The sequence below is a fragment of the Callospermophilus lateralis genome, chromosome 3, assembly GCF_048772815.1.
Source record: "Callospermophilus lateralis isolate mCalLat2 chromosome 3, mCalLat2.hap1, whole genome shotgun sequence".
Taxonomy (NCBI): domain Eukaryota; kingdom Metazoa; phylum Chordata; class Mammalia; order Rodentia; family Sciuridae; genus Callospermophilus; species Callospermophilus lateralis.
The window spans coordinates 139,735,312-139,879,490 of NC_135307.1; positions in this window are offsets into that span (position 1 = coordinate 139,735,312).

Below are 144,179 nucleotides of genomic sequence, written 5' to 3' on the forward strand. Positions count from 1 at the left end.
AAGTTGTCTATTCACCTGGACTGCTTCTTCCAAGGCCCATTAAAGTGAAAAATCAATCTAGAAGGTGGCACTTTCTCTACCCAAGCAGAGGGGTTCATGGTGTCAAATGCTCCATTCTCCCCATTCAGCAATGGAATTAAGAAGTCCACAGGTCATCAACCCATAGGAGAAGCAGCCACCACTGTTAGCACAGTTGGCTTAAAAGCAAATATCCTGTGGCCTTGCCCATGCAAAAGTGGCATGAGCTAAAGACCATGAGAGAGGAAGACCCAAGATGATAAAATTTGGCCAAGGGAATGGGGAAATGCTTTCATGTTGAAATGACACTTGGCTCAGATTTGGAGAAAGACTTGATTTTTGCCAGGTAGAGAAGGGGGAACCTTCCAGGTGGAGAACACACCCGGTCTCGGTGAGGATGCAAAGGGGCGCTGAGTTTGGAATACATGAGTGGGAAGCCAGGGGGAGCTGGAAGATGAAGTTGCCATGGTTGCCAGGGGCCAGGCTGTTATAAGTCTTACCCTGTAGCAAAAAGGATGTAGACCTGATCTTCCAAGTCTTGGGGAGACATTGAATAGGTTGTGCTAGGGAGATGCTGAAAGCAGTGCTTTGGATAGACAGTGGCGGCAGAAAGGAGGAAGCCTTGACTTGTGCAGGGACTGGGAAGAAGGAATTACTCTGGGAAGAAATTTAAGTGTAATTGTGTGACAGCCTTTGTGGTATGAAGAAGCATGGTGCTTTGGTTCCTGACTTCTTGGGTATGGATCCTAGCTCTGCCTCTTCCTGTCTGCTTATTCTTTTCCAGGTGACCTAGCCTCTCTGCGCCTTGTCCCCACAAGGTATAAAGTGCCTATAAAAGCAGCAACTACAGCAGGGTTTCCCAAGTTGGAAAATGCCTGAACATCAACTTGTCAATATGCAGATTCTGACTGAGTTGACCTGGGGTGGAACCTGAGATTCTGCATCTCTAACAAGCTCCTGGATAATGGCAATGTTGCTTGTTCATGCACCAGCCTTAAGTAGGCAGGCACTTAATGACACTTTTGAAGATGATATGAGTAGGTGCATGCAGGAAACACCCAGGAGTGACACCATTATTATGATCCCCAAGAAATACTAAAAAACATGCCTCAGCTATTGCTTTTCAAATGCTTTGTACACCAGATTAAAGACAACCACTTGGTACCCTGATGCACTTTCTGGCCAGCTACCTGGAGAGGGTGGTTAAGTGTGGCTCAGGCAATCCGAGCCACCTACAACCTACAGTTTACGAAGGTACTGCTGTGGATCTTCCAGGCCCCACAATTTAGGAGAAAGGACCAAAAAAAATCTGTCCTGAGTAGACAATGAGGTTTCATGTGCAAGGAACTTTAGCAAACATGAGCTGACTATTAAGACTTTCAAACTCCAAGAATTTTAGCTGCTGTCCTATTTGGAGCAGGTCTGAGCTACTTGCTGGCTTTCTTATAGAGAGGATCCTAAGTGGAAAAGCACACACTCAAGTTTTTGGAGAAATTAAGAAAATGGACATATGAGACTGGATCCCAAAGAACAAAACCAATCCGATAAAATTCTATAACATTTTATATTTTTAAAAGTGAGGTTCTGGCCAGCAAAAAAAAAAAAAAAAGAATTAAAAAGTTTCAAATTTTCCTCCCTCCCCGACTTTTCCTGCCCCAAGTCACATTCATCCTCCCTACTTTCAGCAGCTCTGCCCTCTGTGGAGAAGAATAAGTGCCCTGTGGGGAGCAAAGAGTGATTCTCCAGTGAAGAGCTTCAACAGCAGGGCTTCGCAAACATCACATTACATGCCATTTGACAGGGGAAGAAAAGACAGATTGTTAAGCAGAAATCCTGCAAGATGCAGATACTTGTCCCTGTGAAAAGCCAGAGCAGCTGAAAAGAAAAGACCTCTCCAAACAAAACTACAAATGGCTCCAGAGATTCATTCCACAGACATTTCTCTATGGTATCTCCAATACATGTAAGGAACTGGGAAATAGTGATTACCAGGCTTGAAGCTTGGCTTGCTTTCTAATATCCGATTAGAAAATCATGATTGTTAAGCTGTATTACTTGGACCCAAAACCCTGAATAACACAGGAGATTAAATGAAAGACTGGTTTTGAGTGTTCATAGTGTTTCAAGTATACTTAGCACATTGTAGGCACTCCAAAAATGTTTGTTGAATAAATGAATGAATGGATGGAAAGATTTTGTTTAGGTAGAACCCTGCACATCCTTGAGTGCTAACTTAGATTTCCACTTTCTTTCAGAAGCCACTTCTGTCTTTCCTGCCAGTCTTTCTAGATTTGATGTTATCTCCACCCTCACATCACATTCACAGTGGTAAGAGCCAACTCCTCAGTCACAGTATGCATCAGCCACTGTGCTTCAGAATATGGGGATTGCAGTCCGCCCAAAACCTGTGAAAAATTCTTCCTGTTTCACAGACAAAGAAACAAACTAGAGAGTTTATGGTTCTTATTCAAGACTAGCAGCAGGCAGGTTCAGTGTCCCAGAACTTGACTCTGGCCATTTCCAAAAAATCAAGGGGATGCATTTGTGTATGGTTCTCCATTGCCTCTGAGTTGCTTAAGCCACGTACTCCCTGTTCCCCATCTTTAGACTTCCAGTTCTCAGAGGTCAGGTACTTTGCCATCTCTTATTTCCTTCTTTGCTCCTTCCCAAACCCCTTGAGCAGACAGATGCGGAGGAAGAGGGACCTCGAGTGCCTGGGAGATCATCTCCCAGGCTGCACGTGAAGGTGATGCTGCTGATTTGGGGAAGAGACTTTGCCATATCAGCCTCCTCGACAACCCCGGCACAGTTTCTGTGCACTATGCAATAGACACAAAGTCACAGAGGTCATGGGGATTCTGGTCGGTCCTTCTGGGGAGACTTTCCATAATGAAATCTGTCACCCTTGCTCCTCTCCCACAGTACATAAGTAGCAGCCCTGAGGGAGCAGGTAGGCTGCTGGCAATGAGGAGTGAGCTTAAGCAAGTCTTGGAAAATCTCAGCTCTTGGTCTCCTGGTTAACAATTACAGTGTGGGGGAGTCCTGACTCTCAATAGAAAAAGACAAGTAACAAAGTGAAGCACTTGCCAAGGCTCCCGTGACAAGCCTTTTTTTTTTTTTTTTGGTTGTTGTTGATGAGAAAGCTCCGCTCCATGGGTGGGTTTTCCTCACGCATCCTTCAGTCTATGGGCAGAAGGTTACTCATTGTCTGTTCTTTCTTTGCCTTTGGTCTGCCCTTGCCTACTGCGTCTCTCTCAAAACCACTCTATTACAGACTCCTACACAATTTCCAACCTTTCCTTCTTGAAACTCCCTCCTCTCTTTTCTTCCATGATTCCTCAGCTTCTCCTCTTGTCCCCTCAGAAATGGACTTCTCCAGAATTATAGCCCCAGTGCCCTGGCAATGCTTCTTCTCTAGGCTCATCTCTCATACATGCCTGTTGTGCTGACCCAATAAACTGGCCACCCAAATGCTTTCCTGCTCGCTCCCATGAGCTCTAGCCCTGGATGTCCAGGTTCCTTTATCTAGCAGGGGGCCTTTCACCTGGCAATTCCAGGGGCATGTCAAACTCAGAGCCACCAAATTGTCTTTACCCCTCCAAAGCTTCTTCTGGCTCTGTTCTCGAGTTCTGTGAACAGTTCTCATTCATCTGTCATATCCCGGACAGTTACCAATTAAAACGCATATCAAATTTATATTGGTCATCTGTCCGTCAGCTGTCTGAAAATGTACTTGCTCCTTGGAGGGAAAGGGGAAAACACCGTGCCTGCCCTCAAGGAGCTCACAGTCTAGCGAGGATGGCAGATGTGCCAGCTCGCGTGGGACCTGCCTGGTGGTCTGGCACCTGGCCAAGAGGAGGCAAGGAGGGAGGGAAGTTTTTTGCTCTGTCCAGGCAAGACCTCTTTGAGGAGTGGGCAGTATTTCTCATGGAGAAGGGGGTAAAATAATTATTTGAGTTGAAATTTCTGTGCATCATTTGCAGTATTGGTGCTAGGCGCTCTAGGATTTGAGGCACACTTTCCATTGCAGAGTGTTAGGGTAATGTCTGAGAAGTGACTTCACTTGATTCCTCAAGGTAGAGGGTGACTGATGAGGAGACCAGGTCACTGTGATTTAACTCATCAAGAAAGGAATGAGTGGAGAGAAAGAGCCAGCTCCTCTTCTGAATTGTTCCCTTTTGATTTAGAATCCCATTTCCTATTACAGGAGGATTGCCTCCCCCACTTTTTTTTTTTGTTTGTTTGTTTGAAAACTATAGAGCTACTTAGGGATCTGTGGGAGCTGCTTCAGGCCAAATTTGCAGACCACTTCTGGCTACCTTGTGACTACTTTAAAATAGTCCACATCTTTTCCACATTTTTTATTTTATTAAAACCAGAAGAGGATGAGTCTGTCTATCCTCAAAACAATTCAGTTCCCTTTCCAAGAAACGCCTCTAGAGGACATGAGGACCAAGCCTTCCATTTTACAGGTGAGGATACTGAGGCACATCTATGGGGCCCCCTTGGCTTGGGCAAGCTTGCCACCAGGGATCAGATAGAGCTGGGACTCACAGGGTGGCCCTTTCAACACCCTGTCCAGATTATATTTCCAAGGCTGGGCAAGTTGCTGAGCATGTGTCTTGTGCTTGGGTCTGTTAACACTGTCTGTGGGTGGGGTGAGCATCTGGATGGGGCCCTCCTGTCCAGGCCAGCTATGCTGAGAGCTGGGTAAACAACCAGGTGACTGAAACCTGAGGCAGGACGGTAAGGTCTGAAAGAAAATCAGCGCGGGTGATGTGTACCCAAAGGAAGGACTTGCTTCTCCTCATGGGGAAAGTGGTCCCATTTATTGAGCCCCTATCATGAACTCAGTGCAGGTCAAGTGGGAGACATATATGATCCTTATACCATCCCTGGGAAACAAGAGCCACCTTTGCTTTACAGAAGAGGAAACTGAGGCACAGAGGGGAATCACGTGTTTGGTGAGCTGCAGAACTGAGGCCCAAAGTTCCAGTGAGCTCATCCCTGAGCCCCTCCCAATCACTTCTCCATGACCTCATGGACATGGGTGCACTGACAGGGCCACCTCCTGTCCTTCCCTTCACTCCAGTTCCCTTTTTCTTGAGAACTTCTGAGTCATCCTCTAAATGCACCCCTCCCCTTCTGTCTACATGCTCTCTGCCCAGGGAGCTGGGATTCTGTTTCTTCCTCCCTTTCTGCGTCTCCCTGCAGTAAAGTTCACCAAGATTTTCTCTGAGCTGGATATTTGCAGCTGTCTACAGTCCTTACCCTTCGAGATGTCTCTCAACAGCAGTTGATCCTGCTGGCCTCCTCTGGAGACCCTGCCTGTCACTTCTGTCACCCTGAGCACTGGCTCTGGAGACTCTAGTTTCTGCAGGGCAGATGATAATTTCCATAATATCTACAGCTCCATTGAGTCACAAGTGAGCCCCCATCTCTGAGCACCTCTTCCTGGTTTCATCATGTAGAGCGTGTTCCTACAATATAATGCTGTCTTCCTGTTCCAAACTGGACCCAGGGTGGACATTTGATCCCAAAGGTAAGGAAGGTGTTAGTGGCCACAAGTGCCCAGAGTCTCTCTACAAAGAATTTCATTTGAGAACTGCAAAGTCTAGGTCAGGCTGCTGTGTTCTACAAGGGTAGAGATCATGCCATGACCTCCCTAAGACTGCAAATGGGGGGATAGAGAGCCACAGAAAATCACAGATGTCCCAAGGAGAAGGGAGCTGAAGTGCTGGACACAGGCCACCTGACAGAAGACCTGCAAGCCATGCCAGGCGGGCACGGGATGGAGGAGCTAAGGCTGCTTTTCCCGTTTCTGTTCTCTGTTCTGTGATAGTCTCCTTTTCTGAGTGAAACCAAGTCCTCGTTGGCCAGTGCTCATCTGACTGGTTTTCTTTTTATACAGCTGTGCTAAGCTTCTCCAAGGCTAGTGCCCTTGCATGGGGATATATCCCAGTAACCTGAGTCCTCTGAATGGCATAGTGGGGTTAACCATCCTGGATCCCAAGGCATCTGTGGGGCTTTATGACTTGCTGCACAGACCTCCCCCAGGAGAGCTCCTGGCCTGCTGAGATCCACTTCTGTCAAGAAGCCTCATCAGCCAATGGACAGTTGGCCCAATCATTATGAGCTGTCATGAGAAGACAGGGGTGTCTCAGGCAGGACCCTCTTCCGATTTCCCTTCGTTTTAGAAAAATCAAGGCACTTGTGCAAGACTCTAATAGGTGGGCTCTGTTAACGGGAGCCTTCTACTTCAGTAGGCAGAGAGACACTTTCCCAGATTTTGTGTTGCTTAGCAGGAGAGAGGCCTGTTTTGGCTAGGCAGAGAGGACAGCCCAAATGGGAACTTGTAATAGATCCAGCAGCTTGGACCAAAAGGTCCCGTGGGCGCTGTTTTGGGTCATTTGGAAATGGATCAGATCATCTGCAAACAGTGGTACTTCGACTTCTGTTTATATTCCTTTAATTTCCTTTTCTTGCCTGATTGCTCTGGCTTAAATTTCAAGAATTATATTGAATATGAGAGTTATCTTTCTCCTGCTTTTAATGGAAATGCTTTCAGCTTTTCCCTCTTCAATATGATGTTGGCTTTGGGTTTGTCATATACAACCTTTGTGATGTTGAGGTAAGTTACTTCTATCCCTAAATTCTTCAGTTCTTTTAACATGAATGGATGCGGAAATTGTGGAAGGTTTTTTCTATATCTATTGTGATGATCATGTGATTTTTGTCCTTAATTCTATGTATGCCATGAATTTATTTATTTACAATGAAACCAAACTTATGAAACGAACTTGATCATGATGTATAATCTCTTTTTTTTTTTTTGAATACGGATTGCTAAAATTTTATTAAGGGTTTTTTCATCAACGTTCTTCAGCCACATTGGCTCTAATTTTCTTCCCTTGATGTGTCCTTATCTGGTTTTGGAACACTGGTTGCATGGAGCGCTGAGAGTATGAGGGGAGGAGATGGCTTCTTCAAGCAGGAACTTACCTTTCTTGTAAGACCAGCTGGCTGCTCAGGGATGACCCCCCAAAGGTCTCCTTGGTGGCAACCTTGTTGTGATTGCTGGCTGCATGTGGAGAGAGGGGTGGTGACAGAGCCTCAAACATCTAGGACATGGAAGGAGCAGAGATGGGAGGCTGAACTGGCACCAGGGTTGCATTATTCCAAGTTGGTATCTCTGGTTGTCAGGAAACAGAATTGAGGGGGAGTGGAGATAGATTACAGAAGAGCCAAGGTTTTGGGGGGCATACCCTTCCTTGGAAGGGTTGTCGGGCAGCCTGAATGGTGAATCCTGGAAAAGGATTGGAGACCACTATTTCTGCCACAGTGAGAATGGCAGAGGCCTGAAGCATCTTTAGGGCTTGGAGCAGATCCAAGGGAAATCCCAAGGTAGGATGGAGAGGTCCAGACTGTGAGGCTAGAGACAGGTCTTTGAACTTTCTAATTCTATTATCAGTCTTCTGAAATGTGGCCAGTTTAGACTTATATCTTCATTGGACAGATCTGAATTTTAAAAAAGGAAAAACAGAAAATTATAATTCTCAAGAATCTATAAAGTCTGCCATGATCCACACCCTTGAAAGTTGGGCAGGACCCAACTCTCAAACATTGGAATAATTTGAATTTGGCATCTAAGGTCTTAATTCAGATGAAGTAATTAAAGCCTTTGCCTTTTTAAAAGAGGCCATTTTTTTTCCTACTTTAGTATGAACTTGGTTTCTAAGCCATTTTCAGAGCTAGGAATACCTTTCTTTTAAGTTTCTGCATAAACAATCTTATTCCCATTCCAGCAGGTTTTGCCCTTGACAGTGCTTTAGTGAACTGGTTCCAATGACACCTGCCTTACTCAAGCTTCATATTGTTCGCATCCTTTGCACAAAAAGATAACTGTAATTATATTCTGTTTGTTTTGCACCCCAGGAAAAGAAAAAGGGAACTGAGGCAAGCTCTCAGATCTTTCACTGTTGAACCTAAATGTCTTATCTTTTGACTGAAAATATTCCAATCAGCCAAACCTCTAAGATGTGAGTGTATACCTTTGTGTAGCTCATCATAAATAGCAAAGAGATTTACAAAGGAATGGTCATTCCTAAAGCCTCCCTCCCTCTCTCTCCTGAAGGGCAATTGCTTAAGCCATCTGCTAATTCAAAGGAAGGGATGTTGCTTCCTGGGCTGGAGGCCCTGATGAGATGGATAGGTTTTCCTTAGAGCTTCCTGTGCCTTCCTCTTCACTATTAGACTGTGAACTCCTTGGGGACAGGGACTATTGTTTGATTGGCTTTTCATCCTTGCACTTGGCCCATAATGACATAAATATTGGTGGAATGAAAAGGCTTTGAAAATTCTACAAGTTTTAGATATGGGGCTCTGGTTTCTTTCTGCAGAGCAGATACATTTTTTTTAAAAAAATTAAGTTCTAGTGCAAATAGCAGCATTGGGCCCTGATTGTTAGACCTGCTATGAACTGCTTCCCCAGGGAGAGGAAGACAGGCAGAGCCTGGGCGTTGGGATGGAGGGTAAACCAGAGATCACCAAGCCCTTGGCTCCTCTGACATGGGAGGAAAGGGGACGCAGAATTTCTGTGATTCTCCTTACCATCCGTTTTCCCCCTAAATACTCTTGGCAAAAGCAGAATTTCAATCCTGCCTGGAGTATTTGCACCCTAATTGCATCTAGTGTGCAGAAAGACTCAAGCTGGAGAATTCCTTCTTCCTCAAACTCCTTTTTTTGTACACCCGTGGCTTCCTCAGTTCAGAAGATGAGAGAAACAGGGTCTTTGTACATGTATCAGCAGGGCATGGGGGGGGGGACAAGCTGGTTCCTTCCAGTGGCCTCTCTGGAGATGGGGACAACCCTTCCAATCCCCAGGCAGAGCTCTTCAGGAGAGCAGCATGAGTTCCTTTCTAGAAGTGGCACAGCAGGTGCCTGGGCAGGAAGGCTGGGAACTACACTCAGGGGGTCAGAATGGGAAGCCACACACTGAGCGTGAACCAGCTGCTTACACTAGCAGTAGCTTGTGCAGCTCACTTTAGGGCCTCCTTACCATTTGCTTAGGAGTACCTCTGTGGGACAGTTCCCCGGCTCTGCCCGTCCCACCGCCGTGGGCAGCAGGCAGGCTCTTGTGCTATTGAGTGTTTTATAACCAGATGTTGGAAGTGAGACATCCAGTGTCAGACCACAGGGCTCAGGCTCCAAAAGGGGGCCAACACCCATCATCAAAGTCAAGTTCATAGGAGAAGACGCTGAAGGCCCCACTCTTGTGATACAATTTACCTTGGAAAGGGCAAGCCCTGAGTGGAGGAAGGAGGGATGGAATGCATCAGGCTGGGGGCTCGGGAGGAGAGGGCCGGGACTCATCCCAAAAGAGGAACTTCTCTGGGTCTCTTAATTTGCCTCCTCCTCCTCTGTTGGCTCCTTCCCCAACTGCAATAGCCAGACTGCAGCTCCATCAGTGACCTGGCTCCCAGCTTGCCCTGGACCTGGAGACCATCCCAGAGTTGAGTAGCCAGAGAACCACAACAAGGGGCCCAGACAGAGAGGAGAGGATTCAGGCTAGTTAGTGGGAGGACTGCCCTCCCTGGGGGAAAGTGGAGGCCTGCAGGGCCATGACCTTGGCATTAGGAAAAGCATGTCAGTGGATCAGCTCTGCAAAAAGGTGGGCTCAAGATAAATGAGCAAAGGAATGAAAAGTTCCTCCTTATTTCCATCACCCTTAAGGCGAAAGGGAGCACTACTAAACCAGGAGGCGAAAACACTGAGAAAAGGAGAGGAGAGCCCACTCAAACCCCTCCCTCTGCCATTGCATTTCTGGATGGTGGGTGACAATATTTGGGGATATTCAATTTTGCAATTACGATTCTTTGTACACACACAGAGATTAAAGTCCTCATGTTTTTCTTTTTCCTTTTGTACAGCTTTATTGAGATATAATTAGGATATAATACGACCTCACCCATATAAAGTGTACAATTCAATGGTTTTTAGTAATCTTTACAGGTGGGAGACAATTATCCCATTAGCAGTCCCTTCCCATTTCCCCTTTTCAGCCAGGGCAAAAATGAAATCCGCTTTCTGTCTCTATAGATTTGTCTGTTCTGGACATTTTGTATAAATGGAGTCATATAATATGTGGCCTTTTGTGACTGGCTTTTTTCACTTAGCATGATGTCTTCGAGGTTCATCCATGTTGCAGTACGAATCAGTATTTCATTCCTTTTTTTTAACTGATAATATTCCATTTTTGCTCATATACTGTGTTTACCCACTGAAGTCCTCACGCTTTTCAAATTGTAAAATGATGTTCTGTGCTTACTTAGCTATAGTGTATCCTTGAAAAACACACACTCGATTTGCTAAATAAAGCCCAGTTTTTTTTTTAACTGTTGGTAGTGGATTTAAAATAAAAATACAGCCCCTAACTTCACCCCATATTAATTCCAGAGTTTCCCTTCTGGTTTGGTAAGCAATTTGATTTCTCTTGGGCCTTTGTGAATTCCTATAATTGAGCATGGTGCTCAGTTGCTTGTAGTTAATATGGTGAGGAGTTAAAGAGATTTTGGGGGACTTCTAGGGGGTTCCTTCCAACTTGACATGAAGAATACAGCATTAAGAAATGAGAAATTCCTCAAAACAGACTGTCTCCTGACTGGAATGGTGTCACGGCTTAGGTTGTAGACACATGCACAGGATTCAACATAGGAGTGGGAACAAAGAGCAATGTCAGGAACAGCCTTCCTGAAGGCTTCTCTGGCAGGCAGTACTGCTGTGATGCATGTTCTCTGGCCTGACATCATCTCTGGGGACCGTGTGAGCTGGGTGGGCTGTGAGTGTAAGCAAAGGAAAATAAGATCTATGATAAGCAGGATCAATACCATCTTTCTTAATTCCCAAGCATCTCACAGAAAAAGAAGCAAAGGGGTGGGGAAGGCAACTGTGAGTAAGGGAAAAGGAGAAAAGGAAGGATTCGTCCCAAAATGAGTAGGAAAAGGAGTGAAGGAAAGAACATGCAGCTGACTAAGAAGGTTTCTTGGGTAGAGTTTGGAGAAAAGAAGCTCAAAGAATTGGTGAGGATGCAGGAAGAGACAAAGCCCTGGTCATTTGGTGTGAGGGTCACAACCTGGTCTCCATTGGATTCTCAGGGTCAGGGATGGCCCCCCTTCTGTAGTAAGCATTTTCTGGGTAGAAAAAGGGGGGGTGGGTGGGATGAAAGATGAGTGCTCTGTCTGGCAAAGGAAAAGTGGGCAAAAACTATTGACTGGGTTTGCTGTGCCAACCACCAGCCTTGTCCTGGGGTCAGGGACAGCCCAGCCCCACCCAGGACCTGACATTACCTTCCTCTCCTGTTCCCATCAGAACTCCTGTAGGCACCCTGGGGCTCAGTTCTTCTTCTGCTCCCCAAGAGAGAAGAGGCAGGTGGGAAGGACCAGAAATGAGATGCAGAGAAGATAGCCACAGAGAGAGGCGGATATGGGTTGCACCCTGCCCACAGGCAGCCTGCCCTCTGTGAGGCTTTGCTGAAGGCAAAGCTCCCTCACCACAGCAGAGCAGCCAACTCCTGGAAAGCTTCCCAAATGGGAGATGGGGATGGGAGAAGGAACTCTCAGATCAAATTCAAATTCCAAATGAAGTCTGGGAGACAGGCTGCGTTTCCCTGAGCATCACCTTGGAGTCCAGCTCATTTTGGAGTAACACAGAGTGGGGATGAGCCATGTTTGAGAAGGAGTCAGGACCAAAGGATGGAGTGCCTCTGCCTATTCATGGAACAACCCCAACAGCTGGGCCATTTCAGGCTCCAAGGCGCTCTTCCTGGAATGTCCTAGTACCAAGAAGGGGCCATGAGGCACTTGTAGAGGAAGCCCACAAGGGGTGCCTGGTTTGGGAAGGGCCACGCCCTGGAAGCTTTGAGCTGGGAATGGACACATGATGCATAGACTGTTTCCTTTGGGACTTTACAGTTTCTGGTATGTGCAAACTGGAGGAAAGAATCTGGGTGCTGGGAAGATAAGACAGATACAGCTGGTTGGATTTGGGAGCAGAAGGGAGGCTGTCAAAAGCTCAGAGAAAAGGGACAGTGAGGTGCCTAACATGGGGCTGTGGTGGAACCAGGGGCACGGGATCCCCTGGGGACTTTTGTCACAGCTGGAGTTTGAGCTGAGTTTTCTTGAGGAGCTCTGGCACTTAGTGGGTTGGCAGGACCAAGAGGTTAGTAGGAGCCATTGGAGGACCCAAGGACGGGGGTAGGGGCTCACACATTCATGCTCTCATCCACAACTTGGCATGTCTGCCTTTCTCAGATTCTCTTTTCCAAATCATTAGGGATCCCCTCCCCCTTTCAAGTCATGTCCATATGACCTGAAGAGTACTTGTCATGTTGCTTCTTCTGCAATCCGGAATGGCCAGTGCATCAGTCCTCTGATGTACATGACAACTTTATCTTCCAGGTGGATTTCACCAAGAGTTTTTCGAGTTCTGTGACAGACAAGTATGAGTATTAATTAGTTCTGCATATCCAAATGCCACCTGGATATGTTTTATTCTCACCACGACATACTTAGTTCTCCCTCCATTTATTCTTGCCATTTCATTTTATGATTTTGAGAAACTCTTTGCTTTAAAAGTAACTCATTTTAGTGTCTGAAGAATGGCAATTTATTTAGTATTTAATATATTTACTTGCAAACTCTGAGTGAAATACTGTCCGTATATTATCCAAGTCTTTCATGAACATGCAGGAATGAATTTGGGGGGAGTAAGTTTATCTTATTTTCTTGACAGGTGGTGATGCCAAGCATCGTTGGGCCTGTGTTAGAGAGAAACGTGAGACAAGCTAGAAGAGTTTCTAGTCTTCATTCTGCCTATTTCTCCCTTGTCTTTTGGAAAGCTATGTACCTGTCCTAAACCTTCATTCTTCATTGGCAAGATGGGATTCCAATCCTTTCTACATTTATATACAAATTTGGTTTGAAGAGTGATATACACATGTACATACACAACAAAGCTGGGGTAAGGTCTGACATTGGTCAAACCATAATTTAACCTTTGCTAAGTTTCTGTGCATCTTGAGATGCCTGATGCTTTCTTTTCCGTAATAGATACTGAGTACAGATTCCTTAATAGTGATGGATTATGGTCCACGACTCCCTGAGACTTTGTATTGCATACAACCACACAAACCATTTTCAATAGTGTTGCACATGTTCCAACCCTCTGTACTTGACCTCTGCAATGCCCTTGCCATTGTGTGATTGTGTCTTTGCCTTCAGCATCAAGACCAGAACAATTCAACATGAACTCCAAAAACTAGCGTTTGACAAGACCTCTAGGAACATGCGTAATGATTAGACCCATGCCTGCCCTTTATTTTTCTGTTGCTTCTTGAATATGTCACACTTCTTTCTCTGCACTTAGGCACTGCTAATGAAGTTCCATCCATCTAGATTACTGCTGCCCTTACTCCTCCTCTTACCCATTTCAACTAAGTAATTTTTACTCATCTTTCATTTATTTTGGCTTCATGTTCATAGAGAAACCCTAAACTAGAATTGGGGCTTTCAGCTCTCACAGAGCACACACTGCCTTTTAAAACACCATCACAGATCAGCATTATGGAGTTCTTTATAGTCTCTGTCAGACAGGAGATGTCCTGCTGGCTTTTATATTCCTACTATACAGTGCATAGTAAGGACTCAATAAGTATTTGTTGAATGAAAGAATGAATGTGTTTAGTTAGTATTTGAAAATTGTTTCTTGTTTGTGCCTCTAGAGATGCATCTGGACTTGATATTGTCCTGATTCCCAGTGAATACCCTGTGCAAAGCACCAGCTCATCCCTGTTAGACAGAGGCAAACTCCAAATGAAAGAACCTGCTAGCTCAGTGACTGAGGAAGAGGTTGGGTGCTCTGTGCCAGGTGGGACCCTCAGTAGAGCTACAGTTGCCTTCTGGTGCAGTGATTCCTCTAGGTCCTCAGCTTCTTGGGTACCCTGGACTCTCATATCTTCCTTCTTATCGTCACAGGCTCCTGTACTCATCCCTCTTTCCTTTGCTCTTTCCCCAGTAACTGTGTTCGGTCTGCCTGCCTTTCCTGACTGCAGGGCCTGCAGGGCATCTCACCCTCTAAGCTCCTCTTTGGAGTATCTGTGCCTCCCTGGACTGTGAATTCTGTTCTTCCTGGGCCTTAATTTCAACTGCTGCCTTCAACTGCCATCAGAACGTTCCATTCTTAACATTCTTAGGGGTTGGTGCCCCGGTTCTGCAACTAGGAGGTTAAAAGTCTCTGAAGACAGGGTCTGACTTCACCCCAGGGTGTGAGCTCAGTCTCCACTTAGAACACATTTGCCATATGAGTGTGTGGTTATTTGATTTTTTTAACCAAACTTTCAAGACAGTTCTGGCCATATGCATGACATCTTTTCCAAGGCTTCACTATTTCGCCGAGAAGAATCCTCTTATAGACACATTGGATGACCCTGCCAAGAGAAGTGGGGCCCAAATCTTCCTGCTATTTTACTTGGCGCAACCCCCTAGGCAACCCAGGACCCTATGCTGCAGGTGCCCAGAAGCAGCCCCCACTTTAAGGTGGCAGATACTTCTGCTTCTATACTCTTAAGGCTGAGGCCGGGTCTTGGAGAAGGAAGGAAGGCCCTAATGACTGCCCAAAGACACAGTGAAAATATGTTATTTACGATGGCTTCCCCTGAGGTTGCAAATGTATTTAACTCTTAAGAAACATGAACTCATACCTTACCACCCATAATGCCTCAGGCTTCACCAGCTCCCTTCTGGGCTTCTGTCTCTACTGGGAAAATTGGGAGTCTTTCCCTTAGTTTTCTCTTTAATAAAGCCCAGATGTTTTGTATGTGGCAGCCAGAGAGCCCTCTAATTAAGAGCTGCCCCTGGGCTCTAGTGCTTACTCTGCCACATCTTGGTACTGCTGGGACAAGTTAGTTTAATCTTATTCATTCATTCACCTACTATTTGTTTAATATTTATCCAACATCTATATGCCAGGCATTAGCTAGGTACTGGGGATACAAAAAAAGGGTCAGGTAAACACAAGTGGACCTTTACCCTCGGAAAGCTCTTGGGCTGATGGTCAGCCTGCATGCAGGGAGCAGGTTTTGAGGATACTTGGCTGGAATGAGAGAATCAGACAAGTCTTCTTAGCTGAGGACGTGAAAGGAAGCCAAGATACTGTAAGAACGTAAAGAGCAGGTTCAGAATTTTAGCTTTTATCCTAGAAGACTGGGGGAACCATTGACAGATTTTGCACAGAGGAAGTCAATGAGTGCATTTGGATTCTTTTAAAAGAGAAGATACTAGCTGCTGTTAAGAGAAGATGAAGGGGAGACTGATCAGGAGGCCCCCTGGGCAATGGAGGAGGTTAAGGCAGAAGTGGTTTTGAAAATTAACCCAGATTGAGGAAAAATGATAGGCTGTGGGGCTCAGGGATCCCTTGGGGTGAGAGCAAACCCTGGAGGAGGGCTCATCTGTAGAGTAAGATCCTCAGTGTTACGCTTGGGGCATGCTGAATTGAGATGACTTTTTTTAGGAGGGAATATTTGGGTAGGGAGCTCATGGGAGCGGTCTGACCTGTAGGTCAAAATTGGTGAGTCACCTGCCACAGGCCCGGTGAGCTTACCAAGCAGAAAGGCTGGAAAAGAGTGAGTATGGTTGGGGTTGGGCAATGGAGACTGAACTCTTGATGAAGGATGAAGAGGGAAACCAGAGAAGTAGGAGGGACACCAGGAAAGTGTGGTGTCCCTACAGCCTTGAAAGAGTATCTCTTTCTTACCACAGTGATTTTACACTTCGGAGACGATCCTCACCCACATGTCTCCTTTATGCTGCGTATGAGATATAGAGAAGGTATGTCCCCTGAAAAGGGCCCAGGAGGCAGGAGGACAAGGCTCTGGCAAACTACATTAGATTTGGTGGCAGGGGGAGGAGCATATGAGGGGTAGGGGGAGGCATGGAGAAACCCCTGGAAGTCAGAGGTTGGGTGGCAGCACTTTTTCTGTATGCAGGACCTTGGGCCCAGGAGGTTATAAAGAAAGGGAATAGTAAAGCCAGAAAATTAAGGAGTGGCAGCAGAAACAGGGAAGGAGAAGAGTGGTTGGTCATAGGGAGAGTGAGGTCAGCAAAACTGCCAGAACACATGGCCTGCCATGTCCTGAGCCGCAGCTCTTTCGCTTTCTTTACCTGGCATAGTGGTGATTCCTAGAGAGGAAAGAAACAGGGGTTTGTTTGCCTAAGAGGTAGGAGAAAAGTCAGAGGGAAGAAAAGGCTAGAATCAGAGAGACCAGTAAGTGTCTTTCTGGAGATTCCAAGAAGGGAGCCCGCCAGGGCTGTAGGATTGCTACTGGAAATGCAGGAGGGCTTCAGGAGGGTCTCTGAAATTCACTCACTCCAGTCTTTTTGGATCTGCCCAGAGCATCCAAGGGGTTGGTTCAGAGAAAAGAGCAAATGGAGAGACAGGTTAACAGAAGCCTGGAAGGACCAGTGGAGGTCAGGAGTGAGGACAGCTCCAGCAGACAGAGGCAGCCCAGCAGTGAACCTGTGCCAGCCCCTGGGCAGCATGGGGGAACTTGGCAGCAAGGCTCCTTTCTACGCACTGAATTCAGCCATCATTTTGTGTGTGGTCACTGCAGAAAGGCCCCAACTTGAGTCCCTCTTGGTGAATCCTTCATGGAGACTGTGCAATCCTGTAAAGGTGCAGGCTCGAGGCCCTGGCTGCAGTGGTGGTGGTGGTGGTGATAGGGGGCAGGGCAGGGGCAGAAAGTGCTCACACTTTGAGACCCACTTTGGGGTGTGGTTTCCTGAAGCCCTCCAAGGCTGGACCCGTTGTGACAAAGAAAAAGGTTTTCAGGGGGCAACAGAAGACTCATCATCAGCACCAGAGGAGGCCATCATGACCTTGAAGGAATAATTTTAAAGTGTTTTTTCAAAGGCTGGGCAGCCAGTAGTGCATCTCCAGCCCTCAATTTCTCCCTTTAATAAAATGGGGACAGTAAAGTCATCCCTAACCCCACAGAGTTGATGTGAGGGGCACATGAGTTAATTTATGTATTGAATAGTTAGAACTGCCAGATACATTATAAATGCCCAAATGCTAGTTAATATTGCTACAATTTTATCAGGCATTGCCTATTTATTGCAATTTTATTGAAATGCTTGGACTTTGTACACACAAACCACACCTCCCGTTGATGGTGGCCCCATGCTGCTCAGGAAGTGTACATTTCATGTTGAAGACTAAAAGCAATGGTAATATTCCCTTTTAGGGCTACTTAGTAAGACAGTTAAGAGAAACTGTTTCCCAAGAGTGGCAGGGATACAGAATTGGGAATCAGAATATCACAGATATTTATTGGAACATCTTCCTTGGGCTGGGACTAGTGGCAGGGGTTGGGAACTGAGTGGCCCATGAGTTAGAGGTGGCACTTGCATGAATGGAATTGATTTTTGGGATGACAGATGAAAAAAAAAATGATTATAAGCTTTGATTAATACTGTGAAGGAAATAATATTGGGAACAACGGGATTGGGGTTTCCTACTTTACATCCTGGAAATCTCTGATGAGGTCACATGAAGTGTTGGACACCCAAAGTGGGAGTGGGGATGTTTGAGAAGTAGGGAAAGTGTTTTGGATAGAATATGGTCTCCTTTTCTGATTTGGTGACCTTAGGCTTTGCAAACATCAGTTTCGGCATTTGTAGAACAAGGATAATCCTACCTATCCAGGTGATTGCCCAGAGCTGGTGTAAGGACGAAATGAAATGTTAACCATAGATGGAGGCACAGACTCCCAAGTTTACTCGTGAGGAAAGAACTCACTGCTTCACTCTCATTTGTTTCTACCTGTTAAATTTTGTTTATGTGTGCAGCATGAGCTAATGCAAGGACATCTCTTTGGGAAGGACTGTCCCCCCATTAAGTTTCAGAAGAAGAGAAGCAGACATGCTTTGCTCTGGGTGCTCAGAAATATAAGTTTCAACTAGCACATCATCAATAAGTGACAAATTGAAGGACCAAAGATGAGAGGTGTCCTGAGGAAGCACCGCCAGACTGTCCCTCTGCTATAACAGGGATCTCTGAGATCAGGGTCTAAACCTGTGGATTTTCAGAAGCATCTTATTTTACATACACAGCAAAACAAGTGCTAAAAATGATCGAATCTGAGAAAAAAGGTCAGAAGAACAGCAGACTGATTTTGAGGGTCCCCTGGGGCCTGAGCCTGGTGGGGCTATTCCCTGCAGAGTCTGAGTCCTATTCTCACGGAGCACTTTCATCAGGGTCCTTGGAGCATGACTTAATAAGAAAAGCAGGCCTTTAGCTTTTGAAATTGTATGAGCAAATTTTTATGAATGATTCCAAGTAGTGAAGAGAGGGCCTAAGGAAGGTGATTTGGGTTTAAAACAAAATAAAGTGTATAAAGGAACAAGAGAAAACCAAAGGCCTTGAACAGAAAGGGAGATTGGGTCAAGACAGGTCAAGTGTCCTGTGGGACAAGTTTCCAAAGATCACAAAGAAGGAAAACATTCATTCAGTATCAGCTTCTGGAATGACTCATGTTGGCAACAGTGACAATGCAGAAGTTCAAGGATGTCTAAGTGCATCTCTGCCTCTGGGAGAGGTGAGGGAGGGCAGGGAAGCAGGTGAGAACCCCTGGGCTGTGGGATGGGGTCGGATAGGGGGTAGGTGCATGCGCAGAGGGTGGTTGGCTCAGACACAAGGGTCAGCCATTTCTCTTTTATTACTAACAGCCTCAGCTGGTGGCAAGGTTCTGGACTCGGCAGGAAATGCTATTCACAGAAAAAGAATGCGAACCCAGCGAATCCAGTGTCTTGTGGGAGAAAGACTTCACACTGTACCAATGAAGAGGTCAGTGCTCCCCAAATGAACTGATACATTTGATGCAGTTCAATCAGAACTGCAATGGGACTTTCTTCTTCTTCTTTTTGAAATTGGAATGGCAGTCCTTACTATTCATTTGGAAAAACAGGTGAAACCAGTACAGAGAAAAATAACAATAAAGAAAGTAAGTGGGCAAATGCTTGTGCTGGTAGATTTTGAAGTATGTTTTAAATCTGAAATCAGTGAAAGAGTAGGAGGTGGTGGCCAAAGAGAATAATGACAGAGATGAGAAAAACCAGGTGCAGGTCAGTTTTCATCTTACATGCTGTTAGGGGGATGGGTGTTTCTGTTTGGAACTTTGAGTAATGTAGATAGATGCTTCGCCTTTTGGGAGCAAAATAATGTAAGTGTCCCCATTAATTGCCATCATCGGGCTGGGGTGCAGGTGTGACCATGTGAAGAGGGGCATTGCTCTTTTTCTGTCACAAGTCCCCATTGCTCTGTATCCTGTCACATTGTGTTCAACTGCCTAGGAAGCTTCCTTATGGTCTTCAGTACTTTTTGTAGCTGAGACCCTGAGGCCTGTCAAAAGGAGTCTGCACATGTTCACTAATAGGTGCTCTTTATTTTCTTTGAAGGTCTGAAGGAAGAGGCAAAGTGAGTGTGCAGAGCATCTCCCTCCAGCAGGGCTGGGAGCACGTGGTGGCTCTGACTTCACTCTGAGCCCATATGAATGGCCGTCCTGTTTGCTGAGACTTGTCTCTTCCCCCCTCCCCACCACTACCAATGTGGTCACTGCGCAGATTGCAAATGTGAGCTTTTATCTTGGAGTACAATGAATATGTGATTTTTATCTAATAAAAGTGGCATTTCCAAATCAGCAAGGAAAATGTAAATTATGCAGTGATTGATACAGAAATGAACTCATCACTTTTTCCCCAGTGCCTGCTTGGGGGCAGGCCAGGCACAATTCCAAGTGCTAAAAACCAGCGTGTGAAGAAAACAGATGAAGTCTTTGAAGTCTTGAGAACATGTGCTCTCACTTTATACAGTATGGACTAGCTGAGACTATTCCTAAGATCTAGTTCCTCTTTGCTTAGCAATTCCTTCTTGAGCTCATTTTTCCCTTCTTACCTTTTTCTATATCTGGTCCAGAGAAATCCAATGCTCCTTCAATAATTTAGAAGTCTCCTCCACTAAATGTATGGTTTCATCACATGCAAGTTCTATCTTCCACAAAACATTAGAGTACAAAGATAATTCAGCTGAGTCTTTGCCACTTTATAACAGGCATGGGCTTTGACATTGTCCAATACCATGTCCATCATTTCCTTATGAGGCTTTGTCAGAATGGTCTTTATCATCCATGGGTATATCCACATTCTGGGAGATGAGAAGACGCTTTCTCTATAGCTCTTTGATTCTCAGACCTTTCCTCGATTGCTTCCAGCAGTCCCTACCTGGCCACATTGGCTCTCTCTCACAGCACCTCAAAGCTCTTCTGACCTCTCCCCATGTTTTAGTCAACTTTTTCGCTGCTGTAACCAAAAGACCTGACAGGAACAATTTTAGAGGAGGAAAAAGGTTATTTGGTGCTCACAGTTTCAGAGGTCTCAGTTCATAGATGGACAACTCCATTTCTCTGTGCCAGAGGTGAGGCAGAATATCATGGTAGAAGGGGATTGAGGCAGTGATTAGGCCAGGGCTCTCATAACTCAATATTCACCTCTGAATTCTATTGCATTTTTCTCATACGCGAGCTTTTGGGGGGATACCTCATTTTTAACCATAACAACTCATTGCCCTATTCCAAAACTGCTTGCATATTATTAGGTATTTGTTGCCACAATGCCTTGCTTCATGGTACATGGTACCAGTTTTAGTCAATGGGGACTGCTAAAACAAAATCCCACAGAGTGGCTTAAGCAACAAAACCTTTTTTTTTTTTTTTTTAAATAACCTGGAGACTGGGAAGTTCAAGGTCAAGGTGCCAGCAGATTTGGTGGCTGGTGAGGATCTGCTTCCTGGCTTATAGACAATCACCTTCTTTCTGTATCCTTCCCTGGTGTAGGAGGAGGTCACCTTTCTCATGTCTCTTCCTATGAGGACACTAATCCTACCCAAGAGGACTCCATTCCTATAGCTTGTTTTTCATAGACTCCACCTTCTATACCATCACATTGGTGATTAGGGTTCTAACATATAAATCATGAGGTGGAGAGGGACACAAACATTCAGTTTATAGTGGGAAGTAACTCAAATTCTGTTCTTTGACTTCACAGTCGTTGAGTATTTGAACCTACTGTTTCAACTCATTTCAACTCAGGGATACATAATGCTTCAAAAATCAGAGCATGTCCTATGCCAAAGCTTGTCAAAACAAGCTCAAATGATTCTGAACTGCTGTGCTCTGAACTCTGAGAACACACGTGTATGCGTCTGTGTTTAGAGACCTAGTATTTTTGTGTTTGCCTCCTCCATTCCCCAGAAACATGTGGAAACTCAACATTTTCCAATGAACAGAGTATCCTCGGTTGTTTTTATAGCTGAGTTTAGGTTAAGTCAGGTAGTTCCAGCTTTATGGTTTGTATCGAGTTTTTTTTTTTTTTTTTTTAATTTTCCACATTTTTGTGTATGGGTGTGCATTATATTTGTACATAATAGTGGATGTGGATATAGCAGGTTCTTGAATGCTGCTGTGAGATGTCCTTTCAGACCTGCATTTCTGTTACTTTGACTAGATACATGATAAGCTTCAGTCTTGGTCTTACATTGCTACTCAGATTTGGTCTTACATTGCTACCCCTTGTGTGTCTTCCAAGGAATTTTACTGCTATGGATTCTATTCCCATGTCACATCTTCCATCCACCAACCAATACTGGGCTTTTGTTTACTGTGATGTTCAGTCTCCAAATGGAGGTAGCAAGATGAACATGAGCTTGGGGGTTAGAAAGCCATTATGGCCACTCCTAAGTTATCAGCTGTGCAATAGAGTGGCCGCTGCCCATTGTAGTGCATAGATGGAGCCCAGATCCCTGATTAGGTAACACTGGGCAGCGGGGGAGGTGGCTAAAATCTGTTCCTATCTTCCTTAAATAATGCTAAGGAAATTCATCTCATGAGGTTATAAACGCGCATGAGCTCTGGTTGTTTTCCCAATTCAACTTTGTAAGTTGGAAAAAAATCCTAAATGGTGCTCAGTTTACCAATGGATTGGTTGTTGGTTGTGTTTTGCATTTCCTTTGTTTTCAACTTACCTGTTTTGTAATTTGCTTGGGAAAACAGGAGGCATGTGCGTTTATTTTAAAGCAAGGATAAGGTCTGAGGTTCTAATAAAGTCATTTTTTTCTTGATTCACGGTGTCTTAGTGTTTCTGCCAGCAGAAGCCAGAAGCAGGTGAAGGTAGGAGGGAGTTTCAAATGTCTTTGTACGTTTACACTGGAGATGATGGCACCCAGGTGTTTTGTCACCCAGCTTGTCCCTAAGAGGATCCACCCAGTGGACCCCTCCCTTTTGGGACTGATGTTGGTGACCTGAGGAATGGCAATGCGTACCTTGAGAATATGACGATCGCTCCATTTCTATACTATGTTTGTTGGCCTTTTACTGAAGGGTTTGTAATTAGGGGTTCTGTGGGCTCCCACTTTAAACACTGTATGATTTGGAATAAGCCAACTGAGCCCACAGAACTACCTCAACCTCTAGGGGAATCCTTGAGTCGCCAGGAGTACCCGTTGGTTGTACACTCATGGGTCTCTGGCCACAGAGTATGAAAGAAATCCAGACTATTTAAAAAATGTGTTTGCTTTAGGAAAATGTGTTTGTAAATGTGTGTTTTAAAAACATTCCTAAGGATGACAAGAGGAGATTTGGGTAACCAAGGGAGGCAACCTTGGGTGGTGAAGAGCTTCACTTCCTCCCAGCCCCACATGTCCCCTGCAACCCCCCACCCCCATCCCACCTATGATCTCTGTCAGTCTAAGGGAAAACAATCTGGTTTATTGCCATTTAATTTTTACTCACAGCACCTCATCCATTGGGCGATAGAAGAAACATCAATTTAGGTTTTACATTAACTTCTTTGAATCCTAATTAAGTTCCATCTGGACCGGTCTAGGGAAGGCAGGTGGCCTCCCAGGAGCATGGCTGGGAGATGATTTCCCTGCTTTGCTGTTGACATTACTTTCTCCAACACCAAGGAGTCTCTAGAAACCACTGGAAAGTAAAAGAGAGTTTGAAGACCAGATGTGTCCTCAGAATTTCCAGCTACCTCCTCACAGTTGAGTGAAGATCAATGAACAACATGATTCAGAACCTCCAATTCCAGAAAGATCCCAAAGGAGATGACAGAACTCACAGCCTCTCCTTTGAATGTCCACCTGTCCTCTTTCAACTCCTCGCCAATGGTTATTGTATCTCATCACCCAAAAGGTAAAGACCCAAAGGAAAATTATTTAGGATCATCAGATCATTAGATTTTAGACTGGGAAGTACCATGGAAATCATCTCATCCTGTATTCCATTTTTAACAAACTAACCTGAGGGCTGCTTACCTGCCATGACACACCTGAATTTTATAAATGATCAACCTTGATCTAAAGATAGATAATGTGTCAGAAACATGCCCTGTGGCAAAGGATATCTAGTTCTCTTTTTTAAGGCCAGGGATGTGTGGGGGTTATGATGGGAACTCTCTGGTCCTTTAAAAACCATTCCACTTTTAAAAAGCCCAGTATGAAAAGGAGCCAACAGTAAATCTGGAGCCTCTACCTTCTCCGAGGGTGAGCTCCCTGGCCTGAGCCTACAGGAACAAGAGGTACTGTTGTGTTTCTGTTCATCTTGGGGTCCAGGGAACTGGATCGTGTGGTGAGTGAGGTCAGTAAGTCCCTGGGAGCCCAGGAACTTCAGTCAACTTTAGCATTTGATGGGATACCACGTGAGTGTCCTCCATAGGGAAGGTCATTCACCTGGTCACATGGGAGGAACATACCATTGCGAGGAAGGCCATTTGGTGATGGGACTGGACGTGAATTCCCTCTAGGAGAGGCTCAAAATGCTTTTGGCGACTTTCACGAAGGACGCAGGAGTTCCAGAGGTGGACTTGCCTGCCAGTCGTATGACTATGAAGGTGAGGGAGGGGCAGTGGTCTGTACATATGGGAACTGGGGCAGGCTGTCTGTGGAAAGGCTGTGGTTAATGGGGCAGACTCAGCAGCAGGGTTGAAGGATGATGGGAGCTGGGGTGAGGAGGCGCTGAGGGGGGCATGTTGGAGGCCACTGTACTGAGAGCCTGGGGTTTTTCAGGGGAGAGAGAGTTACACTTCAAGTGATCTGGGTCTCAGTCTGCACACGAGATGCATCCCTCTCAAGGGGACTGACATAATTTTCAAAGGGGACTCACCTGAGTGAAAAGAGCTATGTCACACACTGACCATCATGAACGAGGTTTGAAGTGGCTGATCTACAACTGGTTACAACCCCTCATTCACATCAAGGGTATAAATGAGTCTGGAGAGAGGTTTGGAAGGGAAATTTTTTGAAAGCAAAGTTTGGGAACAACAAAACCATGTAGACAGCATCATAATGTCACTGTCAGAGTCATCTAGTGCCTTGTTTCTACCTGAGTCAAGGACAAGAAGTGAGCTTGCCAGGTTGTGGATGGATGAGATGCCGCGAGGTGGCTGCTCTGCGTGGCAAACACTGCTGGAGTGTGTGGGAAGCAAAGAAAGCATTTCTGTGGACACAAGGTGTGCCACGTGTGAAACCAATCATGGGGTGGTCTGAGCATCCCTTGTGAAGGCCAATCGAACTCCACAGAGGAAAGCTGAAGGGGACTATAGAAAGAGCAATGGCCAAAGGGAGAGACCCTGGCGATGGTTCAGAGGACCCTGGGAGTGTTCCAGCAGAGGAAACAGGCGGAAGCGTCTGCCAAGCCCAGAAAGTGAGGGCAGCCTCTGGTGGTGCCAGGTAGGTAGGAACTTTCCTCTTTTCCTTCTCTTTCTGCTTCATCTAAACATCCCTGGAAGGATCAGCCCTGAATTTACGCTGAAAGAAAGGCAAATAGGAAAGGAGTAAGTAGCAGAATACTCAAGTAGTCAAACTTGAGTGACAGGAAGTGATCCCAGTGTTTTATACAGTAACTAGAACAGCACAGTGTTGGACTGCTGTTAAGAATTTCAGGATGGATCAATGAACAAATAAAGATAGTCCAGGAACAGAGAAGAGTCTATATGAGAATAAGGTATATGAATATAGACACAAGTTACCTGATATAGAGAGCTAAGACCAGTGACTATATGCACTGCAGTCCAAATTAACAACAAAGTGATATTTGGTTTTTGCCAGTATGATGAACTCTGTACCTAGACTGAGTCTTTGACTACATCAATATTTTAAAAAATCCTAAATGCTTATAGCATACGACATTAAAGGACACTAATGCAAACATGGAGTGCGGTCAATGGAGCCATTTTCTAGCTTTTGTTTTGAGGTATTGCTTAGGCCACTGCTTGTATGGTCTCACATTTTTTGGGATTTAATGTCCAAGGTCAATGAAAGGGAGGGATTTGAATAGCAGACTTACTCCATATAACTGGGACTCTAAAGAATTGCATTGTTGGGGCTGGGATTGTGGCTCAGCGTTAGAGCGCTCGCCTAGCACTGGTGGGACCCAGGTTGGATCCTCAGCACCACATAAAAATAAAGTCATTGTGTTGTGTCCATCTACACCTAAAAAATAAAAAAATATTAAAGAATGACATTGTTTAAGAACTGCAGGGGATTGAAAAGATAATTGTCAGACTAAAACTTGGAATTGATATATGAATATTTCCTGAGAAATTGTCCAAAAAACTGGTGCTTTTGCTTGCTGTCCCAACACTTGCCATCTGAGAGGCCCACAAAAATCTCAACTTAAGAATTTAGTTTTAAGGGATTGTGGACTGGTAATTTCCACATATGCCTGTCAAAAATAATAACTGCTCTATTCCTACTGAAAGACTTCATCCTCATTCTCAAAGAATTTAAATCTCAGATAAAAATAATCTGTTCAATAAATAAAATAGAAATAAATCACAAAACATACAAGACAACAAGCGACCTTAAGTGAAGGTTAGCAATACAGAGAAACATCAAATCCTCGAAGGCTTCAGATACTGATATTTTCAGTTGCATAAGGGCAGCAGAATATAACAGACACTAGTATGGCAGTATGTATAAATGTGACTGTATAACCAATGTGATCCTGCAATCTGTACATGTGGGAAAAATAAGAATTCATACCCCATTTGAATCAAATGTGTGATATATGATATGTCAAGATCATTGTAATGTTTTGAGCAACTAATAAAAAATTTTTTAAAATAAGCTTCAAAATGTAAAAGCACAATCTGAACCTGAGTGAAGAACATTTGTAAAGGAACCAAATAAATATTCCAGACATGAAAAATTATTGGAATTTAAAACTCAGCGGTAAAAAAATTTTTACTTTTGATCAAATTTGAGTGACAGGAAGTGATCTCATTGTTTTATGCTTTTCCTGAATCAACTAGAAAATTAGGCAAAATATCTGAAAACAGTTTTAGAAGCAGGACTTCAGGCAGGTAAAGACTGAATTCATAGGCAAGAGCAACAAACCAAATGAGCCCTGTGACTGTTACAACCTTGCATCCCATGGGCAATTTCCAGGCTACAGTGCAGGGAAAAGGGACTTAAATAAGGCCAGTTCTCTTATGGTGTTAAGCAGGTAAGAAATAAGACACTGAGCAGGCCGAATGGCTAGAATATATGAATAGAGTAACAGAATAAGAAGTAGCATTTATAGAAAGATCTCTGGAGAACTGCAGAGAAGACCCCATAAAATTTTTGGTTAAGTGCTAAATGTCTGTGCATGCTTAAAATTACCCAAAGGGCCAGGGAGGAAGAACTACTGGAAATGAGCAGAATAATTACCAAGGCTCAATAGGAATTGTAATAATTTGGTTTTGTAGGGGAGAGGGAAGACTTTTCCTGCACCCTCTGAAGGTCTGACTATGAAATAAATGGGCAGTAGACAGATAAAGAGAAGAAAACTTATAACATTTATCACAAGCACAGGGGGACGAGAGAAAGAAGTGGATATCTTCAAACTCAGATCTGGAAGCTTAAGTAACATCATGGGCTATAAGAGGTAGCAGGAGCTTGAGGGCCTTGGGGAGGCAGCAGGAGAAGCTGTGGAAGGATGAGAGGAGGGAATGTTCTCTGTATAAAAGTTGTCCTGTGTAGATAGAAATTCTATCAGATATAAAAACTGTCTCAATGCAGAACTGTCAGAACAGTTGCCATTTGCAGCAGAGGTGACCTGGGCGATGTTTCCAGCCCCAGGCTCTTTCTCTGTGCACCATCTTTCCTGGTTGGTGAGCTCCCCAGGGGAGAGGCTCTGTGACAATCAGCTCCCTTTTTGGCAGATCTGTCATTTAGTCAGATAAAGAAACCTCAGAGAAGGCCTCTGTCACTGTGTGCTGATCCCCAAGTGCCTTCGATTCAGACTAGTTAGCCCTTTGGGGTGGCGTCCTCAGTTTCTACTGACAGGAGCGGAAAGCACAACACCCGAGGCCTCAGTTAAAATCCTCAGAAGGGTGTCACCTTACATATGGGTCTGAAGTAGCCCTGGACTAATGGCTACTCAGAACCCTTGCTAATAAAGCCTAAAAGCCAGACTTGAGAAGATTCAGCTGATTCCAAATAACCTACCGTATGTGTCAGAATTAAATTACACACTGAATAAAAGAAAAAAGCACCCCAAAATTTAAGTTTTACAATGTCTGGCACCCAAACAAAAATTACCAGACATATAAGAATCAGGAAAAACGTGTGCCATAACAAAAGTAAAACTCACTGACAATGGCAAAGATGATAAAAACAGCAAAAAGGACATTTAAAAATAGGTGCTATAAATACTCTTTATATATCCAAGAAAAGTATAGGAAAAATTAGCATATTGTGAGAAATACAAAAAAATAGTTTTGTGAAACTTAACAACAAAAAAGTGATTCCATTGCTGCCAGCCTGAGGTTGCCTGGAGGTCTTATTTTTGAGTGATGCTTGGATGCAACTGAAGCCGACACTGCTGCTGACTCCCAGAGATTGCCTGGTGACACTGCCCCCATGGTTGCACCTGCAGCTGTTGCTGCGATCCCTGATATTGCTGACCCACTGCCTGCTGCTAACCACCACCACCCACTACTGCTGCTACCACGGCCCAGAGGACTGCTTTGGGGAGACTCCAGGTTTGGTTGTACGTGGCTGCACACATTTTGGGACACCAGCCAGGGTCTGGGGCCTGGGTGACAGCCCAGGTTTACCACCACAAGACCCTCTGTCTGGGGCTCCACCTGGGACCTGCAGATCCGGTGTGGGAGAGCCTGAAGTTTGGAGGAGCCTGGGTCTTCCTGCTGAGAGTGCTGGTGGCCCTTGTCTTGCTGCTGCATCTTGGGGTTGCTCCTTTGCATGAGTGTGTCCCTGGTAGTCTCTCTGCAATAGGAGCAGCATTGAGATCTTGGGACTACAGTGTGGCCGAGCCTGAGGTATCTGAAGCCCAGATCAGTGGGATAGAGACTGGGTTTGCAAGGGCTGATCTGGATTTGGTGATCCCGAGAGACATCAGAGACAGGACTGAGAAACTGTTGAAAACTGAAAGAGACAGTTTGACTTTCCAGCAAGATTTATTTTTTGATTCACTAATCTCTCTACCATATTTGGAACAGGATGTTTTTTATGTGTGTGGAGGTCAATGATATATGAATGGTGTTTTGCATTTTTGTTATATTCTTATGTCTTTAGTTTTTTTTTCTTTGTATTCTTCCTCTCTTGTCTATTTTCTTTCTAACATTTCTTCAACCAATAGCCAATCTCCTATTTCACTCTTCCTGTGAATTTTTACTTCTAGCTTCTCTCTTCCTCCCTCATGAATATTGCATACTACACTACCTCTGTTCTCTCATCCACCATTTGAAATTGTAAATTGTTTTAACAAATATTCTGTTTGGTACTATAGATAGTTATTGAACTCATCATTTTGGTTTAATGCAAGAAAGCAGTAGACACCTTAGCGGGAGCTTTTAGGATTAAGGCTATGTATTGTGTACACTGGGTGCTGTTGATATTGGTCTTACCAGTAAAGGTGAAGCACTGGAAACCTTCAGGGACACTATAGATCTACAGGGCAGAATTTATGCTGTCTTAGATCCATACTTTTAGATGGGAAGACACACTAACAACTTGAAAAAAATAAAAGGAATAAAGCACCCCAAACAAACCAAGATGCTTCAACAACAGAAGCCACTGATAACACAGTAGAAGAAATGTCCAAGAAGGAATTCAGATTGTATATAGTTAAACTGATATGTGAAATAAAGGATAGTATAAGGAGGAAAATTAAAAAAATACAGGAAGTGAAAGACCACTTCAATAAAGAGTTAGAGATCATGAAAAAACCAAAACAAAAAACCAAAAAACTAGAAATTCTCAAAATGAAGGAATCAGTAAACCAAATTATAAATTCAATAGAAAGCATCACCAACAGACTAGACCACTTGGAAGACAGAACCTCAGACAATGAAAAACAAAATATATAATAATCTTGAAAGTAGAGTTAAACATTTAGGGAGGATGGTAAGAAACCATGAACAGAAGAACATCCAAGAATTATGGGGTAATATGAAAAGACCAAATTTAAGAGTTATCAGAATAGATGAAGGAAGAGAGATACAAACCAAAGGAATGCACAAAGTTCTTGATGATATAATAGCAGAGAATTTCCCAAATCTAAAGAATAGAATGGAACACCAAATTCAAGAGGTTTACAGGACCTAAAATGTACAAAATTGCAGCATATGCACACCAAGACACATAATAATGAGAATGGGTAACACACAGAATAAAGATAAAAATCTTAAAGGCTGTGAGAAAAAAATCAAATTATGTATAGAGGAAAACCAAATCAGATCTTAATTTCTCAACCCACACCCTCAAAGCTAGGAGGACCTGGAATAATATATTTCAAGCTCTGAAAGAAAATAGATGCCAACCAAGAATTTTATATCTAGCAAAATTAAGTTTCAGATTTGAAGATGAAGTTAAAACATTTCATGATAAATAAAAATTAAAAGAATTCACAACTAGAAAGCCTATACTACAGAACATTCTCAACAAAATCTAGCATGAGGATAAAGTGGGGGGAAAAAAAAAGTGAAAACCAGCAAAGGAGGATCTACACTAAAGGGAAATTCAACCAAATGAGAAACTAAGACAAATCAAAAACCAGAAATAAATCAAAATGACAGGGAATACAAATCATATTTCATTGATAACCTTGAATATTAACAGCCTAAACTCATCAATCAAAAGACATGGACTAGTAGATTGGATTAAAATGCAAGGACCCTTGGGCTGGGGATGTGGCTCAAGCGGTGGTGTGCTCGCCTGGCATGCGTGCGGCCCGGGTTCGATCCTCAGCACCACATACAGACAAAGATGTTGTGTCCGCCAAATACTAAAAGAATAAATATTAAAAAATTCTCTCTCTCTCCCTCTCTCTCATTCTATCTCACTCTTTCTTAAAAAAAAAATAAAATAAAATGCAAGGACCCAACAATATGCTGTCTTCAAGAGACTCACCTCATGGGCAAAGACATCCACAGGCTGAAGGTGAAAGGACGGGAAAAAACTTACTGCTCCTATGGACTATGTAAATAAACAGAGGTTTCCATTCTCATTTCAGATAAGTAGACTTCAGACCAAAGTTAATCAGAAGAGTCAAAGAAGGACATTTCATACTTCTTAAGGGAAGTATATATAAGCAGGACATAACAATTTTAAATATTTATGCCCCAAACAATGGAGCATTTATGTACATCAAACAACCCTTCTCAATTTCAAGAGTCAAATAGACCACAATTCAATAATACTGGGTGACTTTAACACACCTCTCTCAATACTGTACAGATCTTCCAAACAAAAACTAAATAAGGAAAATATAGAACTAAATAATACAATTAATAATTTAGACTTAACAGACATATATGGAATATTTCATTCATCAATGAGCAAATATACTTCTCAGCAGTACATGGTTCCTTATCTAAAAATAGAGATATTTTTAGATATTAATATTTTAGTTATTAAATAGATCATATCTTATGCCACAGAGCAACTTTTAGAAAATACAAAACAACAACAACAACAAAAAAAACAAAACCCAGAGAAAATACCCTGCAATCTATCAAACCATGAAATTAGATATCAACAATAAAATAAAAAACAGAAGCAACTGTAACAAAAGGAGACTAAATAATACACAATTGAATGATGAATATATAGTAGAAGAAATCAAGGATGAAATAAAAAAAAATTTAGAGGTAAATGAGAACACTGATAAAACATACCAAAATCTTTGGGACACTAAGAGGAAAGTTTACAGCATTGAGGGCATTCATTAAAAGAATAGAAAGTCAATAAATAAATGACCTAACACTATATCTCAAAGCCCTAGAAAAAGAACAAATCAATACCAAAAGCAGTAGAAGACAGGAAATAAAATCAGAGCTGAGATTAATAAAATTGAATCAAAAGAAACAACTGAAAAAAAAGTTGGTTCTTTGAAAAAATAAATAAAATAGACAAACCCATGGCCATGCTAACTAAGGAAAAAAGAGAGAAAACTCAAATTTTCAAAATTAAGATGAAGAACAAGTATCACAACATACACATCTGAAATACAGAAGACAATTAAAAACTATTTTGAAAATTTATACTCTAATAAAATAGAAAATATCAAAGACATCAACAAATTTCTAGAGTCATATAACCTACCCAAACTGAATGTGGAGTTCATACATGATATAAACAGATTAATATAAAGTAATGAAATATAAAACACCATCAAAAGCCTAGCAACCAAGAAAAGCCCAGGACCTTATGGATTCTCAGCTGAGTTATACAAGAATTTCAAAGAAGAATTAACACCAATACTCCTCAAAGTATTCCATGAAATAGAAAAGAAGGGAACCCTTCCAAACTCATTCTATGAGGCTAATACCACTCTGATACCAAAACTATACAAAGACATATCAAGGAAAGAAAACTTCAGTCCAACATCCCAGATGAACATAGATGCAAAAATTTCAATAAAATTCTGGCAAATCACATACAAAAGCATATTAAAAAGATAGTGGACCACAATCAAGTAGGATTCATCCCAGGGATGCAGGGTTGGTTCAACATATGGAAATCAATAAACATAATTCATCATATTAATAGACTTAAAAACAAGAATCATGTGATCATCTCAATAGATGTAGAAAAAGCATTTTACAAAATACAGCACACCTTTATGTTCAAAACACTAGAAAAACTAGGGATAGTAGGAACATACCTCAACACCGTAACAGGTATATATGCTAAACCCAAGTCCACCATCATTCTATGTATTTATTTATTTTTATGTGGTGCTGAAGATCCAACCCAGGGCCTCATATGTGCTAGGCGAGCACTCTACCACTGAGCCACAAACCCAGCCCCCAACATCATTCTAAATGGAGAAAAACTGAAAATATTTCTGCTAAAAACTGGAACAAGACAAGGATGTTGTCTTTCACCACTTCTATTCAACATTATCCTTGAAACTCTAGCCTTAGGAATTAGACAAAAGAAAGAAATTAAAGGGATACAAATAGGTAAAGAACTCAAACTATCACTATTTGTTGATGACATGATTCTATATCTAGAAGATTCAAAAAATTCCACCATAAAACTTCTAGAACTCATAAGTGAATACAGCAAAGCAGCAGAATATAGAATTAACACCCATATCTCAAATGCATTCTTATACATCAGCAATGAATCCACTGAAAGAGAAATTAGAAAAACTACTCCATTCACAATAGCTAAAACAAACAAACAAATAAATAAAATACCTGGGAATCAATCTAACAAAAGAGGTGAAAGACCTCTACAATGAGAAATACATAACACTAAAGAAAGAAATTGAAGAAACCTCAGGTGATGGAAAGATCTCCCATGCTCCTGAGGCAGAATTAATCTTGTCAAAATGGCCATACTACCAAAAGCATTATACAGATTTAATGCAATTCCTATTAAAATCCCAATGACATTTTTCATAGAAATAGAAAAACAGTCATGAAATTTATTTGAAAATAAGAGACCCAGAATAGCTTAAGCAATCCTTAGCAAGAAAAGTGAAGCAGGAAGTATCACAATACCAGACTTTAAACAATACTACAGAGCTATAGTAACAAAAACGGCATGGTATTGGCACCAAAATAAGCATGTAGACCAGTGGTACAGAATAGGGGGCACAGTGACAAACCCACATAAATACAGTTATCTCACATTAGACAAGGGAGCCAAAACCATTCACTAGATAAAAGATAGCCTATTGAACAAGTCATGCTGGCAAAACTGGAAATCCATATGTAGCAAAATAAAATTAAACCTCTCTCACTCTGAATAAAAATCAACTCAAAGTGGACCAAAGACTTAAGCACTAGAACAGAGACCCTGTACCCTATAGAAGAAAAAATAGGCCCAAATCTTCACCACATCAGCCTAGGATCTGACTTCTTAACAAGACTCCTAAAGAGCAAGAAGTAAAATCAAGAAGCAATAAATGGGATGGATTCAAATTAAAAAGCTTCTTCTCAGCAAAGGAAACAATCAATACTGTGAGGAGAGAGCCTATGGATTGGGAGGAAATCTTTACCACTTGCACCTTGAATAAAAGATTAATTTTTAGGATATATAGAGAATTAAAAAAAAAAACCCAATCAATAAAAGGGCTAAGGAACTGAACAGACACTTCACAGAAGAAGAAATACAACTGATCAACAAATATATGAAAAAGTGTTCAACATCTCTAGAAATTAGAGAAATGCAAGTAAAAATGCTCTAAGATTTCATCTTACTCCTATCAGAATGGCAGTTTTGAAGAATACAGGCAATAAATGTTGGCCAGGATGTGGTGAAAAAGAGTACACTCATACTTTGCTGGTGGGAGTGCAAATTGGTGCAACCACTCTGGAAAGTAGTATGGAGATTCCTCAGAAAACTGGGAATGGAACCACCATTTGATCCAGCTATCCCACTCCTTGGTTTATACCCAAAGGACTTAAAATCAGCATACTACAGGGACACAGCCACATCAATGTTTATAGTGGCTCAATTCACAATAGCTAGACTATTGATTCAACCTAGGTTTCCCTCAATAGGTGAATGGATAAAGAAAATGTGGTATATATACTCAGTAGAATATTACTCAGCTTTGAAGAAGAGTGAAATTATGGCATTTTCCAGTAAATTGTTGGAGTTGGAGAATATCATGCTAAGCAAAATAAGCCAATCCCACAAAACCAAAGGCCAAATGTTTTCTCTAATACGTGGATACTAATTCACAATAAGGCAGGGAGCACTAGGGAAGAATACTGTTACCTTAGATTAGATAGAGGGAAGTGATGGGCGGGAAGGAGTGGGATGTGGGGATAGGAAAGATAGAATGAAATAGACATTATTACTGCATGTATATATGTGACTACATAACCATTGTGATTCTGCAACATGTACACTCAGAAAAATGAAATTATATCCCATCTATGTATGACATATCAAAGTGCATACTATTGTCATGTATAACTAATAAAAACAATGCTTATAGCAGCTCAATTCACAATAGCTGGACTATGGATCCAAACTAGGTGACCCTCAATAGATGAATGGATAAAGAAAATGTGGTATAAATAATTAATAAAAAATTAAAACAATAAAAGGAAAAATAATACAGTGGATGGAATTAATAGAAATTTAGACAATGCAGAATTAAAAAGCAGTGAATGTGAACAGGTAGCATTAAAAACTAGGGAAAATGACTAGTACACATAAGAAAAAAATTATATTCCTACATCAATGAGCAGAGAATTAATGTTAGGTATGAAAGTACTAAACAATACAAATAAGTAAACTAGAGTCCCAGAACAAGAGGCCAGGAAAGGGCCAAACTATAAAGTGTGAGAAGCAGTGAAAGTGACTGGGAGACTAGTGTCTGAGATTGGGGTCCCTGATGACTTCAGGGCTGTGGCATACTTGGTGACTGGGAAAGTTTCTGTGCAAAGGTATAGGATGCCCGGTTGCTATGGAAATGTCCTCCATGCTAGAGTCTTATCAACCTCAACCTTATTCTCAGGCACAGCAGATCATGGGAATGAAGGAACTTTCTTGCTAAGATAAGCACAATGGTTAACTAGTTCCACTGCTCCTGAATCTGCCTGCAAATTAGTAACTTTAAACAATGGACTTTCTTGAGAGCTGCACAATGCTCCTAACATTGCACATTGCAACTGTAGAATGTAACTGAGGAAATAGCTGCATACTATTGCTAGCTATGTAACTTTTATGAATACAAAGAATAATGCCTGCATAGTCTTTAATCTGATTTAGAAACATAAAATAAAGATTGCTGGTGTAATTCTTTAGACCTGCTTCTCCATCAGAGAGCAGTGCTCCATCTGACCCCAGCTTCATCTTCAAGATCTGCATGTGTTGACTCTTTATTTTTTCCAATCTCCCGTCACCCTTGCCAGAACTTGCTAGTTTGGCTGTGCTGGTCGTGGCAATAAAGAAAAATACCACTAATTTAAAATTGTTTAAAGAAAAATCATAATGTATGTCAAAGTCAAAGATGAGATGGTAATAGCATAATAATAGAAGAGGCAAAAACATACAGTTGTAAAGTTTTTACATAACAAGTGATGTGTTACAATGTCATGTAAAGATATATAATGATAAGTTAAAGGTGCACTTTTTTTCTTATATTTATTTTTATTTATGTTTATGTAAATTTTATTTATATGACAGCAGAATGTATTACAATTTTTACTATATATACAGAGCACAATTTTTCATACCTCTGGTTGTATACATAGTATATTCACACCAATTTGTGTCTTCATACCTGTACTTTGGAAAATAATGATCATCACATTCCACCATCATTAATAACCCCATGCCCCAGAGGGGTTGGAAAGGGTTCCCTTTCCAACCTCTCTGCCCTATCTAGAGTTTGTCTATTCCTCCCATGCTCCCGCTCCCTATCCCACTATGAATCACCTCCTTATATCAGAGAAAACATTCAGCATTTGGTTTTTTGGGATTGGCTAACTTCACTTAGCATTATCTTCTTTAACTCCATCCATTTACCTGCAAATGCCATGATTTTATTCTCTTTTATTGCTGAGTCATTGTAAACCATACTGCAACCAAAAAAGTAAATGAAGAAAGCAAAGCTAATAAACTGAAAGTGAAGATAAAAATGCAATTCAAAATGCAAAAAAGGCAGGAAAAGAGTAAGAAAGGAACAAAATACACAGAATAAATAGAAAACAAGATGATATATTTAAACCTAAATTATTAATAATTACAAGACTTCTAAATGACATAAACTTCCCAAACAACAGAGATTATTGAATTAATTGAATTAACAAAGCAATCTACAACTCTGTCATTTTAGAGGAAAAGTACAAATATATACAGATAATTTAAATACAAAAGGTTGGAAAAAACATGGCGTGCAAACACTAATCAAACTAGTTGAACTGGTAATATCAGAAAAAGCAGAAGTCAGAACAGAGACTATTACCAACAATGAAAAGGGGCATTTCTTTTTCTTTTTTTATATATATAGAGAATTTTTTAATATTTATTTTTCAGTTTTCAGTGGACACAACATCTTTATTTTATTTTTATGTGGTGCTGAGGATCGAACCCAGTGCTCCGGGCATGCCAGGCGAGCGCGTTACTGCTTGAGCCACATCCCCAGCCTGAAAAGGGGCATTTCTTATTTAATAAGCTGTCATTTTATCATGATAATATAACAATCCCAAGATGAAAGCTTCAAATACTTTTCATACATAGAAGTATTAGAACTGAAAGGAGAAATGGACAAAAAAAAAAAAAAATCATTGCTGGACCTTTCAACACTGCTCTCAGTAATTTAGGAATACACAGGAAATCAATAAGGATAAAAAAGATTTGAACAATTCTAGTAACTGATATATCTAATTGTTATTTATAAATCTCCAAATGAGAAGAGGCACATTCATTTCCAGTGTAAAGGAAACATTAAAGAAGATATAATACTGAATAAAGCAAATCTGAATAGATTTAAGATACTAAAATTAACAAAGCATATTCTCTGCCTACAAAAAATGAAAAACATATGAAAAAATCTTCAAATATTTTGGAATTCTAAATATAAAATTATAAGTCAAGGAGCAAATCGCCAAGTTTGAAAAAATTCCAGCAGAATGAAAAAACCCAACATACTAAAATTTGTTGTATAAAGCCAAAATAATCTTTCAGGAGAATGACACTATAATGCATAGTTACTATTATGGGCTGGATGGCATCCTCCCAAATTCCTGTCTTTGAAGTCCTTAACCCCTATGCCGCAGAATGTGACTATATTAGAAAGTAGTGTTTTTAGTGAGGTAATGGAGGGGCTCTAATCCAATATGACTGGCATGCTTGTAAAAAGAGGAGATTAGGGCATAAACACACACAGAAGAAAGACCATGCAGAGAAACAGAGACGATGGCTACCTACAAGCCTGGGGGAGATCTCAGAAGATACCAATTCTGTTGATAAGCTTGTTCTCAAATTTCTAGCATTATGAATTATGAGAAAATAAATTTCTGTTGTTTGAGTTTCCAGTCTCTGGTACTTTGAAAAGAAACAGAAAATAAATTTCTGTTGTTTGAGTTTCCAGTCTCTGGTACTCTGGTTATGGAAGCCCTAATAACTTATTGATATTATAAAATAATAAAAGATCTTAAAGGTCTAAGTTTTCACTTAAAAACATAGCAATAGAAGAACATATGAAAACCAAAGCCAGCAGAAGAAAGGAAATGCTAAAGATAAAAGCAGAAGTGTATGACACAGGAAACAGAAAAGCAATAGAGAAAAATCAGAAAAACTCAAATCTGGTTCTAAAAAAAATCAATACAAGACAAAGCTGGCTCATTGCAAAGAATAGTAACACTGATAGAAGTCAAGTCAGATTGACTAAAAAAAAAATTAAATGACAAAAATTCATACCTGAAGTAATAAAATCTTGATAGAAAACCTACAAATGGTAAAAGAATTAAAAAAGAATACCAGGGGCAACTTAATGCCAATATTAAACAACTTGGATGAAAAGGAAAAATTATTAGACACAAACTACCAGAACCTACCCAAGAAGAAATAAATAACACAAATAGCCACATATGTACTTAAGAAACTGAAATAGTCATAAACATTCCCATATGCAACATTTTAGGTCCAGATGATTTCTGCTAATTCTGTTTAACATTTAAGAAATACATAATCTCTACAGCATTTATAAAGGATGAAAAACATTGTTTTATGAGGCCAAGATTATTTTGATAGCATAATAATACAAATTCTCTACAAGAAAATGAACTACAGACCAATCAATAGAAATTTATTATAAGTAAATCGCTAACTAATGTACCTCATGGATAGAAATGCAAATAACCTTAACAAATTTTAGCAAATCAAATCTAATAATATGTCAACAGAATAACATATCATGATCACTGTAAATTCATGCCAGGAATTCATAGTTGGTTTAACATTCAAAAATCATATTTTAATTCACCATATTAACAGACGTAAAAATTCACCTGAATATATGCTGAAAAAAGAATTGAGACATTTCTAAATTAAAATGTTTATTTAAATAAACATCTACTGTCTCTTCATGACAAAAGTTCTCAGAAAACTAGTAATAGGAGGAAATTTCCTTAATATAATAAAACCCTCCAGCTAGCGTCATACCAATGTTGAAAGAATGATTTCCTTCTCTTAAGGAGCTATTGTATTCATTCTCACTACCACTTTTACTCAACATTATTCTGTACTGCCAGTACAATAAGTGAAGAAAAGACATACAGATTGAAAATAAAAAATATAATTGTCTATTTGCAGAATATATAATTGCATATGTAGAAAACCCTAGGGAACTTACAAGGAAATTACTAGAATTAATAAGTGAATTCAGCAACATCTCTTGAAACAAATACAGAACACCAAAACAAAACAAGAAAATCCCTCAAAACCTCATTTATATTCTGTATACCAGCAACGAACAATTAGAAATGCAATTAAAAAAAAAACATTAAAAATTTATCAAAATATAAACTACTCAGCAGTGAATTTTTAAAAGTATGCAATACCTGTACACTAAAAGTGACAAAATATTACTGAGAATAATGAAAGGAGAACTAAATAAATGCAAAGACAAACCATTTGTTCATTGATTGGAAAAATCAATATTGCTAACATATCAGTTTCCCCAGATTTGGTCTATACGTTATTGCAGTCCTAGTCAAAATGTCTGCAGGCTTCTCTTTCAAAAGAAACTGAGAAAATAATTCTAAAGTTTACGTGGAAATGTGAAAAACCTAGAATACACAAAGATAATTATGAAACAGAAGAACATATTTGGAGGACTTTCATGATCTCATTTAAGGACTTATTATAAATCTATAGTAGTTAAAACAGTGTGTTTGTTAACATTAGGATAAAAAAATAGATCAATGAAGCACAATAGGGAGTTTGGAAATAGACCCACTTGTACTTGGTCAGTTAATTTTTTACAAAGATGCCCATGTAATTTAAATGAGAAAGGGTCAGATTTTCAATAGCTCTTGCTTGAACCATTGGGTGACGGCATGTAAAAAAAAAAAAAAAAAAAAAAAAAAAGAAAAAAAAAGAATCTTGGCTCTTACCTCATGTTGTGTACAGAATTAACTCAAAATGGAAAACAGAGCTGAATGTAAGGGCTAAAACTATAAAACATCCGACAAAAACAGCAGATAGTTTTGTGACCAAAACTTAGGCAAAGATTTCATGGTTTGTACACAAAACACAGAACTTTTTTATAAGTTGTATCATATTTTTATGTGTGGTACTGGGGATTGAACCCAGGGCCTTGTGCATGCAAGACAAGCACTCTACCAACTGAGCTATATCCTCAGCTCACCAAACATATTTGAAGGGATAATTCGTTATACCAGAACATTGATCTGAATAAATTATCCAGAATGGTGTGAGAACAATAAATATGATAGGCTTAGGTATATACATAGATAAATATATAGATATATACATACATTTTTTATGTATACATGTATGTGTGTGTACACGCTTTTATACACACACATACAAATACACAAAGGATTTGCAAATTTTCCAGTATATGTCTCATTCATTTGATTTTTAAAAGGAGAAAACTCAGGGGGCTAGCAACATTTGAATAGGAAGTGGTTGATAATTTTCAAGGACACTGAAAGACATCAGTCCTTAGACTTGAGATGCCAGATGAATCCTGAACAGAAAAAGACAAATACACATCCAGAAAAACCATAGAACATTTGGATATTAATAAAGACAAGGAGATCTCAAAGAAGAATATGAAAATCAATTGATTACCTTAAGAGGCATACAAACAGACATAAAACTTTCAAGATCTAATATTGTGGGCTGTGAGAAAGTAATTGCCAATCTAGAATTGCAGGCTCAACAAAAATATCTTTCATTAATGGGGACAACTAAGTAACGAGGTCTTCACAAAAACAGAGTTCGGTTGTTTCTTATCCCTCTATTAGACTGTTCATAAAGTAAGAAATTTTTTTTTTTAGGTACCAGGGATTGAACCCAGAGGCACTCTACCACTGAGTAGCCCCTTTAAAAAAATATTTTATTTAGAGAAAGGGTCTCACTAAGTTGCTGAGGCTGGCTTTGAACTTGTGATCCTCCTGTCTCAACCTCTGCAGTCATTGCAGGCATGCATCACCATACCTGGCTCATAAAGAAAAATGTTGATAGTACAACTTGGGTAGCTAGAAAATTATCCCAGATGACAAATTAAAAGTACTAAAATATTGTGGAGTAATATAAGTTTTGACTATGTAAGAAAACAGTATCTTGTGGAATACAAAAAGAAAATACTAAAACACCCCAAAATAATAGCAGAAAAGCAGTTAAGCCAGAAATTTTGCATGTGTACTCAAAGTTATCTAAAAAATGTTCAAAACAGCAGAGGTGATAATAACAAAAGCTAAAAATAATTCTAACGTCCACTAGTAACAGAATAGATAAGTATGTACAGTAGCGCAATGGCTTATTTTAGAACTCAAAATGTACTTGCATGTAACTGACTGGTTGAAACCAAGAAAATAAGTTAGAGCTAAGAAAGAGCAAGTAATAGAATACCTCACATTATTTAAAGTAAACAAATCAAAACAATGTATGTGTAAACAATATGGTGAAACTACAGAAAGCAAAATTTAGAACAGTGGTTACCTTTGATGAGAAAAGAATGTATGTTATCTCAAGGGACCAAAAGATACTTCAGAGACTATTGTTGATTTTCTTAAACTTGAAAGTGGGTACATAGGTATTGATTATTTTATGATTCTTGTATCTCTTATTTAATCAATTTCTAATCATACTATTCCATTGCATAAGTACCTGGGTCTAGGATACTCACACATAGTTTCCGGTGTCCCCAGGAAACCCACAGGATATATTTTGGTAAGAAGATGATATGAATACAAGCCATATCAACACATAGGAAGGCAGTGGGGCAGGGTGCTGGGGGCAGGAGAGGGCAGGGGGATGGTGAGGAGGCTTCTCTCAGTTTAAATATTATTTTGATGTGTAACCCCTGAAAGAATAAGTGATTAGTTCCTATTCTATAGTGGGGCTAAAGTACATAAAATGTAAGTGATCAATGGACAAAAAAAAGAAAATAGATTGAGCTCAGAACATTCCCTAATCAGAAATCAGTACAAGTGGAGCCCTGGAAAGTCCTCATCTATTTAGGGATGATTTTGCAAAAACCTGACTGTATTATTCAGAGTTCTTCAGAGACACAAATTTAATATGGTCAATAGGAAATATCAGGTCAATAGGTCTATATCAGGATACACACACACACACACACACACACACACACACACACACACACATCAGGTTTTATATATATAATTCATTCCACTAAGGGTCAAACTATTCTGAAGAAGCTGGAATAGTAAGGTATAGACCAGCTGCCAACCTTTTCCACAAAATCTGCCCCCTTGTCATAGCTTCTCTGTCAAGTATTTCCAAGGTATTTTATTGTAATTTCTATCAAAAATTTAATACACAAAATGGAGCATGCTAACACACTGCTGACCTAAGACAGCGAATCATTCAATAAGGCTGGAAATCTTCTTCATGAATTTTTGGAAATCCTTTAACTGAGGTATTATTCTTTCTTTTCTTCCTTTCTTATTTACCATCTCTTAACAATTTTTTTTTACAGGTACTAAAAGATGCATCAAGCTATGTATCTCATTTGTTTTGAATCAAATTTACTTTTTTTTTCTTTGGCCAACCAATCCCTGTTATTATTAAGGGTTTCAAATTATTCTTTCCCAAATACTTTTTTGTCTACATGTTTTTTTTTTTTTATTAAGTCTATAATTAAAAGCTTTATTTAACTTATTATGTAACTAATTAAAATTTAAGGTTTAACATAGCTATACATCTATAAATGTTACAAAATCACTTTTCATTTATGTCATTTTGCCATATGACATATATTTTCTATAACTGGAGTTTATAGATCAGTTTTTAGAAATTCCAGATTCCATCTGATTTGAGGGCTTAATGGTACCCTAGCAATGGAACTTACTTTTCAAGGAGAGGAGCTTCAAGATACCAATATGAAGCAACATCCACCTACTTGCTTGGGTACAAAACGATAGTAACCTTTAACCTGTCCAATCTTGAACAAATTGTTCCTTGGGATTAGTCAGTTTTCTTCTTATTCAGAGAATCCTGGCCATGATAAAATAGTAATAAAAACCACAAAGACCACAATTAAGTTTTGCCATAGCAGTCTCACAAAATCAGCCCTATTTGGTAAAATTAACATGGATATAAATCATTTCTGGGTGAGAATACATGCTTTCTCACAATGTTGTTGTTCATTAATTGGTCACCCCATCCATTTGTGAATTGCTTCATAGACTTTCCAGGCCAACTGCCAGCTGTGACCAGTTTATGGGAAGAAAATTCCTTATGGAATACCAGCTTGGGTAAGTAAATCATTTTCAATGTGGTCAAAAGGTCTAAGAAAGCCATTTGTGCTTGACTAAACACACATAGTCCATTTTCCAAGGCTTTTGGTCCTATTTTGTCAACTCCTTTCCATTACTTATAGCTCTTCTTTTTTTTTCTTTTTCTTGTTTTATTGCTTTGGCTAGGTCCACCACCAGTATTACATTCAATGGGGCAATAAATGATAATTGTATATAATAAATGATTATAAATTGATAATAATATTATCTCCAAATTTAATGAAAAATTTTCTAATGTTTTAGCATTAGGTGTATTGTCTGCTATATATTTATAGAGATAATGGTGCTTATAGAATAATAACTCAATGAAATATTTGCTTTATCCATTTCTCATAATACCTATCTTCCAGATAATGAAATTGAAGTAAAGAGAGGTTAAGGAGTTTGACCATGGCTTCACATCTTTTAGATATCTAATTCAGAGTTTAAATGTTTAATTATTTTGTAATAGTGATGATGAGTTTGTGCATTTATCAGGTTTAGAAGAGTTTCTTCTTCAGTTTTCAAAATATAAGCTGCTTAAAAATATACACACAGATATCCAAAGTTTGTATTTGAACTTATCACATATTTTCCCACCAGTTATAGATGATAATATGTTTTTGTCCTTTATTATGTTAATAAATTAAATTTTGTTAATGTACAGAGTTGCACAGATAAATTTCTAAAACTTGGAACTTCCTTGCATTCCTAGGATAAACGTATGTATCTGTTAGTTTCTTTCTTTTGATAGACTAATAGATTACCTAAGACTGGTGATTTATTAAATATAAGGAGTCATTGATTTTCTAGGCACTAAGATAACTGAAACTTATATATATTTGAAAAATATCTTTATTTTGCCCATTTCCAAAAGCACAGGCTTCGGTTAACACAGTTGCATTGAAAGCATCAACTGCCTATAGTTTGAATTTTGTGCCTGCTTTTACTTGTAGCACTTAGTAAGGGGTTAATCCTAATTAAATGACCAAATAATGGTTGTTGGTTTGGATTTATATTGCAGGTGTTCTGCCATAGATCAGGGAGTTCCTGTTTGCCTCCTTTTATTGTACTCAATGGCAGCTGGGCCATTTCTTAAGTTTATTTCATATCCTGATCTTTCATGTATCTACATACTTCCTGTCTCTGAAAGAACTGCTTGCCATTTTTTGGTTGGTTTGGAAACTTTCCAGGATCACAGAAAGAATGGATTTGAAATGGGAATGATGATCATATTTATCACTTCATAGGATTTTTATGAAGATTAGACAAGTAATACTTATCAAACACTTTGGGATCTAAAATTCTATGAATGAATCACTTGAAACTCAGAATCAAGGATGATTACTTTTCTAGGATAGTATATGAAAAAATTTTCTAAGCTATGATGTTGCTGAAAGGAATTTGTAAAGTAAAACTGAAGCATCGATCCATTATACTCATTCTATAGAAACATACGCTTGAGATTGCAATTTGGCTCCTTAGGGGACACTTATACATCACCTGAACTGCAGAATCTCTAGTAGCCAATACAAGCTGGAGGTCTAACAATATGCTAACTGTCGACAGAAACATGGTGGTTTTGCAGCAGGTCAATCTGGGTGCCCAGAGTTGCTACCCTCTTTGAGTGATATTTTCCTCATTCACTCCACCTGTGCTGGACAGAGAGTTACACTCTGGGGCATGGAACATAAGCTGAGCCTGCAAACTGTTGGCCATCTATTTGAGGAGACAGAAACATTTAAAAAAGAGTATAGTGCATTACAATAAAGATAATAAGGTGATGTGGTTGAAAAGAGGACAGAGTTTGGCTTTATCTGGGCCCCTTGGAAGAGATGAAATTTCACTGTTTTGAAACGTCAATACAAGTTAGATGTTGAGCAAGGGTAGAATAAAATCCAGAATTACTTAGGTAGTAAAAGTGACAGGATGTGGTGACTGGTGGATTTAGGGGTGAGATAGGAAGATTACCAGGCAAGGCTAGGATTTCCAGTTTAGGGTTTTTAGTAAATGGGAAGAGTGAAACTATCCCGCAGGCAGTGTATGGATTCTATGTGGGGATGTTTGGGAGGGGCCAGACATATAGTATGATAGCAATAAACGCTAACCCTTCCTTTCTCCTTGGAGGGATAAGCTTTAAATTTATTATTATTTAGAAATTAAATGAAGACATGGGGGTTCATGCAATGAACCTGTGCCTGTGACTTAATCTCTCCAAACCTCATTTTCCTTATTTGCAAAATGGGGAGATGAAAAACAGTACCTATCTGGAAGGATTACTGTGAGGATCACTGAGATAATACATGCAAAGCATTTCATTAACACCAGGCCAAGAGAAAACATTCTTGGGTGGGGAGGCTCCTTCTTTGGTAAAGATGACACTGAGACTGAGAGAAAACTTGAGACATCAAGTTTTCTGTTGAAATTGGGTCTGATGGCCTCTCAACTGCCTTTGGTCAGTGGAGTCCTGCTGGAGTCATTCATGGAGTGATTAGCTCTGCTAAGTCATCTTTTTAAAGTCACTGCATAGAAAATACATGGTACCTCCTCTTCCCCTCAACCAGCAGTTGGTTATTGATATATGGGGGGTTGGGGGAGAGGTGTAAGCATTACCTCAAGAGAAGTGAGTTTTTTGGAGTCTGTGTACAAAGGTTGCAAGCAAAGCTTTGGATTTGCTCAATACCGCCCTCTCTCTTTGGCTGCTGATTATCAGCATATAGAGTCTCATTAGGTATATTTGTGCTTTTTTTTCTTCTTAAGAGTATGAAAGATGATATATCATGAGCTCTGTAATGTTTTGAACAATCAATAATAATAAAAAAGAGTCTACATTTAGTTCCCCAATTCTTTTGATTGTCCTAATCCCCTATCCACCTCTATCACCATTCATTGAGGGCAGGAAATTGGCTTTGCATTTGCTCAGCTTCCTGTTTTCCAGACTCCCATCTCTCAAGATCTCCTTCGGCACTGCCCCAGATTTTATTGGTGGTGTCAAGTGTTACCTCAATCCCACTCCCCACTTTTCAACAGGTCTCCCAGAGGTGAGAAGATTCCATTGCCCATGGGTCTCTGTATATGGCCTCCCATCTTACCCAGAGCTAACAGAACTATCTGCCCATTTCGGGGAGACTTCCTAACTGAGACTAGAATGCAGATTCATGTTAGCTGATTCTGCAGGCGGTGGGTGAGGGTGAGTGCCAGCCCCTTGGCCCTAATGCTGCCTCTGAAAGGGAGGGAGGTCTGTGCCAGGGGAAGGAAACTCAATCACTGTGCAGAGGAACAGGAGGCTTTTAGTCAAAGTGCCAGTCACCAGGGGCTGCTGATACCATCACACACCAGGTCTGGTTACAGCTCTCTGCCTCCCCAGAGCAGTGGAGACCTGAGAAGGGGATGAGGGCAGGTCTCCTAAAGAGCTGAAAGGGGCGGCTGAGGAGAGGAAGGAGGTGGGGGTTGGTGGAGAGATAAAGGGGCAGCAGGATTCCAGCAGAAGCTCTTACTCTTGAGATGAAAGGCATCTTGGTAGTTCTGCCTAAAATGATTACTTCTACTATAGAAAATTAGATCCCCATTTTCAGGGGAAACTGATAATGGCTAAAAAATTATCAATCAATGTTTTTAAAAACTAAAGCTGCATTTCCCGCAGCACAGAAGATCATGCCAATTTTTGAGGCATGTAGCCTCTCCCTCTTGCACCAATCATTGCTGCCATTTGAATTGCAGACACTAGAAAATACATGGTACCTCCTCTTCCCCTCAACCAGCAGTTGGTTATTGAGGGCATATTGTAGCCAAGCTCAGGTCTCAGTTTGGACTCTCCCCAGAGCCCACCATCTGGCTGGGAAGAAGATCATGAAGTCAACGTCAAGTTGCTGCAATGAGCTAGACTCATTCTGTTCTGTGTTTGTCTGGCTGTCTTATTTGGTTATTGTTTTGCTATTGAATTGAAGCCAAGAAGCTAACCCTCATATGCGGTCACTTATTATCACTTTCTTGTATGACCACAGAGAGAAGGCTAAACTCAATTTCTCCCTTCTCCTTAGGAGATGGAGGCACATCGGTTTAATTCTCTAGATTGTTTCTGTCCAACTAAAGTAAAATGCCTGCTCTCAGTCTCAGTGTCATCTTTACCAAAGAAGGAGCCTCCCCACCCAAGAATGTTTTCTCTTGGCCTGGTGTTAATGAAATGCTTTGCATGCATTATCTCAGTGATCCTCACAGGAATCCTTCCAGATAGGTGCTGTTTTTTTATCTCCCCATTTTGCAGATAAGGAAAATGAGGTTTGGAGAGATTAAGTCACAGGCACAGGGTAACCACATCACTGAGGTCTGAGATAACCTAAGCTTTCCGGCTCCTATGCCTCTTGACCTAACTTAGAGGTGTCATCCAGTTTGTTATCTGGTATCTATCACCACTCGTGACAATTTGCAACTGTCTTTTCTTCATTCCCCCTCCCTCTTACTGGAGAGACTCTGCTGTCCACTAGCATTGGGTGCAAAAATTTATGAGGCAGGCTCTGCCCGTGAGCAAGGGAAGCTTCAGGTAGGGAGCCAAGCTCAGAGCTCCATGGAGTGACTACAGAAGGAAAACTCAGTGCTATAGGGATGCTGATGAAGCCATACCAAGGGTCAGAACAGTGGGGATCTTTGGTTTCAGGGGACCTTCCAGAGAGAAGGCACGGCATGGCCAAAGCCACAGAGGCAGAAATGGGGGACTTTGCCTGGAAGGAGCTGGGAGAGCCTGCATAGAGTCAAAACAGGAAGGGCCCCACTAGCCATGGGTCTTGTTTTGACTTTAGCAAGTGCTTAGTGGGGTTTTGGGCAGGGAAATGATTAGATAACATTAGTGCATAAAAAATACATTTCCAAGTTCAAAGCCAGCCTCAGCAAATTAGTGAGGCCCTAGGCAACTTAGCAAGACCCTGTCTCAAAATAAAAACTAGAAAGGTTGGATTGTGGCTTGGTGGTTAAGCTCTCCAGTCCCTCGCCGCCGCCCCACCCCCCCACAAAAAAATATGTTTCCCATTTTACCTCCTAACTATATAGGGCCCTTCATTTCCAGGCATGTGGGTGAGAAGTCCTTATCTCAAACCCTACTCTGTTTCCAGGTGTTTTTTGTTTTTTGTTTTTCCACTTGGTATTTAAATAGATTGTTTCCTCCAAGGATGGGAGGAAATCCCCTTGTTGCTTCTGGACCTGTGCGGGGGATGTTCTGTCACAGAACGAGAACCTGGATAAACACCCAGCTGACTCAAGCCCTCTGGGTCTGATGAAGCACAGATGTTTTTAGAAGAGTTCTGGATGCAGTTTGGTGCACCTGAATTGTTTCCTTCCTTCCTTCCTTCCTTCCTTCCTTCCTTCCTTCCTTCCTTCCTTCCTTCCTTCTTTCCTTATTTATAGTGAGGTAGCTTTTCTTTTTCAGTCACTATTTAAAAGATGTTTCTGGCATGTTCGGTAAATCTCGTGCAGGCCCACAAAGAACTTTGGGACAAAATCTCAAAGCCACACTTGGAGTTTGGGCCAAAAGGTTTCAACCAGACAAATCAGTACAATTCTGCATTAGAATAGCTAACAAAAGTCTTGGAAATTCTCTTCTCCCTACATCTCATTAGATTTGTGGGGCACCAAGGCCCTGATCAGAAATGATGAAACATCACATGGAATTTTGAGTAATTTTGAATGATTTTTGTTTGCCTTTGGTTTGCTTCCTCGCAGCCTCCTGGGCTCAGGGTCATTACAACCCATTGACACTATTGATAGGTGGGGATGGGAATTATTTTTCCTGTGCAGGTTTGTTCTGGGTGTCTCAGGATGTTTAACAGCATCCCCGGCCTCTACCCACTGGATACAAGTCTCAGTACCTCAACATTGATAATGAAAAATATCTCCAGACATCGCCACGTTTTCCTGGAGGAGAAATTGCTCCCAATGAGAATCACTTGTCTCACCCTTTATTTTAATCTTAGCTTCTCTACTTCTGAGCTGCATGGCCTTTGGCAAGTGGCTGAAATTCCAAGAAACTGTTTACCCATTCAAAGAAATGGGGATCATTGTATTTGCTTTTCAGTCTTGTTGAATGAACCTGCTTGACAAATGCCAATCATTTCAGTCAATTCTCAGAAAACTTGAGTCTGCCTTCTTTACCTGCTGCCTAATATTTCCTGGTATAAGAATCCTTTCTACCATTCAAATGGGTCTGGGTTTTCTCTGAGGTCTATCCACAGTGAAATGGTTAGGTTGAGCTTTATAGAGTTACCCAAGGTATAGATTCCCTCTCTGACAAATGTTTTTCTGGTATATTGACCTTTTGAATGTTGGTAACTGAGCATCCCATCTGAGGTGTGTATTGTGTGAGCTGCCCATTGAATCCAGTGTTGGAACAGGGTCTGGTCCAAGTTCATTTGAACACTGAGTTAGTTGCTGGTCACTCTTTCTTGCTACGTTCCACAGTCTACTTTTACTTCTTTGTACTAGCAAGATTTTTTGTTTTTGTTTTTGTTTTTAACTCGCTCTTTATGTCCTTTCCCCTCCCTCTCTGGCTTGCACAGTGCATAAAGAGTTAATGCCACTTGCCTTGGCTGCCTCCCCATTCCCCATGGACTACACTGGAAGGATTGAATGAAATTGATAGTGGTAACATTACATCGCTCAAATCCCTAAAGAAAGAGTAGCTGGGTGGATAGAGGGAATGACCCTGGAGAAAACAGCTGTCAAGGGCAGCTATTGGTTTATCTTTCATGGAAAGAGACATGATGAATTCTAGATGAAGAGAAATGGGAGGTGGAGCAGTTTGTGTGGCTGCCACAGCAATGTGGCACTTTGCAAGGACTGACTGCTGTCCCGTTTGTACAGAGTCCTGGGGCAATCTGTTGGGCAGGCAAAGTCTGAGGAAGGATGTCTGCATGCCTTGCAGTTGAATGCTCTTTAAAGGTCAGGGACCTGCAGCTAAGGGAGCACTGACACTCTGCCAGTTCAGCCTGTCAGTGGGATGGTGGACTGTACACAGGTGGGGTTTGCATGTTGGCCTGTCCATAACTGGGGATCAGTTTCATAGGACTTGACCCCAGAGGACCATGCAGGCTTCTCAGGCTCTGGTTACTACTTCTGTAGCACCTTTACCCTTCTTTCCTGCATGTGCTTTTGGTTCTCTGAGAACGGTAATCAATGGGGCTTTATAAGGGAGGCAATGCATTTTCAATGAAAGAGCCTGGACTTTAGAGGGCAGCTGCCCTTAACTTGAAACTTGGCTCATTTTCTTTTTAAATATGTGATCCTTAGCAAGTTACTTCATATCACAGAGCTCAGCATCATAATCTTTAAAATGGAAGGTGAAATGGCATCCATTTGAGTTGTAGAAAAAAATTAGATGTAACTTGTGACTTGTATTATTATTTTATTAGTGACAGCTAAGGTTTGGAGTCTGGAAGAGACTTGGATGTGATCACTGAGCCAGGAAATGGCAAAGCAAGGACAAGAACCCATGTGTGCTGATTTCAGGGACTAACCTTACTCTTTGCCTCAGATTGCAGCTGCCAAACTTTGGATTCAGAGGCACCAGGCAAACTGGACCCTTGCATTGAGAACAAGGACTTATGTTTTAGAATGAGGCTCCTGCCTGGACCCCTCCCACTGCATGTATGTGTCACCTCTGTAGCTTGCTATATTCCAGACCACAAGTGCTTGGTAAGTGAGGATGTTGGGTGCTTACCAGGTGAGTGCTGTTTAAAGGCCAGAAACCTGCAGCTAAGGGAGCACTGACACTCTGCCAGTTCAGCCTGACAGTGGGATGGTGGACTGAACACAGGTGGGGTTTGCATGTTGGCCTGTGCCTAATGGGGATCAATTTTACAGGACTTAACCCCAGAGGACCATGCAGGTTTCCCAGGCTCCTGATACTACTTCTGTAGCACCTTTACCCTTCTTTCCTGCATGTGCTTTTGATTGGTTCTCTGAGAATGGTAATCAATGGAGCTGGTGCTGAGCACAGTAGTTGCTTGGGTTGGTACTGCAGCTGGGAAGGTGAGTGAGGGATACCAGATGCCCCATGGAGGCTAGTCTAGTGGGGGAGACAGACACACAATTGTGGAAATAAATGTCAAGAAAACTGGGTGCAGGATGCCCTGAGAACAAATAACAGGACTGGCATATTCCTGGGCATAGCACAGAGCTGCTCTAAAAAGCAACTGGCACCCAAAGAGAGGCAGAGGAAGGAGGAAAAAAAAGAGGGAAGGGAGCATTTTAAGAGAAGAAATTGGAGGATATGACAATTCAAGTGACTCCCCCAAGGAAAAAGAGGTAGAGAAAATTATTTGTCCAATGACCTCAGATCTCTCATAAGGCCTATGTGTCTTTTGGGGATTGAGGTCACAATATGCCCCTGTGTTCTGCCAAATGCTTCTCTTTCTATTCTTCACAACTGAATACCTTTTGACTAGGAAAACAAGTAGTAAAATAAAAGAGAAAAATTTTTTTTTGGGGGGGGGTTATTTTTAAATTGTGCAGGGTTCCTAATCTGTCAATTCCAAGTAAAAAAATAAAAAATAAAAAGAATCCATTCACCTCACATTTACAATTGCTCACATCTCTCTGGTTGACTCTAAAGGCATTGGTTTCAATAATGGACTGGAAGCCACAACTACCAATCAGTGTTCTCCTGGGTGTTATCTCTGATTCATGGCTTCAGATCAGGGAGGTAGCAACAGAACTTTGTTACCAGGTGATAGTTTTCACGTAGCTTATGTGACATTGCCTGGCTGCTTCCACACAATTTTAGAGGCTACAAAGCCATCCAATATCTATGATCTCGAGTGACCTCATCCAATGGAGGAGACAGGTGCTATGATTTCCACTTCATGGAGAATAAGTGTTCAAGAGACAACAGGTATTCCTTTTATCAATGTCAGGAACATTGTTTCTAGCAGTGGTGAGGGAGATAAAGTCCCCCAGCAAGGTGAACTGATTCCCAGGTGGTGCATTTCGTAGGTGGTGAATACTAAGAAAGAACCACAATTTCTGAAAACTATGTCATTGATTGTATTAAGTTATGGATACTTCTTAGGTTAATGAAAGAGCTGGAAGAAACGAATAGTGACCTGGGCTGGGAAACATTGTGGTGTCTCCAGCAGCTCTTCAGGTGCTTTAAGGTATGTGGACCTGAAAAGGCAAGGGTAGGGGGTGGGGAAACCCAGGCATTGCCCTGATGTTGCCAGAGGCCCCATGTAGGGAGGTGCTGTGACTTTTGTCATCTATTAACGGGATTGGGAGTGGGATCCTTAGAGCATGTGTTCCCAGCTGGGCAGAAGGGTCATGGTGTAATCTGGTAAAATGAGAGCTCTGTAGTGACAGCTCAGCCTGGCCTAGAACCTTGATTCTGCTATTTGGGGGCTATGTGGCTCTGGTCTACCACTCATCCTCTTTAATTCTCAGTGTTCACATCTGTAAACTGGAAATTGCAACCTATCTCTTTGGACTGTAGAAAGAATTAGTGAGATGGTGCCTGCTAAGTGATTTGGATGGTGCTCAGCTAAAAGCAGCTATTAGAGTGAGCGAGGATTACAGCAGCTCAGGGTGTGGTCAGGCACCTGGCACCTCACTTTCCTGCACAGCCCTCTGTGGTTGTTACTTACCTGGGAGATGGTCTTTCCCAGTTCAGGAGGGTAATTACTTTGCACGTTCTGGGTGTCCAAGACCCAATTTTATTTTTCTGTTCCTGATATTCATAACATGGCTCCTTCTTCTTCCTCTTCCAGTCAGGCTGAATTGCTTTCTTTTCTTGGGAAATATTGAGCTTGTTGTTGCCACAAGGTCTTTGGATATGATCCTCTTTGTATGGATCATGTGGCCTCAGATCTGTCCAGGTATTTGACTCTTACAGTTAGGCTTTGGCCTGCTGCTTCCTAAAAGTGTCCTTTTTGACATCAGGGTTTAAAGTAGCCCCTCTCTCTCCCAACCCTGTAGCCCTCCCATCACTTCACCACACCACGCTGCTGGGTCTTCTGTATCACTCACCCATTTGGAAAACAACTTGTTTATTTACTTATTTGACCTCTCCCCCAACTTTATTTTAAACTCCACATGCGGCAGGGTTGGAGTCCCTGTAGGCACCCCCTGAGAAGTCAAGGTGTGGAGATGTGAGGAGGAAGCCCAACCTGCAGTGGAGACCCCTAAGATTAAGAAATGCCAGTAATGTGAGATGTCCTTCTAGGAAAGCTGCAGGAATTGAGCAGAGAGACAAGCCAACTGAAAGACCACTTGGGCTGCAAGTCCTTTGGAGAGACTATCATGATGTTAGGTGTCCCAGATGCTGAACATGGAGCTACAGGACTTGTTTGCCCAGCTGGATATTGGTCTTGCTGTGGTCCTATTCCTTCTTTCTATGCCCTTAATTTTGTGAATGGAAATATTTACTCTGTATCATTATACAATCTCACATTGTAAACTCCTATAAAATTAAAATTAATTTTATAGGAGCTTACAATGTGAGATTGCCTTGAGTCTCTTAAAAAGATTTTGGACTTGAATTTTAAGCAATATTGGAACTGTTGAGACTATATGGACTCTTGGGAATGGATTAAATGTATTTTGCATTGTCAGATGAGTGTGAGCTTTTGGGGGCCAGGGGCAGAATATTATGGTTTGGATGTGAGGTATCCCCCAAAACTCATGTGTGAGACAATGCAAGAAGGTTTGGAGGAGAAATGATTGTGTTTTGGCCTTAATCTAATCAGTGAATTAATTCCCTGATAGGGATTAACCAAGTGGTAACAGGAGGCGGGGTGTAGATGGAGAAAGTGATTCATTGGAAGTGTGGCTATGGGGTATTTGAATCTTGCAAGTGGATTCTCTATCTCTGTCTCTGTCTCTCTGTGTCTCTCTCTGCTTTCTGATCATCATATGAGCGACTTCTCTCTGCCACACTCTCCTGCCATGATATTCTGCCTCCCCTCAAGCCCTAAGGAATGGAATGGAGCCGGCTTTCTATAAACTAAGACCTCTGAAACCATGAACCCACAAATAAACTTTTCCTCCTCTACGATTGTTCCGGTCAGAACTTTTAGTCACATAGTGAAAAAGCTGACTGAAACAGTGCCCCTGAGTTCATCCTTGGTACAAAAAAAAAAAAAAAAAAAAAAAAATCATGTACATATATTTTATATATATACATAAAACCTTTTGAGATTCCCTCTGACAGTAGCCACTGTCATTCTCTAAAGCCAGTGCTTGCTGCAGTGGCAGATACTGTTAACATGAAGAGAGACTTTTGAGTTCATCTTTGAGACGGAGGTCTGAAGATGAGATGTCCCAGCTCATGATCTGAGGCGAATAAACCCTGCGTCCTGCTAGTGATGATGAATCTGCCCTTCCTCAGGCAACATCACTTACCACATTCTCAAAATGTAAACAATCTTGTGTAGTAGAAAACACCCTCAACGTTTTATTTGTTTGAACAATCGCCTGACTAGGACTGACTCCATAATTTGCGGGTACCAGTGCAAAGTGAGAATGCAGGGCTTCATGTTAAAAAGGTATTCAGGAGCATGCCTGGAATCCTAGTGGCTCAGGAGGCTGAGTCAGAAGGATCACAAATTCAAAGCCAGCCTCAGTAACTAAGTGAGGTCCTATCTCAAAATTTAAAAAATAAAGATGGCTGGGTATGTAACTCAATGGTAAAATGCCCCTGGGTTAGATCCCTAATACAAAGAAAGAAAGAAAGGAAGAAAGAGGGGGAGAGAGAGACAGAGAGAGAGAGAGAGAGAGAGAGAGAGAGAGAGAGAGAGAGAGAGAGAGAAGGAAGAAAAGAGAGAGAGAAAGAAAAAAGATGATTCAAGGTGGTTACAGTGGAATATTAAACCAAACATGAGGTCCTTTAAATGCAGATCCCTATGTGACAGAGTAACTCACATACCTATGGAATCAGCCTGGTTTTGACCCCCATAGAGGTTTTCAATGTCACTGCAATTTTGTGTTCCTGAACAAGTGTGATTTTTATTTTCAAATGTAATAGCCTCTCCAAGTTTGATTATTTGGGAGGCTCAGGTATCTTCCTCACAAATATGTGCATGGTTTATATTCATTTCAAAGAACAAGATTCATTTCTAATGAGAACAGGTTAAGATGGATGTGAAGAATTGAGGGAGGCCAGGTGCAGTGTGCAGGCCTGTAATCCCAGTGACTCCAGAGGCTGCAGCAGGAGGATCACAAATTCAAAGCCAGCCTCAGCAACTTAGCAAGGCCCTATGCAACTGAGCTAGACCCTGTCTCAAAATAGAAAAATAGAAAAAGGGCTGGGAATGCCGCTCAGTGGTTAAGTGCCTGTGGGTTCAAGCCCCAGTACCAAACAAACAAAGACAAAACAGCAACAACCCAACAAAAAGCACAGAGAGGAAAGAGTCCCAGGCATTTCTGTTGTTTAGCCTTCACATTTGTTCCCATATGCAGAACCCTCTCTGACAAGGAGAGCTGAGTTCAACATCTCATGTCTGTGCTTTTTGTTTTTGTAGAGCTAGTTACTTACCTGGGTTAAGTGATGCAGTTATTCTCTTCTCTGTTCCCTTGCACGTTAAATCGGGATAACCCAGAGTGCTGAGTCATGTTGGAAAGACACAGTTCTTGTAATGTCTGGATGCTCAGTAGTTGTTCATTTATTTCTTCCTGCCGTCTAGACCTAGGTCTCTAATCTCAGTGGATCAAGACATAGGATCTTGAGCATCAGAAGGATGTAATGAGGAATAAAGTGATTTGTCTGGCAGGTAAGCATATACATGCATATGTATTTAGATTTATTTTCCGGATGATACCAGACAACTGCCTGACCCTGCCCTGAGAGAGCTGCCTTCTCTATAACTGTTGAATTTTGTTGTGATATGGGAACCCTAGGACCAAGCTTGAAAAGAGGAAAGTGAGGTATCTATAAATGAAAATTTAATACGAGGAATTGGCTTATGTAACTGTGGTGGTTGAGAAGTCCTATGATCTGCCTCATGTAAGTTGGAAAACCAGTAAAGCCTCTGGTACAATTCTATCTGAATCAGAAGGCCTGAGACTTGGGGGAGTGCATGGTCCAAATCCCAGAATGAGGGCTGGAGATTAAATGTCCCAGTTTAAGAACTAAATCAAGAAAAAAAGGGGGGGAGCAAAGTTTCTCTTCCTCTGCCTTTTGTTCTATACAGAACCTCAATGGATTAGATAGACCACCAGCCTTGTTGGGTAAGGGTAAATCTTCCTTTCTCAAATTCAAATGTTAATTTCTTCTGGAAACACCTGGAAGGCACATCCAGAAATAGGATAATCTGGGCACCCTATGGCCCCATTATGTTGACATGTAAAATCAACTATGCTAACACTCAGTGGCTCCTCTACCTTTGGTTCTCAAAGTATATCCAGGAAACAGTTTCAAGAAGAAAGTGCTAAATCCACATTCCCAGAAGTGCTAGATCACAGTGTCCAGAATCACATCTGGTTTGAGAATTCAACAATATTTATTTTAGCCGGCTTTTTTTTTTCTTTTTTTTTTTCTGCTGTGACTAAAACGACTCAACCAGAACAACTGTAGAGGAGGAAAAGTTTATGTAAGGGATCACAGTTTCAGAAGTCTTAGTTCATAGAAGGCCAGCTCCATTCCTAAGGGATTGTGGTGAGGCAGGACATCATGGAGGAAGAGTGTGGCAGAGAGAAGTGGCTCACATGATGATCAGAAAGGAGAGAGAGAGAGAGAGAGAGAGAGAGAGAGTTCACTTGCCAGATATAAATATATATAACCCATATCCCTGCCCCCAATGAAACATACCCCCTCTGCTTCCAGTCACCACGCAGTTAATCCCATCAGGGATTAATTCACTGGTTTAGGTTAAGGCTCCCATAACCCCATCATTTTTCTTCCAAACCTTCTTGGATTGTTTAACACATGAGCTTTGGGGGGCACACCTCAAATCCAAACCATAACAATATTTTTAGGAGATTCTGATTAATTATTAATTCATAATTAAATACCACTGGACGAGTACAATCCTTTTATTTCACAGAGAAGGGAACTAAACACTGGAGTCACACCCTTTGAAATTCAATGATCAATTTTAGGTAGGAAAAAAATTTGAGGATTAAAACCAGATTCCTATCAAAGAAAATGGAAATGATCACAAGATTTGGACCAATCAATCATTTCCCAGCTGTTTGAGCAAGAGAATTGGCTAACATCATGGGGCTGGTACGTGATGGACACTGGACGAGAACCTGAGGTAACTGACTCCTTAAGCAACTTTCTTTCCCGTATGTTCTTTTCTGTTTTGCTTAAAGCGAAGTCTAGCCAATGAGTTGAATTGATTTGACTCAAGTGGTATCAATCCTGTCTATCTTAATGAGCAGCTCATTTGCTAGACTTCCAAAATCAGTGCTTACCTTTGTGTGGAAGTTTATAATTCCTTTCCTTTTCCCTTATTGAGAAGGGTCAAACCTGCATACACACTGGGCTCAAGTCCCCAGTTGTCCAGGGGACAGAATGCATAGTGAGAGGCCATCACTGCTCCATGTGTCAGCCTTCTTCCTCGGGTATGTCCTGGTAGATGCTGCAGCCCATCCTCCTGGCAGAGCCATGATGGTCACAGTTGCTCTTCTCTGCAGCCAGGAAAGGAGTAAGAGGAGCATAACTGACTCCTTGAAAACACGCTCCCTGATTCAGCCAGGTTCACCTACTTTCATTTTTTTTTTATATATCTTTAATTAAAAACCGAAAAGGTCCTTTGCCCTGAAAGATGAAGTGGGATAAATGTCCCATTATTAGCACATGCCACCTTTGGAGTGACATGATTCACACTGGGATTAAACGCAAATTGGTGTTTAAGAATAATTAGCCCCAGTGACCTGGAAGTCCAGGGAGCACCCAGTTAATCAGCCGCAGGGTCCATCCAGTTATTTCTTTAGCACACTTTGGGTGCCCGTTGATATTGTTTCTTTGCTTTAGAAGGCTGGAAATACACATTCCTAAATTCAGACACTGATTTTCAGATAGGAGCAAAATGAACATTCATAATTTGAAGATTTTTTTTTGCAATTTTTCTTTCTGATATATATAAATACAAAATCATACATATTAATGGGTGCCATGTGATGTTTTGACACATGTACACGTTACATCATGTCTAAATCATGTTAAATGTATCTATTTATTAAGATAGTAATAATTCCTTTATGGTGAAAACTCTCAAAGACCTTGCTTGTAGCTCCTTGAAACTTATAATTCATTATTGTTCTTTACAGTCACCTGACTGCGATGGCACAGCAGAGCTGTTTGCTCCTATCAAACCGAAACTCAATACCCACCTGTGGGCTCTCCCTTTCTGTCTCTTCCTCCCTACTCTCCTCAGTCTCTGGTAACTACCATTCTATGCTCAAATTCTGGGCAATCAACATTTTTAGATTCTAAATATGGATGAGAGTATGCAGTGCTTATTTCACTTACCACAATTATCTTCTGTTATTGCATCCTTATTGTTGCAAATGACGAGATTGCATTCCCATTTTTGGTACCAGGGTCAGAACCCAAGGGTGCTTATCCACTGAACCACATCTCCGCCATTTTTATTTTTTATTTTGAGACAGAATCTCAGTAAGTTACCTAGGACTTTACTAAGTTGCTGAGGCTGGCTTTGATCTTGTGATCTGTCTGTTCTTCTGCCTCAGCCTCCTGAGTCACTGGGATTACAAGTGTGTGCTGCTGTGCCTCGATAGTTTGCATTCTTTTAATGGCTGAATAGTATTCCATCGTGTACATTTTTTTTTTAGTCTATTCATCAGTTAGTGGACACTCAGGTTGTTTCCATTTCTTGCCTATTATGAATATAATTTGAGGATTAAAAAAAAATCTTAAGGCTCACAGACGAGGACACGAATTTTGAGTCCATGTGAATTTTCTTCAGCAGTGACAAATTAACTCTAGTAAGAGCAAGTCAGCAGAATGCTTTCTCTGAAGAAGAAATTGCCATAAGGGCTGTGGTACCTATGAACCCAGTGAATGTGGGTGGGTTGGGGCAGGCCCTCCACAGCTTATTGATCTAACCAACTGCTCAGATGCACCTTTTGTTTATGGTTCTCTTGATGTGCAAAATAGTGAATTCTGCAAAACCTTTATGTGTAAGGCCCTATAGGGGATACTGCGCATGTCTTTATGATTTCATTAACTTAAGAACCTTAGAGTAGCGTAACTGAGTGGTTCTGAATCAGCCTCGCTCATGAGATTGCAGTGGAACTGCTAGCCACGGTGACAGTCATCTGAAGGCATAACCTGGGAAGGCTCTGCTTCCTAGACAGCTCAGGTGTCTGTCACCAGCCTCCCTCAGAAGACCAGCTTCCAAGCTTATGCATGTGGTTGCAGGCAGGCCTGGGCTCCTGACCACATGTCCTGTCTCTCCACAGGACACCTGAGTGTCCTCACAACATAGCAGGCAGCTTCCCTCTTTGATGAGAGAGAGAAGGAGGGAGAAAGAGAGAAAGAGACTGAAACCCCACAAAGTAACTGCAGTCGATCAGAACTGACACCCATTACTTCTACCATATTCTATTCACTAGATCCTCCCACACTCAAGGGGAACAGAGTTGATTTCCAGTTTTATTTAAAAAGAGAGAAATTTCAAATAATTCGCCAACCTACCTTTTAAACCATCCCACTATTTAAAAGGGTTGTGATCATAGTAGATATTTGATTGATTTTGTTTTTTAAAATTGGAAAAAAATTGGGCTGGGGTTGTGGCTTAGTGGTGGAGAGCTCACCTGGCATGTGCGGGGTGCTGGGTTCGATTCTCAGCACCACATAAAAATAAACTAATTAATTTAAAAATTAAAAAAAAGAAAATATTCAAAGGTTACATCATATACATTTGTAATTTTTCTATTATATATCTATGTGTATTTACACACCTACCTATGTTGTTTTCTCATGTCTTTGTTTAGAAGTGGTACTGTACAAATATTTTTTGTTGTAGTTCTTTGCAATTTTTCCTTGGAATAGATTGCTGTGAGTATGATAACAAGGGCAACCAACCAAAGTTAACTAAGCTTAACCAACCTGGTTAACAGAAAGGGTTCCTTTTCCATTAAAAGTATCTATAATGAGCACGTAGGCTTAACTAAATAAAATTGCAACAAGAATATAATAATTGGTGTTGCATAATTATACACAGAAAATTCATTCTTTATTTCAATGGAACATTTTAGGAAGATTATTACTGAAGCAGTAAAACTATATCAAAGATAAAAAGTTATCATCTTTTCAAATATTTTCCTTTCCAGCTAGTGATATTGTATTTACCCTGTAATATTATTACTATCGTAATATTATAGAAGTGGTTATTAGTATTGCTTAACTTTTAAAAACAATTGGATAATAGTTCTACTATTATTGTGATAAGTTTTTGTTGTTGTTGGGTCAACAATTTTTTTGGGGGGGTGTAATTCCCACACCACACAAATTATTTAAAGTATACAATTCTATGGAGTTTAGTATAATTAAAGATTGGTGAGCACAGTTTTAGGACATCCTCACCACCCCCAAAAGAAACACTGTACCCATTTGCAATATGACTTAAAAATTTATTCTAAAAAGAAATAATTATGAATACCTCTTTTTTAATGGATGCCTGGGAGAGTTTATCTATATTCCTTTTTGTGTGTGTGTGATCTTATTCCAGATGTGTGTGTATACGTGTGTGTGTATACGTGTGTGTGTATACGTGTGTGTGTGTGTGTGTGTGTGTGTGTGTATAATCCACATCCGTATGGAATATCAGGCCTTATTTCAAGGATAACTTCTGATTTCATTTCCCTCAGAATAAGGAGTTGAAGGATTTTATGCATGAAGCATATTCTGTCAAACATCTTGATGAAATCTTCATGGAAGCTTAAACCACATGCCAAAAAAAAAAAAAAGAAAAGAAAAAGGAAAGAAAAGAGTTTTGAGCAATCATCAAAGGACAGGCTTCTCTTTACTGACCATGATTTCAACCTATTTTGAATAACTTTTTTGTTTTAAAAGTCAGTTCTGGTCACTTCACTATTAGGTCAGTGAAATCACTGCTTATGGTGCCAATAGCAAAATGATGGAAAAAAAATGGAGACCCTTTGGACATTAAGGGAGTGGAAATCAGCCTGTGCCACTAATTCCCACTTCTTCCACAAGCAGAGGACACACCAGTCTCCTCCTCTGTTTAGCTAGAAGGTCACTCTTAGTCACAGGCAATAAGGAGGGAATAATGGCTGGAAGGCCTTGGGTTGATCCATGCAGAAAAAGATAAAAATATTTTTTTCTTTGAAGCAGGGTGAGTGATCATCACGTCTGCTCTTTCTTCCAGACACCTTTGGCATCCATGGCCAGCTGAATGAGAAGAGGATCCTGGTCAGCCGATTTTCCTGAATCATGAGACTTACTTCAAAACTGAGCACCAACACTTCTGCCCTGCGTGACTCTGCTCCTCTGAAATGGAGAAGAGGGCTTCTTTGTATTCAGTGGCTGAATTGGGCTCCAAATATTAAAAGTCCTGCTGACCTTGCAGCAGTAAATCATTCTAAGGAAAGGACTCCTGTAGAGCCGAAGCTGTAGGAAGCTATAGGTATTTGCATTACACAAGCCAAACCAGAGCAGGGCAGCTCCGTAGGTCCACTTGCATCTTATAGAACACTTGGATTTGGCCTACTTGTAATTGTGTTGCTTAAGTAGGTTGTAAGCATGAGTATAGATAAAACCCAAACCATCCTGTTTCCTCAAACTGATTCTTCACTTGCTCTGCAATTCACATTGATTTGCTTTAAAGTTTGATTAAAAAAAAAAAAAAAAAGCACATCTTTTCCAGTCTCAAAATAGAGACGCAGATTTTTGAAAACCCGATTCTTCTGGAAAAACAGATCTTTTTGATGTGAATTATCTCTGTTCCAGGCATCTGGAAGTTGATACATCAATGCAGTTTTACCACTTCTCTAAATGGCCAAGCATCTCTCCAGACTCGTGTTCCTGATTATTGATCCAACCTAAGGTAAACAAACAGCTTGAATTTCTGAAAAGAGCTTGGAAAATTTTGAAGTATCCTTCTTAGGGCTCATATGCAAACACACCCCGAATAGACGCACACTCACATTCCTTTAACATTCTGATGAAAGTGAATCAGAGAAAATAAATTAGTACCTAACTTTTTTTTTTTTTTTTTTTTAATAACTGGGACTTTTCAATTTGATGAAATCTCAACATTCCATTTTAGGATTTATTGTGATCAGGAAATGGCCCTTTAACCCAACAAAGGCAAGTTGGTAATGATAATAGCACTGCTCAATTCGAAGAGCAAAGGATAGCAAATGTGAGAAGTAATAGGCCACATTTCTTCTGTCTGTTAATACTCTTTATACTTTTAAAATACTGATTACAGGAGGCCATTCATTTGGACTAAGTCCCTGCTCTAGATTAAAAATCAAAATGGATTCACTCAGGCTAAGAGCCCCACCACCAAGGTGAAATTGAGCTATGTATCTGAACTTCTGAGAAATTGAGAGATAATGACCCAACTTCCCAAATAGGCCAGTTTTAATTGGCATAATGATGTGATTCCCTCCCTCTGTCTTGAGCATTGCACACAAAAGTGACCTGAAACTGCCTGATGTTAATGAATTTTCTATGGGTCTGTCTTCCTGTCCGGGCTCTACCAAGAAAGAAACTTTGAAATAAACAAACTACTATTTTGCTTTTTTTTGTTTTTACCTTCTTCAGCCCTTTTCTGTCTATAGAGCCAGCCTCCTCTCTGCTTGGCTCTTGGAATACTTGTTCTATTTTATGAAATGAAGCACTGCCTCTTCCAGGGTTGAAAATAATGTCAATTAAGATTTTTTAAGTCGTGGTAATTTTGTGGTTTGACATATTGTTTAATAAATATATTGTTAAGTGTGTTCTCCTGCTGCCCTCTTTTTCAGCAAACTAGTATTTTGGACGCGTAGCTACTTTTGATGTATTCTGATTTGTCTTTGAGGAGTAAGCAAGGTTACTTAGGATTAGCGGTGTTTTTTTTTTAGACTTGGTCTTATTTTTCACCTTTCATTTGATTTCATAATAGACAGGAAGGGAATATGTTTCCTGATGTGTGCTGATGTTCCCTGAGTCCTAGGGTAGAGACTTGAGTCTGGGGATCCAACAAACCAGGTCTGGCCGCTGGCACCCAAAGTCAAACAGAACAGGGAATGGTGAAAAGCACGAAAGGAACTTTAACCAGTGCAGCCAGGTCAGGAAGACAAGGGCACCTATGTCCTTAGCCTGTACTGGGGAGGCTGACAATGACTTTAAGGTTTTATTGAAAGAGGAATGAAAACAAGGGTTGGGGGGTTTGCACAGCTGGAGGCTTTTCACAGCTACCTAAGCAGGTGATCTTGATGGGGTATGATCTGTCCATCATTATCTCAGGATTGGTCAGGTGGAGGCTTTCCCCTGATGAGAAAGTTGTTGTTGCCCTGGGTGGAGGGGCTCATCAAATCTGGCTTTGTTCCTGGAATCTTAGGTGACTAGGGGCAAAGGACGCTGATGCATGATGGAGGCAGAGAAGCCAAGGCTTTAATCCTGATTTTAGCCACCCACTGGCCATTCACAGGTAAAAGTGAAGAGCCCGAGTCCTTGTTGCACAGATAAATTGGTAACCAGAGAGAATCAAGAGAATTGTTTCTTGCTTCTCAAGGCACTTTTCCTATGGAACTTTGCTATTTCAAACAGAGGCACTTGCAGACTGCAGCTAAATGACTGAGCAGGAGGAGGAAGTAGATGTCTGAGAAATACCTGACTCAGTAGGACTTCCCCAAGAGAAGGTATCCAGAGGCATCTGTATTTATGTACAATGTAAAGCTGACCCCTGGTCAGTCCCTCTGATCCTGAAGCCCATTAGCCAGATCCAATGGGCTGGCCAGTCTGGCAGAGTCCAGCTTGATATTCAGTTATTGTTTTCTTAGCTTTTGCTTCCCTATTAGCATATTCAACTAACTCTACTCCACCCAGTGTTCTTATAGGAGTGAATAGCCTGACAGTCAGAAAATTGACTAGAAAACAGCTCCATGTGGAGTCAATTGGTGTATTCCAAGTTTCTTCATCCCTTCAGATGGACCCAAGAGATTGAATCAAACACACCCAGATGCTCAGGGCAACTTGTTTCCAGGTTTATAGCTCCAGCTGGGACTGTCAAGACACTGCGGATGGGAGTGTGAATGGGTAATAGGGTAGCTTTGTAAAACTCTTTGGTGTTTCCTATTAAAACTATTTATACTCCACTCTTTGGATAATGGTGATCTTATCATTTGTTTGTGTCCTTCTCTGACCATTGAACTTGGCTCAGCCCCTGGGCTAGCCCCTCGCCTCTCAGTCCAGATGTGACATGCTAACCATTCTCTTGAGTGTCTCCTCATGGGTGAACCTGTTCTTTCTGGCTTCATGGACTGCATAGTGAGATTCACGCCTGATTTACCTACCCTGATTCTAAAAGCACTCCTCTTTGGTGGATGTGCCTAGCAGTATTCAAACCCTCTGGTTTACTTTAAACACAAGTCTGATTTAGACAAATTTTGTCTAAGACAATAGAAGCAAGAGAGAAAAGGCCATGGAGCCATAAGGGCTGAAGTTCAACAGAGAGATTTGGACACTAGGGCGATTAGGCACTTAGGCATGTGGCCCCTTTTTATTCTATTTTATTTTTATAGTTTTTTTGCGGGGGAATCTGAAGGAATTAGTGATTGCCGTAATAAATTGCTTTTTAGCATTATGGTGATTATTTTTAACACTATCTTTATGAGGTGTCTCTAATTTTTAGTATGGCTGCTTCAAATTGCTAAACAGAAGGGTTATATTTGTTGAATTTTATTCCCGATTCCTCAAATACGTTGGAGTTCTAGCTTCAAATACTCATAGTGAGACTTTATTTAGACTAGGGTCTTTACAGAGGTGATCAGGTTAAGGTGAAGTCATTAAGATGGCCCTAAACCAATACTAGTGGAGTCCTTATAAAAAGAGGAGATTTGGACTTTGAGACAGAGGATGAGGAGGTGAAGAGACATAGGGAGAAGCTGCCAAGGAGAGAACCTGGAACAGATCTTCCCTCATGTTCCCGGAAAGATCCAACCCTGAAAACACCTTAATTTGGGATTTCTACCCTTCAGAATTGAGAATAAATTTCTGCATTGAAGACATCCAGTTTATGGTCCACTGTTATAGCAACCCCATGACTCTAAGGCAAAAACCTACAGAGGATTTTGATTATAGGACTGTGGGAAAGCTTGCAAATTGGAAACTTTGGTCTAAATTAAGGTCTTTAAAAATGAGATGAATGGTGGGCACAGTGGCGCACGCCTGTAATCCCAGCAGTTTGGGAGGCTGAGGCAGGAGGATCATACGTCCAAAGCCAGCCTCAGCAAAAAAAGAGGTGCTAAGCAACTCAGTGAGACCATATTTCTAAATGAAATACATAATAGGGCTGGGATGTGATGTGGCTCAGTGGCTGAGTGCCCTTGAGTTCAATACCTAATACCAAAAAAAAAAAAAAAAAAAAAAAAAGATGAATAGGTAAAAGAGGTTTGAAAACACTGGATGTTTTCAAAGTAAGACATATGATCTCCAGGGACGATCAATGAGTCAAACCAGCCCAAGCAAAGTTCCCACCTTGAATAAAGAAAATGACTAAGGTACTAGTAATCTTTTCCCCACCTAGTTGCCTAGGATGGGCATTCTGTGGATTGCTCCATCACTACCAGTGGGTTTGCTGAGCCCGCTGTGCAAGCAAGTCCCTGCTCTTTCCTACAGTCATGGGAATCTACTCTTTTTCACAGTCAATTGGTTAATAACAATTGCAAAGGCATTTTGAAGAGTAAAAATCTGGGGGTGTTGGCCTACCTTTCCTTGGCTTAGAAATGAGGCGAAGGGATCAGGACTCACAAAGAAAACCATGTAGCCTGGCTCTTATCCTTCAACAGACGTTTCCTGAGTGCCTGCTCTGCTCCAGGAGCTGGCTGGGTGCTGGGGCCAGTGCACCGTTGACTAAAGAAACAAGCAGTCCCTGCCCACAGGGCTCCTAGACCCATTGTTTAAGCAGCAGGGGAGCCACACAGGGGAAAGCTCACTCTCGGGGAGGCAGGAGAAGACCATGTTCTGTCACTGGAAGGGCGGAGCCTGGGCAGGAGGCAGTGAAATCAGGGAAAGGGGAAGATTTGAGGGTCTGGCCAGGCAAAGCCCCCAACCCCAGGCTCTGAGTTAGCTCCTGCTCCTCTGAATCGGCACACTGCCTTCCTTAGCTGCCCTCTCTCAGGAACTTGCCCTGCTTTCTTCTCAAAGGCGAGTTTTTCCAGACAATGATGAACAAATGCCTAATTGCTAATTCTTCTCAGAGCCTGAGCCCCACAGGCTGAAGGAAAACAAATCTTTCTTCAGTGTATTCCATTTGGAAGGTAAAATCCATCCATTTGTTTCTAAATTGTTCTTCCTACCTTGAAGAAAATTAGTGTATGAAAGTGTTTCTCCCCTCTCTCTGCAGCCCTCAATCTGGAAACAAAGGCCAGCTTTTAAAAATGCGTTGCAATATGTGCATTTGCCAGGCATGAAAAAAAGGAGTCATGAAGAATCTTGTAGATACTTGTAAGACTCGTGAAGTTCTGACTCAGTACTACTTCATGCTCCAAGAAAGCCCAAAGGGGCCGATTCTTAATGGAAAGCCCATTTTGCAGGTAGATGGGAAGCACATACCTTCTGCTCTTAAAAAGAGTTGGGCTCTAGTGGCCATGGCTAGGGGGCAACTGTGGAAGCCACCAGGAGGCCCTAAAGCCCAAGGGAACTAGAGGCAGGAGTGGAGGTAAAGTTCAAGCCGCCTACAGGCCTTGATTTCCCCTGGGCTCTTGTGTGGGGGCTGCTTCCTTCTCTCCTTTGCTGTGTCTTGCCTCACCCTCCTTCTCTTCTCTCACCTTTACCCTCACACTTTCCAGTAGGACACCTTGGTCACCCAAGCACCTGCCTGATTTAGCCCTTTCTGCTCAAGAGATTCAGATTGCTAATCTTAATTTTGCATCTCAGAATTACAGAACCTCAGACTGTCACACAGATGGAACCTCAGACAGAGGAAGAGCTGTTTTTCAGTATTACACGGTTTTTTAAATTGTCCATTTGATATGCAAAAAGGATCTGTAGCTGGGGGTGGTGGCCCACTCCTGTAGTCCCAACTCTGGAGGCCTAGGCAGGAGATAACTTCAAGGTTAGTCTGGGCAATGTAGTGAGGCCCGAAAGCAAATGAGTGAGACCCTCTCTCAAAGTAAAAAACAAATAAAAACAAAAACAAAACAAACAACATACCAAAACAACCCAGCTGGGGATGTAGCTCGGTGGCAAAGTGCCCCTGGGTTAAACTCCCAGTCTCTCTCTCTCTCTCTCTCTCTCTCTCTCTCTCTCTCTCTCACCCACACACACATACACACACACACAGATGGGCAAAGGCAATTGAAACCAGTTAAATCTGAAAAAGGACACAGAGTTGACTTTTCACTCATTCAATAGTTACAGAGGATTTTTTTCTATGGGATCTTTTTTGGCCCTGGATTGGCCAAGGAAATTAGTCTCTCTTCATGTCCTTGGGACTCTTCCCCTTTAGCAGGGAAGAGGAATATCCAAGTGATTACAATACAATGCAGCACAGTATCACAGAGTTTTGCCCCAGATGCATGAGGGACCTCTGGGGGAACAGGGGAACAATAAATCAGAAAGAATTCAGAAAGCAGATGGTGCGGAGCTCAGTGGTGTAAATCAAAATTGTTGGCCAGCTGAGAAAGGCGTTTTGGGAAGGGAAGAGCAGAGACCAGTGTTTCTGAGGACATGTCCAGCAAAGTGCAGAAGAGTGTGTGGCCAGCACGTGGGCTACTATGGAGGCAGGGCCAGGGAAGAGGGCAGAAAGTGTTGGATGGGGCAGATCAAGAAGAGCCTTCTGTGGCATTTGGTGTTTCTCATGCAGGGGATGGGCAGAACTAGGGGAAACAGGAAGTCAGGTTTGTGTTTTAGAAAGCTCTTCCTGGTCCCAGGGTAGAGATGTATAGGAAGGTGTTGATCCTGGAGACAAGGACAAAGCAGGAGTGATTGACCTTTCATGGGTCAGTTGCTATGTTATCAGGAGCATTCTGTCATCTCACTCTTCCACACTTAAAGCCCTTGGTGTGATGTATTCTGCTTATTTAAAGATTGCTTGGAGCAACGGTTTATTAATCTCACTAACAGATTCCCTGTGTTCCTTGATCTCACTTTTCCCAACTTTCAAAGCCAGAGAAAACAAACCAGTTATTAGCACTGTCCCTGACACTGGGGATATAGCAGCTCAGAAAGTGGACAAAAGTACTTTTCCTCAAGGGGCTTACATTCTAGTGGGGAATGAATGTAAATCCTACACATTAGATGCTTTGTAACAATGAAGGCTCTGGCCAAAAACATACATGGAGAAGGGGGCTTGCCATTTACAATCTGAAACTGGTAATGTCTCAAAGAGGGGATATTTTAACAAATATGATGCCCAAGGGAGCTCTAGTTCAAGTGCTAAGTTATGTAATAGGAGGCCAAGCATGGACCAATAGTGCATGCAGAGAGTCTCCACAACCTAATGGTGCCAAGTGCTTTGCTCCAGGTCTCCTCAGCAGGCAGCCAGGTTGACCACAGCAAACCTACCTCTAGTGGCCATGATGCAAAAGGTTCAAATAAGCACTCTGCTCCTCAGCTTGGAGCTGCTCTTGAATATTCAAAGGTACTGATCACTCCTTTCTCCCCTTGGACTCCCAACTTATTTACAAAAAAAGGAAAAAAAAAAAAAAAACCAAACAAACAAAAACCAAACTAGAGCATCTGTTTTCAGTGAGGTTCCTGCTTTTAATTCAACTTTCCATCTAGTTCGACTTATCAGGACACAAGTAGGTCACTTTTTGGCCCAAGGCCACACAGTGGGCAAGGCATTCAACTGAAACATAAACCCAACCTTCTTATTTTTCAAGTTTCTGAGAGCTCCCCAGTTGTGGTGAATGGGGTGCTAATCAAATTTAATGAAAATTTACACAGGAAGCCTTGGCATAGAGCTGTACATCTGGCTCAAGGAAAATATGAGAATCGATTTTCCTAGTGGAGAAAGGAAATCAGGGTAACCTCCAACCCCTATTAAAAGATCACTTTGCACAGAACTAGAAGGTCCCTCAATATGAGTCCATCATTCCAGTGCTGTTGCATTTTGGGTTAGCATCTTCCTCAAAGACCACACCAAGACGTGTCCTTGCCCAGTTAAATGACCATTCCTCTTCCCACCCCAATCTCATCCCCATTTCTCTTGTGATTTCAAATTCAAAACAAATTATTGCAATGTCAGGGACTTTCTGGACAGAAACTGTGTGTAGTATGTGAAATCGTGGGGGTAATTGCAGTGAGGTTGTGGTTGGTACAGGTTTAGAAAATTTGCAAAGCACCTTTTGGGGCGTTCTCATTTGTGACTCTTCTTTTGCTCTTTTTTCTTTGCAGTAACCTTTGGATGAGGTCTTTCAAGCTAATGCATTCATTTTTAGCTCTTTAAACCTTGGATTTTCATAGATATTTAAACTATAGTACTCTACCTTCAAATGAAGATTAATATGAAGGGAAACCAGATGTTGCTTTTATACAAGTTCCATTGGGTCCAAAGCCCCTGCCCAACAGGTTTCTCTAGTCCCCTCACCACTCATCCCTTTTGACTCAGGGCCCTGTGGCATCTCAGGCCAGGGCCTTTAGTTCCCTGAGCCTTGATGTTCTTGAGCACAATTATGTGCACCCCAGGGGGTGATGGTGAGATGCAATGAGATGATAAACACACAATAACATTTACATCCTTCTTATTCTCTGACTTCACTCCAGACTAAGCTCCTCCACTCCAGAGAGTTCATTTCTTGTTCTTATCCCTTTCCTTGTCTTTTTAAGGTACCCTTAAGGCTTCCTTCTTGATTTTCTCTTCAAGCCTCTTTGGCTACTTTTTTTTTTTTTCTGTTTTACTATGAAAATTTCAAACACACCAAAGTAGAATAGTATAGAGTGAATATTATGATGGACAATTATGTTCCATCAACTAGAGTGAGCAACTATTAGCATTTTCTTTGGCTGTATTTTATTTTTTCTAAAGTATTAAGAACAAATGAAAAAAATTATGAATTTTATCTATAATGAACTCTCTTTGGATATATGCCTCACTAGTAATTAAAGATATATATTCACAGTAACATTATCATACATTACAAAATAAAAACCCAATTATTCTTTAATGTCATCTAATACCTAGTCCATATTCATGTCTTTTCATGTGTGGTTGGTAAGTATTGTAATCTAGCTAAGGCTCACACACTGCCTTTGGTCTTCTTTTTCTTTGGACCAGGTATTGAACAAGGGGTACTTGCCCACTCCGCCACATCCCCCATACATCTTGTATTTTATTTAGAAACAAGGTCTCACTGCTTTTGCTGAGGCTGGCTTTGAGCTTTCAATTCTCCTGTCTCAGCCTCCTAAGCTGCTAGGATTACAGGCCTGTGTCACTGTGCCCGGTGCCTTCCTTTCCTAATTGATTCTGCCAAGGGAAGTCCTCGTCACTGGGTTCCTAGCCTTCCTTTCTTATCCCAGTTTGGAAGAGATTAGAAGGCAACATCAAAAGTTAAGACGACTGTGGCTTGGATCTGGAATGTTCTCCAGTCTCAGGCGTTGAAGGCTTGGTTCCAGTAGAGCACTGTTCAGAGGTGGGGCTTATGGGAAGTGACTGGATCTTGAGGGCTCGGACCTCCCCAGTGCATTAACCCAATGGTGGCTGAAGGGGCTGATGGGAGGTGGTGACCACTGTAGGCAGAGGAGCATGGTTGGAAGAATGGGTAACTGGGGCATGCCCTGGAATGGTATTTCCTTCTTTCTTTTTCTTTTTGAGTGGAGTAATATTGGAATGGTATTTCTTGTCTTGGCCCTTTCCTCGATCTCTGGTTTCCTGACATTTTGAACTGAGCAGATCTCCTCCTCCATGCTCATTTGCCATGATGTTTCTACCTTGGAGCCAGTGTACTATATGAGCTAAAATAAAGCCTTCCTCTTCTAAGTTGTTTATGTCAGATATTTTGGTCACAGTGATGAAAAGCTGATTAACAGAAAGACCACTCCCATCTTGGCAGTATATTTTCATTGCTCTTCACTGCATTTTGTAAATGTCTAAACCTTGCATTTATAGTTCACACATGAACTTATCGTTCTTGGGGAAAGAGACATTTTGTTGCAGAGATTTCTTGAGGATCCCTTGAAGAAAAACTAAGATAGTGTATGTTGAAGGCTAAACACTGCCTGAAACATTGAAATACTCAAAAAGTTTATAGATAATCAACAGGTATGATAATAATAATAATTGCAATAATTTCATGTTAGAAAATTGGTCTTGGGATCAGCAGACCTAGGTTGGCAATATGGGTTTTTCTACTTATCATCAGGCATATTACTGAAGAAATATTCCTAGATCTCCCATTTGTCAATCAATGATGAAATGACAGCATCTCCTAGCATCTTGAAGAAAAAAAAAATGCTGTGCATAAAACACATACAGCACTGCTGTATAGAAAATATGACTTCAAGTGAGAGTATGTGTGTACACACACCATATATGTAAAATGCATAGTGCATCATCCATTACCCACCCACCTTAGTTCTTTCTGTTTCTCCCTTCCTATCTTTATCTTTTCTCTTTCAATTTTTACTACATATGCTTAGGAATCTACATGTGTTTTCATGTATACTTGGTATAGTGGAAAGAATGTTTGTTTAGTATTCACATCTAGATTCATCTTTTAAAAGCAATCTAGCTTTAAGCAATTCATGCTACTCGCTTGAACAGTTTACTTACTTTTAAACTCAAGAGTAATCGTATCTGTTCTGAGAACGTTTTAAGGTTAGAGTGACACTCACATAGGTTCTATAGGATAAGAGGACTTTGAGAATGGCGAAAATATTGATTGTAGGCTAACTTTCAAAGTACACTGAACAAATTTTAACTAAATTAATACAAATTCCAATGACAAAGTAATTCATAAGTATTGTCTTAAAAAATCATATTAATCTTCTCAAGTTTACTTGGTTTTCTTTGGCACTGAATCATTCCACTAGTATGTGTTCTCTTTTGAGGACCAAGAATCACAAAATGCTAAAAGTAGGCTGAGTCTTGAAGGTCACGTGCCAAGAGGGAAATCACCTTCATGCAAAGGTGCCCTCCAGGTGCATTACCAAGCAGTCTGTCACAGAAGTCAGGAAATGTGAAAGGCTCATAAGTACCTGATCAAAGTGTTCAGACCATATTTTTTAGTAGATTGCCTAAAACACACGGTGAGAAGCAAGAGGAAAGAGAAGATGATCAACACACCTAGGATACAGTGCAAGCAGGGTGGAAGAGCCACACTCTGAATCTTGTATTAGGCAACATTCATGAAGCCCGCCCTGCCCTCCACACACACATCAATATTCTCTGCCAGGGTTATGAAGGGGACCAGAGTTAATAACAGGTGGAAGATCGTAAAGCAGATGCTCACATTTATTTTTGTGAGCCTTGCAGGTAAATGTGCTTGGTTGCAGCTCTAACTTAACAGTTATTTGCTGGCTTTCATCTTGTGTTTTTAAGCAGAAGACAGGTGAGTCAAAATGGCTATTCCCAAAGGGTAGCCAATTTAAGGCCTGGTGGATTCTTGATGACTCTGGTTTATGTAATGTAATTTGATTATTTGGCATCTCTGGGCCCTTCCATCCTTCACATCCCCCACAAACACACATCCCTGTGTTCTTACTGTAGCCATGCTTTACTTCATTTCCTCTGTCTTTATTGATTGGTTTCTCTCATTTTCTAGAGAGAAGTTGTGCATCCTTAAAAAATACAGGAAACGTCCTTTCCTGTATTTCAACTCTTTTCTGCGAACCAAGTGTGAACTGAGGACCATAGCACAGAGAAAAGACTGGCCATCACCCTTCCTATTTCCAGTCCAGCACACTCTCCATGTTTTTTAACTCTTCCTGTTCTCAGAGTGAGATAACAAGGTTCACAGGAGGGGAGGAAGACCAGCTTCCGCCATCTGAGAAACACACACACAAGCAACCAGCACCACGCTGGGTCTTTTGGAACACATTTAGAGGCGGAAGAGATATCAATGCATGTTAGCCTTCCGTTCTGCAGACTGTGTGATGTGGTAGAGAAGAGCCAGGCAGACCTGGGTTGAAACCCCAGGTTTGCCATTTGGTGAAGTACCTTGACCCTGGGATAGTTCTTCCTTTCTCTAGCCCACAAAATAAAGAGATTAGGGTTGTATGGGAATCATAGCAGAAAAGGCATGTGAAGAGCTCATCCTTGAGACTGGCTTAAAGTTGGGACTCACCTGTGAGTGCCGTTGTTTTTCCACACACCTTTTCTCCCCTCTCCATTCTAGGCTTTAAGTTGCTTCAAGCCAGTGGTGTTCCTGGGGCCTATAGAGTCTTGCTGCAGTTTGACTTAGGGTGGTGACTGGGGTAGTGCTTGGTCTGTCCCCCACCCGCAGCAGTGAGAAGGCTTGACTCATGGTGGGAACTCCTGGCCACAGCACCATCACGCTGCCTTCAGCTGGGTCTCTTTGGGGATGCTTTATTCTCAGCCAAAAGTGCTTCAAAGAAGGACACAATAAATTGTGCTGAGAGCTGACAACCACAGCTGCCAAAGGCTGAGCTGTGCACGGCAGGCCTCCTTGTTCCTTCAGAAGAACTCTGGCCCCTGGGGTAAGGTTTCCTGTAAGTGTGGGTGTGCAAATGCCTTGTTTTGGTGTTGTTTTTGATATGTGCAACTCCTTCCAGAGGCTAAGAAATGAAAAAGTTCTGCCAGAGAATCAACACAGAGGAATAAATAATATCACAGCCATATCCCAGAGTCCAGCAGTCATTCCTGCACTATCATCCTCCAACGCCCTTTTCTCATTCTCCAGCTCCAGACTTGCAGAGGTTTCAGCAAAGAGGCGCTAGAAGGAAGAATGTTCCAGCACTGACTTGGCTCAGCTTGGGCCGCCCATGCTAGCATGGGGAGGATTCCAAGAAAAACAGGCTGTGTTATCACTACAGGCTTTCTTGGCATCAACCACCTGTTTCCAGCCCCAAAACATATTTTGTATGGATAATGGACAACCCCTTATCTGGTAAACACTTGGGAAGTCTTCAGGTGTTGTGTATCTTTGTGTTCACCAACCAGATGTTCTTCTGTGGGACTTGCTCCTTGACCCCCTGGGTGCCTGGAGCTGAACTGAAATGTCACTCTTTCTTCTCCTTTTCAACAAAATCAAAGTCAGTTCCTCATGGGAGATTTCTCAAAATGAGTTGTAGATTTCATTTGCAAAGGATTAATGTATTTGTGTCAGTTTCTTTTTTAAAAATTTTTCTTTTCTCCTCTTCCTCCCCCTCCTCCCCTCCTCCCCTCCTCCTCCTCCTCCTCTCCTCCTCCTCCTCCTCCCTCCTCCTCCTCCTCCCCTCCTCCTCCTCCTCCTCTCCTCCTCCTCCTCCTCCCCTCTTCCTCCTCCCCTCCTCCTCCTCCTCCCCTCCTCCTCCTCCTCCTCCTCCCCTCCTCCTCCCCTCCTCATCCTCCTCCCCTCCTCCTCCTCCCCCCTCCTTCTCCTCTCCTCCTCCTCCTCCTCCTCCCCTCCTCCTCCTCCTCCTCCTCTTCCTTCTAATGAGGATTAGACCAAGTAGCACCAGTCAAAATAAATATGTAAATTTTAACCTTTAAAAAAGGAACTACTATAGCAAGAGTCATAAAAGTCACCTTGGGGATTTTCAACTGTGAAATACATTCCCGCATCCCCATGCTTTGGGTTGGCATGGGGTATTGCAGATGTGCACATACACTGCTCCAAGTAAGGTCAAAGGGGAAACATGATGGGGCCATTTCTACTGATCCCAGTCAACACATCTGGTATGCTGGGATATTCATGGATGTAGGTACAACACGTTTTCTCTTATTTTGGCCAACTGTGCTGTGGATCAGTGGGTCAATTTGGAGAAGGTTGAGTACATTGGAATATCTAATGGATTGAGGGTGGCTGTGTTAGTTTTTCATCATTATGACCAAAATCCCTGACAAGAACAACTTAGAGGAGGAAAAGTTTATTTTGGGCTCATGGTTTCAGAGGTTGCAGTTCATGGTGGCTGGTGCCATTTGTTTTAGCCTAAGGTGAGGCAAATGTCACGGCATGGCAGAAGAGTATGTGGCAGAGGAAAACTGCTAAACTATGGCCAGGAGAGAAGGGCACGGGGGTAAGGGGCCAGAAACAAGATAAACCCTTCTTGGGTCCTCTTCAGCTAAGTCCCACCTCCCAGAATTTCATTCAGATATCATTTATTCCATCAAATGGATTAATCCACTGATGAAGTCTGAGCCCTCATAATCCAACCGTTGCCTAAAAGCCCCTCCTCTGAATCTTGCTGCATTGGGAGCTATTCTTTCAACACATGAGCTTTAGAGGAACATTCTAGATCCAAACTATAACAGTGACAGAGATTCACATCTTGTGTATCGGAACTGAAACTTCACCAAATACTACTCTGAAGTTGAATATCTATCTTGTGTCATTAGCCTAGAAAGATTCTATCTGCTTCTTGTTGAGTAAGTCTTGGCCTGACCCCTAAATTTCTTGGTTACAGCAGGGTGAAGATGATGTGAAACACTTTTTGCTATTGAGTCTTAAAAAAAGGAGCTCCTTCTTCTTCCATTCCCCTTTCCTAGCATAGACGTAGTCCCGGGCCATTGCTCCTCAGTTGCTGAGGCTTAGTGTTATCCAGTCTTCCTAAGATGCTTTCAGGGCACTGCAGCTGGAGAGGCCTAGACTTTCTCCTGCTTGGGATCTTCCAGTCTTCTGTTCACTGGTGATAGAAGGAGGTAGTTCTAAAGTGTTCTAGAGGTTGTGAAAAATATGCACAGCATGATTGGCTGCATAGAAAATTCAATAGCAACCTGAAGCATTACGTGCTTCTCAAAGTACTAGAGTTGCAAGATCCTACCTGTGATCTTCATTTATCTTGAGTAATAATACTTTTTTCTATGACAAGTAGTTGTGGTTTATCACTCACTTTGTCTTATTCTCCTTAACTCTCAGGACAAATTTATGAGGTGGTGGAATTAGTATCCCTTCAGTGGTGAATTACCTTGTCTCAGTGAGTTTATGTGGTTTACCCAAAAGTCATTTTCAAGGTAGTAGCAAATCCAAACTCAAACTTCTTAATTTTAAATATAGTGGTTTTTCAGTAGCCTGGAAGTTCAATGGAGTAGACATCACTTTTCGTGTTTTACAGATGAGAACATTAAGCATGGATTAATCAATTTGTCTCCAAAAAGTAGTTTGTTACAGAATCTAAGAAATAATGCATGCATATTGATTACAAATTTATAGTATGCATATCATAATGAAAAAAATTTTAAAATCCCCTCTCCTATGTATCTATTTTATTTATGGAATTTATTGTCCAACTATCCTTTTATACTATTATGATGTTTGTGTGTGGAATGTTTCTAAATTGTGAAGGTTGTAATTTTGTATTCAAGACGTGATAGATAATTATATACAGGAGCTGCACTTGAATTTTCCATCAGCTGACAAAAATGATGGAGTCAGTCACAGCCCTGTGATTTCCTTTGGATGAAATGTGTTTGTTTCCCTTTCCAATTAGAGTTTTATGGACAAGCTTCCAGAGTTGCTCTAGATTGACAGGGGAAAGGGTGACTCTGGAATTAGATCTGTCACACGCACAAGGACTTGCACTGCTTCCCATCAGTGTGCCTTGAGGCAGGGGTGCACATCTGTGGGAGATGCAGTAACTCTAACTGGCAACCCTGGTTAGTGGGAGGTTGGCTACTGGGCTAGCTTGGCCTATACCCAAGTAAGGTTTGCCTAGTGAGACACAGACAAGAACTTCACAGCATTAATTTTCTGAGGAGTGGACTCCTTCTTCTGGGCCAGTCAAGGGTCCCTGAAATGGGGATTTTCTGATGAATTACAATGACTATTATTTATCCTCCCAACTCTCCTCTAAGTCCTTCCAAAGCACCTGACATTGACCCGGGAGTGATGCAAATTTATCGAATAAATACGTGGCAAAATGGAACCTAGATGTGGCATTATAGGGATGCTCTATGCTCTGCTAAGGTCAAGGTCCACTCAAAACTCAGCCCATCCTGGAGGACTACAGTGCTGAAAGCACTCCTACTGTTGAGTGAATTAAGCCTAAAGTCCTTGGCAGAGCTGCCAAGATCTTGTTATTGGTGCCTTATTTTGTGGTGTGGAGTCAGATCTTCTGCCCACAGCACATTCCTGCCAGAGACATGGTACCTGCTCCTCCCTCCTGCCTGGACCCTCCACACACCCTTGATCCTCATTGGGAAGACCCTTCCTCTACTTTCTTTACCTGGGGAGCTCCTGCACATAGTTGTGAAATGGTTTTTATCCACAATTTGAGATCAGTAGGCATTCCTAACATGATCCTAGCAGGAGTCAAGCGTCTGGAATCTCAACTACCTGGCTTGGTACCTGGTGAATATTAGTGCTTTAGTAAAGTTCTGTTGGTTGAATGAAATGAATGCATGGGTATCTGGCCTGAGATTGTCCTGCCAATGTGCAGGTTGACCTTGACTCCCTTTACTGAGTGAATCCATACTGAGCCTATGTTCTGTCATCTCTGGTTATATGTCTTCCCCTAAGTATTCCTTCTCCTTGTTCCCTGTCTAATCCCAAGCACTGAAGCCACTAATATTCTTAAGACATGAGGAAAGTTGACATAGGAAAGTTTAGAAACTTTGTGAAATATGGTACCACATAAAGGCCCACCGGCTATTTTTAAACTTGACCTTCCTACCTTGGGTTTCTGGCATCCGAGATCATTAAAAATAGATAGCGTTTTAGACATTTTAAACACCTGTCTTACTTTATTTTCACCATTAGTTTTGCTTCTTTCTTCCTGTGGTTCTCTGAGGTTGAAGAGAGAAACCTCAAGGTCACTTTCATTATCAGACAGCCTCTGTGCTCAGGGACCACATTCCTATTTGTAGGTTACTTGATTCTCACAGTGTGTGCCTTTTCATAAAGAGATGGCCTGTGAAACCATCTTGCATTCAATGCACGGGGTTCTAAAAATGCACTGGAATTAATCTAACCACTCAAATGTCATTTCTATTTAAAATGTGGGGAGAATACTCAGGTGGATGATCTGTCTGATAATGAGCTTGAGGTTCGAGCATCTTGTTTGATATTAACATTTCACTGTCTGTAGGGCGGCAGAACAGTAACATCCTCTCTAATCCTAATATTCTCTCCTTTGATAATGCATCTGGGACCAGAATGAAAATGTTTACTCACCCCAGCACAAAAAGCAGGTCAGACCAGATCCTCCATTTCTTATTTCTTCACCCACTTTGATTGCTTTCTGCTAGCACTGGTATCCATATCCATTTACCTTCCTAGATTGCAGATTTCTTTGAGGCTGGGAATTCTCTTATTCATCTTTTTCTCTTCCCCACCCCAAAGCCCACCACGATGTATAATACATGTCTGTGGAGTGAATTCAGCCTTTCTCGAAATAGATCCCAAAATGGTACCAAAGATGGAGTTGTCAGAGCAGGCTGACATTTTCATTCTGTTTGGATCTTGTGCACACCAATGGCACAGGCTCTCCTTTTTTTTTTTTTTTTTTTTTCCTGGCCAGAGCACTCCAAAGTACTCTTGTCACAGTAATGAAAATGTTGTCTGGCTGTGTCATTGATCGAATCTCAGGGAGTGAGGAAACAAGCCTCGGAAGGCCTGGCTCTGTTTTCACAGGCTCCAGACAGGAGGCTGCTGGTGTGAAGTCCCATATGAAAGGTTGGCCCCAGTGCCCGACAAGCTGCAAAAGCGCACACTTTCAGTCTTGCTCCTGTAACAGTGTCTGAAATCGATACCCAGGGCACAGAATGCAGCAGAGGGTCGGAGGCTTGCAGTGTTACTTCTGACATTTCAGGAGCATCGCACCTGTCCCCAAGGGCAGTCTGGCCTTATTCAATCTCAAAGTGATGCTGGGGGTAGGGGAAGGGAGGAGGGAGTCTGAGCTGTTCTCCTTAGCAATCCTGGAGCAGTTTTTGATCCGGGCGAACCAGTGGGAGGAAAAGAGATCTGAAACCCTCGGCTTGTGTTTTGTTCTAGTGGGACCTGTTTTAATTCAGTGAATTGATCTGTAGGGCTGATGTCACAAAAAGAGTGATTCATTTTGTTGCTGGGTGAGAGAAACAGAGCAATGTGAGGCTGTTCTTGATGGATCCCCTGGGCCAGCACAAACAAGAAGTGGATGGCCGGCCTCATCACTAGGCAAGAACACCAAGAAGTTCCTGGCATATTCTATGTGCAAAAAGTGCAAAATGCCCAATGTAGTGCCTCCCAGAGCATTGACGCTTCTGAGTGCTAATGCCCTTCTTCAATGTTGTGACATAAAAGCGTTCCTGGAATTAATATAGTGTCCCCATTTTAAATAAGACATATCCAGGCACGTGAACACTTCCTAGGGGTAGAAATATTGGGGCCAGATAGCATCCAGTTTCCTTTATGGAGGACCCCTTTCCTCCCTGATTATATCTTCCAGTGACTTCAGAATTCTCTACTTGTTTATCTGTAGTGCCCAGAGGCTCACCTCTTTTTTTTTTTTTTTTTTTTTAATTTTATTTTTTTTATTGGTTATTCAAAACATTACAAAGATTGCAGAATCACATCGGTTACACATCCACATTTTTACATAATACCATAATAGTAACTGTTGTATTCTGCTACCTTTCCTATCCTCTACTATCCCCCCTCCCCTCCCCTCCCATCTTCTCTCTCTACCCCATCTACTGTAATTCATTTCTCTCCTTATTTTTTTCCCATTCCCCTCACAAACTCTTATATGTAATTTTGTATAACAATGAGGGTCTCCTTTCATTTCCAAGCAATTTCCCTTTTCTCTCCCTTTCCCTCCCACTTCATGACTCTGCTTAATGTTAATCTTTTCCTCCTGCTCTTCCTCCCTGCTCTGTTCTTGGTTGCTCTCATTATATCAAAGAAGACATTTGGCATTTGTTTTTTAGGGCTTGGCTAGCTTCACTTAGCATAATCTGCTCTAGTGCCATCCAGGCTCACCTCTTTTGGAGGATGGTACTGGGGCATCCTGACTGGTCTTGCTTTTCTCACACCCTTTGACTCCCTTGGAGTCTCCTTTTGCTTTCAGACTGCTCATTCTAACTAGAACAGGTTCATCCTCATTCTTGGCAATATGCTGTCTGATGCTTCTCCTTATTCTCTATGGGGTATTTAAAAGACTGAGTGGTTGCCTTGTACCTTCGCTTCAGCCCACATGCCAGGTACAGACAGCATCTGGCCTCTCCTTCCCATGTTTCTTTCCTGGGAGGGTAGCACTGTCTGTCCCTCTCAGGCATGGCTGTGCTGTTACTCAGTTGCCAGGCAGCGCCTTTGCATCTGGAACTTTTTATGCTTTCATGACAGGATTAATTAATCATCATACCCTTTTCTAATTTCTTTTAATGTTATTCATACTTTTGCAGTAATATTTGTCATTCTTTATTATTTTACTGTTAATATTTACTTACATATAAATCCCATAATAAGTTGTGAAGGCAGGAACTTCTTTGACATGAGAATTTCTGGCACTTGTAATGGTGCCTGCTAGTCATCTAGTGGATGTTTTGATAAAAGTCTGGGCTAAATTGAAGACTTTGAAATACTCGCCCCTAGATTTTGGCCATTGTGAATACAATGTACGACTATATTGATATTTGTATTGCTTTTGGGGTTGGTTATGGAAATTATGCTCCTTTAAAATTAGATTCCATTGAATTCTAGTCTTAAAAGTGATTTTTTTTCCCTCAGTCGTTCTGGGGATCAAACCCATGGCCTCATGCACTTTACCACTGAGTAGTTTCCTCCGACCTTGGCCTTAATAGGCTCCTGACTCACATCCTTCTTTGCATTGAGCATGGTGCTCTATGTTTCTGCTGCCAAAGATTCTGAATCCTGATGCATAGCAAATTCTCTAAATAATATTATAGTGTCCATCCACTTCCTGAAGTCTATCCTTGAGATAGACTTACTTAGAAATCTCCAACAGAGAAGAATCTTCCGGACAAAGGATTCGTTTTGATTTTTCTGCTTGCTAACTTCTCTTTGATGATGGTATATTTACTTATAGGGAGCCATGTTTCATGACTTGCATTTTCACTACCTGGGAACAGTGTGATTTTTTAGGCACTAAATTCTGCATCATCATTAAGTGGTCTGGTGTGTTAGTCACAGGATGGGCTTATTAGTCCATTTTCTGCTACTAAAACAAAATACCTGAGGTTGAGAAACTTATAAAGAAAAGAGATTTATTTAGCTAAAAAATCTGGAGGGTAATAGTCCAAACAGCATGGTACTGGCTATGGTGAGAGTGCCTCTGGCTGTGTCACTTCAAGGTGGAATCATATATAAAAGGGAGACAAAACATGGTGAGAGAAGATGCCAGAAACTAGGTAGGGGACAGGCTCACTTTTTATAGCAACCTTCTCTTAGGAACTCACTGGAACCCCATGAGAAGCACATCATTTCCTTCTGAGGGCTGCACCAAATGACCTGATATCTTGCATAGGTCTTACTTCGCAATATTGTTATATGGGGACCAAGTTCCCACCCCACATACCCTTGAGGAACACATTCAAACTACAGCAACTGGTTGAAGTTATTGTCTCAGTGCTAACTTGGTTAGGAGAATCTCCCCATCTCTTTCCATCCATTATCCAGTCTACTGAGGCGGAATTCCTGGTGGGTGGGAACACACACTCTGCAGTCAGAGTACCTGGGTTCTAGTCCTGGCTCCACTAAGGTGTAGGCAAGTTACTGACTATCTTTCAGCCTCAGTGTCCTCATTGGGAACATGGAGATAACAAAAGTTGCCTTTAGGGATAAGATCACAATATACACATCATAAAACACCAAAACACCTACATAGAGCAACGCTTGGCTTGCCACCTGCCGTGGCTTAAAAAAGTAGCTATTTAACATTATTATTTTCATTAGATTTTTCTGTGCATTTGGAGTTGGCAGGTCCGGGTCTCATTTTGATTTGTTTTTCATAATTTGTTGAATGCCAACATTTTGTGGAAGGGAACCTTGTGATATTTATTGAATGCTTAAAATTGCCATTCATTGATTACATACTTTAAAATAACATCAATGGAATCTAGGCCTACAGATTAATTTTTATTGATGATTTCTATATTTTACAAATGGTTTATTTAAGCACACACTTTGATTTTGTAATTTCAAGTTAGGAAGATTTTTATCATTCTGAGGTGAAAAAGAAAAATCCAGTCCCTTTGATTCTCATATTTGATCTGTTTTCATTTTTTCTTGTTTTTGATTTTTCTATTTTTCTATTATAAATCTTGTAACATAATTACCCTTTGCTGTGGGTTTAGGGACAGGAGATTAATAAACAGATAAAATATAAAATTGCCATTCTTTAACATAACACACACCTTATAAGTTAAGTGATTTTAGGAGCGGAAATACCAAGAGGCCAACCACCAACTTAGCATTTAATACTAATTAAATTTTATGGAGTTAGTATTAGAAGATTATTTTGTATGAAATGTTTGCTCGATACCTTTCGTATCATATACATTAACAAGTGATTAGTGTCTCAGTTCTTTCAGTTTTTCTATTCTTTACCCTCTTGATTGTTCAATAAGCAATGGGAGGTAGGCATAAATTCTAATGTGAATTCTACTATAACACCAGAGAAACTGATTTAAAAAAATACTCAAATTGATTACACAGTTATTGAATAGGTACCATGCACCAATGAATGTCTCATTTAATTTTTATCTGTAAAGTAAGTCGTATAATTTTAGAAGTGAGGAAATTAGGGTTTAAAAAGGTCATATTAAGAGCCTATTTTAAATATATTTTTTCTTCCTGTTGCATGAACAGTAATTTGACCTTTTTTTCTAGTTGCCTCTGATTTCAGGTGGAGTAGAACTAGGGAGGGCTGAGCCCTGGCACAGAGAGTGAGCGCTTTTATTTGTATTTCAGGGATATTTGCAGCCTGCTTTTTCAGGAAAAAAACATTCCTTTGAATTTTGTTACATGTTTAAAACAGAAATCACCAGTTATTTGCTTCTGACTTGGCAGCAGAGCAAGCGGTAACATGTGTTCCATGAATATCAAGCAAGGAGGGGCCTCCTGGCATGGCAGATTGCCTGGACTTCCCACCCAAAATAGGCCTCCGCCAAGGTGGTGTCCAAGTTTTCCCATGTTCTTTCTTTCAGTGGGGTTTAGCGTTCCCCCAGGATAACGTGACAATATCTTTTGTCTAAACATGAATCGGACAGTATTCTATGTTTCGTCATTATCAAAACATTTGAAGGGCAACTTTCTGTACTGGCATTAGAAGCAATTTTTTTTTCAAATTATGATTTTTTTTTTTTTTTAGATGTAGACGGACACAATACCTTTATTTTATTTAGTTTTATGTGGTGCTGAGGTTTGAACCCAGTGCCTCACATGTGTCAGGCAAACACTCTGCCACTAAGCCATCACTCCAGCTCTAGTGGCATTTTTATTTGTGTGTGGCTGGTGAGATCAGTGATCCTCATACAGGGTTCCTTTTGCCCCATCCCCCATCCCAGGGGACATTTGACAACATTTGGAGATAATCGTTGACCACAGCCGGGGGCTGCTACAGGCACAGAGGCCAGGGATGCTGCTAAACACCCCCCAGTACACAGGGTAGGAAATGACTCCACCCAAATGTCCGCAGCACTAAGGTTAAGAAACTCTGGGTTAGATCAAATTGCCTTAAAATCTCTTCCTTGGGCTGGGGATGTGGCTCAAGCGGTAGCGCGCTCACCTGGCATGCACAGGGCGCTGGGTTCGATCCTCAGCACCACATACAAATAAAATAAGGATGCTGTGCCCACCGAAAACTAAAAAATAAATATTAAAAATTTCTCTCTCTTTTTTAAAAAAGCCCTTCCTCATTTCTAACTTGAAGTTGTTTATCATATTCCTGCCTTCCAGCAGAAGCAGTGATATCAGTTAATGTGACATGGAATTCTGTGGCTTTGTCTCCACTCCTAAGGCTGATGAGGTGATCAATGCCTCTGATACTTTCCTGGCTGTCAGTTATTGACTTTCTCTCAGTCTCTGATACCCAACTCTTCATTGCTGGGGATGTTGCTGAGTGGTGCGGGAGATGAAGCAAAGCTCAAGCCACCCCCCACATCCCTGAGATGTATCTTGAATTAGAAGAGGAAAAATTATCGAGTACAGTCAATTTTGTGCCAAGCTAGTGAACAGATTAAGGAGCCAGAAATAGATGATTTTGCTGATAAGAATTTGACTTAAGATTTGAATGTTTCTTGAGGAAATAATTTATTTATGTCATAGAGAGAGTTCTTTCAACTGATTTAGAAATGAGATTGGTACATTCTTCAGACTGAGCTCCCTGCTGACTCCCCAGATGTTTGGGGGTGTTTTCCCTAGCATTTCATCTGTAATATTTATTCAATATACTATGTGGAATACAGATGTTTGTGTGGTTATTTTGTGTCAAATTGAAATCTGACTTTCCAAACCTTGTCTGTGTTCTTGCATTAATAAGCAAATTGATTTTCAAAATTAATTTTTTTATGCCCAATGTATGTTAGTGCTGTTAGTTCCTGAGCAATGGCAATATGGATAGAATATGACTGCTGTACTTGAGAAACCAATGATGTCCAGAAGAAGAGAGAGATTTTTAAAGGAAATATTTGCAATTAAATGAATCAGTAAATAAAGAGAAGTGCAAAGTTCTCTAGGTACACACATAGAGCAAATTCTGTTTAGAGAGAAAATTTGTATCCAAAAAAAATTGGATTGGATTGGGTTATTGAAGAATGAGTAGGCATTTAATTGGTAGAGGAATGATAAGAAGAAGGAAGTGTTCAAAGAGCATGGATTAATATGCTGTGGCAAGAATGTTCTGTGAATAGGGGATAAATGGCAGGAGATGGAACTAGATGTCATTCTATAAACATGAGTAAATCTGTGGAAAGAAACTTTGCCCTTTTCTTGATTTCCCTGGTACCTGCATCAATGCTAGGCCCAGAGCATCAACTCATCACCTCATCATCAACTCATCACCAGAAGTGGACTGTAGATTTTATACTATGAGTTTATAAAAAAAGAGAAATAATGTAATTAGAATTGAAGGTCTTGGGGAAATATAGACCAGAACAGAAGTCAGGTTGTCTTGGTCACAAATAAACTACAATCTGGGCAAGCTGTGATAAGAATTATGGCTGAAAGAGAAGCTCTGGAGGAGTTTGGTAGATAAATCTAATAGAACGTAACAAACCAAATAAAATGAAGAGCAATCTAAGGACTGTTGGAGGTGACATATTTGGATAGTGCTGACCAGAGGGCAATATTTCACAGTCACCTTGTTCACAGCTCATGCAGAGCATGCTCCAAATGATGTAACTTTCAAGATGCCTTATTGGAGGCAGCACCATTAGGAGCCAAGGGCATGCACTGCTCCAGCTAGGAGATGCCAGCCTGAAGAGTTTCTGACACCCACAGTGATTCCCTCCTGTGCTCTGTCTCCAGGGACTTTGGGAACTGGCTTCAGACCTATCTTGCTTGGTATCTCTTGTCACCTCCCAGTATGAGTCTTGGTCTTATCCACTCTCTACCTTTCTGGCCCATCTCTCTAAACTTTCATCACAGATGCAAACCATTGGCCATCTTCAGGTTCTGAAGATAACCTATCTGTTTGCTCTCTGGCCATCAAACTCATTGTCCAAGATGAACACACACATGAAGTGGTGAATGAATCTTTCATCATTTTAATACTCCAGTTGGTAGTGTGCATTTCAACACAAGGGAGGTGTATTTCAACACAAAAGCCTGCATTCAACCTCTCCTTAACAGGATTTATATAAACTTATTAATATAGAGTTCTGCCAAATTAAAATTCAAGAACCATTTTTATGTCCTAGTCTAGGACATTTCATGGATATGAAGTGAACTTAGCATGCACAGCAAAAAGAAATTTCAACAACAAATTCTGCAAAGACCAAATTTGCTGTGAGATTTACATTTGAATCTCTCCAAATGAATCTCTCAACAAATAGTGCAGGGTAGGAATTCTTATTGCCTGCACGTTTTTTATGTGTGATAGTGCCAATATCTTTTCTCATAGTTTATCCTAACAGGAATGTATTTAGTGAATTCCTTAAGTGCAGGGTGGTTCTAATTTTATTTTCTAAGCAGCTCCTTTTTAGGCATCGATTAGTATAACAATGCATTTGAAGACTGCTCTACTGTTTTCAATTATGGAGCTTCATGTATCATATTTTTAAATGAACAGAGTCATTTGTCCCAATGAAATCTGCATTGGACTTCCCAATCTGCTGTATTCTTGATGCAAGATATGAAAGTCCTCCATGCCTAGGAATGTAAAATCAGTTTTTTAAGCTCACAGTTGGTATAGATGAGGGAGTATATTGAAAGTGCCAGCATGTGGTAGGTCCTGTAACAGAATTTGAAGGCTCTGGCTTGAAGGCTAGCTCATGTTCAGAGAATGCCAAACCACATAATTGCCTTCATCCTCTGTTAATGCATAAAGAGTTTAACCTGGTCAGTCCATTTGGCACAATGTGATCATAAAGATGTGTATATCCAGAGACATGTTTATCTTTATAGTGATAAAGATTATGACTTTATTCTTTTGATACATGGAAATTGAGAAGACATGGAACCTAGCAGTGTAAAGGATCAAATTAGTAATAAGTTGATCTGTCCACATCTACGAGGCAGAGCTTGGGCAGATTGTAAGGAATGACAGTAGAAGAGCAGATGGACACACTTGTCTACTTTATCCAGTCTCTACACAGATCCAGGTTCTTGTACAGTTGCTCTTTGCGATCACCTTGGAAGGATGCAGTGCTCTCTCAATTTACAATTGAAATAACATAAGGTTTGAAAAGTAACTGTGTAAAGTCTCATGACCAGCAGGCACTGATATTGTGATTTAGTTTCAAACTTCTTGTCTTTCTAACAATCCAAGCTGCTTCCTAGAGGCTAGATATAGGCCAAATTTGTTGACATTGAGAAACGTGGGAATTTTGATATTCCTGTTCCCAGAAGGAAACAGCATTGATAGACCAATAAATAGGAAGACAGATTTAGCCATGGGACGGTCAGTCTAAGTCCACTGGAAGTCTCTTCCTGCCATCTCCACATGTTCTTCTCAGTCTCCCATCATTGTCCCCATGGGCTCTGTTCTGTTTCCAGCTGAGGAGGGGTCTAGGCTTTATAAGGAGAAGTAATGGCATTTGGCCAAAAAGGTAGGGACATTATAAACTAGTTGCTGGTTTCTTATTCTAACATTTAGTTTTTAGTTATTAGGGTTTGTTAGGAGCAGTCTAGGCTGTTCTGATAAATGTTTACTGCCTCATTTTAAGAAAAGCTTTAGGCAGTTTTTTAGAGTATGATATTAGGAATAAGAGCAAGTTAAATAAGAGAAGGATATAGTGAAAAAATAAGATGAGTTGAAACATTGAATGTAAGACTCAAAGACTCACCACTGAATACCTTGAATGTTGCCCCAGAAGGGTCCTGGGGACCTGTTGCAGAGATTCCTGAACTGATGATAGTACTGGATGAGGCTCTGTCCCAAAGGTTCTTCTTGATCAGGACATCTTTGGAATAGGTCATTCTTTGTCTAGTGATACCTGATCTGGAGGTTGGGATTTTCAGAAATGATGGCCAGAAATAATGGGCTCCATGGTGGGGGATGTGCCTTGAGGGACGTGACTAGGAAAGGCACAGGCTCAGGGTGTACTGTATTCAGTCATAGATTGGGTTGTGTTATCAGGACCCTGAGAGGGAAGAAAACTATCCTGTTGTCCAAGCACTGTAAGAAGAAGCCTCATCTTGGAGTCTGTCTAGCCCAGTGGTTAGGAACACTGATTATAAGTAGAGTAACAATATGGGTTGTATTATGATCACACCACTTATTAGTGGAGTCATGTGAGCAAGACATTTAACTTTATCTTGTGGAGGTCAGAGAGGGTCTCCATATTATATTCTAATGCAAATTCAATAAAATACATTAAAATGCAAACACTGAAGATGATTATTTTTAACACAATTCCTGCTAGAAGGTGAAGACACAATTCCAGAGACCCGTTATCCGAGAGTTTGGTTCATCATCACTAGCCACAAATGACTAAATATTACTTAACAAGAATGACCTAAGTGTTAAAGAAACAATAAAAGGCTTTATCAATCATTAAAATTAAAAAAATAATTAAAAAAATAATTGCCTTTGTGCCTCATGTTAGAATAATGGTGTTCAGGCAAAAAATGAAAGAATGATGCAGAGAACATAGCAGAGTGTGAGCAGAAGTAATTGCTGCATGGTGAGAAATCCACATCTACCTCCTCATTCTCCCTCCCGGAATTCAGGTAGATAGGTACGCAGGGGAGGCAATGAACTCCATGTTTTTTAGTCCCCCAAATATTTTCTTCTGATCATTTTTTTGAGACAGAAAAGAATAAATGTTGTTTCAATCTCTTTTTTTCTATGGGTGTTAGTGACCCTGGGATATTTAAAAAATATATTATACCAGTGTATTGTTATTCTCTATGTATTATGTTGTCCAAAGGGCAACTTATCTACTTAAGACACTCATTTCTTCAGGGACACTTAGATCAAAGAGATCAGTGCTCAGTTTGAGTATCAGATGGATTTTCTTGAGGCTGCATGGAAAGCTAGAATTTGTTGAAAGAGAAAATGATTGTGAATTCCCTTATATATTGTTGATGGGAATGTAAATTAATATATCCACTATGTAAAACAGCATGGAGTTTTCTCAAAAAAGTAAAAATAAAGGTACCATATGATCCATCGATCACCTTCTTGGGTATACACCTAATGGAATTGTAGTCGGCCTACAAAGGATAAAACTGCACACCCATATTTATTGTGGCACTACTCACAATAGTCTCTATATGGAATCAGTCCAGGTTCCATCAACTGATGAATGGACAAAAAGTTATATCTGTACATAAAGGAGTGTTATTCAGCCATAAAGAAGAATGAAATAATGTTATTTGTAGGAAAATGGATGGAACTGGAGGATATCACGTTAAGTGAAACAGCCTAGACACAGATTTCTTTTGTATGTGGAGACAAACAAACAAGCAAAAAACAACAGCATCAACAAAAAGGAGGGAGCAGGGAAGAGAGACGGGGTTGGGGGGAGAGCAAGAGAGAGCAAGAGAGGGCCATCAGGGGGTATATGTGATCAAAGCATGACACAAGTATGTTTCGAAATGACATACTGAAATCCACTAATGTACAATTAATATATGTTAATAGTTACAATAATAAAAAGCTTAAGAGAATCATTTCCATTCATATTCCTAACATATTAAGAACCAAGACACAAAGAAGCAAATATAAAGTTCAAGGACATATTCTATTCTACTCATAGGAAATGATAGAAAGCTCTTCCACCATGTGAAAGAGGAGCTCAGTCAACACAAGGGCAGAAGCTACAGTGAGGTGTTTACAGGGTCATGCAGAGAAACCCTGTAACTTTGTCACCTGGAGGAAGAATGGGCAGGTAGATTGAGGAAGATAGTCAAAAGTAAAAGATGGGGGGAGGGGAGAGAACTGGTGTCCTATGGCCTGTGCCCTCCCCCTATTGGAATTCTGCAGGCACCACCCAGCAGAGTGCCCCAGGCCAGCAGGATGATATGGCTGCAGTTTCATAGAAATGGTAAGTGAGGGTGAGGCAGAGAGATTCTGAGCTGGTACTGAGCGCTCCTATGACCTGAGCATAACATGAACGAGCCACATCTGAGATCCTCAAGGTAAGGGAACCTGTAAGTATGTGAGAACCAAGATTTTGTGTCCTAAATAAGTATCCACAGTGTGAATCCAAACAAGGGTTGGTGTTATAATCCAGGTTCCCTGAAATAACTTCTTGCCAAGTACCATAAGGGTTTAAGCATATGTGGAAATGACAAACTGACACTGTATGTGTATGTGTAAGGACTGCTTTAGAGGTCCTGTTGGCAACGAGTTCAGCACAGAGTGCAGGTGGAGCAAATGTCATTAAAAGGTATCTAATATTATCTTCAGACATGCAGAGTGGTCATTGATATGGAGGTACCGGTTGATTTGGAAAGTGACTGGATTACTTTGGTGACTACATCCAGAATAAATAAAAATAACTTAGGTGTCAGAGCAATCCTGGCACGGCTGTTCATAGGTACCATAATCGGTGATTCCCACGGATGAGGGAGAGTCTAGATGGAATAAAGGTAGGGAGTCTTTAATAAGGGCACACCCATGAGGGTCCATGTGGTACCATATTCTGAGACAACAAGGACACTGTAAACCCCTGGACAAAATACACCCTAAGTTGGCCCAAACTTGTCATATTATGGCAATCTGGAAGTTGTCAGGAGTTGATGTTGGAAAAAGAATTGAGGAGGATAGAGAGATGGAGTTGATTCTCCTGTAAGAAGGTATTCCTGGACTGAAAAGTTGCTAGGATGATCTTTCTTTCACCTGAGAGTGACTTGAGAGGAGAGACGAGGTTTATTCAGTCTTGTAACCTTCTCCCCTCAACTCACACAGTGCCTGGTTCATATTAGGTCCTCAATTAATGTCTGTTGAAGGAAAGATTAGAGTTAATGGTTTGTGCCCAATGTAATGGAGCAGGGCAGAAGGTGATTTGACAATCTTGGATGTAGTGGTTGTTGATAGCATAGAGTGAGGCATATCCAGAGGATTTTGACTTGTTTAAAGGTCCAGGAGACCAAATATGGACAGACAGTCTTTGTCATCTTGTAAAATACTATGTATGTCTTATATAAATAAGAAACTTGAAGAATAGTGGAGGGATTTCCTCCAAAATTCCAGGGTGCTCTTTAATGTATTTCTTTTCAGAGGACCCAGATCTGCAGAATAAAGTCCCCATGTCTGACCCTCTGCTGCTGATAGATGTGATTTTAAAAGGAACTTAGAGAGTTTAAAGTCTCACTGAGGATATACACAAAAGTCTTTAAAAGGAAAGATTTATTTGTAGAGTACAGGTTCCATTATGATTTGGTTTTCCTTCGTGCCTGGGAAGTAGTTGTGTCTGGGAAAAAGTCAACGGAATTTAAATCACTTAAAAGGTAATCCTGTGGCACCTGGAGAGACCAGCCCTTTCTACCAGGGGCAGATGTGCACTTTAGTTGGGGGACTTAGAGCCTAGTGGAGGAGATAGGCAGACTTATAGATGACGACAGGGTGACATGGCACATGTCAGGCAGTGCAATGAACAGGTTTATTATGAGAGCAGCAGTCTTCCTTCACCCGGGACACCATCAAGTGGTGGTCAGCAGGCACACGCTGCTTTTAAGTTGGGTCAGACTATCTGAACCCTGGATGCAGCAAATGAAAGACACAGAGACAGAGTTGTTTGAAGCTGGGGTGTATGTCAGGGAACATCACCTAAGATGAAGTAAAGTTCCAGGATGATAGGCTCCTTCTTTTATTAGGAGGAATGAATAAGGGTGCAGTGTTCTCAGGAACATGGAACTAGAGATAAGATGAAAAGTCAGGCTCCTTGCGTTCTGCCCCTCATCCTTTTATTATCATCAGCAAGCAACCCTACGTGCCAGCGTGCAGGAACTCTATTGTTATCAGTCCAATATGTTAATATTCTGTATCTAACAAACTTTTTCTTTGGGGCAGTGTTCTATCATTTGGGGGCATTCTGTTTACAGAACTTAGATAAATCTTTGCTGCGTGGAGTGTGGTTGCTGTGTGCAGCAACTTTTTAAACCTATTGTTCCTGTGTGCAGCAATTTCCTTAACCTCATATAACTCTCTCCTCATGTGCTCCTGCCTACAAAATGTTTCTGTAAGATGGAGTCACTGAGGGCAAGCAATTTGCTTCACCATGACTCCAAATTACCTGTAAGTGGGCCAAGGCCTCCATAGCAAGTGTGTTTTATTTGGTCTTCCCTGTATAGACCAACCCAGCACTTAAATATTAAAAAAAAATCTGTCACTCGTATTTACAATTTTGTTTTCCTGTATTAATTTGTATTATCAAAATTTCTTGAAAATTCATAAGCTCTAGAAACCCTGGGTCCATATTTCTACATGGCGATAATTTTTGAGCTGAACAATGGTGGCTCTAGCTCCTCATACCAACTGTCCCCTTAATGCAGAGGATGATGTTAGTGACCATGAACAACCATGCTCGTAGTGCTACTTCCATGTAGAGAATGAACAGAAAGTTGAAGTATTTTCTGTACCTATGCATATAAAAACAGGAATAGTAGAAGATACACTGAGAGGAGGCCATATTTGAAGCAGGAAACGGAGAGAGCAAATTTCTTCATGGATATGAAATGTGTTCCTTGGTGTTTAGTGTGCAAAATCAATTGAGTCTGTGCAAAATGACTTAATTTAAGACATTCTTATGAAATAACCCCATTAAGAAACTATGAGCCAAAGTGAAAATGAAATTACTAAAAATTTTAACAGGTTCATTTATTTGACAAGTTTTATTCAAAATTCATTTGGATGAACATAAATTATGATGCAGTTAAATTCAGTAAGGGTGAAAAAGTTGTCTGGGTATTGAAGCTTTTAAGGGGATTGCAAGTTTATAGAAGAGGATTTCTAGGTGCAGCACAAATGATGTGTCAGGAACAGACATAAACATAGACAACGAAGATCAGGGCCTCTTGGTATGTCAAATGTTTGAGATCCAGAGCCAACTTCATAGACCTGGCTTCCTACTTAAGGATTAATGAACTATAGTTGTTTTCTTAAAATTGTTAATAATTTTGATCTCTGGATTTGTGTTTTATAAGTGAAGTCTGATAGGGCAGTAGAGGATGAACAGGTTCAGAGCTTCAATACACAGCAGATTCTGTTTCCATACTTTCCTGTCTCATCCATTATGTGTGTCACCTCAGATTCTATGTGTCTGCTGCCACGCCCCTTAGTAGGGGCCTAGGCATAGATGAAGGGGTTGTCAGGGCTTAACCCACATATTCTGAAGCATTTCAGAGCAGAGCATTTCAGAGCAGTGCCCAGGTGCATTTGAGGAGTGACTTGTCAGGGATGAGACCTTCAACTGTCCCCTATCTAGGTACCTAGCATATTCTGACTTAAAGATTTCAATAAACATGGGAGTTGTCCATTTGCCATGTTTTGGGTTGGTAGGATTACAGTAAGAGACAATGCTGGTTCAACTTTCTCCCCTTGGTTGGGACATGTGTGCTGGCTCTGCAGCTTGCAGGAAGGAATCCTGGAAGTTGGTGAACCATGTATTGCAAGTGCACAGGCATGCATGTGGACCTGTGAGAGACCTACCTTTTACCTGATCCTCACCTTGTTGGAGAGAGACATTTCCATCCTGGAATTATGGGGATAATGTAAACATGACACTAGACACAACTAAATCCAAAAGTTGTTTATTAGCCATATATATTCACAACTTCAAGGGAGAGGAAATCACCGGCCATGCAGGAATAAGCAGAAGTTGTACTTTGGAACAGAGAAAAGAAGCAGTCAATATGAGAGACAGGCTTTGTGGTCAGAGGAGGATGTGGTGATTCTAGGTTTCTGCAGGAGGATGCCATGGGTTTGTTTGAATACAGCTATGGGCTAGCAGGGTAGTAAACCTTGCTCCTCACATTACCCTGGGTCATGTCCCTAACATAAAGAGGGTTGTTTGGCTAGAAGACCTTATCTACAAGAAGAGGTGTGTGTGTGTGTGTGTGTGTGTGTGTGTGTGTGTGTATAGTGGGGACTTGTGCTTAGGTCCAGTTGAGAACCTCTGGACTCAAGATGCTGAGGAAACACAATGAACCTTAATTTTAGGTGATACACCACAGGATCTGCACTCATGTGAAGAACATCTCTGTCCCTGTAGAAACAAAATATTCAAAACAAATAAAAAGTACGTTGACAAGTGGTGTTGGTGGTGTGTGGGAGAGGTAGACAGAGTCAGAGAGGAAGCAGAGAGATAGAAAGAAGCTTTTTATTTTAGTAGTGTTAATGTCTTTTCCCCCTTATATTATGAATAAGAAGTATTACATTTTCATTTTGCACAGAACTTCCAAAATTTTGTAATTCACCACATTGCAAATTTAGAGGGCAAGTAAGTGAACTGGTTACCTGGGATTAAGGTCATTTATTTTTGTTACCTACTTGATCCTAGGGGTACTTGAGTTTATGATCATGATACATAGAATGCACTTGGAAATGATCTGTGAAATGTGCAGTAATGGCCCTCTTTGACCTATAAGCTGTCTTTGAAACCTCAGAAGTCAGATAATTCCCTTTTTCTTCTGTAGTACAGTGTCTTTATTCCCAACAATTACTCTGATTCTCCATATGATCATTAATATGTAAATTTTAGTCATAAAGCATTGAAATGTGTCCTTGATTATTGCATTTTCAGCTATTAATTAATGCTATGGACCATCTTATCATGAACCTGTTCTCTTTTGCATTAATATGTAACCTGGACCAGTGGCTTTTAACCTGCTTGTCCCTACATGAGTTTCAAATTATTATTGTACATCTCTGATTATTGACTTTTATTATTTAAGAGCTAAGAAAGACCAAGTAATTAAGCATACTGTGAAACAGTTTTCTTCTTGCTGGAAAATATGTTGGTTGTGGGCCAGGGTTTCAAAGGAATCCTGGAGGAGCTGAGCTGGCTTTGTTTGGCTTTATATATCATGAGCTATATTTGAATTGTGGTTTTGGTAACACAACAAGCTGCCTTACTTTCCACAGGAGAATTGGGTGGGGGGTTGAGATCAACATTAATTAAGCAGGGGAAGAAATTAGAAGAGCCTAAATAACATCTTAATGATTCATTGTTATGAGGGAGAATATGAATCTAATTTATAGAATCTCTCTTCCTCCTCCCTTTTTAATGAAAATAGTTTTATTGCTTCCAATTAAAAACAATATGTCTGACCAACTGCTAAAATAATATAGTAGGTATTGCCAAAGAGAACTCTTACTAGGTCTAGTTAATGAGAAAAAAAATTCATTTGTAATTAAAATCATTACTCAGAGGTGAATGTTCTTAACCTAATTTCTCTCTGTGTATGTATGTGTAGGTTAAACAACTACTGTATTTGCTAGCAGTATTGATTTGCATAAAGAATCCTATTTCCTAATAGGAAAAGGTAAATTCCACCCAGGCCAACATTCACATATTCTACAATGGTATGGTCAGGTCACAAAATATGCTTTTCCTGGATTTTGAACCAAGTAAGAAATAACATAACCTTAGAAGGCAGATATGAAACAAAATATCACCTTTATTAATGGTGAAACCATTGTAATGGGCCATTGCTTGTCTCAAAGTCTGTGTGTGATCAATTTGTAGACTGAGTTTCAGAAGGTATTTCATTTTTCTTTCTTCAACACTGTGGATAAACCTCCATCAAGCACATCCATTGCTTTGCAGAAACAAAAATCTCAGGATCTGATGAAGAATTTATGATTTTATAAGATGAGTGAATAGAAAAGGCAGTCAATAGTACCCCAAGAATTAGAAAATTACTTGGATTTGATCATTAGGAGTTTTATGGCATTTGGAAGTTCATTTTTAGTGGGGTGGTAGGGATGCAAACCCGATTTCCAGAGGTGAGAAGTTTAAAGATGATGAAATAAAGAGAAGATGATAGACTTCCAGCTTTAGGAATATGTCAGTGAGGGGCTGGGGTTGTGGCTCAGCAGTAGAGCGCTTGCCTAGTGTGTGCGAGGCCCTGGGTTTGATCCTCAGCGCCATATAAAAAAATAAATAAATAAATAAAGGTATTGACAATTACAACTAAAAAATAAAAATAAAAATAAATATGGCAATGAAAGAAGGGATGCAAATGTGTTTGGGAGGGGAGGCAATGTGATCATCTAAAGTTTTCTGTATTTAGGTTTTAAGATAGTTCTGTCCATTGCATATTTGAAGGCAGTGAAAGAGTCATACAGAAATGGGGACTTGAAAGCATAGTTTGCACTGGAAACTCCATTGTTTCCATAGGTAATAGCTACATATCTATGGTAAAAGATGATGCGAATATCCAAAGCTGAGTGGGTTTACCAAGCAGTTGATTGTGTCAAGATGTGGGGTTAAGTATTTTCATAAAAGAGCTGATGGGCCAAAGGAATTAGAAACCACTAGAGCTCCTGGGAAGGATGTAGATCTGTTTCCCTGAGTGTGGAGGAGGGAGAGAGGCTATATGTGAACAGCATATCCCATCTTCCTTCCTGCCCAAGAGAACCTTAGTTTTCTTGAAGTTTCCCCTCCTGCCTCCTGGGAAAAGGATGAATCCTTCCCAAGCTCTTGGGAGAGCATGGTTATATTAGTCTTAGAGCTACACAAAGTGCTGATCTGTAGTGGGATGAGGGGGTTACATCGGAATGTTATTCAACTCATGGATTCCTCCATCAAGAAAGTCTACCTAGAGAAAAAATATCAGCTGAACTATATGGTGTGCTTAGTGACATTTCTGGTGCCAGCTCTGTACTTTGTAGTTAACTTGCAACGTATAGTGGAACAGCAGCCTACACTTATACTTCAGCCCACACTTAGAGAAAAACTGGTTTAAGCTACTCACAGCAATTCTGTTCCCCTTGCTGGTGAATGATTTCGGGAGGTTATATCACATGGTTTTTGTTGGTGAGATGTGAAGGAAATGATGTTTGCTGGAAGGCCTACTCTGGAAAATTCTTTTTGTTTAAAAGAAAAGGAGAGGGCTGGGGATGTGGCTCAAGCGGTAGCGTGCTCGCCTGACATGCGTGCGGCCCGGGTTCTATCCTCAGCACCACGTACAAACAAAGATGTTGTGTTCGCCGAAAACTAAAAAAAAAAAAAAAAAAATATTAAAAAATTCTCTCTTTCTCTCTCTCTCTCCCTTTCTCACTCTCTCTTTAAAAAAAAAAAAAAAGAAAAGAAAAGAAAAGGAGACCCAACATTCTTGAAATGTGAGCATGGTACCTGGAAGTGCTGCAGTCAATACCCACAGAGGAGAGCACAAAAAGCAATGGGCTTCAGCCTGGTGTGTTGCGTCTGGACCCACACTACCACTGCACAGAGTGGGTGCGTGATGACACACATCCTCATTGCTAAAGCAAATTGCAGCCAGGGTTTCTGATGCGTTCATCCAAATTTCATCTGAGATGACGACCCAAAAACTAAGATCTGGCCTGTCTGATGAATTGTCAGTCAGGATCATAGTGTTGTGATGACGTTGGGGCAATCTTGGTGGGGGTGTTGGTAGTGACGATGGTAGGAAGAGCCAGAATAAAAAGAGAATATGTGAGCTACATGATGAAATTATCAAAGAAAGTCAAAGTGGTGATACTTCTGTTAAGATGCATAGGGAGTGGAAAGAAAGTAGATATGAATGTAGAAGATGGAGCATAGGGTTTAAATCTAGGTGGACAAAGGTCAGAATTTTAGCTTTGCCAATTATTGCTGAGTGAACATGGAATTGAGTACTCTAGGAATTTACCTTATTTATTTCCAGAATTGAACTCAGGGGTGCTTAACCATTGAGTCACGTTCCACTTTATTCTGAAAAATAAAGAAAAAGATACTCACTGTGTTGCTGAGGCTGGCTTTGAACTTGCAATCTGCCTTCCTCAGACTCCCAAATCTCTGGGATTACAGGCATGTGCCACTGTGCCTGATATTTGTCCTTATTTACAAAAACAACATTTGCAGGTTTATTGTGGCCATTTGGCCCAAAGAAGGCAATTAAGAGGTGGTAGGGATTATTACAGGATTGGAGAGTGTGATTACAAATAACAGTTGAGATTTCAGAGTGGTTTTAAGTGTCTATTGGAGAAAACTGACATACAAAATAAAATTATGAAAGAAATGAGTTCATGTCTTCATATCTCTGTGTTTAAGCAAATTTGCAAGAGTCATAATCAAGAAGAGGGTCTACTCATCAACTACAAAGAATATAACTGTGCAGAGCTAGGATGAGTAGGAGGTAGACAGAATAATTTTAAATATTTTTCTAGGAAGGAGTCATTATTAACAGGAACTTGGTTAGTTTGGGACTGGCAAGACCTATAACACTAATATGACTACAAAATGCACATGTAGTTCTTTACCTAAGTTTATTATTTAATTGTCTTGAATTAATAAATCATGTATTTTAATTAATTAGAACAGGAAACTGAAAGACATAGTGCATAGTGATTTGCAGTAATGTGTTTTACATCTTGCATGTGGACCAAAAATCATTGCTAAACTAATTCTAGGGTAATGCTTTAGTGACATTATGTTGAAACACAGTTTCCATCTGCTACTTTTAATGGAAATTGCTGTTTAAAATCTCCATAAACTAGAAGTCTCTTTGGGATGGTTAACAGTTTTGTGGTATGTTACAGTTTTACATTTGGGCATATCTGAGGAGGAAATGTTCAATGTAATTGTTGGATATATGGTGTTCTCAGTAAAGCTATTGATTTATAACAATGGCAAAGAATAGATTAAGAATAGCATGAGAAATAGTTAAAAATAATTCTTTAATAGAAGGGAAACTTACATCTGTGTAAAAGTAACCTCAGAGGAGTTAGAAGTTTTAAAAAAATTCCCCCAAACTTTGGAAGATACAATCCAGAACATTTGGAGACATTGATTTTTTAGTTTTCTTCTCTCTATCAAAATGGATTTAACTTTCTCTCATCCATCAGAAATACTGATATTCAATTCAGGACAAGAAAAGAATAGTTTATGTCATCTTTGGAAGGAGTTTGTTATTTCTGATCATTTGGAAATAAAAGTAGAATTAGTGCTTTTAAGAAATAGTTCAGATTAAACTCAGACTAGGGTTTTGGCATTTTTCCTTGATGGCTAATAAATGGTGGACACCTTAACAGTTTTGTTTTTTTCTTTATGCATGTAGTTTACAGTTGCTTTACCATGATGTGTTGAAAAGGCTCCTTTCTCCATTGAGTTGCCTTTGCATTTTTGTTGATAACCAATTAATTTCATAGGTGTGGCTATAGTCCTGTATCATCATAGCCCTCAATGATCTATTTATCTTTGTACCATTATCATACTATCTTAATTACTGTACCTTTCTAGTAAGTCTAAAAATCAGTTTGTGATAGTTTTCAATGATTTTTCTTGTTTTCAGAGTTGTTTAGTTTGTTCTAGGTTTTTTTGCATTATAAATTTCCAATGCCTTTGTTTGATATCATATCAATTTTATAGTTAGCTTGTAATTTTCTCAAAAAATCCACCCTGATATCTCTCTCCATTTGTTCATATCTTATCTAATATCTCAGTACTGTCAATATATAATTGAGATTGTCAATATATAAATCTTTTATATATTTTGATACATTCAATCTCTAATGATTGGATACTATCAAAATTGGACATTTGAGTTAGTTTCAGTTTTTGATTATTTGCTACTAGTATTGAGAAATGCAACTGACTTTTGTATGTTGACATTCTATCCTGCAAACTATGACTCACTTATTAGTTGTAGAAGCTTTTAGGATTTTATTCATAGAGAATTATGTAATCTAGATATGAAGACAATTTTGTTTTCTTTTCAGTCTTGACATCTTTTATGTATTGATGTATGTGGAATTTGCTTTTCACTTATGCAGTCTTGTTTCAGAGACTGTAACTCCTGCCCTGTGGTTGAACTGGAGTGGTGGGTATAGAAGGCTGAACTTATTCATGATGTTAGGATAAGGCACTTAGTCTTTCCTCATCATGTAAGATGTGAGCCACAGCTTCTGAAGATATCCTTTATCAGGTCGATCATCTCCCCCTCTATTCTAGTTTACTGAGAGCTTTTTCTTTTTTTTAAATCAGAAATAAATTAGTTTTTGTCAGATATTTCTTTTGTATCTATTGAGATGATCCTATAGTTTTTCTAATCTTAAAGGCATTAGTCTTTTAATATTATGAATTACACTGATGGATTTTAGAATCCTAAAGGAACCTTGCATTCTTGAATTAGTCTAAATCCCACTATATCATGGGATATTGTGATTTATTATATATTGTTGGATTTGACTTACTGATATTTCAAAAATTGGCATCTGTGTTTGTGGGGAATATTGGCCTGTGGTTTTTCTCCCTCCCTCCCTCCCTCCATCTCTCTCTCCCTTTCTTTCTTTCTTTCTTTCTTTCTTTCTTTCTTTCTTTCTTTCTTTCTTTCTTTCATAATGTCTTTGTTGGGTTTTGGTAGTAGATTAATGCTGGCCTCAGAGAATTTATTGGGTAGAATGCCTTCCCTTTTAATTTTCTGAACTAGTTAGTGTAGAATTGGTATTTTTAAAATGTTTGCTATAATTAACTAGTGAATTCACAAGTGGACTTAGGGTTTTCTTTGTCAGAAGATTTTAATTATGAATTCAATTTATTTAATGGATATAGTATGAGACTTCTCAACTTTTACACTATCGACATTTTGGGCCAAATACTTCCTGTTTTTGGAGACCGTTCTGTCTGTAGAAGTTTGGTAATGAGCACTGCTGGGCTCTACTTAGTGAATGCCAGTGGTCCCACTCCCAGCTGTGAGAACCAAAAGTGTGTCCAGAAATAGCCAAAGTTCTCTTGGTAGGCAAAATTTTCCTGACTGAGATCTACTGATACAGGGAGATTTAGGTTATCCGTTTCTTTCTGAATGAGTGTTTACAGTTTGTGTCTTTCAAGAATTTCTTTTTAAACTTAAGATGCTGAGTTTATTGGCATATGTTGTTCATAATATTTCATTCTCATTATTTTAATATTTTTATAATCTGTAGCTATGACAACACTCTCTTCATGAGACTGGTAATTTTTCTCTTCTCTCTTATGTTCTTGATCACTGGCTGGCACTGTGGTTCTCAGTTAGTGACAGTTTTGCCACATTCCACAGTCTGAGTAATGCTACTGAGTTAATTATTACTTCTAGGATAGATCTAGAAGATATATTTTCAAAGACAAAGTAAGTGATAAATTAATTTTAACATTTCAGTTCAAATTTACGAATAGACTCTCTACTCAATTACATCAATTTTACATCTGAATCTCTTTTCTGCCATATCAAGAATTCAGATTCTCAATGACATCCAAATAACTACTAATGCTATGGTCTACCAAATATATGAAAGAGTCTTAAAATAGCAACTCCTCTATAGCTAACAAGGATATAGTTGCAGAAAACAGTATCAGTCAATAAATTGGAAAATATAGAAAATATAGTCAATTTTCTAGAAACTTTTGAGCTACCCAAATGAAGCAAGAGGATATAGAAAACCTAAAAAGATCAATATCAAGCAATGAGATTGAAGCAGTAATAAAAAGTCTTCCAACAACAACAAAAACCCTAAGAGTCAGATGGATCTTAGCTAAATTTTACCAGATCTTTAAAGAAGAACTAACACCAATCCTCCTCAAATTATTCCATGAAATAGAAAGGGTGGAAGCACTCCCAAACATATTCTAAGAAGCCAGTAACAGCATTACTCAGACTGTGGAATGTGGCAAAACTGTCACTAACTGAGAACCACAGTGCCAGCCAATGATCAAGAACATAAGAGAGAAGACAAAAATTACCAGTCTCATGAAGAGAGTGCTGTCATAGCTACAGATTATAAAAATATTAAAATAATATTTCTGGTACCAAAACCAGAAAAAGATACATCAAAGAAAGAAAACTACAGACCGATATACCTGATGAACATAGATGTAAGAATCATTGAGAAAATATTGGCAAACTGCATCCAAAAACATATTAAGAAGATTATATACCATGACTGAGTAAAATACACCTCAATAGATGAATAAAAAAGACTGACAACATTTAGAACCCATTGATGTTTTTACCATTGATGTTTAACACCAAAGAAACTAGGGATAGAAGGGATGTAACTGAATGTTATAAAGGTGATATGTGACAAAACCATAACCAACATCAGAGCAAATTTTAAAAAAAACTGTCAAAATAAACCAGGAAGAAGACAAGGATGTCCACCATCGACAATCTATTCAAATAAGTTCTTGAAATTTTAGCTAGAGCAGCCTGGCAAGAGAAGAAAATTAAAGGAATACAAACAGGAGAAGAAGTTGAAGTACCACTGTTTGCAGATGATATGGTCCATTTCCAAATGACTCAAAACAGCCCCCATGGGACTTTTTGGTCCAACTTGCTGGATCTGCTACAAATTCCCATTCTTGCTGTCCTCTCTGCCTAGCCATAATAGGCCTCTCTCCCTGATAAGCAACACAAAATTGGCGATAGCATTTCTCTAAGCCATTTAAATAGCAGTCTTCCTGACAGCCCCCACCTATTAGAGTCTTGCACAAGTGCCTTGTCTTTTTTCTAAAATGAAGGGAAATAGGGAGAGCATTTTGCCTGAGACACCCCTGTCTTCTCATGACAGCTCATAATGATTGGGCCAACTATCCATTGGCTGATGAGGCTTCTTGACAGAAGTGGGCCTCAGCAGGCAAGGAGCTCTCCTGGGGGAGGTCTGTGCAGTGAGTTGGAAGTTCCTGCAAATGCCTTGGGATCCAGGATGGTTAACCCCACTATGCCATTCAGAGGACTCAGGTTACTGGGATATATCTCCATGCAAGGGCACTTGCCTTGGAGAAGCTTAGCACAGCTGTATAAAAAGAAAACAAAAAAACCAGTCAGATGAGCACTGGCCAACGAGGACTTGGTTTCACTCAGAAAAGGAGACTATCACAGAACAGAGAACAGAAACGGGAAAAGCAGCCTCAGCTCCTCCATCCCGTGCCCTCCTGGTATGGCTTGCAGGTCTTCTGTCAGGTGACCTGTGTCCAGCACTTCAGCTCCCTTCTCCTTGGGATATCTGTGATTTTCTGTGGCTCTTTACGCCCCCCATTTGCAGTCTTAGGGAGGTCATGGCATGATCTCTACCCTTGTAGAACACAGCAGCCTGACCTAGACTTTGCAGTTCTCAAATGAAATTCTTCATAGAGAGACCCTGGGCACTTGTGGCCACTAATACCTTCCTTGCCCTTGGGATCAAATGTCTACCTGGGGGTCTAGTGTAGAATAGGAAGACAGCATTATCTTGTAGGAACATGCCCTAAATGGTGAAGCCAAGTAGAGGTGCTCAGAGATGGGGGCTCACTTGTGACTCAGTGGAGCTGTAGATATTAGGCAAGTTACCGTCTGCTGTCGCAGGCCAGCCATGGGCTGTGTGTGTGAACTATGAGCATTTGAGCATATGGGTACACATCACCGGCGCTGATTTTCTTTCAGACCTTACCGTCCTGCCTCAGGTTTCAGTCACCTGGTTGTTTACCCAACTCCCAGCATAGCTGGCCTGGACAGGAGGGCCCCATCCAGATGCTCACCCCACCCACAGACAGTGTTAACAGACCCAAGCACAAGACTCATGCTCAGCAACTTGCCCAGCCTTGGAAAAATAATCTGGACAGGGTGTTGAAAGGGCCACCCTCTGAGTCCCAGCTCTATCTGATCCCTGGTTGCAAGCTTGCCCAAGCCAAGGGGGCCCCATAGATGTGCTTCAGTATCCTCACCTGTAAAATGGAAGGCTTGGTCCTCATGTCCTCTAGAGGCATTTCTTAGCTGAATTATTTTGAGAAAAAACAGTCTCATCCTTTTCTGGATCTCATAAAATGAAAAGTGTGGGAAAGATGTGGACATGGAATTGCCTGCCTGTTTTAAAGTAGTCACGAGACAGCCAGAAGTGGTCAGCAAATTTGGCCTGAAGCAGCTCCCACAGATCCCTAAGTAGCTCTCTACTTAAAAAAATAAATAAATAAATAAAAAAGTGCAATCCTCCTGAAACAGGAAATGGGATTCTAGATCAAAAAGGAACAATTCAGAAGAGGAGCTGGCTCTTTCTCTCCACTCTCCACTCATTCCTTTCTTGATGGCTAAATCACAGTGACCTGGTCTCCTCATCAGGCACCCGCTACCTTGAGGAATCAGGTGAAATCACTTCTTAGCCATCACCCTAACACTCCTCAATGGAAAGTGTGCCTCAAATCCTAGAGCACCTAGCACCAATACTGCAAATGATGCACAGAAATTTCAACTCAAATAATTATTTTACCCCCTACTCCATGAGAAGTGCTGTCCAGTCCTCAAAGAGGTCTTGCCTGGACAGAGCAAAAAACTTCCCTCCCTCCTTGCCTCCTCTTGGCCAGGTGCCAGACCACCAGGCAAGTCCCACGTGAGCTGGCACATCTGCCATCCTCGCTAGACTGTGAGCTCCTTGAGGGCAGGCACGGATTGTATAGGGTGATCATATTGGTTTATTCCAGGAATGTAAGTTTGGTTCAACATTTGCAAATCAATAAGTTCATCACATAAATAGAATTAAGGACAAAAACCACATAATTATCTCAATAGATGCAGAAAAATCTTTGATAAAAGTCAGCATACATTAATTTTAAAAGCTCTGAAGAAATTAGTGATAGAAGATATATACTTCAATATCATAAAGGCCATATACAACAAACCCCAAACAAACATCTTACTGAAAGGGGAAAACCTGAAAACATTTCTTCTAAAATCAGGGACAAGCAAGAATGTTAACATTTTCCTCTTCTATTCAATACAATTCTTAAATATTTAGCCAGAACAATCAGGCAGGAGAAAGAAATACTTGGATTCCCCCTCTCCCCCCGCAAAAACAAACAAACAAAAAATTAGAACACTTCTTTAGAAAATCTTCTAGAGCTAAAAAACAAATTCAGTGAGGTTGCAGGGTACAAGATAAACTCACAAAAATCATTAACTCTCTTATACTCCAATAATTCAGTTACAAAGAAATCAAGAAAACTATATTCCATTCATAATAGGCAAAAAAAAAAGTTCTTTGGGTTTATATCTAACAAGAGTGAAAATCTCTATAATGAAAGTTATAAAATAGTGAAGGGTGAAACTGAAGATCTTAGAAGATGGAAACACCACGTTCATGGAAAGGTAGAATTAATACCATCAAAATGGCCAAATTATCTAAAGCAATCTAGAGATTCAATGCTAGTGCCATTATTCACAGAACCAGAGAAAACATTCCTAACCTTCATATGGAAGAATAAAAGACCAAGAATTGCCAAAGTCATCCTGAGCAAGAAGAGCAAGGCTGGAGACATCAAAATACCAGATCTCTAATTTAACTACAGAGCTCTAGTCAGAAAACAGTATGAACAGTATGGTATTGGCATGAAAACAGACGTGAAGACCAATAGAATAGATCAGAAGACACAGAGACACGTACTTACAGCCATCTGGTATTTGACAAAGGTTCTAAAAATATACGTTGAAGAAAAAATAAACTGTTCATTGAATGGCGGTGGAAAAACTGGATATGCATATGTAGACACATGAAACTAGATCCTTTTCTCTCACCTTGCATTAAAAACAAACAAACAACAACAAAAATAACAAAACTCAAAGTGGATCAAAGTCCTAGAAATTAAAACAGAATCATTGAAACTGTTAGAAGAAAACAAAGGGACAATATGCAACATAATGAGCCTGACATTGACTTCATTATTTAGACACTTAAAGCTCAAGAAATAAAACCAAGAATTAGCAAGTAGGATGACATTAAATTAAAAACTTCTGCATGGCTGAGGAAACAATTCAGAGCAGGGAGGGGGATCCTGCAGAACGGGAAAAATTCTTTTCTAGTTACTCTTCCTACAGTCTACAGTCAATTAATAATGAGAATACATAAGGAACTCAAAAAACTTAGCTCTAAAGAATGAATAACTCCCTCAATAAATGGGCAAAAGATCTATAGATATATTTCTTGAGAGAAGAAATACAAATGGTCAAAAAATATATGAAAAAAGTTCAACATCCTTAAAAATCAGGAAAATGCAAATCAAAATCACACTGAAATTTTATCTCATTCAAGTTAGAATGGTTGCCATCAAGAATGCAAATAATAATAAGTTCTAGAGAGATGTGGAGAAAATGAACATTTTAACACTGGGATTGTGAATTAGTACAACTACTAAAGAAAACCTCATGGAAATTCCTCAGAAAACTAGGAATGGAATTGCCACATGACCCAGCTATCCCAGTTCATGATATTTACTAAAAATATTTAAAATGAGCGTAAGTATAGTTCTACATGCATGCCAATGTTTATAGCAGCATGATCCACAATAGCCAAATTATAGAACTAGCTAGTTGCCTTTAAATAGACAAATGTATGAAGATAATATGGTGTATATATACTGTAGAGTTCTACTCAGTTGTAAAGAAGAATGAGATTATGGCATTTGCTGGTAAATGGATGCAGCTGGAAAACATCATGTTAAGTGAAATAAGCCAGACTTAGAAGGTCAAGGTTTAAATATTTGCTCTCATATGTAGAACTTAGAAAGAAAAAAAGAAAGAAAGAAGATGATCTCATGAAAATGGAAGGGAAAGGAGTAGTGTGGGAGCAGGGGACCAAAGATGAGAAAGCAGGGGAGGAAAAGAAGAAGAAAATGAGGAATAAAATTGACCAAATTGTGATATATGCATGTATGAATATATAACAATGCATTCCAGTTTTATTTAAAATGATAATTCTCCAATTAAAAAATAAATAAGTAGAAGGAAAACCAAAAGTAGAGGAAAGGAATCAGGGGGTTGGGGGGAAATGAAGGGCTACTAGGGATTGAGATAGAGAAAATTATGTTCTATGCATTTATAAATACATTGAAATGAACCTTGTTATTATGTATGGCTACAGTGCAGTAAAATAAAAAAAAAATTATTTCAGATTAAAGAAAAATGCTTTTTTCCTTGGAGTACCACAGCAGTACTGGATACTTATAATCACTGTGTTTTGACTGGAATAGTTTTTCTCTGCATGGTTCTGTTCTCAACTCAGTATTTTTTTTTTATTAGCTACCTTTATGTTAGTTTGCATTTGATTTCAAGGTATCACTTTTTAAATGTAAATTGGTTCTATAGTTATATTAAATAATGTTATGGTTTCAAAATCAAATCAATAGATTTTCAGAGAAGTGTAGCTTCTATCTTTGTTTCTTGTATTCTTTTCCCACAGATAAAATTTACAAAATGCTATCTTCTCTTTCCACCAGTGAATGAAATACAATTATCTATGTCTATATATCTATGGATGTGTATTAATATATGTGTGTATACATATGTATGCATATGTGTATATAAGTGTATATTCCTCACTCTTAGATAAATGTTGGTACATTTTCCACTTTCTACTATATTTACATTATAGTAGTAAAATCTATTAATATATGGAGTTATACCTAGTTTTCTTTTTGTTTTAGTGAACTTTTTCATTACTGTGACCAAATGACCTAGCAAGACCAATGTAGAGGAGGAAATGTTTATTTTGGCTCATGGTTTCAGAGGTTCAGTTCATAGATGGCTAACTCCTCTCCTCTGGTTCCAAGATGAGGCAGAACATCAAGTCAGAAGGACATGACGGAGGAGAGGAGCTCAGAACATGGCAACAGGAAGCAGAAGAGAATGAGCTCTGTTCACCAGGGACAAAATACAAACCCCAGAGTCATGCCCCTAAAGCTACCTGTCTATAATTATGACCAGTTAATCCATACCAGTGGATTAATGCATTAATTAGACTAAGGCTGTCATCACACACTCATTTCACTTCTTAACTTTCATGCACTGTCTCATATGTAGTTTTTTTTGGGAAAACTCATATTTAAACTATAACACTGTTTGACAGTTCCATACTATTCCTTTGTTGGGATTTATAAAAAAATTCAAATAGTCCCCTACTGATGTACATCTAGATTATTGCAAATCATGTGTTATTCAATTTGTTCCTCAATAAAGTAGGCCTGGGCATAAATTATTTTATATTTTTTCCAGTGTATTCCTAGGACTATTTCTAAAAGTAGTACCCTAGTATCTGAGAGTAAAGGTATATGTAATTTCACTAGATGTTATAAAATTCCTCTCTGTATTGCTGTGTTTTAATTTTATTGCTTTAACAATATATGTTTTTTTCCCTATAGTCTCACATCTTTTATTCAAAATAATTTTTTTTGGATATTCAACAATTCTATCTCAGGAAATGTTTAATTTGCCTTCCTCTTATTTTGAGTGAAGCATCAAACAGAATTTGATCAAAAAAGCAGAACTGTGCAATATATACATATATAATAAATAATGATTTCATTATAACCTTTTGCAATGGCTAGAGCAGGTTAAAAAATTTGCATGTGGCTGCCACCTCTTTATGTGGTACTGGTGCCTGAAGTCAGAAGGACAGGAAATGTAGAAGAATAAAGACTGTGAGATTTGCAAACCAAAGACAAGCAGGAACCAGAAGAATGAGCCAGAGGCAGTGAGGTTGTACCAGAACTTTCTTTATCTCTTAGCTCTTGTATGTGTCTGACCATGATGCTGGTGGTAAGGGAGGTGGTAGTAGGAGGTGGGTAAGCTTCAGGGAAAGAGTTTCCCTTTGATAGACAAATGCATCTGGGCCCAGATAAATGTGAAGGAAATTAAAGGAATCTGAATAGGAAAAGAAGTGCTCAAACTATTTCTGATCGCTAATGACTTAATCCTACTATATTTAGAAGGCCAAAAAAAAAAAAAAGTTTTCTACCAGAAAACTTTTAGATCTCATAAATGAATTAAGCAAAGTAGCAGGATACAGGTGTTGACCATAACTCAATCGTATTTCTATACTACAAAATGAATTTGCTAAGAGAAATTACAGAAAACCATCCCATTCATAATAGTCTTAAAAAAATTAAATACTTGGAAAACAATCTAAGAAAAGAGGTGAAGAACTTTTACAATGAAAACTGTAGAAAACTAAAGAAAGGAAACTGAAAAAGACCTTGGAAGTTGGAAAGACTCAAAAAGTGTTATACAGATTCAATGCAATTCTTCATTTAAAAAAAAAAAAACAGTCATGAAATTTATTTGGAAAAATAAGAGACCCAGAATATCCAAAGCAATCCTTAGTGAGAAAAGCAAAGCAAGAGGCATCAAAATACCAGATATTAAATTACACTACAGAGTTATAGTATTAAGAGCAGTATGGTATTGACACCAAATCAGGCATGAAAACCAATGGAACAGAACCAAAGACACAGAGAGAAACTCATATGAACACAGCTATCTCATATTTGACAAAAGTGACCAAAAATATACATTGAGGGAAAGATATCCTCTTTAACAAATCGTTCTGGGAAAAGGGAAATCCATACAGCAGAATGAAATTGAACCTCCATCTCACCCTGCACAAAACTCAAAGTGGACCGTAAACCCTGTGCCCCTGGAAGAAAACGTAGGCCCAGTACTCCAACATAACAGCACAGGCATTGACTTCCTTTACAAGACTCCTAAAGCTCAAGAATTAAAATCACAAATCAAAAAAATGGAATGCATTCAAACTTAAAAGCTTCTCTATAGCAAAGAAAGCAAGGAAGAATGTGAAGAGAGAGCCTACAGAATGGGAGGAAACCTTTGCCCAGCATTAATACCCAGGATATACAAAGAACTCAAAAACCTTAACACTAAAAAAACCAATAACCCCATCAATAAATGGTCAAAGAAACTGAACAGACACTTCTCAAAAGAAGAAATACAAATGGTCAACAAATATATGAAAAATGTTCAACATCTGTAGCAATTAAAGAAATGCAAATTAAAACTACACTGAGAGTTCATCTCACTCCAGTTAGAACTGTAATTATCAAGAATACAAGTGATAATAAATGTTGGTGGGGATTGAGAGAGAAAAGGACATAGAGAAATACATTGCTGGTGGAAGTGAAAATTGGTGCAACCACTCTGGAAAGCAGTATGGAGATTCCTTAAAAAAGTAGAAATGGAACCCCCATTTCAGCCAGTTATCCCACTCCTCAGTACAGATCTGAAGGAATTCAAATCAGCATGCTACAGTGATACAGCCACAGCAATGTTTATAACAGCTAAATTCACAATAGCTAAGCTATAGAACCAACCTAGGTGCCCTTCAATAGGTAAATGGATAAAGAAAATGTGGTATATATACACAATGGAATATTACTCAGCCATAAAAAGAATGACTTTATGACTTTTGCCAGTAAATGGTTGAATCTGGAGATTATCATGCTAACTGAAATAAGCCAATCCCTCAAAACGAAAGGCTGAATGTTTTCACTGATATGTTAAAGCTAACCCACAATGGGGGGTGGTGAGGGGAAGAAGAGAAGTTTGGTGGATTAGACAAAGAAAAATAAGGGATGTGAGAAGGAAAGACAATGGAATGAATCTGACATAACTTTCCTATGTATATGCATGAACATACCACAGTGACTCTTACCATTAATAACTCCACAAGAAATCAATTTTAAAAAAAGAAACTATAGATAAATGGCAGAAAGATCAATAGAGGGAAGGGAGCAGAGAGTGAGGAACTTAAAGGGGAAGGAGAAATACTGGGGTCTGGACTAGAACATGATATATTCCCTGCTTTTATTATTATGTCAAAATGACTCTACTATCATGTAGAACTAAAAGGAACCAATAAAACCAACCAACCAAACAAAAATCCCCAAACCAGCTTGGCAATCTAGTGAGACCCTGCCTAATAAAAATACATACATACATACACACATACATACATACATACACACATACATACATACATACATACACATATACACACATACATACACACATACATACATACATACATACATACATACGGCTGTGGAACTAGCTCAGGGATGCGATGCTTTCCCAGAGTGCACAAGCACCTCAGTTCTCTTGCTAGTACTGTAAAACAAATAAACAGACAAAAAAAGATAAGTTTTGGCAGAAAGCATAGAAAAAGGGAAACTTTCATGCATTATTGTGGAAATGGAAATTGGGACAGCCATCGTGGGAAACATTATTAGCTAAAATTAGCACTCTCACTTGGTCCAGCAATCCCTCTTCTGGACATGTGTCCAGAGGAAATAAAACCTCTATATAGAAGCAATGTCTGCAGTCCATGTTCCTTGCAGTACTATTCACAGTAGCCACGGTATATCAACAACCAAAGTGAGCGTTCATTGACAGATGAATTGAAACAAAAATGTGGCAAACAGAATAGAATATTACTCAGTCATAACTAAGAGAGAAAACTGTCATTCATGACAATGTGAATGAACCTAGAAGACACTATGTTAAGTGGGATAAGCCAGACACAGACAAATACTGCATGTTCTTATTACAAGAAAAGAGTGTGGGCAAAATGTGTCACCGTTACCTTCTCTAGGAAATAAAAGGACTTTGCTGAAGAACATCTTTCACTATGCCTAGCTCATCCAACTATGTCCTATATAAATCTTTTTGGGTGAATTGGTTTAGTTCTAATTTGTTCTTCTTAGTGGTTGTATAATAATGACACAGAAATGCCATAATTAATTGAACTATCTTCTTATTTATGGACCTTTACTTTGTCTCTATGCCTTTGATACTATGTGTGCAAGCATGTATATTTTAGTGTTTTGAGTTCTCTATAATAGAAAAACAGAAGTCAGATTTTTAGTTCTATTTTTAATTTTAATGGATTTCCCCCCACTTGGTTATTTTTCCAAAAAAAGAAAAAAATCTACATTTTTTTACATTTTAATTAGCAATGTATATCAGCATGGCCCTTCCCATATATTTGAATAATAATGTCAATAAACATTAACTTTTAAAAAATATGTTTTGTCAAACGAATGAGTGTGTTATGTCAGTATTACTTTAAAATTTGGGGATTGAACCCAGGGCCTCATGCATGCTAGGTAAACACTCTTTCACTGAACCATACCTCTAGACCATCTCACTTTAGCACTTTCTGAGTTTTTAAAAGGTTTATGTTGGGGCTGGGCTTGTGGGTCAGCAGCAGAGCACTCACCTAGCATGTGCCAGGCCCTAGGTTTGATCCTCAAAGTACATAAAATAAAATAAAATAAAATAAAATAAAATAAAATAAAATAAAGGTATTGTGTCCAACTACAACTAAAAGATAAATATTAAAAAAATGGTTTGTGTTGCTTTCATAGAATTACCATTTGAATTGGCCCATTCTATAACTTACTTATTCATATTCTTTGCCAACTTTCCTATTCAGGTGTTTTTCTCATCAGTTGGTAAAGGGGTCTTGCACTGTTTAGATATTACTTCTTATCTGTTGTTCACAGGGAAAATATTTTTTTCCAACTTCATTATTTGTATGTTAAAATATATTCATGACAAATAAAGTTTTGTAACAGTTTTAAAGCATAGACACATTTTATTAGAGCATTATAATTATATATAGTATTTGGGCTCCTTTGGACAAAATTTCAAGGAAAAGGAATTTGATTTCAATCCCCATTCCCCATTTTCCTCCCCTCTTCTCTCCCCCTTCTTTCTTTTCTCTTTCTGCTGATCTTCCTCTCACTCCTTTATTTATTTTTAACGGGTACTTTCTAAATATACATAAAGGCTAAATTTCCTGTGGTACATTTATGTATGTATATAACCTGGTTTTGTTAGATTCATTCCATGGTTCTTTTAGGCTTCTTTACCTTTCCCTTCCTCCCTCCCTTTCATTCTCCTCCATCTACTCCACTGATGTCCCTAAGTCTTTATAGTATCCTGTCCCCTCCCCCACTGCCTTATTTCCCTTATGTTGCTCTAGCTTCCATGTGTGACAGAAAACATTCAACCCTTGATTTTCTGAGTCTGACTTATTTCACTTAGCATTATTTTCTCCATTTCCATTCATTTACCAGCAAATGCCATTATTTTATTCTTCTTTATGGCTGAGTAAAAACTTCATTGTGTATATATGCCACAATTTCTTTATCCATTCATCTATTTACAGGCATCTGGGTTGATTCTATAACTTAGCTATTGTGAATGGTGCTTCTATAAATATTGAGATGGCTTATTACTGTAGTTTGCTGACTTTAAATCTTAGACAAAATACCAAGGAGTGGGATAGCTGGGTCATATGATGGTACCATCCCTAGGTTTTTGAGGAATCTCCATACTGCTTTCCAGAGTGGTTGTAGTCCCACCAACAATGTACAAATATACCTTTCCCTCCACAACCTCTACAGAATTTATCATCGTTCATATTCTTGATCATTGCCATTCTGACTGGAGTGAGATGAAATCTTAGTCTAGTTTTCATTCACATTTCCCTAATTGCGAGAGATATTGAACATTTTTTCATATATTTGTTGGCCATTTGTGTTTCTTGTTTTGAGAAGTTTCTGTTTAGTTCTTTTGCTCTTTTTTTTTTTTTTTTTTTTTTTAGTGCTGAGGTTTTTTAATTCTTTATGTATTCTGGATATAAATCTTCAGTCAGAGGAACTGCTGGGCAAAGATGTTCCCCATCCTTCACTTCTCAGTCATTTCCTTTGCTATGCAGAACTTTTTAATTTGATGGTGTCCCACTTATTGATTCTCGGTTTTATTTCTTCAGCTTTAGGGGTCTTGTTGAGGAAGTCAGTGCCTGCACCTATCTAACTTTTGATATAGTAAGAAAAGGCTATATTTAAAAAAAAATAGTTTCTGGGGTTTTTGCCTTGCTTTACTGGTTTGACTCATCCATAAGTTATACCGGCAGACTCCTGGATTTTCTCCTGGATTTTCATTGTAGTTACAGTGAGGAGAGGGTGAAGCAGGGATGTAATGAGTGCAGCAGGGATTCAACAGACTCACTGACCACAGCTACTGAAGAATGGAGAGAAATCTCTAAAGTCAGCTTGGAAAACCAAGCTCGCCCCATGCCCCCGCATAAACCAAACAATAACCCCTATCCTATCAGTGGTTCTAAATGTGACCTAGGACCGAAGACAGTTTAAACAGCAGTCAGGACTTGTGATGGAGCCTGCGTGTTGGACCATCTCATCCTCTCTGCGGCACCTCTCTTCTCACTACAGACCACACACACTCATAATCCATCTTGTTCCCTTACAACAAAAACCTTTTCAGCCCTGCTCTACGACTAGAAACTGTCAATGCTCTCTAACTTTTGCTCCTAACACTGTTCAATTTTTTTGTGTCACAAGTCCTAACTGGATACTCCCGGACCTGACCAATCTTTGGGAATCAGACATCTCTGTTTGGTTCAGCCAGTCTTCAGGGTTCTTTACTCCTTGGTCCAAGGGTTGAAGGATAGAACACAGGTTTTGATCAGATTTGGGTAAGAAATTGTGGATTCTAAGGCATGATACAGCTCCGTTTATTTTAAAAATGCTTCCATGAGTTCCAAGGAAATTAACAGTGATGGGGCCGGTAAAGGCAAGCATTGGTCAGCACAGGAACTTTAAAAATTGTGTTGCCTGGTCTAGTAATGCACATCTGTAGTCCCTGCAGACTGAGGCAGAAGGATCACTTGAGCCCAGGAGTTAGACACCAGCCTGAGGACGCTGTCTCAAAAGAAAAAAAAAATTGTGCCTTTTCAGGCATTTTATCTTCTATGAATTTTTATTCTTCCTTAATATGAATGTGTTTTCTTAAAAAACATTCTGTTCTCTACATACAGCATTGATGCCCCCAAAGTGGCTCTACATTCTGGCATTAGGATTGAAAAAATATTTCACTCATTAAAGACAACTTTGAACATATCAAGATCAAATGTTGCTTTTATGTATTCAGAAGTCTCTCCAGTAAGATTTTTTTTTTTTTTTAAAAAAGTGTAGTTCAAACCCTTATTTTGAGGAACAAGACCGAACATGCACTGCTTTCGGATATAGCATGTTAATTTACTTATTAATCAATCTACTCACTTAGTGGCATCTTTAGTTTTGTTCTAGAGGAACATTAATCGTTGTTGAATGAATTAACTGTGACTCATCCTACAAACTAACTCTAAAAGTTGCCCATCTGACTCACAAACACCACTAAAGTCATGCTTGTGATTTGATATGCCCTGTGACTGTTGACTGGGAGCTAAGTTGAAGACCATTGCTGTTTTTTGGTTTGGATTTTCTTTTATTTTGTTGGGCCAATAGTTTCTTTGTCCATATGGTAGGTCTCTACAGAAGTGCAGCCTGTCATTGTAACTGAGTTTGAGCTGGACTGAGATATGCCTTAGATCTGCATCTCCTCCCAAGACCTTTCCAAATACTTTTCGTGACTATACAAGTCTTTGTTGAATACACAGGATGTCAAACCCAGCCTTCACAAGTTTTAAGAGTATGTACAAAAGTTTTCATCCAGTGAAGTGATTAAAAATGGATATAAATGTAATTTTGTTTTGATATAAATTACTTGTTAATTTGTTAATCATAACCCTTTGCCCCAACTACAAATAAGATTTTGAGATAGAATCTAAAGTCAGAACACTATAGGAAAAGCAAAAACAAAACTATGAATATAATTTTAAAAAGACAGTAAATATAAATGCCTTAGAGTCCAGTATGTACTATATAATGGACTGTGACTAGGTACTTGATTAGATTCCTAGGAATCAAGGCAAAAGTGAAAACTGTGATATTATATAACTTTCAGTATAAAAGGAATTGCACACATTTGGGTGAAGAGGTGAACCTTCTATTAACATTAGCTTTCAGGTGGAATTTATTATGTAATATAAAATATGCAGCACTTTTCATAATATAACAACATATAGGTCATTTGAAGTGAAATCATCTAAATATTTAGGTACTTTTTAAAATGGGTATTTGTGGTATGCTTCCCTTTACAAATTTGGCTGGTGATGGTGATGGTAGGATTGGGGGAAGGAAGTGGTGAGCATTAGCCTGATTCAGGGTAAACATTACTAGTGAAATGTAAGGTCATTTGTGTTCTATGATATTCTGGTTCCATGAGAAGGCCCATTCACGAGTATCTAACATGTTTGAGAATCTCTGCTTATTCTAGAATTGCATGAGCCTTACGTGAAAGAAGAAGTCTTAGAACAAAGAAACTCGATTGCTTTTGTTTAACCTACAGGTTTCCGAACTCATTTATTAATGAAGCATTTAAAAAATATTATTTATTTCCATTTAGATCATCTTATCATAGATTTCTCTTCTGGAGCCTGAAGACATGTAATTAGCCTTTTTAACTTCAAGGAGTGCATAAATACTTCTGGGAAACAACTATTGATGGTTACAAATGCAGGCTGCAAATGCCCAAGTAAAATATAACATTCATGGTTGAATTTTCTGAAGACTTCTTCAATGCAATGAAATCGACTCAAGCATACAACATATTCTTTAGGAGGTAAAAACTGGCAACCATTTCACTGATGTGCTCTTGAAATGATTCAAAAGTTTCTTTTATATTCTTTCCCAGGAAGATCACTCTATGGGTCAGCAAAAAGGGGATCCTTAAAGTACCTTTAGGATGTTGGCTTTTGTCAGAAGTTTCCTCAGCCCTTGGGCATGTCGGAAAAGCCTTGGTATGGGTTAAAATATGGCTTCTTTTGCTAGCTGAGGCGATTTGAGCATGTCATCTGACTTTTCTGAACTTTGAAGCCTTGGGGTAAGGTGGCGATAGCACTGCCTCTCACAGGATGGTCATGAGAATCCAGTGGGCAAAACTGACCCAACCATGGGGACCAGTAGGTAGTGAGGGTAACAGGACTGGTTAGCTCCCTTTCCTCTTATTAGATTACAAATCCTGAGATTTTACCACTCAAATAAGAAAGGGTCAATAATGTCTGAAAAAAAAAGAGTTTTATATACTATTGTTTCTATTATTTCATTTTAATAACATTTTATCAAGAACTCATGCTCTGCATATTCAATATCATCCTTAGCAAAATCCTAACTGGCTTCTTTGCAGAAATTGGCAAGCTGATCTGAAAATAAGGCAATTCAAAGGTCTAGAATACCCAGAAAACACTTAAAAAGAAAAACCAAATTGGATGATTTGCACATCCCAACTTCAAAATTTACTATAAAGCTACAATAATAAGGTTGTGTGGTTCTGGCATAAGGACAGATTTATAGATCAATAAAATAAAATTTAGAGACCATAAATAAGCCTGTGCATCTGTGACCAACCGGTTTTCAACCAGGGTGACAAAGTCAATGGAAAAGAATAAAGTTTTTTTTTTTTTTTTTCACCAAACCATGTCTAGACAACTGGATGTATGTGTGTAAAAGTATGAAGTGGGACCCATATTTCCCACCATATGCAAAATTTAGCTCAAGCTGGGCACTGTGGTGGACACCTGTGATCCAACAGAGGTAGAAGGATAGCAAGTTCAAGGCAAGCCTCAGCAATTTAGAGAGAACCTCATCAAATTGGCAACACCTTGTCTCGAACAACAAAGAAGTTGGGGATGCAACTCAGGGGTAAAGTGCTATGAGTGCAATTCTGAGTACCACAGCGGGGAAAATACTCAGATAAATCAAAGACTCAAAACTAATGTTATGAAATTTTTAGAGAAACATGACAGTAAATCTTTATGATTGTGGTTTAGGAAACGCTTTCTTAGATATTACCCCAAAGCACAAGCAACAACACAAAACTCATCCTACTTGGTTAAAATTTAAAACTTTTATGAATCAAAGGACACTATGAAGAAAGTGAAAATACAACTCACAGATGGAGAGAAAATATTTGCAAATCAGATATCTAATAAGAGAGTTGTAAATCAGATGTCTGGATACACAGAAAACTTGAGCAACTCAAAAATAAAAAGACAGATACTCCAATCAAGAAATGGGCCAAGGAGCCAGGTGTGGCGGTGCTGAGGCAGGAGGACTGAAAGTTCAAAGCCAGCCTCAACAACCTAACAAGCCCCCAAGCAACTTAATGGAAACCTGTCTCAAAATAAAAAATAATTTTAAAAAAGGCTGAGGATGTGGATCAGTGGCTAAACACCCCTGGGTTCAATCCTTGGTACAAAACCAAAAGCAAAGCAAAACAAAACAAAAAACCCCAAACCCCCAACAACAATAAACTTGAATACATCTTTTTCCAAAGAAAGTATAAAAAGGGTCAGAGGGGACATGAAAAGATGCTCAGCATTATTGGCCATTAAAGAAACAAAATCCCAAAACCATATTGACATACTATTTCACATCTGCTAGGACAGTTATGATAAAAAGAACAGATAAAACCTTAGGCTAGCAAAGGTGGAGAAATCAGAATCCTCATATATTCCTGGTGGGGATGGAAAATGCTGCAGTCTCTCTGCAAAATAGTCCAGAAGCTTCAAAAGATCAAATGTAAATTTACCATTTGACCCAGCAATTGTACTCTTAGGTAGGTACCCAAGAGAAAATGAAATATACTTTACACAAAAACTTGTACAAGATGCTCATAGCAGCCTTTTAAATAAGAATCAGAAAGGGGAAAACAATGCAATTGTTCAACAACTGATGAATGGAAATATAAAATGCAGTAGAACCATACAACGGAATATTATTTGCCTGCATGAAAGATTGAAGTAGTGATGGAGGCTACCGCACAGATGAACCTTGAAAATGTGCCAGGTAAAAGACACCAGTTACAAAACCCACATGTTGTATGATTTCCCTTATATGAACTGTCAAGAAGGAGCAAATCTATAGAGAAACAAAACAGAATAGTGCTTGTTTAGTGTCAAGTATTTGTAAGGGTTGGAGTGATAATGGTACAGTGTTTCCTTTGGGGATAACAAATATTCAGAAGAAAACCATTGAATTGTGTGCTCACCATAGGTGAAATATATATGTATATATTATACATATATTTCACATGTATATGTATATATATAGAGATTTTTTTTCAGTGCTGGGGATTAAACCCAGGGCCTTTCACATGCTAGGCAAGTGTGGTACCACTGAGCTATATTCCCAGTCCTGTGAATTATATCTTAATAAAGTATTTTTTTTTTCTTTTTTCTGTTAAAGCTCATGCTCCTCTTTGGCACTAGAGTGGGCAGGGGCCCAAGGGGACAGCATCATGGTGCTGTCAATCAGAGACCTGCGTTGTTTCTAGACACACTTTTGCCAGTGACTTAGTTGGATACTAAGCTGGTCACTTCTCTTTTCTATGCCTTATTTGTTCAACAAATATGTAAAATTAGAAGGTTGGACCAGATGACCTCAAGGTCTTTTCCAAGAATCTTCATTGCTAATTTTGTAGCTCTAAGTATGTTGGATGTGTTTCCATCTTCCGTCTTGATTTCCCAGAGGATCACTGAAGGGAGCTAGAGATTCACAGACATTGCCTCAGCAAAATGTGTTTGGCCTGCTCTGTGATTTGCTTTGTCATCCCTGGTGTTCAGATGGTTTTATGTAACGGATGTGATGTCTTTTTCATTATCCCCAAATAGAATAGGCATCATTGTGTCATGGGAGAAAACACTGCTCTCCCCCTAAGCTTTACTGCAAATTTGCATCAAGCTCCCAACATGGTCCGGTTTCTACTTCTTGTCTAATTGTCTACTTTAACTTCTGTATTTTGGAACTAGAGGAAAGGTCACAAGTTTCCTCCCTCTTGGCCCTTGGAAGGCTTCCCTGCTCTGGAAGTTCCAGTCTGAGACATTTCATGAATCATCTTCTGGTCTCTTATCCCACACAGAAAAGGGCTACTTTGCTCTAGACTGTCATTCCATTTGCTCATACCCATTTCCTGCCAAAGTCACTATTTCCCCCCAAAGAAAATAAAAGATGTTCTGAGTTGTTCATTAATTTCTGCATGAGGAATGAATAAGGAATTGATGCGAAGAACCCAGCAGTAATGAGGTGATGATGAAAATGGGGTGGGATTACCCAAAAAGGATCCCTTGCAATAAGCAATGAATTATTAAAAATTGGAGCCTAAGTACATTATATTACTAAATCAATCAGCCTGAGCTCACAGTCTCATTAAAATTGGAAAGTTTAAAGCCAATGTATTAGAAATAGATTAATATTTTCCATTTAAAACATATGTGAGTTTCTAGTGCCAGAGAGACTTAAGATTTGGATAATCCTATCTTTTCCAGATTATAAATATGTGGTCATTAGTGGATTCTTGGTGCATAATTTTCACATATGTATAGGTGTATCTTTCCTTTTCATTTCTAGAAGGCACAAAATATATTTCTGGGTTTGAAGCTGAGCTCATTAGCTGCACAGATATGCAAGTTCACGGTGGCTGTATTTCCCCAAGGATGACCTTTCTTTTGTATCCCCTTCCCTCTACCCACTGCTTCCTCTGCACCAGAAGATGCAAACACATTTATAATGGAAATGTGTTTTTCTACAAAGGTTGAAGATCAGATGTTCTGAAATGCATATGCAATGACCAAACAGTTATTTCACACCAGGCTACTAAATAGCAAACTAGGAAGAGAATAGGAAAAACAATAAAAATAAAAAAAGAAGTCAGTATTCAGGAATCAGGGAAAGATATGTGTTGTTCAACACAGGATCTGTACCTGAAAGATATTTGAAGTCAGAACAGTTCTGATTCTTGCTGATGTGTGGCTCTCAGCTCACATCTTTCCTTATCCTCTCCCGGACCTCCTCCTGTTTTGATTTACTATTCATGTCAAAAGCTCCTTCCTTTTTTATATTTATTTTAATTCACCTAAAAAAAAAGCAGTTGTGCAAACAGTACTTGTCCAGCAGTAAAAAAACAGTGTTTGTATGCTAATAAGTATGGGTTTTCTACACAGAAACAGTGAAAAGATGGAGACCAGTGGCTTCTGGACATTACTTTGGTTCTTTCTTAAGCTTAAGTCCTGTCCTTCCATAAGGAGCTAAGATCAAATATGTCCCTATTTTTAAATCATAAAGCAGTGAGTTTAGAGATGATTCTTTACATCTATATGTATAAATACATATACACACATATATGTGAATGTAAATATATATTTTAATTAATTATAATTAATCATGTGATTATATTTTAAATTAATTACATACATAATTAAAAATATATATTTACATATACACACAAGTCTTGTTATCCGTTTTAACTTTTGTGTTGCATTACATGTAATATGTAATGCTCAACAACATCTGGAATAATGCAGGTGTATTGGGGACCCTTCCAATGGTTTTAAGCATAGAAGTGTTGGAAATTATTTACTAAAAATTTCGAGCTTCATGAAGGCAGGGACTTTTGTCTGTTTTAGTCATACTGGTGCTCTCTGTGCCAAGAGTGATGCCTGACGCATGGCAGGCACTTAATAAATAGTTGCTAAATGAAAAAAACAGGTTAAGGTGTGGGTCCAGACTGAAAATACTAAGACATTTACAGTTTCTTGGCAATGATCTTTAATTAGTTCCCTTTAATGCTTTAGGAGCATTTAGGAAGTGACTTTTTGAGCAAGTAATAAAATTTCTGCTAAAAGTTAGGAAACTTTCCACCCACCTCTACTTCCTATTTCAAGTTTTAAACTACAGGTGTTTTATTTACTTATTTTTAGGGTAGTATTAAGTAAAAAAAGAAGACTTAATACTGTTAAAATACCATTTCCTTCTAAATTAATTTATAAGTTTTACACAACCCAATAAAGCATTTTTGTAGAAATTTACAAGCTGATTTAAATTTTATATGAAGTCAAAGATTCTATCATAGCCAGAATAATTTTTACAAAGAAGAACAATGTTGAAGGATTTACACAGTTTCATTCCAAGACTTATTATAAAGCTATAGAAATCAAAATGGTATATAATTGCCAAAAGAATTGACAGATCTATGGAACAGATTAGAAAACCCAGAAATATACCCAAACATATACAGTCAATCAATTTTTGACAGAGGTGCTATGCCAAAGGAATTTATTAAAAAAAATTCTTTTTAACAAATGATGTGGGAATAACTGGATATTTATATAGAAAAATAGGCTTGACTTCTGCTTTACAACATATACAATAGATTTGAAATGGATTGTAGACCATCTGAACAAAAAGGTATAAGCTAATACTATACATTTTCTGGAAGAAAACAAAATGATTAAAAAAAATATTGCAACCTTGGGGGTAGATAGAGATTCTTAGAACATAAAAAGCAGCAGCCAAAAAGAAAAATTAAATGGAATGTTGAATTTCATTAAAACTGAAACTCTGCTCTGTAAAAGACAGGGTTAAGAGAATGACAAGATAAGCCACATAATGGGAGAAAATATTAGCATATCACATGTTTAACAAAGAACTTGTAATCTAGAATATATAAAGAATTCCCACCATGCAAAAATAAAATGATAGAAAATACCACTAAAAATGGATAAAAGACTTGAATTGATGTTTCCTCCCAAATGTCAATTAAGCACAAAAATGTGGCTTAGCATCAGTAATCATTGGGGAAATGCAATTTAGAACTCCCATAACATATTACTATATACCCAAGAGAAGGCTAAAATTAAAATGACTGGCAATATCAAGTGTTGGCAAGGATCTGGAGTTAGAGGACCTCTCATGAACTTCCTATGGGAGTTTAAAGTAGTACAAAGTACACTTTGTAATACTGTTGTACAATTTCTTATCAAGTTAAATTTATCTATTTATATTGTACTTCAAGTATGTATACTGTAATACTTGTATTGCCCAAGAGAAATAAAAGCATATGTGACATGAAATATTCTATCAAAAATATGATCTGCAAATATTTTCTCCCATTATGTGGCTTGTCTTGTCATTCTCTTAACTATGTCTTTCACAGGGTCTAACTTTTCATTTTAATGAAATCCAACATTCTCTTTGTTCTAAGAATCATACGTCAACAAAAAGACCTATACAGGAAGGGCCAAAGCTGCATAATTCACAGTAACCCAAACCAAGAAACAGCCCAAATGCCCATCCATACCAGAATAGATAAGCACATGTGAGATAGTCCTTCAATGAATCCTGCTTGGTAGCAAAAAAGTAATAAACTACTAATATGTAAAGCAATACAGATGAATCTCCAAAACAGTATACCAGGCAAAAGAAATCAGATACAAGAGTACATAATGTTTTGGTTCAATTTCCATGACATTCTAGAGCAGAATTTCTGTTCCAGCAAAGAAAGGCATGACAGCAGTGGTATTATCATTGGATGCTGAATATTGTTGGAAGGTAAATGAAGAAAATTTCTGGTGTGACAGAAATGCCCTGTATCTTACATTGGTTACATAGGTAAATGCATTCATCAAAGCTGTATCAAATTGTATCATTTAGACCTGTATATTTCACTATATGCAAAGTATTCCTTAAGTATAGTAAAATATAGTTTCAATAAAAATCCATACTTAATATCCTACAATGTCAATTTTCTTTTTATGGAAAAGAAGATAATGAATGCACAATGATAATTTATTTAAAAACATTGTAGGCACCACAAAAATAAAGTTTGTAATGGTTATTAGAAGGAGGCTTTAAGATAAAGGTATTAAAAATGCCATGTAATTACCCTTAAAAACATATTAACAGTTTTATGTACAATCATAAATTGATGACACAATTCAAGGCAGACTTCTAAGGATATTGAAGGGAAAAAAGTTCCAAAACTCTAAAATACTAACGTTCTAGTTAGCTAAGTGACTCAGTGTGGGAACATTCTTGTGGTTTGGACGCCACCTCCTAAGGTATTGAAATTTTCTTTCAAATGGCAAGCGGGTACTAGTAAGCACTGAGAAAGACTTCAGCCAGTAGCAGAATGTCTTTCCTAACCAAAATCATATTATGGAACTTATTTATAGAGTATGACCATGAGAAGGAAGGGTCTTTTGCAAAAGCCAATATCTGTTAGCTAAGCTAACTACAAAAATAGTTTGGAATTTTTCTTCCTTCCCAATTAAATATGTTTTTATTTTGCATTAAAACCATTAATACTATTAAAATGTGTTATTTACATTTAACACTATGGTATGGGCTTGTTCTGGGAGTAATATAAAATTCTTTATTTAGTGAATGTGCCTAGTCTTAGGTTGGGTTTCCCCCAAAGCATGCCCCAGAGTTAATGCTTTATATACAAATGCTTTTCAAGGTGTGCCTAGAGGGAAACCCTGAAATTTCACAGTTGGGCAAAATTAGGGAGCAAAATAAGAAAGCCCAGGAAGGGTGCAATCTGGGGCAAAGTTGGGAGAGTGTCAAAATGATCCTCTGGAGTGTAAGCCATGCAGTGTCATCCTACCTACCAGCCTGGGAGTTGTTGGTGGCACAGTCTAGGTCCTGCCCATCAATCTGAGTACCTGGTCTCTTCATCCAGGTCACAGAATGACTCCAGTAGCCTTAGGAGCTGTCCTTTGAGAAAGTGCTGGCTGTTGGAAGCAAAAATATACTGGAGTGGCCAGGGGATACCTAAAAATGATAACGATCTGGAGCAACCACTTTACTGTGAGGCACCAATGTAATTATTATCTGCTATCCTCAGTGAGCACTAAAATGTTCTCAATTGTTCTGCCATTGTTTTATCTACTCATATTTGCATTCCTGATATGTTTGGATTTGTTTCCATCTTGTACTTTTTGTGTTCTATTATTTACTCTGCTTCTGTTCCTTCTGCTTCCCTTTCTCCTCCTTTTCTGGTCTACTGCACAGCTCTTTCCTTCACTTTCTACTAGTTTGAAAATTATGCCTTCTGCTCTGTTAGTTTAGTGTCCCTTGATATATATATTTTTTAATACCAGGGATTGACCCAGCATGCTTAATCATGGAGACACATCCCAGCTCTTTCTTTCTTTTTTTTTTTTTTTTTTTTTAATTTTTGGACAAGTTCTTGCCAAGTTGCTTAGGGCCTTGCTCAGTTGCTGAGGATGGCTTTGAACTTTCAATCCTCCTGCCTCAGCCTCCCAACAGTCTGGGATTACAGGTGCGAGCTACCATGCCCTTGATTTTTTTTAAAAAAAAAATTTATTTGTTCTTTTTAGTTATACATGACAATAGAATGTGTTTTGACATAACATACATACATGAAGTATAACTTCCCATTCTTGTGGTTGTACATGATGTGGAGTTACACTGGTCGTGTATTCATATATAAGCACAGGAAAGTTATACCTGCTTCATTCTACTGTCCTTCATATTCCCACCACGCCTCTCTTTCCTTCATTTCCCTTTGTCTAATCCAATGAATTTCTATTCCTGCTCTGCCACCTCCCTCCCCGCCCCCATTGTGTGTTAGCATCTGCATATCACAGAGAATAGTCAGCCTTTGGTTTGGGGGATTGGTTTATTTCACTGTGTATGTCCCTTGATTTTTAACAAGAATACATGACCAAGAGGATACCAAGCGATCAATGTCTCAATCATTTTCCTTGACATAGAAGAAGCCCAGCCCAGTTTACTTTCATCACACTTTTACAACTTTTATGTCATTTCTGTCCAATAATTTGTGGTTCCACATTTTGGATTGCCATGATTAGTGCTTTATTATCATTGTTGTTGATTTTTATGGGGTATTGTAATTTGAATTTACCCATATGTTTACCCATCCTTTTGCTTAACTTTGTTACCCGCAACTATCTATCTTTCTGGGTTCATTTTCCATGTTACTGAAGTTTTGTTACTCAACTTCCCATTGATGTTACAAATAGCTGAGAAAAAAACTTTAAAAAAATGAAAGGTTTATTTTGACTCAGAGATTTTAATTTATGGTAGGTTGGACCTGTTGAGGCAGCATATCATGGTGGGAGAGGTGGGAGCACATGGTGGAACAAGCTGATTGCCCCATAGCATCTGGGAACCAAAAGGAGAGAGAAGAAGGGGCTAGCGTCCTAATATTCCCTTATGCCTCCAGTGACCCAACTTCCTCTCACCACTACCGGTTCTACCACCCCCTAACAGCACTGTGGGTTGGATACCAAGCCTTTAACACCTGGATCTTTGGGGGCATTCCAGATCCAATTATAGCAGCAGCATGTTCTATTAGAAGGGAAAATTACAACAAATCGAATTCTGAATATCTTAATTAGCATTATTTGTGATCTAATCAGGCAGCAGTTGGAACCAAAAATGGTTCTGGATGCTCCAGCACATGTGCAGGTTGTATATATAGCAGAGAAAAGGAAGTGACATATAGAGAGCACAAGTGAGGTTCAGATGCAGCTTGATTGGTTGCAGTTTGGCGTTTGCCTTGTTTGAACCTGGTTTGAACAGTTAGCTGTGCTGGACTACAAGTCAGCTGCTGTGATTGGCTGGGACTTGGCCACTTGTTATAAGAGTAGGTTACAGTCTGTTTCCATATCAAGTTAGGTTACAGTTCACTGTATATGGAGAAATCCTTAGGTCAATCTTACTACATGTATGGAGGCAGCTTTATACCCAAATTAATTATGTTTTACAATCCTTTAGTAGCTCATTCTTTCCTTCTTTCAATAAATATCAATTGTAGTGGGGAAAAAGAAAGAAAAAGCCCCTGCTTCCATGAGACATTCCCTCCTTTCTTTATATGATGATGAACATGTCTTCATCATATTCTCTTACTTGAATGGTACTGGATGGTATCACATCTAGACTGACCCTCAGCATATTAAATATAACATCACTGTGGGGGAATCAGTTTGGCTTCTTTATAAGTCTTCTGCTTTTTCTCTCTGGTTACTTTCAAAATTCTCTTTGTTTTCTATTTTCTATAATTTCACTATTCTGTATCCAGGCATAATTTCATTTTTATTTATTTTCAGGACAAGAAATGTTTTTTATATTTTCAGTGTAAAAATTCATGTCTTGCTGGGCGTGGTGGCACATGCTTATAATCCCAGCAGTTATGGAGGCTGAAGTAGGAGGATAGGGAGCCTCAGCAATGGTGAGGAGCTGAGCAACTCAGTGAGACCCTGTCTCTAAATAAAATACAAAATAGGGCTGGGGATATGGCTCAGTGGTTGAGTGCCCCTGAGTTCAATCCCTGGTATTCCCCAGCATACAAACAAAGAATTCATATCTTTCTTCAATTCTGGAAGTGTCTTCCTAATACTTTCTTTCCATTCTCTCTTTTCTGACTTTGTGGATTTCCTACAAGACACATGCTTATTTTAGTTCAAATGAATACTAATAAATCTTAGGACCCAGACATAGGTTCAGCCCATGCCTTCAAAAAACCGTCAATTCTTAAACAAAAACCTTATTTCAGCTACAAATAAAATTGAGAAAAGAATCTGTAGCTTAGCCAGCCTCAGTATTTTTTATTTTCTTACTCAACTTTCCCTCTTGCTCTCAGACACTGCTCCTTTCCAGATTATTTTTGACAAATAATCTCAATCTTCTATTTCTGGTTTTGGAGATTTGCATTTTGAACTTGGTACATTTAGGTTTCTTTTATCTCTGTAGCTAGTCTTATTCCTGCATGACATAGAATAGTATTGTTGAAACATTCCAGCTCCTCTGTCAGACAGTTGGGACCACCATGGCCAAATGACTCCTGCTATTATTTTTTTAAAGTTTGTAATGGTATATGCATGTATACATTTGTCTAAACCCATAACATATACAACACCAAGAGTAAAACCTAATGTAAACTATTGACTGGGATGATAATGATATAATCAAGTAGATTCATCGGTTATAAGAAATGTCCTCCTCTGGTCGGGGGGCGTTCATAGTTTGTAGTGAGAAGCAGGTAAATATCTATATGCTCTGATTAATTTTTTTCTGTGGTTTGCTCTAAAAATGTCAATTAAAATATTACATACTCACAGATGCAGACAAACACAAATTTCTTAAAGGGGAATTAAGAATATATACAAATTTCCTCACAATGAAGAGGAATCATTCTTTTTTAAAAAAATCAGTCCATTATAGTTGAACATAATATTGGGTTCATTTTAACATAATTATATAAGCATGGAATATAATTTGCTTCAATTCAGTCTTGCGTACTTCCTCTTTCCCTCCCCCCATTCCTCTCTCTGTTCCCTTTCCTCAGTTCTACTAGTCTTTCTTCTAGTTATAGTTTTTTTTTTTTTTAACATACCAGAGATCAAATCCAGGGGTGCTTAACCATTGAGCCATATCCCCAGCCCTTTTTTAGTTTTTTATTTTGAAATAGGGTCTCTCTAAGTTGCTTAAGGCCCTGCTGAGTTGCTGAGACTATCTTTGTACTTGTGATCCTCCTGCCTCAGTCGCCCAAACCACTGGGATAAAAGGCATGCACCATCACATCTGGTTATATATATTTTTTTAATTAGTGCATTATGTATATACATAAAGGTGAAATTCACAGTGGTGTTTTCATATATATATGCGGGACAGATTTGTTAGTTTTTGCTATGTGTATATATATATATATATATATATATATATATATATATATATCTCATCTTTAAAAATTTTCATATATGAATATATGAACACCCTGACACACGTACACATACACACTACTTGAGTAGTCAAATTCTAAGAAAAAGCTAATCTCTTTGGTGATTAGGTGACTTCCATTTCAAGTGGAAAGGACAAACAGGATTGATAATCAATTAAGACCAAACTAACAAAATAAGGGAAAGAAAGGAACAAAGGCTTTAGTAATGACAAAGGCATCTGTTCAGAGTCAGCTGTTGTGGAAGGACATCAGATTAAAAGAAAGCACAGCATGCATGTTTCCCCCTGTCCACTGGGCATACTGTAGAGAGTAGCAGAGCTCCTAAAAATAGTCTCTTAACCATATGAAGACTTCTAACAGTTCTCCTCCACAGGAGGAGAGGAAAACACCTATAAGGAACGATTGACTGGATGTTTATGGCTGGGGAATCCTGTAACCCTGTAATTTGTCTCCTGAAGGTCACATTCTTTGGAGCAGAAGCTGAGGGCCAATTATTGAGGTTGATGAGCTTAAAATTTGGGCATGAGTCAGGGCTAATTTTGCATGAAAGAAGGGTTTCCCTTCTGGCTCTGGCTCATTACAATTATGGAATCATATTATGGGATTGCCCCCAAAGAGTATCGTCCAGGAAGCTGGGCAGGGGTGCAGGGTGCATGGTTCTGTGGGGTTATTCCAGGGCACCGTGCCTTAAACCATCTCCCATGGCAGTACCTGGCACTGGACCACCACGGCTGTCTCTTTGAACTTCTCTTCCTCTTATAAGATTCTGAATTCTAGAATTATAAATCACCCTGTACGAAATCCATGACAGCGATTATTTACTCATCCATGGAATCCCAGACGACTCTGGCCTAAATAACCTTTGTCTCGACTTCTTTTTCTACTTACAGGAAACTTCCTTCCTTCCTTCCTCCTTTCCTGATGATTTCTGACACCTTGTTAGATGAAACACACTGTACAATGCTGTGTGGCACTCACGTTGCACATTTAAGGCAGTTTTTATAGCTTCTCTCACACGGTTCTCTTGACTACCCAGAAGAATATTTCTAGAAGGGCAACGTTACTTTTGGAGAGAATATGAGTTTAGAAAACAGATGAGCGTTCAAATCCTCTTTCCACACGTGCTACATATATGACTCAGGCAAACTGTTCCATCTTTTTGAGCCTCAGTTTCCACATTTGGAAATTGGCAATAAGGACATTCCTTTCATAGGGTTGCTTTGAAAGTTGGGAGAGGTACTTTGAGCAAAATGCCTGAAACATCATTTCACACCTATGCACAGGGCAATGTTGTCATTATTATTTTATGATTAGAATTCACACATACAAGACTGAGTCTCAGAGAGGGGAGGTTACTTGCCAGAGAAAACAAAGGTGACGAGTGGCAGAGCCAGCTCTTTGGACCCCCAATCGTTGTCCATCCTCTTTATAGGGACTGTCTATGCTGCCCTTTCCTGCAAGGAGGGAGGGGATGGGCCAAACACTGTTGCCTCCAACTCATCCTTTGTTTAAAACGTTCCCACGAAGATGGTGTTTGAAGCCAATTCATTCTTTTGTTTTGTGCCTGAGATTTTATGACTTAACATACATTTTGGTCAGCTTTTTGTCCCTGTGATCAAAAAAAATCTAACAAAAACAACTTAGAGGAAGAAAAGTTTATTTTGGCTCATGGCTTCAGAGGTTCAGTTTGGAGTTTACTGACTCCACAGCTGTCGGCCTCAAGTGAGGCAGAACATCACAGTAGAAGGGTGTGGTAGAAGAAAACAGGTCTGCTCATTGCAGCCAGAAAGTAGAGAAAGAGTGAGAGAAAAAAATGTAAACCCCAAGGAGCACCCCCAGCAACCTGCTTCCTCCAGCCACACTCAAGTTAATCCATTCAAGTGGATTAATCCACTGTTGGGCTATAGCTCTCATAATCTAATCATTTTACCTTTGAATATTTGTGAGTTATCTAATACACATGAGCTTTTGGGAACATCTCATATCCAAACCATAACAACATACATGAAATCTTTTCTAGTGTTTGGATAAGACACCGGTGAGTATGGTGATTCTACAGGTAGCCAGAGAGCCCATGGAAATGACCAGGGCAGTCAGGAGAGGACTGTCATCCTCAGGGAGGTGGCCATGGTTCGAATACAGTCTGAGCAAGCAGAAAGCACAAGGATGCTGGCCTAATTACACTCAGCTGCTTCCTCTTGCTAAGTCACTTATCAAAGGTCTTTTTTCAAGGTTTTACCCTGAATACCAACACAGCGTATGATTATATGTCTTTTCTCAATTGAACAGAAGCCAGATCAAGAACAAAAGTGATTTATTACAGACTTTTGGCTTCAACAATAACAACAAATAGAAAGCAACTTAAAAGCAGGGCTAGAAACTTTATGTTGCATGGTTTATAGTTGCTGCTTTGAAACTGTGTTTGGAAGTAGCTGGAAGTCTCTAATGACACCCACTGAGCACTAAAGCCATTTCTACCTGTGGTGTATCTACTTTAGATATTGTTGTGGAGGTGAGAAAATGTCCTGTGTGTTTGAAAATGCTAGAATTACCCACTGCTTGAACTAGATTCGATCTCCTTGCAGTCAAAAAGAAAAATCCCCAGGTGCATTGCTTTAGCACAAAAAACATTGAAAAACTGCTTTGGAGACTGAGTATTTGCTATCTTGCTGTGATCTGAAAGCTCACCCAATTACAGTCCTTGAGTTAGGCCATTGGAGTTTATTTTATTCTACCTATCCCCCTTTCCCCACCTAACACACTCTCTGGCAACTTCTTTGACTTCAAGAAGCAATGGTTCCACACCTTTGTTATAAATAAAAACATCAAGAGCAGGACACCATGGTGTTGTAAAAGGTATTTTTTTTCAGAATTACTTTGAAATGTCTAGAAAAAAATTACATAGAAGCATTTTGGGATTTGGAATGAATTACTTTTTTTCTTTATATTTAAAAATGTTTATTGACACATTATAATTATATATAATGATGGGATTCATTTCTACCTATTCCTTCATGTGTGCACACAACATAACAACATAATGTGGTCAGTTTTGTTTCTCAGTACCTCCCCTTTCACTTCTGGAAGAGAGACATGGGATTTCAGTTTTAAAAAGAATAAGAACTGAAAGGTGTAGCTAGAGCACAGTGCATCCCCGTGGTCATATGGCTGTGAGGATCGAGTTGTACAAGTGGGACATTTTGAATGATGCTAACATTTGTGTTTGTGACAAATAATATGAAAAAGGAAATTGAGTACTTTTCATAGAATTCTTCATCACTAAATAACATAGATAAACTAAACTAAATGCATTTATAGGAAGCATATTTACCTGTTCAGTCATTTCTTACATATTATTTTGAGTAATTTGAAGATTAAGATCAATTGAACAGGACTATAAAAATCACAGTCAAGACAACAGAAAGTAAAAACCTCATATTAGTGGGAATACAGTCATTACCATACCATAGAGAAGTCCATAGAAATTTGTAATGAATTTCCTCTAAGGTTTTTGATAGCTCAGCGGGATGGCTATTATCACCATGTTACATCATGTTACAGATAAGGAAAATGATTCACAGAATTGAAAATTAAAATCTCAATATTTATTACTTTCTAAGTAGCTAAGTATTGAAGCAAATACACATATGATTTTGGTTGAACTTATTACCCCTGTGCTAAGTATTTCATATTCTCAGGCAAAATTTTTAAGTCGGTAAAAATAAACAAAATTTTCACTTGTACCAGGGTCAACTTGGAATTTAATTATAAATTGAGTTGACTTCTAAAAAACTATTTAAAAATGTATCTATATCTGTATGCTTGTGTATGTGTTTATGTTTGTTGTGTGTGTGTGTGTGTGTGTGTATATATATATTTCTTTATTTATGATTTAGATGTGGTGTCCCCCAAAAACTCCCATGTGAAACAGTGCAAGAACAAGAAGGTTCACAGGAGAAATGATTGGGTGATAACAATCTTAACCCAATCAGTGAATTAATTCCCTAATAGGGATTAACTGAATGGTAACTGAAGTGGGAGGGTGTGGCTGGAGGTGGTAAGTGGGGAGCAGCTTTGGAGTATGTATTTTGTATCTGGAGAATGGAGTCTCTCTCTCTCTCTGCTTCCCAGGCTTCATGTGAGCTGCTTCCCTCTACCACATTCTTCCGCCATGATGTTCTACCTCACTTTGAGGTTTGAGGAATGGAGTCAGCCTTCTATGGACTAAGACCTCTGAAATCGTGAGTGAGCCCTAAAATAAACTTTTCCTCCTTTAAAAATTGTTCTGATCAGATCTTTTAGTCAGAGCAATGAAAAAGCGGACAAAAACAGAAACATACACATATTCATTTATTTATGCACATGTATGTTGTAAATCAGGAAATATTATCTGTATTAATAAGGGTTCTTTTAAAAAATTTTTTTTTTAATATCTATTTTTAGTTTTTGGCGGATACAGCATCTTTGTTTGTATGTGGTGCTGAGGATCAAACCCGGGCCGCACTCATGCCAGGCGAGCGCGCTACTGCTTGAGCCACATCCCCAGCCCTTAATAAGGGTTCTTCAGAACCAGTAGGACATCTGTATTCACGTGTGTGTGTGTGTGTGTGTGTGTGTGTGTGTAGCATAAGGAACTGACTCATGTGATGAGGAAGACGGAGAACTTCTGAGATCTGCAGTCAGAAAGCTGGAGAGCTAATGGTGTTGTTCTAGTCCAAGGTCAGGGCCTGAGAACCAGGAGAGCTGGTGGTGTAAATTCCAGCCCGAAAGTCTCGAGACTTGAAGGAGCACTGATGCTTCCTTACAAGTCTGAACATCAGAAAAGACCATTTCCAAACTGAAGCCATCAGGCTGGAGGAGCCTCCTCTTGTTCACCCTCTTGGTTTTCTCAGGTTTACTCTTTTTTTTTTTTTATATATTTCAAAAAGTTTACTATAATGAAGCAAATTAACATATCCATGATCTCACATTTTTATCCTTTCTTGTTTTGTCTTGTGGCAGGAAGGATTAAAATCTCATTTAGTAGGGATCTCATACATAGTATAATGGTATTAATTGTAGCCCTCATATTATTGTACATTGAATCTCTAGACTTATTCATCCTCTGTATCTGTTACTTTGTATCTTCTTACCTGTCTCCTCCCATTTCCTGCTAGTACTGTTTTTCCCCTTTTTGAACCATTAGAAAGAAAATTATAAGAACCTTCATACCTAAATATTCATCATAGTTTTCTTAAGAATAAGGACATTTGCTTTCATAAAAAATGCAATACTATCACCTGAAAAATATACAATAATTCTACAAAATCATCTCACATATTGTGCACAAACAGATCATCACCATTATCTCTACATTTTTTATAACTCTATGTATTTTTTTAATCCAGGAACCAATAAACAATCATTGGTTGGCTATACCCTTGGTTGTGTCTTTTAGACTTTGAATCTTCATGTCTTTTATGTCTCATTACATCAACTCCCTTTTTAAAGGACTAACAGATTTAGAAAATAAAAATTAAGGATGCTCAGTTAATTTGGATGTCAGATAAACAATAGATTATCTTTCAGTTTAATATGTACTATGTCTATACTAAAGGATGATTTGTTGTTCTGAAATTCAAACTTAACTGGACAGTCTATATTTTATTTGATAGCTCTTCTTTTTGGAAAGTCCTTGGTGGATGTTTTATAAAATAGTTCAAATTCTGTATTTTTAGTGATCTGATCCCACTAATATTATTTAGAGAAATATTTCATAGGTGATGTTGCATGCTTCTGATTTCATCACATTCTAGGAGACATATCTAATGGTCTCATTGGTAAACTAAGTTCAATACTGGATTAAAATGTTTACTACCAAATCATTCTAGTTAAAAACACCTTCCTCCTTTTGAAATTTTTGAGTAATTTGTGGGGTAATATATTGAGACCAAATGAATACCTGTTCCCAGTCACATTTTATGCACTGATTTTAACATTCACTAGTGGTAACTTCCTAAATCAATTATTACATTGTGGCTTGTGAAATTATTTTCTAATTTTATCATTTCTTCTGCATTTATTATTAGTTTGCATTTGTCTGTAAAGAAATGTTCTCCTCCTAACCTCTCTCTACACATCACTATGTATAAGAAAGGAATTTTAAAATTCAATTTGTTACAATCCATTACTACATTTTTCTTTTTACTACTTTTTCAATAGCTGGTGTTGATCAGTAGAGAGTCCCTGCTCTTTAGTACCATGAATAGGAGTCCAGATTGTCTTTGAGTGCTTGTTTTCATTCTATCATAAAAATATGTCCCAGGCTTACTTTGTACTCTTCTTACCAGGAATTAGGCTTTTTTTCTAATAAGCCTGTCCAACTATCAGTTAGTTTACTACCATTCTGCTCCAAATCCATTGCCTCTCTTCTTTTTTTTTTTTTTTTTTAATTAATTTTTATTGTAGGTTGTTCAAAACATTACATAGTTCTTGATATATCATATTTCACACTTTGATTCAAGTGGGATATGAACTCCCATTTTTACCCCATATACAGATTGCAGAATCACTTCAGTTGCACAACCATTGATTTACATATTGCCATTCTGGAGTCTGTTGTATTCTGCTGCCTTTCCTATCCTCTACTATCCCCCCTCCCCCCTCCCCTCCCCTCTTCTCTCTCTACCCCCTCTACTGTAATTCATTTCTCCCCCTTATATTTTCCCTCCTTTCCCCTCACTTCCTCTTGTATGTAATTTTGTATACCCCTGAGGGTCTCCTTCCATTTACATGCAATTTCCCTTCTCTCTCCCTTTCCCTCCCACCTCTCATCCCTGTTTAATGTTAATCTTCTTCTCATGCTCTTCTTCCCTACTCTGTTCTTAGTTACTCTCCTTATATCAAAGAAGACATTTGGCATTTGTTTTTAAGGGATTGGCTAGCTTCACTTAGCATAATCTGCTCTAATGCCATCCATTTCCCTCCAAATTCTATGATTTTGTCATTTCTTAATGCAGAGTAATACTCCATTGTGTATAAATGCCACATTTTTTTTATCCATTCGTCTATTGAAGGGCATCTAGGTTGGTTCCACAGTCTTGCTATTGTGAATTGTGCTGCTATGAACATGGATGTAGCAGTGTCCCTATAGTGTGCTCTTTTTAGGTCTTTAGGGAATAGACCGAGTAGTGGAATAGCTGGATCAAATGGTGGTTCCATTCCGAGCTTTCCAAGAAATCTCCATACTGCTTTCCAAATTGGCCGCACCAATTTGCAGTCCCACCAGCAATGTACAAGAGTACCCTTTTCCCCACATCCTCGCCAGCACTTGTTGCTGTTTGACTTCCTAATGGCTGCCAATCTTACTGGAGTGAGATGGTATCTTAGGGTGGTTTTGATTTGCATTTCTCTGACTGCTAGAGATGGTGAGCATTTTTTCATATACTTGTTGATTGATTGTATGTCCTCCTCTGAGAAATTTCTGTTCAGGTCCTTGGCCCATTTGTTGATTGGGTTATTCGTTATCTCATTGTCTAATTTTTTTAGTTCTTTGTATATTCTGGATATTAGGGCTCTGTCTGAAGTGTGAGGAGTAAAGATTTGTTCCCAGGACGTAGGCTCCCTATTTACCTCTCTTATTGTTTCTTTTGCTGAGAAAAAACTTTTTAGTTTGAGTAAGTCCCATTTGTTGATTCTAGTTATTAACTGTTGTGCTATGGGTGTCCTATTGAGGAATTTGGAGCCCGACCCCACAGTATGTAGATCATAGCCAACTTTTTCTTCTATCAGACGCCATGTCTCTGATTTGATATCAAGTTCCTTGATCCACTTTGAGTTAACTTTTGTGCATGGCGAGAGAAAGGGATTCAGTTTCATTTTGTTGCAAATGGATTTCCAGTTTTCCCAACACCATTTGTTGAAGATGCTATCCTTCTTCCATTTCATGCTTTTAGCCCCTTTATCAAATATAAGATAATTGTAGTTTTGTGGATTGGTTTCTGTGTCCTCTATTCTGTACCATTGGTCCACCTGCCTGTTTTGGTACCAGTACCATGCTGTTTTTGTTACTATTGCTCTGTAGTATAGTTTGAAGTCTGGTATAGCTATACCGCCTGATTCACATTTCCTGCTTAGAATTGTTTTTGCTATTCTGGGTCTTTTATTTTTCCATATGAATTTCATGATTGCTTTCTCTATTTCTACAAGAAATGCCGTTGGGATTTTGATTGGCATTGCATTAAACCTATAGAGAACTTTTGGTAATATCGCCATTTTGATGATGTTACTTCTACCTATCCATGAACAGGGTATATTTTTCCATCTTCTAAGATCTTCTTCTATTTCTCTCTGTAGGGTTCTGTAGTTTTCATTGTATAAGTCTTTCACCTCTTTTGTTAGGTTGATTCCCAAGTATTTTATTTTCTTTGAGGATATTGTGAATGGGGTGGTTGTCCTCATTTCCATTTCAGAGGATTTGTCGCTGATATACAGGAATGCCTTTGATTTATGCGTGTTGATTTTATAGCCTGCCACTTTGCTGAATTCATTTATTAGCTCTAATAGTTTCTTTGTAGACCCTTTTGGGTCTGCTAGGTATAGAATCATGTCATCTGCAAATAGTGATAATTTGAGTTCTTCTTTTCCTATTTTTATGCCTTTAATTTCTTTCGTCTGTCTAATTGCTCTGGCCAGTGATTCTAGAACTATGTTGAACAGAAGTGGTGAGAGAGGGCATCCCTGTCTTGTTCCAGATTTTAGAGGGAATGCCTTCAGTTTTTCTCCATTCAGAATGATGCTAACCTGAGGCTTAGCATAGATTGCTTTTACAATGTTGAGGTATGTTCCTGTTATCCCTAGTTTTTCTAGAGTTTTGAACATAAAGGGATGCTGTACTTTGTCGAATGCTTTTTCCGCATCTATCGAGATGACCATATGGTTCTTATTTTTAAGCCTGTTGATGTGGTGAATAACATTTATTGATTTCCGTATATTGAACCAACCTTGCATCCCAGGGATAAATCCTACCTGATCATGGTGCACAATTTTTTTGATATGTTTTTGTATCCGGTTCGCCAGAAGTTTATTGAGGATTTTTGCATCTAGGTTCATTAGAGATATTGGTCTGTAGTTTTCTTTCTTTGAAGTGTCTTTGTCTGGTTTAGGAATCAGGGTGATGTTGGCCTCATAGAATGAATTTGGAAGTTCTCCCTCTTTTTCTATTTCCTGAAATAGCTTGAAAAGTATTGGTGTTAATTCCTCTTTAAAGGTTTTGAAAAACTCTGCTGTATACCCATCCGGTCCTGGGCTTTTCTTAGTTGGTAGTCTTTTGATGGTATCTTCTATTTCCTCAATTGATATTGGTCTGTTTAGGTTGTCAATATCCTCCTGACTCAATCTGGGCAAATCATATGACTTAAGAAATTTATCGATGCCTTCACTATCTTCTATTTTATTGGAGTATAAGGATTCAAAATAATTTCTGATAATCTTCTGTATTTCTGAAGTGTCTGTTGTGATATTGCCTTTTTCATCCCGTATGCTGGTAATTTGAGTTCTCTCTCTTCTTCTCTTTGTTAGCGTGGCTAAGGGTCTGTCGATTTTATTTATTTTTTCAAAGAACCAACTTTTAGTTTTGTCAATTTTTTCAATTGTTTCTTTCGTTTCGATTTCATTAATTTCAGCTCTGATTTTAATTATTTCTTGTCTTCTACTTCTTTTGCTGTTGTTTTGCTCTTCTTTTTCTAGGATTTTGAGTTGAAGTATTAGATCATTTATTTGTTGGTTTTTTCTTTTTTTAAGGAATGAACTCCAAGCAATAAATTTTCCTCTTAGAACTGCTTTCAATGTGTCCCATAGATTCCGATATGTTGTGTCTGTGTTTTCATTTATCTCTAAGAATTTTTTAATTTCCTCCTTGATGTCTTCTATAACCCATTGATCATTCAGTAACCTATTGTTCATTCTCCAAGTGATGCATGATTTTTCCTTACTTCTTTTATCGTTGATTTTCAATTTCATTCCATTATGATCAGATAATATGCATGGTATTATCTCTACTCCTTTATATTGTCTAATAGTTGCCCTGTGACATAATATATGATCTATTTTTGAGAAGGATCCATGTGCTGCTGAGAAAAAAGTGTAACTGCTTGATGTTGGGTGGTATATTCTATATATGTCAATTAAGTCTAGGTTATTAATTGTGTTATTGAGCTCTATAGTTTCCTTATTCAACTTTTGTTTGGAAGATCTGTCCAGTGGTGAGAGAGGTGTGTTGAAGTCTCCCATGATTATTGTATGGTGGTCTATTAGACTCTTGAACTTGAGAAGAGTTTGTTTGATGAACATAGCTGCACCATTGTTTGGGGCATATATATTTATGATTGTTATGTCTTGTTGGTGTATGGTTCCCTTGAGAAGTATGTAGTGTCCCTCTTCATCCCTTTTGATTAACTTTGGCTTGAAATCTATTTTATTTGAAATGAGTATGGACACTCCTGCTTGTTTCCGAAGTCCATATGAGTGATATGATTTTTCCCAACCTTTCACCTTCAGTCTATGTATGTCTTTTCCTATCAAATGCGTCTCCTGAAGGCAGCATATTGTTGGGTCTTGGTTAGTGATCCATTCTGCTAGCCTGTGTCTCTTAATTGGTGAGTTTAAGCCATTAACATTTAGAGTTATTATTGAGATATGGGTTGTTCTTCCAGCCATATTTGTTTATTTATGTTACTAAACATGGTTTGTTTTCCTCTTTGATTATTCCCCCCCACCTTTACTGTACTACCTCCCGCTGTTGGTTTTCATTGATATTTTCCATTTCCTCTTCCTGTAATATTTTGCAGAGGATGTTTTGAAGAGATGGTTTTCTAGCTGCAAATTCTTTTAACTTTTGTTTATCATGGAAGGTTTTAATTTCATCTTCCATCCTGAAGCTTAATTTCGCGGGATACACAATTCTTGGTTGGAACCCCTTTTCTTTCAGTGTTTGAAATATGTTATTCCAGGATCTTCTAGCTTTCAGAGTCTGTGTTGAAAGATCAGCTGTTATCCTGATTGGTTTACCCCTAAATGTAATCTGCTTCCTTTCTCTTGTAGCTTTTAAAATTCTCTCCTTATTCTGTATGTTGGGCATCTTCATTATAATGTGTCTAGGTGTGGATCTCTTATGATTTTGCACATTCGGCGTCCTGTAGGCTTCTAGGATTTGGGATTCTGTCTCATTCTTCAAGTCTGGGAAGTTTTCTCGTATTATTTCGTTGAATAGATTGCTCATTCCTTTGGTTTGGACCTCAATACCTTCCTGTATCCCCATGACCCTTAAGTTGGGTCTCTTTATGTTATCCCATATTTCTTGAATGTTCTGCTCATGGTTTCTTAACAGCTTTGCTGAGCTGTCTATGTTCTTCTCCAGTTGAAATACTTTGTCTTCATTGTCTGATGTTCTATCTTCTAAGTGTTCTACTCTGCTGGTAGTATTCTCAATTGAGTTTTTAAGTTGGTTTATTGTTTCCTGCATTTCCAGGATTTCTGTTTGTTTGTTTTTTATAACCTCTATCTCCCTGTATAATTGATCTTTTGCTTCTTGGATTTGTTTATGTAATTTATTGTCGAAGTGGTCAAAGTGGTCTTTCATTGTCTGATTTTGCTGTCTAATGTCTTCCTTGAGACTCCAGATCATCTGAAGCATGTATATCCTGAATTCTTTATCTGACATTCCATCTGCTGCAGATATTACCTCTTCTAAAGTTGAGTTGACCTGCATTGCTTGTGGTCCTTTCTTTCCTTGTCTTTTCATACTGATCGCGTTTCTTTCTGCTTGGTGAAACTGTTGTGTTATTGATTTTTCACCCTATATATTTATATTGCTCTTGTATAGCTGCAAAGTCTCCCTCGCAGGCTTTGGCGGTGGCTCTGCCCCTCTTCCAATTGAGGCAATGTGCCTTCCACGCCAGGAGGCCGCTGTACCTGTACTTTCGATGGGCCTGTTCTTTCGCTGGTCACAGGTCCGCCTACCTTGCAGGCGTGAGCAGCGGCTTTGCCCCTCCGCTGGCCACTAGGCCTGTTCTGTCTGTCGGTTGCAGATCTGTCTACCTAAAAGGCGCTGGTGGCGGCTCTGCCCCTCCCCCGACCGGGGCGATGTATCTGGCGGGCCACTGGGCCTGTTTTGTCGGTGGTCACGGTTCCGCCTACCTTGCACACGCGTGGAGCAGCTGTTTCATTAGTGCCTGGGCACACTCTCCTTGTTTGCCTCCCTCAGGCCCTAAGTTTGTAGAGCTTGGGGCTGAGAACCCCCAGCAAATTTGCTTACCTTCTGGTAGCCACGCCCCCGTATCTGGTGCAAGAGACCTCAGTTGTCAGCACTGGTGGGAGCTGTAGCTGGGAGACCCGCGCCGCGCGGCTCCCGCCGGCTCCTGCGTCAGCGCCGCCTCAGCTCCCGCTGGTTCCCGTGCCGCTGCCGCGGTTCCCGCCAGCTCCGGCCGGCTCCCTCGCCGCTCCTGCTAATTTAGAATCCGCTGGGAAGGAATCTCTTTGGCCGATCTTTGGTGACTTCCCCTCTCTGCTATGGCGGGCCCCTGGCTCCTTGCATGAGTGACCGAAGGGAGAGGTGGAACTCTCAGGTTTACTCTTTAGGTGTTCCTTTCACATTTGGAATGAGTCCCATCCACACTCAGAAGGCAAGTTTGCTTTATTTTACTCAGTCTAGGGCTAATACAAGGGCTAATTTCTAGAGTCACACAGACAGAGAAGAAGAGTATGTGACGACAAAATATCTGGGCACCAGATGAACTGACATGTAAAATTAATGGTAAGGAATCAATGCGATGGTCTGAATGCTTCTATCTGATGAAACCCTAACTTCCAAAACGATGGTATTTGGTGACAGGGCCTTGGGGAGATTTAAGTTTAGGTGGGATCAATAGGATGGAAGCTTCGAGATGGGGATATCACCTTTATGAGGGACTTCAGAGAGTTAGCACTTACTCTGACATGACAGGACACAGTGAGAAGGTGGCTCTCTGAAAGCCCTGAAGAGGGCTCTGCTCCAAACCTGGCCATAATGGTCCCCCGATCTTGGTCTTGCAGTTTCCAGAACTGTGGAAAAATAAATTTCTGTTGTTTGAGCCATCTGTCTACAGCATTTTGCTGCAGCAGTCTGAGCTAAGACATTATATGTACCAGTTGGGAATGCAGTGAGGTATAAGTTATAGAAAACAGGATAATGAATGAAATTAACACAGGGGCTCATTTTTCTTGTGTATCCAGAAGTCTAGAGATAGCTAGTTCTCAGGATGACATAATCCTTCCCTGGAACTTGCATTTGACAATACCTGAGTTATACCATAACCCATACCTACAAGAGAGGCTGGGGATTTGGATATATGGCCTTAACCCTTCTGGAAAAAGCTTTTTGAATATGTGTTAAGAATGGAACATAACATCGGCCACAATATCAGAGCAGAGCTGAATAAAAGCTAAACTCTCTAGGTTCAAACAAACAAAAAAATGGGACATTGATTTCATTTTTATTTCCTCCTTATTTGATACATGAGTAGAAGAAAGTCAGCATGTTAGGTAAGAGTTACTTGGACAGATACATCCTTTCTAGTATATACAAAATTAATTTTAAAAAGTCCTGATCATACACTTTATGGTGGACTAAGTTCAGTGCTTTGAATGAGGCATTGTTAGCTGTTTTCTCTGACTCTTGTCCTGATTGAACAAAACCCTTTCATTCCTATATGATATTTTTCAGGACATAAATTTTCTTCAATTAGATTCAAAGGCCCACAATGGCCAGTTTAGGGGAGATATTTAAAAGTCATTTTTTTTTCATGTTATATTTTCCTGCTTACTTTCTAAGTCCAGATCTTTCCAACCCAGGTCCTGTCTCTCTCTACCTGCTATGTTTGCTATTGGTTCCAGTGTAGGATATTGAGAGGTGGTGGAATCTTTAAGTAGGATTTAGTGGGAAATAGTTAGACCATGAGGACATTGACCTCCAAAGGGATTAATATTTATCTTTTGGAATTGGGTTAGGTCTTGAGGGACTAGCTTAGTGACTGCAAGAGCAGACTGTTATAAAGTGAGGCCACCCTGTGTGTTTGGCCTCTCCTGCACATACTGCTTGCTGCTACCCCATGAATCCCCCCCAAGGGAAGCAGCATAAGACCCTTGACATATGGGACTGCCCAAGTTTAGACTTTTCAACTTCCAAAACTATGTATCAAAATAAACTTCTTTTCATTATTAAATATCCAGTCTCAGGTATTTGATTATAACAACATAAAATGGATGAAGGTACTACCTAATTATTTTAAATGGAAGATAGTCTCAATTTAGTTGAGCTTATTTTGAGATAGACTGAACTTTATTACAGTCTCCTAGTTTTTTCAAGATCAGACTGAAGCATACCCCAAATGGATTATTTGCAGATAATGATCTCTATGATTCTGTTTGTATTTCTTCGAAAGCATTATGTAATTATCCCTTGTCCTCGAGCTTCTATCTCCATAAACTGCTCCATCCAGACTCAGGTCTGCTCCCATTTGTTCATGTTACTCTTAGGATTTTCCCATATGCACTGTGACTGTAGAATTTCTATGTGCATCTTGTTCTCCTTTAATTTCTCATTAGTCACCCCCTGTCTCACTTTTTCAAAATTTGTACCATCCGTTCATTTATTTGGGGAAAACTTGGTGGTGGAAAGGTGGGAAGGAAGTATCGGAGGAAGTCTGCAATGACATTTGCTTTTCAACATAATGATTAGTCCTGAAGGTGAAATTCAAGGGTAGGTTATTCCATTTACTAAAATAAAAGGGTAGGCTATTCCATTTAGTAGAAATGACTACTTGTGCCTGCCAGTGATTATTGATTGGGGACCGAATGTTTGCCAACAGTGAGGTTATAGCTCTGGTATCCTGTGGATGTGGAACTTGATCAGCTTTAAAACATCAGTTTCAACAATGATTTTAGATGAAGGTAATTGGGAAAATTTAAAGTCAAACAGAAAAGAAATTCTTCTGGGAAAGGGGATAAGGGCACTGCACCCTTGCTTTGAAATAATTCCTCCTTTCAACAAAAGGTACCTGTCTTGAAGCTCATTCAATCATACATCTGTGAGGTGGCTTATTAGCTAATTCAGTTCAGAATCACTTATGTAAATAAAATGATTCCGAAAGATTAGACCATTAATGAGGAAGACCATTTGTTCATCTACGAAGCTGTTCTTTAAGGTCAGTGCTTATTACTCCTGTCTCCTTCCTACTTCAGTGAGGACAAGAAATTCACATCTTCTAGATAAGAGTCCTTAAACTGAGGTCTGTAACCTTGTTAGAGCTTTATGATCAACTGAGATGCTGCCCACTGTCTGTCGCGTTGTAGATACTCCCAACAGGTATTTGTTAAAGGAATGAGTGTGAAATTAAAGAAGGTTTTGTTTGTCAAGAGACAACAGAGAAGCTGAGTTTCAGGAAGTGCATCTATGTGCTTTTATAAATCTACTTCCTTTCAGCCATCTAACGCCTGAACGTGTATCTCTAACATGTTTGTTACTGAGCTACTTATTGGAATTTCTGGGAGGTAGATCCCATTTAAACTGGCAGGAGACTATTTTCCGCTCATTGCTAGAAAATGTGATTAATACTTACAAGTCTTGCATGAAAAGAGGTGGAATTATGTCTTAGTACTTCCATCTTTGTTCTTTCTTATTCAACCATAGCCTGGATCTTGAATGCATTAGCTCAGGCTGTTCACGATCTACTTCCCCAGACTTTTCTGAAAGAAAAGCAGAGAAATACAGGGAGAAGAGTCAGGTGACTTGGGCTTGAGTACTGACATATGGCTGAA